The sequence below is a fragment of the Oryza sativa genome, chromosome 8 (assembly GCF_034140825.1).
Source record: "Oryza sativa Japonica Group chromosome 8, ASM3414082v1".
Classification (NCBI taxonomy): Eukaryota; Viridiplantae; Streptophyta; class Magnoliopsida; order Poales; family Poaceae; genus Oryza; species Oryza sativa.
Window position 1 is genome coordinate 14,309,211 of NC_089042.1, and position 141,689 is coordinate 14,450,899.

Below are 141,689 nucleotides of genomic sequence, written 5' to 3' on the forward strand. Positions count from 1 at the left end.
AACCCATACCCTTCGGCCTACCAAGATGCAAGGCTAAACTCTAAACAACTTAATAGGTTGAGGCCAGCCCATACTTAGCACATGTGGTTTGTACTGTTTTCATTAGTTGGTGACATAGAGTGGGGTCCTTAATCGACCCGGGCGAACGCTCCCCCTATCGGTGTACAACTACCACCATATGTACACTACTCGCCGCCCAAGTCTAAAAACAAGTTATCTCCATTTTCAGTTCACAATACTCACACATTTAAATTTCTGTCCAGCAACATCAAAATAACCATTTTCACATATAACATTTATCAAAACGAGTAATTTGCAAGGCGGTAACCGAATATAAGCATATAGCGGCAATATAAGCATAGTATAATCCCAAAGAACACAATAATTGTATTCAAAAGCACTCTATGGTTACAACCAGCAAGGATTCAATATTTCAAGGTGGATTATGCAGCAATTAGGTCATATCTACCATTCCCACATTTATATATTTTTTAACCAAAAGTAATACTAGGTAACGTATGCATGTTTGCAATAGAATCATTTAGCCCAATAAAACATAGGATCAATGTGATCAAAGGAGGGGCAAATTTGCCTTCGTCTGCAAACTCCTGAACCTGGTTGTCAACAAACTCACCCTCTTCTTCTTCGACGTATTCTTCCTCTATACAAAATACGCGTATACGATAAATACAAAAATGCATAAAAACCAAAATGCATGAAAATGCATGAAACTTATGCAGTGAGTGTGTGCTGGTCTTAGGTGGTCTCTGGTGAAGGAATTTTTATTTTGTCACTTTTTTATTTACAGAGATATGCATTTTACAATTAAAAAGGGTTTAAAAAGGGCTAAGTTTTATTAAGCAACATTTTTGTACAGAAGTGAACAAATTCCTTTTACAAACTTACAGAGCATGATTTTATAAAGTTAACAGAAGTGGTTTCACAATTTTTATAGCTATATTCAATTTGTTATGGATTTAACAAGTTCTAGGCAACATTATGGCAAAACAAAATAAAGGAAAAGTTTGTACAGAAAGTACCCAGTTTTATATTTTTGTAAAATAGTTCACAGCTTTATGAATCTAACCAAACTGGTTTCACAATTTTTGAAGTTAAGATGAATTTTCTACAAATTTTAGAAGTTCTGCTCATTCTCTGTTTTAAACCAAAATAGAAATCAATTTTCGAAATTGGATTCCAGCCGGGTCCACAGGTCAGTGAAAGTAGATTTGCAGAGAGGCCCTCGGAAGTTGGGGGAATCAACCCGCACTCCTTCTGCCACCTGGACAGCAAACTTTATTAAGAGTCTCTATTCTTTTGTTTATTTCCATCAAGGTGCTGCTATAGTAATATGAGTCATGGCAGTTTTCAGATTGGACCCTAGAGTCGATCAAATTCAAGAAATGAAGTCCCCAGCTAGCTCACATCGGGAGCAGCCATGGCTGAGCTCGGTCTATGGCTCACCGGCGGCGATCGGTGGATCGAATCGGTTCGAGCCCAAAAGAGAAAATGTAGAGGACGTTCTTGCGCATCCGTGAGTGGTGGTGGTGAGGGAAACGGTGGTCTGTAGCCCATGGAACATGAGCTACAGCGGCGGTGTGTCTCGGTATGCCCATGCATGTGCATGCAGAGGCTTGGTTAGTGGAAAGGGTTAGTGCATGTGCTCTCATATGGTACCAGGGTGCTCACCAAGTAGAGAAACGGAGGCAGCGAGGTCCAGGGAGCGGCGGAGGTGGTGGTTGTTGGCCAACGGCGGCAAAACTCCGGCGTCGACGTCGCCGGGTCGACTCAAGGCGCGAACTGCAACTTCGAGAGTACGGGGGTGTTAGAGATGAGCCACAGAGGGTGCATGCACGAGGAATCCGGCGAAAACTCACCGGAGCTTGGTGTTGCTTCGGTGGTGAGGAACGGCGGCCGGAGCGGCGTCGGCGGTTCGGGTGGCCGGCGGCGAGGATGGTGACACCCACCACGTGCTCGACAGATTGGTCCTAGGGCAAAAGGGGTATGGGTGAGCTCGGCGTGATGCGTAGGTCACGTTCCATAGGAGGGAAGAGAGAGGGACTCACCGGGGATGCACGGCGACGACGGCTAATTCGCCGGAGCCGGGTAAGACGGCCGAGCTCTGGGCATTCTGTGTGTGGGGTGTGTTTTCTTGGACTTGGAACGCGATGTGGGGAGTGTGCCGTTGCTTCTGGTGCTTTGGCTTGGGATATAAGGAAGAGTGGAGTGGGGGAGTGAGAGAGAGAGGTGGCTGGTGCTTTCATTGTGTTCCTTGAGCATCCATTGGGCATGGGGGGACGGTGGATGCAGTGAGGGGAGAGTGGGAGGCTGTCATGTGGGTCCCAGAGGGTGTGGGGCCCACTGTCAGTGAAAGAAATTCGAATAGTTTTACTATTCCATACCAGGAGCTAATCAAATTATTACCAATTATAGCATCATTTACTATGGTGAGAAGGGTGAGACTAATCACGAAAGACATTGTTAGACCCGCCCATAACCACGGGCACGGCTATTCGAATAGTTTTACTCTGATCAGAGGTGTACCACTGTACCCACAAGACACAACCCCACATCATGTCACCATGTGCCTCAATACCACCACGGTACCTCGGAAAGGAGTTGTGACAATACCCCTCACATAACACAATCCACTGCAGCGCACCTTCCTGGATCATAATCACCCCCTTATAAACAAGGCATGGACTCCCCAGCGACCCCCGTGGGCTTATCTCCGCCACTTCTCAGTCTGGTGCCCCGCAATGAACCATGCTATACAAAAGATAAAGCCGTTGCCCATGCTGGCTTGTGGTTGGCACGATAAATGTTTCACAACCGAAACTCGTGAACCGGTCCTTAATTGTCATGAGCACGACCATCAAAACCATGTGCTCACAACCCACCATTATCAGGTTTTAGTTGGCACATTAATTAATTAACCAATCACGATTGTCCATCGTGAACTATCAATAAGCCATCATGAAATAATAGTGAATCATTAGTTATCCCATAAATGTGCTAAGGTTTCTAAGCAGGGCTAAGCAATTATATCTAATATCTAGTTGAACCAATATAAATAAAGCTCAACTAGTCAAATTATTATAACCCAAGGTATCAAGGAATAAAGTAATCAAGAACAAAAGGGCTATAATAATCAATAGGTTAATTCCACCCAATGACATTCGAAAATAAATGCAATAGTTGAAAAGAAACAATAGCTTTAAATAGGATCAACATGCTCAAAGGGTTGTTTGGGATCTGTGTGACTTGCCTTGCTGGCCTTGGAACTCTTCAAACTCTTCTCCGGCGAAAACGGACTCTCCGGAAACGACGGAATCTAAGCAGAAAAGAGCAAAATCACAAAAACAGCACATAAACAAGCATGAACAGTACATGTGGATATTTTTAATGTGTAGATCTCAATTTTAGAAAAATTTAGAGACTTGAACCAACTAAAACGGAGCTAAGATGAATTAGTTATGAATTTTTAAAGATTTAATCGGATTAAAACACTTAAATCGGTTAAAATTGAATTATGACGCAATAATGAATTATTTTTGAAAAGGAAAAGAGGGTTTATTGCGTCAGCGGCTAGGGTTTTGGTGGACCGGGCGCACGGGCGGCGGTTCACGCGAACGGACGGCCGAGATCGATCCAATCCAAAACGGACGGCCGAGATCGAACGATCCACGACCGGCTCACGGCGGACGACCCCGATGACGTCGGCAATGACGTCACCGACAGCGGCGGCGGCTCAGCGGAGCGGACGGCTCGGGCGGCGCACGCTCGCCGGTGAACGGCGGCACTAGGACGCAAACGGAGGGCACCAGCACGTAGAGGACGACGCGGCGAACACACCGGTGACCAAAACGGCGGCGGAAAAACAACGAACGACGACGGCGACGAGGAGGAAACGGCGGAAACCTTCGGGTTGTCGACGGCGACGAAGCTCCGACGATCTCCGGCGACGGCGAAGGGGCGGACGAGGACGGCGACGACTTGGCGACCACGACGACGGTCTTCCCGAGCGACGGCGACGTCTGGAACAGCGGCGGAGCACGGCTGGAGCGGCGGCGGCGACGGCGAAGCTAGGGCACACGGCGCTAGAGCGATTCCGACGACGAGAGGCGAAGGCGAAGGTGGCGACGGGTAGAGGAGACACCGGGGGTCCTTTTAAAGGGGCTCGGAGGCGGCGGCGAAGGCCCACGCGACGGCAACGGCGAAGGAAAGCTCGGGAAGAACAAATCCGAGACGAACTCGAATCCAACTCTTTCCAAAGCGATTTAGCCAAAGATTCCAAAGGAGAAAAGGTAGAGGAGATCCCGGAGATTGTTTCCCCTCTATTGATTCGGCCGGAGAAGGAAAGGAACGGCCGGATTTGGAAGGGAAACGGCGGCGGCGCGAAACTAGGGTTTCGGGCGGCGGCGGCCGAAGGTAGACGACGACTGACAGGTGGGCCCCACCTGTCAGCGACAGCGAGGGCGCGCGCGGCTGCGGCGGACTGGGCCGGCTGGGCCGAGGAGAGAGAAGAGAGGTTTTGGGCCGACTTTCGGCCCAAAGCCAAAAGAGGACTTTTTAAAACCTTTTTCAATTTAAATTATTTCTTAAATGCAATTTCATTTATTAAAAAATACTTTCTTAGCTCAAATAAATCCCAGAAAAATCTAGGAATTATAGAATTAAGCAAAGTATTTAAGGAAATTTTATCTGGGCCCATTTTATATTGGAATTTATTAATTAAAAATTAGATCTTCTTTTCAAGACTTTTTAAAATTATTTCTAAAAAATTCCAATTAAACAACAATTTATATATTTTGAATTTTCAGGGTGTGACAGAAAGCCGCCAAGGCTTCCACTCAGGACTCGGACTCGGCGTACCCAGATTCCGATCTTCATGTCTCGCACATCTCCGGAGGTTCCATGACGTACTCCTCAAAGCGAGAATACAAGAAAGTGGAGCGTGAAGTTTGTTCGACATGGCAGGGGGCTGCACCCAAGATGAAGTGGTCTGAACAGAAGTTTGAGTTTTCAGATGAGGACCACCCCAAGGCTGCTGTTATCCCAGGACGATATCCGATCGTGGTCGAACCCACTATTCGGAATATCAAGGTAGCGCGAGTCCTCATCGATGGCGGCAGCTCCTTCATTCTTCTCTTCGCCAGCACCTTGGACGCAATGGGGATTCCACGAAGTGAGTTGACACCCACCGATCAACCATTCCACGAAATCAATCCTCAGTCATCGTCCAAGCCATTGGGCAAGATCACGCTTCCTGTGACTTTCAGCCAAGCGAGCAACTTCCGAACAGAGCAGATCACATTTGATGTTGCTGAGTTTGACACAGCATACAATGCCATCATCGGGAGAACTGCACTAGCGAAGTTCATGGCCGCATCTCACTACGCGTATCAAGTACTCAAGATGCTCGGGCCAAAGGGAACAATCACTATTCAAGGGAACGCAAAGCTGGCGGTCCAATGCGACAAGCGGAGCCTCGACATGGTCGAGCACATGCCCAGCCCACCCGCCACAGCCGAGCCACCCAAGAAAGTGAGCAAAACAACTAAGACGCCGAAACCAGACGGCGCAATCAAAATCGTTCCACTCTCCAGTGCCAACCCCGACAAGACAGTCAAGATCGGGGCATCACTGAACGAGAAATAAGAACTCGCGCTCATCACCTTCCTCCGCGACAATGCTGACGTGTTCGCTTAGCAGCCGCCCGACATGCCGGGGGTCCCTAGGGAGGTGATTAAGCACAAACTCATGGTGCGACCCGATGCCAAGCCAGTGAAACAAAAACTGCGGAGATTTGCACCAGATCGGAAATAGGCCATACGAGAAGAGCTCGACAAACTTCTCAAAGCTGGTTTCATCAGAGAGGTACTCCATCCAGAGTGGCTAGCCAACCCAATCATGGTGCGGAAGGCCAACGGGAAGTGGAGGATGTGCGTCGATTTCACCGACCTCAACAAGGCGTGCCCCAAGGATCACTTCCCTCTCCCTTGAATAGACCAACTAGTGGACTCAACAGCTGGTTGTGAGCTGTTAAGCTTCCTTGACGCTTACTCCGGCTACCACCAAATCAACATGGCAAAAGAGGACGAGGAGAAGACAGCATTCATCACGCCGTTCGGTGTATTCTGCTACGTTAAGATGCCGTTTGGACTGATAACCGCATGAAATACTTTCCAGCGCACGGTCCAAGGGGCACTTAATGATCAGCTGGGTAACAATGTTGAGGCCTACGTCGATGACATTGTTGTCAAGACCAAGACAGGCGACTCATTAATTGACGATCTACGGGAAACCTTCGACAATCTCCGACGATATCGCCTCATGCTCAACCCTGAAAGTGCATGTTCGGAGTACCATCGGGCAAGCTGCTTGGGTTCCTCGTCTCTGGCAGAGGAATAGAAGCAAACTCCGAGAAGATCAAGGCAATTAAGAACATGAAGTCGCCTACAAGACTCAAGGAAGTACAGAAGCTAACCGGATGCATGGCGGCACTAAGCAGGTTCGTCGCTTGGATGGGAGAACGAGGACAACCTTTCTTCGCTCTGCTGAAAAAACTAGACAAATTTGTATGTACACGGGAAGCCGAAGAGGCGTGTCGAAACAAGATTTCGGCAATACTAAAAGGGGTGGCTATCAAGCTAGAAAACTGGATGGGTTTAGAAACAAGGAATTTTATACAGGTTCAGGCCTTCTTAATAAGAAGTAATACCCTACTCCTGTCCGGGGATTGATCCGCCAAGTGTATTATTGATCGTATGATCTGGGAGAAAAATCGTACCCCAAGAGGCACCCGGACCCCTCCTTATATAGGGGAAGGGGTCCGTATTACAAAGTACAGCCCATATCCCTAACGGAATAGGTAGTTACAGATAAGATACAATCGTAACCGACTAGGATCTCGGGTTTTTCCTTGACATACAAGTTTGGAATTTAACCCGAGTCCCTTTAAAGATATTCTATCTATACATGGCAACCCATACCCAGTCGGATATACATGCCGTCTAGGTATGGGGCATCCATAATCTCCACAGTAGCCCCTGAGACCTTTACAGTCGACGAAATAGTCTTCCCTCGTAATTCAAAATGGTGATCCGAGTGCTTCAACTTCCTTTGCCTTGGTCTCCTGAGTACTAAAATCAAAGACTGTGATGGGCTGAAAATAAAAAAATCAGGTGCATCGACTAGATGCACCTAATTAGGTGTAGCCCCCAACTATGTGATTAGTTAAATAAAAACTAAACACATAGTCAAAGTGCATCTGAACATCCATCCGAGTGGTTTTACAACCGAATCATCCAAGGGATCATATAGCTAAGCATATGCGGCGTCTGATAAAACATCCAGCCGACTGCTTTAGCCTTGATACGCCAAAAAGAAGATATAGAAGAGGCCCGAGTGAGAAACACTCTAAAGGTCTATAAATCAACACATATGACAAAAATCCGAGTAAAAACTCTCAAAAAGATCCATCAAATGTGGTATAAAGCATGATAAACGAGGAGTCTAAATAGCCTAAGCTATGACTCACGCCATTACCAAAGTAAGCATATAACATGCCGAGAGTGACTATTCAATATCAGTCATCTCAATGCGACCTGAACAGCTTTGTAGCCTAAAAAGGCCTACAAAATTAGTATAGCACTTTTCTGTTTGGCACCTTTTTATTTGCATCGTAATAATTCCAAAGAATTATCTAACTATGTTAAAATGGATTTTAACATCATTGGGCTATTCTACCATGAGCAAGTGTTGCCAAAGCAAAAACAAATGCCTAAGTCCCCAAGGATCACAACTAGCCACGCTGATAACAAAATTGGGCTGAAAGTATTGTTTAGGCCCAGGCCCATTAGCACTCCCGATACCCTAGCGAAATAAATGCTGAAGACAGGGCGTCGTTTCGTCTTCCCCGCCGAAACCTTCGCCACTTTCCCCATTTTCTGCTATAGTGCAAAACCACACCGGCGAAAGCTAGGGTTCAAAGATCTACTCCAATCTATCTCTCTAGAGCTTCACAGCTCCCACAAAAATCTTCCGCGCAACCACCGCATCGATCTCCCATCCATTTCTTGCCACTTCCAAATCAAATCGCATCATTCAACTCACATCCATGGCAGAGGAAAGAGAAACCTTCGAAAGTTAATGGGCACCCTCCGATGTTACGGAGGAAAACGTGAAGGAGATGGTGGCGCATGGTGTTCTTCCAGCGAAAGAGTCATCGGATAGCGTCTGGCATGCGGCGAAGCATTCCTGACCCCTGACACACACGAAGTTGTGGTGTTCTCTCATTTCTTCTACAGTGGGTTTTCTCTTCCAACCTCAAGATTCTTCCGGGGGATTCTGGAGTTCTATGGGATTAGTTTGCATCACCTAAACCCCAATTCCATAGTTCATATTGTAATTTCATCCATGCCTGTGAGGCTTTCCTGGGTATTTGTCACGCCCGAAAATTCACTAGTAATTTCCGAACTTATTTGTGCATAAAATCCTCGTCCAGGAATCAGCCGAGGTACACAAACTGACAATTTAATATACAGATTCATCAAATTGACTAAAACGATAAATACTTACTTATGAGGCACTTAGTCCTCATCATGAAGAAAACTGCTGCGGAAAATAAAATCTAGCGAAGCTCCGGCTCCACTCCCACAGGCAGCTCAACTAGGGTATAAGCCAAACGTCTTCTCCTTCTGGATCCTTTTTCTTCAACTGAGGTTGATTGATTATTGCAAGGTGAGCATATGACATACTCAGCAAGCCACACAGCAAATATGCAAGTGCACAAGGATACCAAAGGATGGCATAATATAGGCTCATTTGCGAAAGCAGCATTTAGCAAAACATTTAAGAGAAGTAAAACAGTGGAGTAATTAATCAGAAATTTTAATCAACACTGAACAACACACCCATGCTGCACAGGCCCAACCATTCTGAACAACCATACCCGGCTGAACAGATCTAACTTCAAACCAGGAGCTAAGCAAATTATTACCAGGTATAACATCCATAATTATTGTGAGAGGTGTGAGACTAATCACGAAAAACATTGCTCAACTCGCCCATAACCGCGGGCACGGCTATTCGAATAGTTTTACTCTGGCCAGAGGTGTACCACTGTACCCACAAGACACAGCCTCAACATCATGTCTACTATGCGTCGCGATACTGAAAAGTACCCGAATAGAGGCTGTGACAATACCCTCTGCATAACACAACTCACCACAGTGCACCATTCCTGGATCATAATCACCCCCTCAAAAACCAGAGGCATGGACGTGACACGCCCCGGTGTAGATCCCGTTGGACGTCTCCTCCCCGATCTTGGCCGCGTGCTTGGAGGGGATCGCCTTCATCGCCGTCGCCAGTTCCGCGAGCGAAGACGTCAGCGAGAACTCGTCAGGGTTCGCCGGGATGGTGGTCGTGACACCACACCCGCAGCGAACCACGGATCTCCGACAGGTTGTTCTCGAGTTCCGACATGCGGTTCTCGAGCCCCTGCCGTTGCCGCTCATTGCCGGCCACCAGCTCCCTCATTTTCTGGAGGTCCTCGCGAACCTCCGCCAGGTCACGCGCTAGCTTGTCGGCGCGTTCGTTCGCCGACGACGCTGCCGCCGCCCTTGCCTCCGCGATCTCGCGACTTATGCCGTGAGCGCCGGCCTCGAGGATGCGCCCCATCTCGACTTGGAGCTCTTCCCAGGTGAGGACGTCAGCAGGAGGGCCTCGAGCGGGCACAAGATCGCTGGCAGGGCCGCTGGGCGTCACCTCACGACTCCTGGGCACGACCACGTCATCTGTCGAGGCCACTGCAGGAGACGCGCTGGAGTTCCCTCTAGACCCATCTTGCGCCGCCTTCGCCCGTGCCGCCCTATGAAAGAATTCCATGTTGGTCATTATAACAAGCTGCCAGAATTTGATTAAGTCAAGGGCCTCAAATTTCGTCCACTTACTTCTCGCCAAGTGTCACCAGCCTCTGTCGTCGTGGAGGCGGGGGAGACGCATTCGAGGCCGAAGTAAACCGAGTACGATGTGAGGGCGACATCTTCTGACTACGCAATCGATAACCAAAGAGGCTTACCGATGGGGTAGGCGTCTTCTGGCGGTTGCCGAGCACGGAGGAAAACTTCCTCCCTTTCCTCGGAACATTGCCGCCACTAGTCGTGGCAGCAACAGCGGCAATGGCCACGTCGGACGCCTCTAGGGCGACGCCCTCTTTCAACGAAGCCGCCGCCTGGTGGTCCACGAGCGGCTCAATGACGTCAGTAAGAGGGAGAGCCTGCACAACATGAAGTCATGATGCGATCTAAGAGGAAAAAGATAAAGGGTCATCGATTACACTCACGTTGATTGCGGCTTCGCGCTCAGCCGCCCCTTTCTCTCAAAGAGGGGCGGGGAGGCGGGGACGTTGCTCGCCGTCATGGGGCCACTGACCATCACCTGGCCGACACAGCGCTCCACGGTTTCGCTGTTCAAACCTGTAGATCGAGAACCAAATTTCGATAAGTCAGGAGGAATGCGCACGTAAGGAAAGGAACCCAGAATACAAGAAAAATACCCCGAGAAGAAACCCGGGTCGCGTCCTCCAGCCCAGAGTAGTCAAGCTGGATGGGCTCGAGCCTGGAGCTGCTGGATCCATCTACCAATGAAGTCGGCAGCGACATCATACCCCGACAACCCTCTCACTCGGAGGTCATCGATGATATCGATGAAAGACTGAAGGGATGGGGTCAAGGCGGGTTTGGCGGTCCAAGACAAAATCTTGTCTGGTTGTTCCTCAGGGACAATGAAGACTGGATCCGAATTTTCTATCTGAAGATAGAACCACCTCGCCCGCCATTTACTACGAGAAGAGGGGCACTGGAAGGGGATGTATCGCGACTTCAGGCCATCCCGAAGTCGGAAACCAACACACCCGGATACCTTCTTAGGTTCCATCCAGCGCAACTCGTAGTAAAAACGGAAGAGGTCAGGAAACGGCTCTACCCCAATGTAGGCCTCACAAAGATGGGAAAAAATGCTGAGGAAGGCTATGGAGTTGGGGTTCAGATGGAGCAGAGAAAGACCGTAGAAATTCAAGACGAGAAGGAACAACTCAGAAGGCGGAGGAAGAAAACCACAGAGAATATAGTCCTCAACCGCAACCATGCGGCCCAGGATGGGTTCAGGTTCAGTACCTCCTGGTTCCCTCTCCATGGTCCCGCGACCGGGGAGAGCGCCCTCCTCCTGCAACTTCTTCAAGGACGCGCTGGTAGAAGTGGACTTGTCGAGGTCCATTGCCGCCGGAGATCGCCAGAGAAGAAACCGAGGCAAGTGAGTTAGGGTTTGCGTGGAAGCGGAGAAGACGAAGAGTGTTTGGAGGCTAGAAAGTTTTCACAACAGCCTTAAATAGGCGCACTACCAACGGTGCGAATTCCAAGGAAAGGAGAGAGATGGCCGCCGGAAATTTCTGGGTCCGTTACGCGAGGCGGTTTTTGGACTTCAATTTAAATTTACTCATAACAGTTGAACTTCGCATGGTGTTGTCGACCACTCCTTGTCTCTACGGTTCTCACATCGAGATCGACCAGTCGAGAATGACAACAACTCCAACATCAGAAGTCGCGATCGGTTACATGAGTTCATTTAAGCAGAAGTTAGGGGCTACTATCAGGGTTACAGATAAGGTATACCCTCTACCCTTGGATGTACGCTATACGGCAATATGGTACATCTGCGCGTGTACGGACGTTCTCTGTATACGCTAAGGAAATTCATCACGAAGTCCACCAATGGAAAGGTTTCTACCCGTATAGGACTGGGTCGTCACTGTATCATACAGGGTCCGATGTCTCCGAGTCTTACTTGGAGACCACCTGACCTGCGATATAAAAGGGACCCCCTCGGGAGGACCTAAGGCATCGAATCTCATAGCTAAGACATCCACCACAGCCTACGAAGCCGGAGCCTACAGGAGCCAAGTCGCCAGGTGATCTGGTCGAACCAATTCGACTACGATCTCGTCGGTATCATCGAGTTCTGTTATTCCCTTTGTAATCCGTGGTTTCCACTATATAATCCCATACCAACTGGATTAGGGCTATTACCTATCAAGGGGCCTGAACCAGTATAATCTCTGTCTCTTGTTTCCTTGATGTCGTACTACGTAGATGCTCGTACCGGCGTACCCCAATACCCTCTATATCCTGTCTACGGGTATCCCCCATCGACACAATCCATCTTCTTTTGATTCACAAATTGAGTTGCTTGTTCATCTTGTTCTTGCTAGTTCTCAATTGCTTGCAAGAACAAACACCTCGTGGTTGGGCTTATCGTGCATCCGTCGAGATTCATGACCGCCTCTGGAGTTGGTGTAACGATTGCTAAGGCACAACATCCCTGGATAGTTGTAATCGGATCGCCAACGTCGCTCAAACCAATCGACTTATCCTCTCATCGAAAGATCGGGACACCCTCGCTCACATCACATGCGGCGATCGGAGAGCTCTTTGCCACACGGCCTGGGCATTCCTTGGTAGAGAGAAGAGGTGGAGGCGGAGGCGGAGGATAGTGATTGGGAAGGAAGAAGCGGAGTATGGGGGATTTTATATTAGTTTATGGATTTGGGTTTTTCGGCGTAAGGTTTTGGACTTTCTTATAAACTAAAAAAAATGAAGATTTAAAAAAAATAGTGACTAGCATAAAAAAAGATAACGTTGACCTATTGTGTAAATTCTTTGTATCATTCAACTAAATTCTCTTGTATTTTAGGATAGAGGGAGTAGTAATTTAGATTAGTCTAATTTCATAGAAGACTACTAAACCTGCACAAGCATGTTGGGAATCCAGGATTGCAAACACAGCCTAGGAGTAGCCATATAATGAACCATCTTAGATTATACTAATATTTTTTAATGCGTCTCACCAAATTTACTGCTCATTGGACATAACATAGCATTTGGCCTGCTATGAGCATACAAAGTCAGGTTGTGTTTACATACAGGGTAAAAAGTTTAGGCGTGTCACATCGGATATACGGACACACATTCGAAGTATTAAACGTAGACTAATCATGCATTCTCTTAGGTCTTTCCCTGCATTTTATGTTTTGTAATTCTTTTTTCTCAAGGACATTACGTTGACGTTCGATCTGAACTGTAAAATCGAACGTGCTGTGTTTTACTAGACAATCAATGCAACATTGTAATAGAAGGGTGAAACATTACTTTAGAACTTAAAACAGTAGTATAAGATACGGATATGTTTCATTGGATGCTTAGTGCAATACTTAGGGCTACTTTAGAACAAATGGTTTTTAAGGAATTTTAGAGGAATTCAACCCTATAGAAATTCTTTCCTATGTATTGTTAGGACCAAAAGAATATCCATCCAAAAATCCTATATGAAATTTCTTTGGATTGGTTCAAACATAGAAATTTTAAAGATTTTTAACATAAGATCCAACCTTGTACACATACTTATAAACGGGATGTGTAGTAGGAAAAAGTACGAATTACCCCCTGAACTATCGCGGTCGCCCGATTTACCACCCTAAACTTGAATACCAGATATTTCACACCCTAAACTTGTAAAACCGGACAAATTACCCCCCCCCCTCCAAACCGGAACGGTTTTGGTTCTATGTGGCATACATGTGGCGCTAACGTGGCATTCCAATCCGAAAAAAATAAAAGAATAACATGGGCCCCACATGTCATATGGAGTACAACTAGTACTAAACTCTCTCTCTCTCCTTCCCTTTGATGTTGCGGGCGCGGCGTGGAGTAGAGCCAGACACGGTACCGTGGCGGGGACAACGGGGATGACAGGAGGAGACGTGCTCGCCGGCGAAGACCAAGGAGGAGCTGTGCGCTGGTATATGCGGAGGAGAAGCCACGCGCGCCTGCAGAATCAAGAGGACTAGTCGCCACGGAGCTTGTGATGGCGGCCAAGGGCAGCGCCGGCGCAGTTGGGGAAGGCGGCTCAGCTCGCCGTGGGCTGCGGCGCCGTGGAGGTCTGCGACCACCCCGTCCCCGTGGGCTCCGTCAAGCGCCACGCGCCGACGCCGCTCGATTGGGCCAACGACGCTGCAGACGTGGGATGAGATGGGTATGGACCAAGCAGCGGTGAGGCTAACAGTGACATCGTTGGCGGCGACGACGACAAGCTAGGTGTGGGCCCTCCAGGATGGCGACCCCCAACGCCACGACGGCGCGCCATCCCCGCAGCGCCGACGAAGGGGGGAGGAGATGGAGAGAGGAAGACGAGGGAGGAAGGGGAAGGATCCTCCTTCCCCACCATTGCGGCGCCGCGGACCGCTCGCCCCCACGAGCCACCGTCCCCCGCGCGCTGCCGTCTGCCGCTAGCCACGCACGTCTGCTCCCGCGTCGCCACCGCCGATGCCCTCCTCCACGGTCGCCCGCCGCGCCGCCCGGGAAGCTCCGCCTTAGCCTCAGCTGCCTGCCGCCCGCCGCACGGGGAGCTCCACCTCTACCTCAGCCTCCCGCCTCCCGCCGCCCGGGGAGCTCCGCCTCCGCCGCCACCCGCCTGCTCGGCCTTCGCCTCAGCCGCCCGCTGCCCGCCCGCTCTGCTTCCGCCTCTGCCGCCCACTGCCCGGGGAGCTCCTTCTCCGCCGCCGGCCGCCCGCTCCTACTCAGCCACCTGCCGCTCGGGGAGCTCCGCCTCCGGGGCCGCCGGCGCACCCCCGCGCGCCGCCGCCCACCATCCTTGTGCCATTGCACTCGACAGAGAGAGAGAGAGAGAGGTGGGGAAGATGTGAAGAGGAGGGGGAGAAGAAGAGGGGTTGGGCTGACAAGTGGGTCTATTAACGGCCAAATTTGATAATATCAGCATCGGAAAAGAGGATTAGATCGAAGCGGATTCAAAGGCGGAGATCGATTCAAGAACAGAGCAAGAATCGGCTGGAGTCCGGATCGGCTACGATCAGGATCGGCTGGGTTCGAGTCAGACTGGGTAAGCCGATGCAGCCAATTCCGACAATACGACTTGGTGTACAACATCGGGTTGAGTTGATATGCTTCAAAATGATTGCTGCACATGGATAGAGTCTTGGGAAGGCAATTGTATCTTTTAATTAGGATGTTTTATGTAATTTTCTTAGAGATATATTTAGGGCAAAAGTCTGCCGTAAAGACTTATGATATCTTAGAGTTTGTTAGAAATAAGAGTCGTGTCCGACATGGACATAGTTTGTAATTTTCGGGTATAAATAGACCCCGAACCCCATGTAATCAATTAACACACACGTTCAATACAATTTTGGCCCATCGCCACCCTTTTGCTTTAGTTTTATTTCGACGAGTTCTTGCTTTCGGGTTGAGCTACATCGGTTTCGATCTTCAACAGGAGGTAAAACTTGTTATGACGGCTTGCGTTCTCGGGATTAGTGCTTCCATCTTTATGATACTCTAATCTTGTTTATGTAATTCGTCGAGTTATCATATATCTTACATAATCTCTGGCCATATCGCTATCTAACCTACAATTGGCTAACATTTATTGGAAGAGGGCAGCCGATTAGGTTAGATTTTGACGTTGATTTAGATTATATAAGATATCTACCACTCTATGAAACTTCCAGCGGCTTGATTGTCTAGATATTGTTCTTCTTTTCATACTTAATGCTGCATCAGCTGAGTTTGGTCTATTAAGTTGTGCTTAGAATATCAATCTCTAGCCTGCCTTCTGGTTGCCGATTAGGGTAGTATCGGGGTTTCAGCCAATCTTATCTGATTTAACTATATTTGCTCTATATGCTTCATTGACACGTTAAATCTGCCCTTTATATCAAGATATTATTGCATCTAAATATATTAAGCTTTTGTTTGGTATATTCTGCTTGTTTTTACATCTTAACATAGAGTCGTATCGGAGTATTAGCCGATACATGCTAGATCTATCTGATCGGCTAAGCTGTGAATATATATAGTCCTGTTATTAATATATATTTCGATCTAAGTGATTTATACTGTCTCGGCATGACGACCGATCTATCCCAATCACTTGATTTAAGTATATATCGATATAAGAATTATATATTGTTAATATCTAAAGCCGATCGAATAGATTTAGTTCTTTATTATCTATTTACAACCGCCGATCGATTTACATATGACATCGGCTCAGAGATAAATGATATGACATCGGCACTTAGCCGATCGGCTATCATTTATAGATTTAACCGCGGTTTCTTTGTCTTTATTTCTTATTGATTGCAGGATCAAATCAACTGGCACGCTAGCACACCCGAAGGCGAGTTTTGGACCTGCACTGGAGTTATCGTGTTTTACGTCAACAGGGTCCCATATCTTTTTTATCTGTTTTGGCTGACTAGATTGCCACGTATGCGTCCACGTAGGACCAAAACCGGCCTAGATCGATTTAGGGGGGGTAATTCATCCGGTTTGTAAAGTTTAGGGTTAAAAATAACTGGTATTGAAGTTTAGGGTGGTAAATCGGACGACCACAATTGTTCAAAGGGTAATTCGTACTTTTTTCCTTTGTTTTAGGGATGAACTGATGGAGGAAGTAGATTTTAGGCAAAATTTGCTACAGGACACCGAAAGATTGCGGCCTTTGCTGTGAGACATCCGAAGATCGTGAATCTTTTCGTGGACACTGTAAAAAAGTAGTAATTAGCTGTTGGACACTACTCCCATTTTTTTATTATTTCCAGTTAAAATGGAGAGAGAAAGTTGTGTAAGTACCAAAATGCCCCTGCTCTCTCCTTTTCTTTTCCCTTCTTCCTCGTGCTTGCTACTGAGCCGAGCATAGGCGCGACGCGCGCGGCCAGCCCACGGTGGGGCGGTGGTGGCAGTGCATCACCCAGGTTCACCGCCGACGGCGACGCCGCACCTGAAGCTGCCGAGTAGGTAGGCCTGGAGACATGTTGATGGCGAGCACGATGTCGTTGCCATCATTCACCATCACGCCAATTTCCGGCAATCTATTACATCCTAAATTTTTCCCTACCCATAGAGGCACTGCACCCAATCAATTTTAACAATTAGACGAAGATGCCTTGCCAGTCCAAACTCCATTGGGCTGCCATCAAGCTCATCACGGGCACACGACCCCGACGTTGCTCTATCCTGCAATCATTGGAAATCGACTTCCCAAAGTTCCTAGACACCCCGTCGTACTACTGCTTGGTCGAATTGAAGCTGCGCATATTTCCCCTTTGCAACCCGATGTCCCGCACCGACACCCTAGCTGTGCGGCTCTCTCATGGCGCCGCTGACGGGTGGCCAAGCTCCAGGCCTACCTCCTCCAACCAGCTGCCGCATGCTCTGCCCTAGCCAGCAGCTGCACATGCTCTCCATTGCCGCTGCTGTGCACACGCATGAGAGAGAAGGTAGCAGTAGGAAGAAGAACATGAACAAAGAAAGCTAGAGATGTGAGATTGACCAGTGGGCCCATGGGCAAACTTATCTTTAATAAATGTTTCTCTCTCCATTTTCTCTAGATATAATAAAATAATACCGCGGATGTCCAGTAGCTAATTTCCATATTTTTGCAGTGTCATCTAACAAAAACGCATTCTTTCGATGTCCTCCAGCAAAGAGCACAATCTTTTGATGTCCTGTAGCAAAATGTGCCTAGATTTTAAGTACTCTGACGAGCTACTATGACTTTTTTTTGCCGAATTTCTGAATCAACTTTGTATATTATCACCACGTCAGCGCGTGCCAAAATCACTTTAAAACTGGCAGACAATTATGGTCGAACAACATCCAATTCTTATATAATTTTATTATATTTTACAGACTTTTAGGAAAGCGTAGCATTGTAAAATGAACTTTTGGTATAATCCTCAAATTCGTACGTAAATCTAATACACCACACGTTTTATATTATAAGTCGTTTTGACTTTTTCTAATTAAACTGTATTAAATTTGATTAAATTTATAGAAAAAATAACTTTATTAAGTTTGATTAAATTTATAGACAAATTTAGAAACATCTCAATTTATATAATTTGATGATACGTTTGTTTTGTATTTTTCTATAAATTTGGTCCAACTTAAATAAGTTTAATTATAGAAGAATCAAAGCGACTTATAATATGTTGAAACAAAGAAAGTATTAAAAAATTGTGAATGTGTTGGGAACGATTTTTTAAAGAAGAAATTGTGAGCATGTTGGAAATGATATTTTTTTTGAAGAAGAGATTACGAGCGTGTTGAGAATGAGATTTAAAGGGAGACATCTCTCCAATCATTTTTGTAACAAGAAATTGTAAGCGAACACACACACTGTTACTGTAAATATACATCCCATGAGCATGCGTAAATATGCAGTTGATGTTTCAAGTTCTAGGAATTCGATAGGAGGTGCATCAAAACGAGATATTTTTTTTTTACTGGATTGTATTTGAGAGCAATAAATGTGATATAATTCTGAGAACCGAAGGAAATAAAGAACAGAGGAAAGTCTGCTTAACGCCCCTGAACAGCTGATGTTTACTATAACAGCATTGCACCAAAAGTATCAGTAATCACTTGGGTCATTAATTAGTTGCATAAACTGGATAGATAGGCTACCATTCTCAGCAACACAAAAGCACCAGCAACATTCATCAGAATTCAGTAAAATCAGCAGATTTAAACAGAATGGCTTTTCGATCAAAAGATATCCTTTGCCTTGATGATATGAACTTCCATTGTGCCCTTATGATTCTTCAACAGTTCGAACAGGCAAATATCCCCCACTCCAAAATCGTTCTCATTCACAAACTTTTGCCATCCACCTACCATCCTTGTGCCACTCCCACCCCCACCAGCAAAAGCCTGATGCCCCACTTGCCCCCAAGTCGCGAAAGACTGATGAATCTCTCGCCTCCAAGGTATTCATCCACGTACCGTTTGGCGACACTCTAGTTGCATACATGAAAAGGAAATGGAGATGATGGAGTTATTGCAAATAAATTATAAGTAAAACAATCTGGCACTGCATCATAAATCTTAAGCAACCGCAGCAAGTGTATCGCATGTAAATTCAGTGGATAGTTTAAATAATCTTAAGCAACCGCAGAAGTAACAACATCGAGAATAATGTTTATCGGTAGTTTAAATAGTGCGTAATTGAGCAGTATGGACATCAGTAGTGTAAACACCAGTTTATATTAGTGCGTATTTGAAAGTATGCACATTTGAGAAAAGAAATATGACACTCACTAGAGTGGATAACACTCCAGACACGTTGCTCCTTTTAATGACAGCTACAAATATTGGGATTTCAGAATGAATATGTTGGATCTTGAAGTTCACCACCTTCTCCTGAACTGGATTTAGTTTGGTCCTACGCCCAATGATGGGATCAGGTATAACACCTACTCTGCAACCCTGATCTTCAGAGGGCAAAGAATATCCTGTGTGCAAAGAAAAGAAAACATCAACCAGTTATAGCTGTGAAATATGACATGACAACACCAGATGAGATTTATAAGGCAATGCATATAAGAACTGAGTTGTAACCGATGACTCGGAGGAGGAACTCATCATGGTCTTGTTGCACTCACTTAAGTTATCTCTTTGCACCTGTGTCCATCTATATGTTGGTGGTGACTGCATTTGCGTGGGCATAGCTTGAGTGCGAGAAAGGGCCATGTTTTCAATTGGCATCTGCATGGGATAATGAGGAGCATGAAAATGGTTCACGGTTTCAGTAGGCAATTGCATCGGCATGGGTTGAGGATGAGCACGAGAACTGTTCAGTGTTTCAGTAGCTGGTGACTGCATTGGCATGTCCTGAGAATGAGCACGAGAACTGTTCAGTGTTTCAGTAGCTGGTGTCTGCATTGGCATGGGCTGAGAATGAGCACGAGAACTGTTAAGCGTTTCAGTAGCATTTGTGCGCCCTTCTTGCACATTAGGATCAAGATAATCATCCTGAGAATGAGCACGAGAACTGTTCAGTGTTTCAGTAGCATCTGTGCGCCCTTCTTGCACATTAGGATCCAGATAATCATCCACAGCAACAGAACATACTTTCTCGCGGCCAACTTGATCAAATATTATGACATCAAACTGAGAATTTCCTTTGAATCTGAACATCATGGAGTCACCCATATGTAAATCAAAGGTTTTGACGAATTGTGCCCATCCTGCTGCAAAGATAACCTTTTCTTGGGACTTGTCAACTCTAACAGTGTAACTGTTTCTGTTATGTGTTTCCAGTTGGATTTCTTCAGGGATGTCACCCTTTAAACGCTGCACAAATTCTTTCGGAATGGTCTGCAGAAACATATTTTTGAAGGTGTTAGTCTGAAATTATAATTTATGAACAAAGTTCAGAACATACTAGCTGCTCCACTATCTGCTCTCCTCTCTGCAATATGAAGACAACAGAAGGCCCAACCCAGAATGCTACAATCTAATTCATGGCTTGACCTCGATGCTACTAGTGAACTGCGTAGTTCTGATGTGATATGGGTGATGTACAGCAATGAATCAGATTTAGTCTCCCCCAACCTAAGTCCTCCTCTCATCCCTAGCAACCATCGCCGCCCGGCTATCCACCCGGTGGTGTTTACCCCCTAAGAACCCTAACCCATAACATATGGAACCAATTAATTCCATGAAGAAATTTCCAACCCATAGAGTCCTATTTTTCAACCGAAATAGAGTAGACATACAAGTCCATAATATATCTTTACTTATTTACATATCTGCAGTTATCATGATTTTTTGCACAAAATAAAGTGGACAAAAAGTACAATTTTACCCATCCGATCTTATACTTTTATGGACAATTATACCCTTTCACGTTTATACTACTGCTAACTAAGGTTGTAGTATAAAAAAGATCTGAACCCTTGAATACAACTAGGGGCCTGTTTAGATTGGTGTCATTTTAAACTATACCATTATTTGGTAAAATTGACAAATATATTACTATATTTAGATTGTTACCAAATTATGGTAACGCATAGGAAACTTTGGCACAACATATTTATTCCATCCTACCAAAATTTGGCAATTTTATCAACTTACCAAAAATTTGGCAATGTTGATTTTGACAATAATTTGAACAAGCCCTAGACCCACGGTTTAGATTAATTTCTACTACCAGTAAAGAGTACCGTAACGAGACTCTTCTTTCATTGCTACAGCGACGTTAACATAATTTTGGTGCTAGTTTAAATGTATGTCAGTCATGCACATAATACGATCTTTGCCATTGATATATTCATATGAGTACTTTTCATGTTTATGTTCAAAATGGGGCCTTTCTTTTTAGTTCCACCCTGTGCGACAAAAATCTCAGGGCAGGCCCTGATTTCTGTATGTGACTACAGAACAAACTGATGAAATTGAAAAGCCCAATTTCTTGCTCTTTTAGATATGATGACATCTGGTGCCAACCAACAAACCTAATGTGCTGTTATGTTATTGGCTTAAATCTGGTCATCAATATTTATTCTTTTTAAGAGGGTACAATCTAGTCATCGATTAATATGGAAATTTGCAAGGAAGATCAAGATTATAAGCTTGAAATAACCTACTACTACCAAACTGGGTCTGCAATCCTTTTCCAAAAAAAAGGGTCTGCAAGTAGGAAAGTAACACAAAAGTTACATAAGGCAAGGGACAAGAAAAGAAGGCATTGCATTTTCATAAATAATAGAGTATTTGGCTTACAATCTCATGTTGAAAATCACCCATCATAAGCAGCAAAAAGTGTTTCTGGCAATCATCCAAATTCCTGTAGTCCTGCTCATCGCGCCGTCTACATCTTTCGCACCACGTGCCCATCTTTCAACAAACCCCTACAGTGTCGGAAAAAATCACTACTTCTCAGTGGGGATATTTTTTTTTCTCATCCTTTCACTAGTTCAGGACCATGGCAATGCAACAAAAAGGCCTGTGAATCACCATATTTCCCGCTTGGAAGCTAAATTTAATCAGAGAAATTTCCACATCCGGGTTGGTGCTAATCAGAGAAAAAACAAATGCGACGGTGCAAAAAGACAAATTTTCACAGTTTTGTCACGACTGAACCCAAAAGATGGTGAAAGGGCGTTGTAGTGTAGACGAGCGGGACCCAAATGAAAAATCTCAAGCAATGAAAAGCTACTTTTTTTTAGATAATGGATTAACCGGCCTCTGCACCCAAAGTGGATGTACACAGCCCGAAAAGCTCAGTTATTAGAAATCAAATAAACAGCCTGAGAAGGGAAAAAAAAAACAAGTATTGCATTTGACATTATAACCAACCTGAGAAGGGAACAAGAACGGAGTATTTAGTAAGGAAGAATGGAGAACCCACCTAGACGAACAGCTCGATCAAGCGAGGAGGACGATGGGGCGAGGAAGAAATTGGCGATGGAGAAAGAAAATATGTAGAGCAGCCAGAGAGGAACCTTACGAAGGAAGGAAAGGAGGAGAGAACTGTGGATGGATGAACGGTTAAAATAAAAAAATTACTACTCCTAAACAGCAGCGGCCACTGTCAAAAGAAAGAGAGAAGGGAGAAAAGGAGATGAGAAGCAGGCCGGACTGTAGTCAACCAGGTTTGCTCCTCACTAAATTTTGATAAGACGTGACATAGCAATGTGGCAGTGTGACACGCTACCCCGGTAGTCCAGCTAGGAACCTCCGTGCCATTTCCATGTCCAACCTTCCGTCTAATTTAAAATTATTTTATAATTAATACTTCTTTTATTATTAGATGATAAAATATGAATTGTACTTTATATGTATTTTATTATTTTAATTATTTCACAAATTTTTCATATAAGACGGACGGCTAAATATTAGACATAGAAAATTACAACTGTGTTTAAAATGAGACGGAAGGAGTACATCATTTGGTTGTGTTCTTACCCTAGGTTTCCCAACTCATCTCTCTCGTTTTTCGTGCGCACGCTTTTTAAACTGCTAAACAATGTGTTTTTTTAAAAAGTTTCTATACGATAGTTGCTTAAAAAAACATATTATCCATTTTTTTTAAAAAATTAGCTAATACTTAATTAATTGCACTCTAATGGACCGTTCCATTTTCTGTCCACACTGTTACGGTTGGGAACTCCATCCAGCGAATATAGATTGTGTCTTCTTAGAGCTTAAAATGTATTGTAAAGTACTCCCTCCGTCAAAAAATAGTCAACCTATTTTATTTTCAACCTTGGTTGGCATTTTTTTTAGACTGAAAGAGTAGTTGTCACAAAATTTATATTACTATTTGTCCCATCAATCAACTCCGATTCGATTTTTATTAATTACTCTTTATGTCTCAATAAAAAATCCATTTCTGAAGATAAAAGTATATATGTTCATATTCATTTCTAAGATTTGATTCTTTTGGAGAACAGAGGGTATACACTCTAATCAACCTCCTACTCCCGTTCAAATAAGAGGTATCATAGTCATTCTTTCTCAATCTTAATTCATGCTAAACAATATAGAATAACAACTATTATGCTACGAAGGAAGTAGTACAGAAAATGTTTTGCCCGACAAAACCTATGGATTACTGAGCGCAAGTTTTATTAACATTATTACAGAAAAATGTATACCAGAAGTGAAGGATCCATCACTGAACAACAAGAATCGAAGGATCCGTTTTTCCCATAGGAGTGAAGGTGCAGATACGACCGGCGTTCGACGGTTGCCGGCGGCGTGGGTGCGGCGTGCAAGCCGTCCTACTGCCGGCGGCAAGGGTGCGCCAGGGTTCAGGAGCTGGTGGCTGTACCTCGCATTGTAGTGCTTCTAGCAATTCTCAGTCTCTGGATGTCTTTAGTTCCGTTCAAACTTTCTAACTTTTCCGTTACATCAAATGTTTAGACACATGCATTAAGCATTAAATGTAGAGAAAAAAAACCAATTACATAGTTTATATGTAAATTACGAAATGAATCTTTTAAGTCTAATTACACCATGATTTAACAATACGGTATTACAGTAAACATTTACTAATGACAGATTAATTAGGCTTAATAGATTCATCTCGTAGTTTACAAGCGGAATCTATAATTTGTTTTGTTATTAGTCTACGTTTAATAACAAATTACAGATTCTGTCTGTAAACTACGACATGAATCTATTAAGCCTAATTAATCCATCTTTAGCAAATGTTTACTGTAGTACCACATTATTAAATCATAGAGCAATTAGGCTTAAAAGATTCGTCTCGCAATTTACACGCAGTTTATGTAATTAGTTTTTCCATTTATATTTAATACTCCATATATATATCCAAATATTCTATGTGACATGCTGAAACATTTTGACAGGAATCTAAACAGGCCCCAAATGATGCTAAAGCACCTTGTTCTTTGGGGACGGAAAACCACATGTCTGCATTAGCTGCGGAGGCGTAGCACTTCCCTGGGAAAAAAAATGATAATATTATGTTTTTATCATGTGAAGTACTCCCTCCGTCAAAAAAAAAAAAGACAAACCCTAGATTTTCATGTCCAACTTTGATTGTCCGTCTTATATGAAATTTTTTTATAATTTGTATTTTCATTGTTGTTAGATGATAATACATGATTAATATTTTATGCGTGACTTGTCTTTTTAATTTTTTTTATATTTTTTTCAAATAAGACGAACGGTCAAGCATTGGGCACGGAAACCAGGGTTTGTCTTTTTTGGAATGGAGGGAGCAGTAGATAGTAGATACTTTACTAGATATATGCTGATATATTAATATAAAGTGTAAATATATGTTATATTGCATATATAATTTGACATGCATATATTGTTTTAATCAGGAACAAAGACCCCACGGGGATTTATTCCCCGTGCAGGGGCAAGGATGGGAATAAAGTTACCACAGGGTAAGGATGGTGATGCATTTCCCGACGGTGAATGTTGTCATCTCTTTTGTGTGAGGGAGGAGATTATGGCAAGTACTACAATGGTAAATATGGTGCCTCTAAGAGTGTCACATTGGATTGAGTGATGAGATGGAAAGGAGATAGATGATGAGCCACCCCTAAATCAAGAAGTAACCTCCACACAAATTTTAAGAAAGATGTGAGAGTATTAAAGATATTGGTACCAGAGGTGATACATTGTATAAGTTGTCTCTCAGTTCAGGAGTGAAAAAAATAAATAAATTTAAAGATGGTGGTCACATTTATCGTAGCACTTGCCGTTAGTAGATGCGTTGCTAACCAATATTGTATTCGTAGGTGTAGTGAAAACCGAGGCAGGATGATCAAATGAGTCAGACAGCAACTGAAGAGATTCCTTTAGGTAACATTGTGTCGAGCATGCCAAGTTCTAAAGTATCTCAATGGCATCACTATCACATGAAATACAAAATTGTTCAGAACCAACTACTTGCCACAAAAGGAAGTTCATAATGCTTACGGTTCTTAATTAACTTAAATAAAAGAAACTTGTTCAGGAAATACGGGTAGCTTCGCGCGAGGATAGAATGTGTGGACAGGAAACATAACTCCATTAATCACTGGTGGAGAAACCCTTTGTAGTCCCGGTTCGTAACCCCCCTTTAGTCCCGATTTCTAAACCGGGAGTACCAATCCGGGACTAAAGATCGCTATCTTTAGTCCCGGGTGAATTAACCGGGAGTAAAGATGGCTCAGCCACGTGGCAGGCTGAGCCATCTTTAGTCCCGGTTGGTGTTACCAACCGGGACAAATATATATATATATATATATATATATATATATATATATATATATATATATATATATATATATATATATATATATATATATATATATATATATATATATATATATATATATATATATATATATATATATATATATATATATATATATATATATATATATATATTTGTTTCAATACATATATATGCATACATATATATATGTATATATATATATTATATTATATTATATGTATATACATGCATAATATATATGTATTTATACATATATATGTTATGCAAATGCATATGTATATAGATATATATATGACCAAAATATATTTACATTATAGAAAATGTGTACACATGCATATAGAAACATATGTAGTCATGTATTAATTACAATCCATTATATGTCCTAGCTAGCTACGATTTCGATGTAGTAGTACTCGCTGCTAGCTCAGAAGCTAAGGACCGGTGAATTGTGTTTCCGTCGTAGTAGAATTCACCCTTAGGATCAAGGATTTCTTCGTTGATGAATCCCATGAGTTGTTCTTGAACCGCCGCGGTAAATTCCTTGTGTGTGGTCAGGTTATCCCTCATGCGAATAAACTATATGAATGTATGAAATTGATTAGTAATTAAACAATAAATCGCTACGTAATGAAATTTTGAATTTATTTGTACGTACTTCGAGCTCTCTTGTGGTGATGATTTGGTTTGCAAGGCAGTGGCAATACTCGCACACGTAATAGCCGCACAAGTTAGTTCCCTGCTTTTGCTTTGCGCACTACAAATAAATGACAAACAACGAGAGATCTAATTAATATACACTTGTATGTATTTGAATCGGAGAAATATAAATGCAGAGCATGTGTACTCACAGGAAATTTGAACTTCCGCCTAAGTCTTTCTCTCCATTTGCCGCGGACCAAATGACGGAACCGATACCAAGCCCTACATGGAGTTTAAAGCTATGATTCGTAGTAGCAATTAACATAACAAGATTTTCTTAATTAACAAAGGAACTTATGACGGTACCTGTCTATAAGTTCGAAAACCTTGTCAAACGTAGACTCTTTTTTATCCATTGAGTCATATACGTTGATGGTGCAGGCATCCAGGTCGAAGAGTAAAAGCACCCAGTGGAATCTGCAATGTGCGTGGGATGCATTACATATGAAACACTTAGCAAGTTCGTATGGGAATGAAATTTTGTATGTAGGAAGACAGTAAAATTAAACTAACTCTGTGTTGTATGGCAACAGTATGAACGTCTTGTAATGCTGCGCCTTCAGGAGATGGACGAGATTGTCCTCTGTTTCTTGTGGATATTGGTCGAGCATTGCGACGTTTACTTTCCGAGGGTCGATGAATCCAGTATCGAAAACCCTCCGCCGTCGGGCCCTTTGAATCTCCATTCTACAACGATAAAAGGGAGTATATTATTTTCTATAGTCTACTTATATACAAGGACCTAATTAATTAAAGGAGACGTATAGTAAGAAATCTAACTTAACGATATACTTACAAAATCCAGCAACTCATAATAGAGACGTCGAGGGCGTCCAGCTGGTATAGTTCGTAGATTCCCCTGAAATTGATCCAGAGAATGTCATCTCCTTGCAAGAAGTCCGTGTCCCTGATCCTCGCTCCGATCATCTCTCTACCGGTGGCGCTCATCTCCATGTACAGCTGATGGAACTTGTACATTTGTGTGGGTAGGGACTGCAGCAGCTCAGGCTTGACAAGCGGTTTACCGAGTTCGTACATGTATTTCACTTCCGCCTTTTCGATTGGTGCGACTCCTAGCAATTGATCCGTAGTTAGACCGGTGTCAGTAATAAATTGTTCTATCGTCATTTCTTTACCGGTCACCAACGGCTCGATCTCCTGGTTTGGTTGCTCTCCAAGCTGAGGGACTGGTTTGGACTTTCCAGAAGATGCTTTCTTCAGCGTTCGCTCATAGTCCGATAGCTTGATGGCCTCCTTGACAGATGCAGACATACCCCTGAAGAAGTTCCTGACACTGGGGTCTATAGGAATCTTCTTTTCTGGACTTCGAGGCTTGAATTGTCTCTTGACTTCTGATGCAACGTAAGCGTCAAGCTCCTCTTGCGTGCAATCGTACCCCGGGTCCTTGTTCTTGGCGGCGTCAACTTTCGCCTTCTTCGTTGCCCTTGTGTGGGCAGGCGGTGGAGCTGGGGGGGCCCTTGACTTTGAAGGTGCCGGAAGAGGAGCTTGCGGGGGAGTAGGTGTAGGAGCATGAGGAGGAGTCGGTGCAGGATCCTGAGGAGGAGTCGATGCTGGAGCCTGAGGTGGAGACGGTGCTGGCGGAGCAAGAGGAGGAGACGGTGCAGGATCCTGAGGAGGAGATGGCGGAGCCGGAGGAGATGGTGCACGAGACGCCGCTTGTCGCCCAGGGAGGATGATGTACCGCCTGCGCCATAGAATAATGGCATGGCTTGTGTCTCGTAGATGCGTCTCACCGTCTCCTCCAGGGTAATCCAGCTCGAGGTCCTCGTACGCGCCTTCGACCAACTCAACTTCGACCTTCGAGTATCCTGCTGGAATCGGCCTGCAGTGATAAGTACCTGAAGGGTCCGTTGGGATGGCCATGCCCGACGCCACCTTCATGTTGTGAGAGATTATTTATTAGTAATCAACATATATAAGCAGCAACTAGCGGAATGGCTAAATCTTACCTTTATTGATAAGTTCTTGAAAGGAATATGCAGCTCACATGGTGTCCGCTGAGTGATGTCATCAACGGGACAGGTCGATTCGTCCTGTGTTTGCATGGCGTCCATGCTCTGTGATCCTACCTGCCCCGTTGAGGCGCAGCTGCTACGGTTTCCTGACGGGCTCACCATTGCAGGAGGAATGGTCGGCTGGGGATCATGGGACCGATGTGCGGCCATGCGTTCATCAACCTTCCTTGCCACCTCCTCTTGCATGTTGAGTTCGTAGCTCGATACCCGGAACTCTAGGTCTGCAATCTTCGCCTCGGTATCTCTCTTGCTCCTCATCCGACTCCTGTACGTGTGGATGTCCTCCTTGAAACCAATCTTCCAAGGAATCACCCCTTTCCCTCGTGTTCGTCCTGGATGCTCTGGAGTCTGCAGGGCGAGTGTCAGCTCGTCCCTATCTCTGTCTGCTCTGGAGTCTGCATCACGTCGATTGCGTGGCGTACGTCCAAGAATTCCCAATATGGTAACTCCCAAAATATAGAGTTCTTTTTCCACATCGCCGCGTGACCATCTTCGCTCTCTATATGCTGGCTTCCAGGCCCCTTTCCGAACACTACTTTAAGATCTTTAACCATAGCAAACACTATTTTCCCGCTGCGATGTTTAGGCTTCGTACGGTGGTCGGCCTTATGTTCGAAGTGCTTGCCTTTCTTCCGTACCGGGTGGTTTGCTGCAAGGAATCGACGATGACCCATGTATACAACCTTCCTACAGTGCTTAAGATACGTACTTTCTGTTTCATCCATACAGTGAGTGCAAGCCTTGTACCCCTTGTTGGACTGTCCGGATAGGTTGGTAAGTGCAGGCCAATCGTTGATGGTTACGAACAGCAGCGCTCGTAGGTTAAACTCCTCCTGTTTGTCCTCGTCCCACACGGGGACACCTTCCTTCTTCCACAACTGTTTAAGATCTTCGACCAGTGGTCTTAGGTACACGTCGATGTCGTTACCAGGTTGCTTGGGGCCTTGAATAATAATCGGCATCATTATGTACTTCCTCTTCATGCATAGCCAGGGGGGGAGGTTGTAGATACACATCGTAACGGGCCAAGTGCTATGGCCGCTGCTCATCTCTCCAAAAGGATTCATGCCATCCGTACTTAAACCAAACCGTATGTTTCGTGCGTCCTTTCCAAATTCTTTAAATTTTCTGTCGATGTTTCGCCACTGCGAACCATCGGCGGGGTGTCTCAGCATCCCGTCCTGTTGACGCTCTTCAGCGTGCCATCGCAACATTCTAGCATTCCCCTTGTTCCTGAACAAACGCCTTAGCCGTGGTATTATAGGGAAATACCACATCACCTTAGCAGGAACTCTCTTCTTTGTTAGCTGCCCGTCAACTTCTCCTGGATCGTCCCGTCTAATCTTGTATCGTAGTGCTTTGCAAACAGGGCATGCTTCTAGGTTCTCATACTCCTCACCGCGATATAGGATACAATCGTTCGGACATGCGTGAATCTTATGAACTTCCAGCCCTAACGGGCAGACTATCTTCTTAGCCTCGTACGTTGTCTCGGGCAATTTGTTTCCCCCCGGAAGAATGTTCTTGACGAGTTTCAATAAATCGCCAAATGCCTTGTCACTAACCCCATTTTTTGCCTTCCATTGCAACAACTCCAGAGTGGTATCCAACTTTTTGTGCCCCTGCTCGCAACCTGGGTACAACGAAGTTCTGTGGTCCTCCAACATCTTGTCCAATTTATGGGCCTCCTTTTCACTTTCGCAGTCCTCCCTAGCGTCCTGCAACATCTGACCAAGATCCTCCGCAACGTCGTTACCATCGGCAGCTATTTCCTCCTCGCCCGTTTGATTTCCTTCAAATCCAACATACTGAGCAAAGTCCGGAATATTGTCGTCTTCCACTTCATCTTCTTCCATTTCAACACCTTGCTCTCCGTGGGATGTCCAACAATTATAGCTTGGCATGAACCCCGACTCAAACAAGTGGAAATGAATAGTCCTGGATGCAGAATACTCCTTCTGATTCTTACACTTATTGCATGGACAACAAATAAAACCCCTTTGCCTGTTAGCTTCGGCCACTCTCAAAAAATAGTGCACGCCGTCAATAAACTCTTTGGACCGCCGGTCAGCGTACATCCATTGCCGATCCATCTACATGAGTCAAAAAAACCGTACACAAATAATTATTCTTACAATAATGACAGTCATACAATAATTATAAGATATCTTTATTCATACAAAAATCATAAAATATTACACCAAATAATTCTTAAAAACTATTCGTAAAGTTTTAAACTAATTTTAATGTGTTTTACTTCTTTTAATTTTCATTTTAGTTTGTTTTCTATTATTTAAGATTAACTTTCACTAGAGTTTTCCTTCTCAACTATTTTATAAAACCCTGTTTAGCAAATGAACTAAATTTCTATATATTCTTTCTTCCCCACACACATTTTCTCTCTCATCAACTTACAAATAAATTTTGGAGCCAAAAAAAGTGTGCAAAACATAGGTGCAAATGTAGTATGACAAAAAAAACATTGGAGGATGAAGTTGCAAACCTTTTAGGCACCTCCGATTTGTATGTAATCACCAAAATAAATTCAATAGAAATTTTGGCATGACCTCCCCTCTTTTTTGAAGAAATTTTGAAGCTTGCTCGGGCAGCTGGAGGAGGAAGAAGACATATATATAGGGGTGGGACTTTAGTCCCGGTTGGTAGCACCAACCGGGGCTAAAGATCACCGGGATCTTTAGTCCCGGTTGGTATTACCAACCGGGACTAAAGTTACGATCTCTACCAACCGGGACTAAAGATCCCGGTGGGGCCTGACAGGCCCTGACAGCATTCGAACCGGGACTAAAGATCATCTTTAGTCCGGGACTAAAGATCAAATATGCCCGCTACCCTTTTGAACCGGGACTAAAGATCATTTTTAGCCCCGGTTTTTATTGCATCCGGGACTATTGTGGAAATCGGCCGACCGACGAAAGATGGTTTCTCCACCAGTGAATCCCCATCAAGGAAGAACAAGTTCACTTGGCCTTGGTGCTTCGAGATAACTTCAAGTTCTGAAAAGCTTCCCTGCATATTCCAAGAACCACAAGTATTGAATGAGTCTCATTTTGGAACATGGAACTTCTAAGGCTAGTTTCTGTTGTACTATGATGTTATAACCTATTAAAAATTACTGCCATGAAAACATTTATTTTCAGGACAATCTAGACATCGTTTTAACAAAGTCAGTATGAATACTATAGAGATATTGGTACAGAAGTTTTGACCACATTCAATCCTAAAAACATTTTCTTTAAGCTGGACGTGGTGGCCTGTAGTTGCCAATGCTTGACAACCATGGTTTCTCTTACCGTTTAGAAGGGAATTATTGCACCCCCGCGTAGGGATGCAAGTGGGGCGGGTAAGCTGGTTTTTTCTTCTAAATTTTGTACTACCATATAAGAAATAAACTAGCAAGCAGGTTTTTATGCGGATAATAGGACTACCCACTTGCATCCCTAGCCCCCGCAGTAAGGCGGTTACCACATAGCATCCCTAGCCCCCGCAGTAAGGCGGTTACCATGTGGTAACCACCTAAAACCGTGTGAATTTCGTCGGCGAATATTTGAATTCAAAAATTTGGAGGTTTGGACACGGTTTGATGCGGTAACCGTGATATTTATGCGGTAACCGCAAGTTGTTTAGCTGAACAGAATAATGCTAAAAAAATTGAAAAACCACTAAAAGTATAAATTAGAAATAATTAGAAGAATATATACGATACTTGCTAACCTAACTTTTGAATGTAAAATGCATAAATTAGACATGGCCTTTTTTTATATTATGGAGATATTTTCTCTTGTATTGGGCCTTAATGGGCCGGTTGCACAGTGCAACTTTAAGGCCCAATAACTTTTTTCTTTTTTCTATTTTCTAAACTATTATCGGCTTTGCACTCAATTTGATTTTATCTTACTCCTTTTTTAAAAAAATTCTTCACCATCCGCCACTAAAAAACAAGAACTACATCCATGATTTTTTTTTGAAATTTTGAATTTGGTCAAAATTCTCCAAATCCTACCACCAGTAACCATTACCGTACCCCGCGGTAAGCCTAGTTAACAGCGGTAAGGGTAACCTTACGTGACAACACATGGTAATGAGAAACACTATGCCTTCAAAATACTCCCTTCGTCTCAAAATATAACAACTTCTAACACTTAAGGTTTGTCCCAAAATACAACTTCTTCGCCAACATGCTCCTACCAACCAATCACTACCTTCCACCATTCAATTTTCTCAACTACTTGCAATTCTCAATCAATCATAATCTTCTCCCATTTAATTCTACCTACTTTTTTAATACCCATGTTTAACCCTAAAAATTTTTATATTCTGGGACAGATGTAGTAAAAATAATTCATAGAAATATAGTTGTGGAGATGGAAGGTACGTAAGTGTGATGTTATGGCATGAATGCATTGACTTTCATCGAAATGCACATTGGATTCGCAAAATCCTAACAAACCCAAAACACCATAATAAAAAGAAACACGTTCACAACTCTTTTGCAGTTGAGTGTGAATCGACCTTGAACCCACAAAGATTTTGATATATGAACGACAACGACAAAAGATGAGCTAAGCCATGGAGTTCATTGTTCATAGAGACTAGCAACTGGCACATGGTAAACATTACTGCATTACTGACTACATTAGTTATGTATACAAAGGGAAAGATGGGATACCGTAACGCATTCTCAATCTGAACATCTGCTGGGTCCAATTTGAGTCCATCAAAAAGTGCATCGCACGCACTTCCATAGTCCTGATGACAAAAGAACATGATCAAAACAACAATTTGCAGCACAAAGCCAAAAAGGATAACTCCCAAGTTCTAACCTTCAGTGACATCAGAGATGCGCCCAGCCGGTAGCAGGCCTTTGACCAATCAGGCTGTTTTTTTCTGCATTCGTGAGCATCCAGCAAAGCCTTGCCTCCATGACCTCTGCGAAGCCAGCAAAGACTCCTATTTGAGAACAAGGTGGCATCATCAGGGTCAAGGTCCATTGCCTGCATCCAACAAGAAACAACATCATTAACAAGATTTTATTTTAAAAAAAATCACAATTTTCAGAACTACCAAAACAAGATATGAAAATATCTGCATATTCCTGTGCATAGATTCATACAAATATTTAAAAGAAACACTTGACCAGATATATTCTGGAATGCAATTCTAGCGTCTAGGGTCACTGGCGACCCCTTTACAAATAAATTTGAATTTTCAGCATGTTGCAGTGTATTGTAAATTCCAGAAAAAGCTCATAATGATGTGCAAACCAGCAAAAAATCAATTCATTGTTTCCTAGATTTCAAGATACAAAAGGAGACAAGCAGCGCTGTTCATGGAGATGTCTACTATTTGCTCGTTTGTTAATGATGCAACATGTCCTTTTTTTACCTTGAAAACCAGGATGGATTTTGAATTTATTTTTTGCAGATTTGTACATCTTTATAGGCAAAATTTGCTATAGGACACTCAAAAAATATGTTCTTGGCTGAGAGACACCGCAAAAACGTGATACGGCTGATGGACACTGCAAAAATTGTGTAATTAGCATAGGACACCGGAGACAATATTTTATAATTTATGGGTCAAAAGAGGTGAGAAATTTTTTAAAATGGCGAGATTGCCCCTGGCGCCATCTTCATCTCACGGCTCGCCCATCCACGACAGGTTCCCAAGAGCGCCTCCGCCGGCTGAGAGTCGTCGTCCTCATCATCGCGGCGCTGGCGCCTGCGCGACCTCATCGGCGTCGGCGGCTGGTCCCGCAGCGACGGCAATGACAAGTTCGCCATCCTGCGACACCACCACGCCGCCGCTGCCGTGCCGCCATCATATCCAAACCGAAGACAACAATTGCTGCTGCGCAGCAGAAGCAGGCAAGCAGCAGAGCTCCTGCACGCGCTCCGCGCCGCCGCGGCCGCCGCTGTCGCAGGCATCGCGCGCAGCCGCCTCCTGCCCACACTCCGCGCCGCCGTGGCAGCCGCCGTCACAGGCCTCGCGCGTGGCCGCCTCCTGCACACGCTCCGCGCCGCCGCTGACTCGCCGTCGACAACCTTGCGCGGCGGCTGCTCCCAGCTAATTTTGTGATTTCAGGTGAAAGAAGATAGCGCCAGGGGCAATCTCGCCATTTTGAAATTTTTTTCATCTCTTTTGACCCTGGAATTATAAAATATTGTCTCTGATGTCCTATAGCTAATTACACCATTTTTTTAGTGTCCATCAGCTGTGTCACGTTTTTACGGTGTCTCTCAGCCAATTACACATTTTATGAGTGTCCTATAGCAAATTTTTGCCATCTTTATATGCACTATATTCATGAATTTTCTCAGAAAATTAAAATCACAGGAACATGTGTAATATTTGATTTTCCCTGAAGGGGGACGTGGGTGACCCTGGATTCAAAATACATTTTGCTATAGTTCGTTCCACAGCTAGCTTCTCTCTTATAAAATATGATATTTAAGATAATTTTCCTGTCTAACATAGTTTTTCTATGTTCTGACAAAGCACAGAACTCCAAATCAGCACTATTTTATGACACGAGATAAAAAGGTGGTAAAAAAAAATCAGTACTGCCGTGCACTACATAATTTGGTGAATACACGTTTACGTTTCCATTATCACAAAATGGACACTATCCTCAATAAGGCAAATGTAAGACTGCATCAACATATATTTTTTTTGCAGATGCAGGAATGCCCCAGATAATTTAAAACAAAACAAAGCGATAACATAAAGAATGCAGCATGGCTATTATTTGGATCCTATCCAGTTGCTAGAGATAACTGGTGCCAACTGAAGCCCAGATGCACTCAGGGAATTCACTGTCCCTTGACCAAGAATCTTAGAAATCAGCCAATGCCATATCAAAATCTGCATGCATGAAAGGCTGTTTTCTTTTGCAAAATGCTTCAAATTGATTCCATTGCATTTTAAAACATTCTGAAACCACATTTTCCAAATGTTTGAAGTCCCACGTGTTTATGTTCAAGAATAATACGAAATAAGCCATATCAGAACCCCTGTAAATCATATACTCCGATGATCCTTGCCAGGTTCAACTAGTGAACTAGTGAACAACACAAGTTAGGCCCTGTTTAAATCCCTCTCCATGAACGTTTGAACTTCTGCATAAAGTATTAAATATAGGCTAAAAAAATAACTAAGTGCACAGATTGCGACTAATTTGCGAGACGAATCTTTTAAGCCTAATTGCTCCATGATTTGACAATGTGGTGCTACAGTAAACATTATTTGCTAATGATGGATTAATTATGATTAATAAATTCATCTCGCAGTTTACATACGGATTATGTAATTTGTTTTGCTATTAGACTACGTTTAATACTTCAAATGTGTATCCATATATTCGATGTGACATGCTAAAACTTTACACCCCTGGATCTAAACACCCCCTTACTATAATTTACACAATTGAGAAAAAGGTTGGAAAAGGCAAACACACAGGAAAAATATGGTGTTAATACCTTACTGTAGAATCCTGCAGCATGAAGATAGTTCTTGCTCTGGAACGCCATACTCCCTAGTGACTTTAACTCTGTTATACTTCTACTCACAGGTGCTCCCTGAATCAGAGTATCATCAAGAATACTAAACAAATGAAGACTTGCAGCATGATGCATGGAAAGTATGACTGTATGAGATATTACTAAAGCAACTACCACCATGCTTTAGGGATTTGGAAAAAGACAGAATTGGTTGCCTGGGCATGATGTGTTTAAGCATTCATGATAATTTGCTATAGCATCCACGCCATGGTTCCTAAAGGTAGCGAGGAATGGTACCAGACCACCACGACACATACTCATCACATGCCATGGCATCAGGCATGTGATGAGTTAATACCATAGAAAGCATTGAAACTGAAAATGCAGAGAGAAAAACAGGCAGAAGTGATTAATAAAAGGAAAGGGGCAAAGGGAAAACAAATCAACCAGCCCACCTACTATCCTACATTACCATACAAGTTCAGCAAGCATAAACATCGTAACCCATCTCCTTCATCATGCTTTGTGTGTGCTAAATAGTCAGCTGCAACCATCGAGGCCTAGTTAGACAAGGGATGAGCCAACTGGGAACAAGCGAATGCAGTTGCAACAGAAAGCTTTACTAGGTCCCTAGTATTCATCCTACTGCAACAGCCCAACTCATCAATGACTATATGCTGTCATGAGCATCATAATTATTTAATCTTCAAGGGTCCAGTCTCCCATGTCACCCGTTTCTGAAAACTCAAATTTTTGACATGCTGCAATGATTTAAAGAATTCAAACATTGTGACTGTAGAACATATAAGGTTGTACAAACCTAAGAAACTCCCTTTAAAATTCATCCTAGGTTTCAAGGTGAAGGTACAAAGGAAAAGTTGTAGACTTGTATTATGGCAGAATGAACAGTGGGTGCCCTCATGAAAACCAAAACCTTTTTTTACATCTTGGAAACTAGAATTTTTTTTTCAAAACAATTTTTGCATATTTCAACAAAATTGTGTGTACCAAACTCAAGTTTCTTTTTGGATCTAGAATTCGTATTCGTTACATATCCCTAGACAGAATAAATCACATGCATGAATTATGGTGACAGAATAATTATGTGATGAGACTACGAAGAGGAAAGAAGCATTCAGAAATTAACCTGTTCTTTTCAGATTATACACCAGATTATTGAATGGGTTATTTGCTCCACTCTCATTTAGACCACTTGTTTAATTTTTTTAAACCATTTGTTAAGTATGTTCATCAAAGACATTAACCAAACAGGCAAACACCTCCCGAAAAGCTGAGCTACCCACATTTAGTTCATATTACAAGCATGTACTAGACAGTACGTGTGTGAGATCAGAAATGCACACATGCAGAAGTCAACTCTTACATTGTCAGCAACGTGATGACTGGCAGTAAACCCTTCCAGTAAGCAATGCAAACACTGAGTTGAACGAAGTATCAGTTAAAGCTGTTAACACATAATCTCCATTGATATCAGCACCAGCCTATCATAGAAAAAAATGATATACATCAGTACACAAGATTTCACCAGCAATATGTAATAATGCAATTTCGGATATAAACTAAAAATAACAGCTTTATTGCTAGTGCCTATTTTCTAAATGTCTACTGTGCTGTTTGGCTCAAGTAAACCATATTTGTCGAAGCAAAACTGATGGCCAAAAGTTCCCAAAAACGGAAGATAATAATTAACAAAGAATCATATAGCTTATAAGGTGTTATGACACAACTGTAGACAGACTGCACAAACCAAACTAAGGCTGCATTCGATCTCCTCTTTCGGAGAGATTTTTAGCGCACGCAAAACGAGAAAGCTCATTAACTAAGCATCAATAATCATAAACTTGAAAAATGGATTTATTTGAATTTTTTAAACAACTTGTATATAGACTTTTTTTTTTTACAAAAACACACCATTTAACAGTTTAAAAAGCGTGCTAACGGAAAACAGGGAAGTTGAATTTTCGAGTTGAAGAAAAGAATTGGGCCTAATATAATGACAAGCAAGTGAAACTTTCCAAGCTTGAGTGGAAGAATGTTGAAACAAAGCAAACAAACCTCACCATAACTATAGGATTCAACAAAGCTAAATGAGACCACTTTACCTTAACCAGGAGCTTCGCGCATTTTTCTGAGGCATGATTTATAGCAACAAAGAGAGGTGTCATACCAAGTACCATCTTGTTGTACTGTTGAGAAACATCAAACATATTAGTTCCTAATGATAACACTGGATAAAGGATGAAACATAATAAAATGGTTGATTTAAAGAAGCATATTGTTGTCTGAAGCTTTAAATTGAGAGGATGATAGAGCAGCTTGCATGGCAGTACAAAACTAAATAAGCACATTGTCAATATTTTTATGGACTGTATTGTGGCTTATTGACTTTCTGGTCAAGTGTTATAGACTTTACTCAATTCCAGATGGCACCACAGAACAATTAACAGTACAGAATAAGGTACCATAAATTATGGTAGAAGTACAAAAGAGCAATTGCATAATAAGTCCAAACAATAGAAACTTATTTGGTACAGAAGAAACGACAAAGCATGTCTTACAACAGATTTGAGAACAAAACCAAACACAATTGCCATTCCAAAGCTAACTTTAAGGTAGGATTAGCATGCAGTTAAGCTTACATCCGCTTTGTGGTCCAACAATATCTTCATGGTACCATCCTGCCCTTCAGTAGCAGCAAGATGTAATGGTGTCCCACAGTCAGATAACGGGTCAACATAAGCTCCTTTTGCAAGCAATAGTTTTACCATTTTACAATCACCTGAATAATGAAAAATCCATCGAGTATTTAATACAAAAGAGGACAATTGTAAATTCTAACAATCTCTTTCTATTGCAAAGTTATTGAAACCCCTTTTTTTCCAGAAGATGTGCTACAAAAACCAATAAAAGAAAGTATGGCAAAAGACCAAGATCTACACAGATCTACACTTTCAGCAAAATGACAAGCCGATAAACAGGGAAAATTGAAAATGCGTAGGACCAATGGCATATTTTTTATGAGAATATGTATTCCTAGAAATTACAAGAAAACCACCTCATAGGAAAAAAAACATAAATGTTTATTGTATCCACTGAACAAAAAAGAAATTTACGTAAAAATAACTTTTAGAGGATGCGTACACAGCAGTATTAGGTTATTTAATGACAATTAGCAGTATTTAGTTATTGTGTTGGAACAAAGTTTTGCTTCATTATTAACATAAAGGAAGAAGAATATCATTATGTAACAACAGAAGATTGCTTATAGTAAGGAAATAACACCACACACTGTCTATTACAACAGAAATACAGAACTTCATAAAAAAGTGCAACAAACATATGCATAACAGTGATACTCGTTTATAGTGGGGGACCTAATCCAGCAGCAGAATGCAGAGGAGTTAGGCCACCCTCGCTTGCTTTGTCTTTATTTGCACCGTGATCAAGAAGATACTTGACCGTGCCTATGCGTCCACTGTGTACAGCAGAAACCAGAGGTGTCCTCCCTGTCAAGCAAACAGGTGAACACCTATCAAAACAGTATCTTCATCTCAAAAATATAGAGCCAGAAAGAGCTTTTCCAAGAGAATGGCATTCAGAAGTTGCTACTCTAGAGATATAATGCAGGTATGTGAAATTTAGGTGATGTGAGGAATAAAACAGTAAATTCCATAAGACAAAATTGGGCTAATTGGAATGGCATAAAACATTGATCGCACAAGACAAATTTGGACAGATCCTAATGGCAAGTGTAAACCTTCAATTAAATTGTATAGTCAGTGCAGAACTTATGCAGAATCAAGTACATATTCTTGGAGAATGTGAATATGTGCAAATAAGTGAATTAAAAAACTAACATGGATATTATCTTGGTAATATTTTATAATTGGAATGGCCACGATCATGAATAAGCAGAGGATAATAAATTGGGGTTAACTGGATCCATGCCATTATAAATTTACCAGTTTTAAACAATGTCATTATAACTCTGTCTAATTGGATATGCCACCACGTACCCTTTGGATGCAGTGAAATTTTATTTTAGACTAAATTGCCCTTTATCTTCTACCTCCGTACTCTCCACTCTTCCTCCCATCCCTAAGCAGGGATAGCGGCAGACCCACCTCCTCCCCAAGCCCCGTTGCCGGAGCCAAACTCCCACACCTTGCGTCCACCCAACAAAACCAAAACTCGAAGCATATCGGCTTCATCAATCAATGATGAACCCAACAAAATTTTCTATCTCAAGAAATTTCTGCATGTCTTTTGTTTTTCCCCCGGTTTGGTTGATGGTCAAAAGCTTGGATTTCAGAGTGCAAACTTGCTCGCATCTGGGCAAACATTGGATATTTTGAATGATTTTAGCGCCTTGTCTTGATTTTGGTGTTTGTTTGCTTGGGCATCTTTGGAGCTAAAGGTTTAATTTTGGGAGGATATTTAGCGGTTCGCAGACATTTGGTGGGAGCGGAGGACATGAAGTTCTTCAGCACCGCTACGTGCCCGCAAAGCCAACCTACTCGCCCAGATCCTCGAGCCCGACGGATGAGTTTGTCAATGAGCGGCGGATCTGGGAGAGAGATAGAGATAAGGGTAGTTTGGTCCAAAAAGGAATTTCAGTGCAAACAAATGGTAAGCAGTTGCATATTTCTAATTTTAATATATTTGCAATGGAATCTTCCAATTAGATGAATTGTAATGGCATTTTTCAAAAGGGGCAAATTTATAATGGCATGAATCCAATTAACCCCAACAAATGGGTATGGATGCTGAACCATGCTTTCTTTATTATAAATTCACGAGGTAAATCAAAATGACATCCAGAAGCTTTTTATGGCATGCACAATTCTAGAAGGAATAAAACTATTGATTCAAAAAATATTAATTGAGATGTATATATTAAAACAAAAAATTTGATAATTTGACACTTTTTTCGATGCCCAATTACTTTAACTGACATTTGTGATGATGACATGTGGGGCCATCTGAGTGAATGAAAGTGGGCCAGGATATCAAATAATCGAAACCCATTTAAAAGAGTGTTAAATTATCATATCTCTTAGTCTATGCATGAAAACCAGGACACCCCACAAGCCCCCAATGCAAAGTGAAAGTTGCATATTGTGACAACCAAAACCACCCTACACCGCTCACTGGGAACAATCAGAACTATGCAAACTAGGGTTTGTATCCAGAGAAGCAGACCTTCTTTGTCGAGGTCATCCACATCGAACCGCATCGTCTCAACCAGGTACCTGACCACATTCATGCTCCCGTTGATGGCAGCGAGGTGCAGCACGCCGGCACCTTCCATGCCTTGCACGCCTGCCTGCCTCGCCTCTCCCACGGTCTCCCGGAGGCATCCCCTCCCCGTATCCAGCATGTTCGCCAGGTCTGGATCAAACGAAATCGAACAACACCACCACAGCACCCACAAAGAAAACAAAAAAAAACGGAAGGGAAAGAAAAGATCAGCACCGGGAGAGGAGTCGAAATGACGAAATCCAAGCCGGTAGGTAGAATCCACCCCTGCATACTCTTGAAGCCGCGCAGGTTGTCGTTGTACGCCGCCTCGAGGAGCATGTGATGCGCGCCGGCGGCGGCTCCTGCGGCGGGAAGGGGTAGAGGAGTTAGCGGCGGGTTCGTTGCGTTGCGGCCTGAGGGGCTAGTAGGATTAGCTAGCGGAGGGGGGCTCTTACCTGGGCTCAAACCGGAAACATGACGCGGCGACGCCATGGGTGGGGGTGATGGGCGAGGTGCTCCGGTGGAGAAAAGTAGAGATCGCTAGGGTTTGAGAGTTGGCACTGGGAGAGAAATATAGGGGGGAAGTAGGAGCTGTTGCGTGGTTTTGAAAGGGAGGGGAGGAGGAGAAAGGGGAAGAATTGGCGGAAGGAAGGTGGAAGCGTATGCGGGAAGCTCGTTGGATACTGCGCCACTGCGCCGTGAAAAGAGCGCTGGTTGCCCAGCAACAACACTAGAGGCTGACATGTGGGACAAGTTTGCACTAGGGCCCATGTGTCTTTCATTACTATTGCAAGTACACGTATCACAAAATGGAGTATACTTTTTTTTTTTTACTAAACCGGCACAGGAACTGCCAATTATCTAGACTAATATAAAAGGTACGAGTTGTTTAGTGCAATTAACACCGTAATTGTAATTAGCGTCGGATTAACGCTCCCACGCCTTTTCCCCATCGCAAAATCCCTGCCCACGTCATCAAATCCCGCGCCGCCCCTTGCCTCTCCCTCCAAACCGTCACTGGGCGGCACCCAGGATCGCGTGCCCCACCCTCCCGACGCCCCTACCCGCCGCCCCCGCCGCCGCCGCCAGCGGCGCCTCCCGCTCGGCCCCGACCGGCGAGTCGCGTAGGAGGGAAGCGCCACACTTACACAACGAGAGGAAGCGCTGCTCCGGGGGCACGAGAGGAAGCGACCACGTGCCCCACCCTCCCGACGCCCCTCCCCGCCGCCGCCCGCCACCGCCGCCAGCGGCGCCTCCCGCTCGGCCTCGACCGGCGAATCGCGTAGGAGGGAAGCGTCACACTTACGCAACGAGAGGAAGCGCTGCTCCGGGGGCACGAGAGGAAGCGCTGCTCCGGGGGCGGCGTCCGGCGCGGCTTGACTCGGACGCGACGGCGACGGCACGGTCTCTCCTCCGGTGGCCACCTTCTCCTCGGTGAGTTCATCCCCTACCCCTCTTCCCTCCTCTTCTAGGGTTAGGGTTTCTCGCACACGTGCTGCTGCTGCGGCAGTGACGGCGCACGACGATGGTAGGCGTGGCGGGGGACGCCGGAGAGTCACACCCTCTCGCCATGGCCGTTGAAGCTCCGTTGCTGCGGCAAGGAGAAGCAGCTTCAAGAGTTCTTTCTTCCACTGTTTCTTGATTAAGCTCGTCAATGGAAGCAGGCAGGGCCAGTGTTAGTGTAGGCATGTAGCTCACTGAATTGTATAGAGTAAATTTTTGTTCAGATGTTCAACAAAGAGACAAAAGGCACATGCATTGTACACCAGAAATAATCTAGGCAAAGGTGATCATTTAATGGCACAGTGTTCTAACTTCTAAGATATTATTTTCAGACAAGTTGGGTTTGTTCTGACATATAATGGGGTTTTCTTCTTCTCAGCTTATTGGTTGACATGAGCTTATGCTGAAAGACAAAACAGTCAAAAACACTGCTGAATGCAGTACAAAGTTTTACCTTACTGAAATTAATTAGTTTTTGATAAATAAACTGTATTCAGATAAATAAATTAGTTCAATGTCATGGGCATGGGGGTGCTTCAATTAGTAGCTGAATAGAAGGGACATTTTTTGGAATGTAGACTTCACTCTAAACATTTTTTGTGACTTGCAGATCTTTTACACGGAGACTTCAAATCTACTGGTTTCTTATTTTTTAATTTTTCAAATTCAAGCCTTACAATTCAATTGTAGACTAATTTAGTTTCAAATGAACACCAATGGACAATCATGATTCATTTTAGAATTAGAAATCTTATTACCACTGTTACTAGGGCAGCTGTGGCACATATCGAAAGTAGACATTTTGAAAAGCAGAACATGTGAAGTGACTGACTTGTTGTAGAGACATGCATCTGCATATGATGGGAAGTAGAGATAGAGCTTAGGGCTTCTTGTGTACTGCAATCCTGAATTTACAGCATTCACTGCAATCACCATTGCTTATCATCTCCCTGGTTCCATGCCCTCTCTTTTTTTTCGTGTCTTAGTGTTATTCTATTTCCTACATGTGAACTTTTCAATAGTATAGTATTGATTTCATATATGCATCGATTTCATATATGCATCAATGTTCTTGACCATCAGCAATTAAGTTAGTATATTTTTGTTCTGATTCTTGATCATCAATCACACACACCTGTCATATTTTGCTGAAAGATTCTTTTGGTTGAGATGTGCAAGCAGCAAGCAGCAAGCAACAACCTACAGATAGCAGTCCATTATTTTAAATGTCGTTTTTGGTAGTTAAAACTATGAAAAATGCACATAAAAATTTCTCTTTTCTACATCATAGATTGAGATCACAGCCGCCAATCCGAAACAATTGGTCACTGCATAGAAGTGTTCCTTAAATTATTGCAGTTTCAGACAGAAACTAAAGGGAGCTTTTTCCCTGCAGGCTTTGGGAAGAAGGAAGTCTGCAAGGATACTGGTTTTGTGCGGCATCGGCAAATGTTAATCCTGAACCTTTGAATATGTATATTGTTGATGCAACCTTTGAATAGAGCAAATGTTGATACTGAACCTTTGAATATGTATAAGTTAGAAGGTCTGCTGCTTCATAATAGTAGATCATATGTGTATTTCTGAATATATCTTCTTTGTTTGGTTTTTTCCAGTACGGCACTCTGCTACTATTCTAGGTACATGTCCGCAACCTGTAATATTATTTTGCGGTGTACTGATTGGGCGGTTAGATTTCGAAAGCAATCTCAAATTATCTGTCCTATCCAATCTATTGCCAGATTACCCAGGTGCCATGTGCAATACTATTTTTTTTTTAAAAATGTGGCAATCAGGAAGTTTGAGAACCAGTATGTACTCCTACCAATGAAGTTTGGAAAGAAAATTTACATAGTTTGTGGCAAATAATGTTCAGGTTTGCAGATTAACATGCTACCACGGTCAAAACTGTATGTAATACTTGCAAGTGTCAGATTTTGTTTGTTCCCCTACTTTACTAAAACTGTAAATTAGGTTAATAACTTGTTTCTGATATATAACAATAAAAGAAACCATGATATTAAAAAGTATCTGTTAATGCTATTAGGCATCTGAATATATTGGCTTACTTCTATTGTTTATAATACAGGTTGACACTGTCGACAAATGAAGATTTTGGTAAAATCCTATCATGTTTGACCATGGTGTTTCACTGTTAGGTACACGGTATTTAGGAGCTATTCGTATAGTAAATACTGGAATATTGAAGTAAATTATATGTTCAGCTTATTAACTGCATTGCAATATCTTTGATCTGGAGACGGTTTTAATTTTCATTTGTGTGGTCGCATCCTTTAATTTATATAACTTCATAAGAATATACTCCAAAGTACATGCTGGTTTATGTATTTTTATGCCTTCCTATTCTAATTGTCTAATGGCTCTTGAACAATAGATGTAAACTACGATGTCTGAAGTTTTCCATGTTTTCTTCCTTATGAAAATGAGATGGAGCTATGGCAAGCTGCTTTGGCAATCCAAGTTTTTCATGTGGCTTGAGCTGAAGGGAAGATGCCTCATGGCTGACAATCTACAGAAAAGAGGTGGCCTCATCAAGCGAATTGCTCCCTATGCAACCTGACGTTTCAAGATGACACCCAACCTTTTCTCAATGTGCTTTTCACAAACAGGATTTGGAGATTGCTCAGGAGCTAGGTGAATGTTGGCTTTCAGCTTCCCAGACCTCAATGTAGACTTGGCTGATTAGCAGATGATTTCAAGGAGAAGCTTCAGAGATTGTCTCAGAAAAGTTTTTGGTACTCTTCTCCTCTTCAGAGATTGTCTCAGGAAGTTGTATGGCTGTGCAGCTCTTTGGTGACATCAAAGAGGAAATCACAATCTGGAGATAATAGGCGAAAGACGATTGGTATTATTCCTTTTGCAGTTTTTTCTCTCCCGCTCATTGTAACCGATTTCGACAGCTTCTTGTGGATGCTTAGTTTGTAACACCATCTCCTAATTTTAATGGATTTTCTTAGCCTACTCCTGGGCCAGTCTGGCTAAAATAGATGTAATCAGAAACATAACTTGTAAAAATAAAACCAATCATTTTTATCCTAACAAAAGGCTGCTCAACACTGTAATAATTTATGTTGAAAAGATACTAAAGGAAGTGGCAAAACAGCATGTCTTTTGCTACTTTGTTCGGCAATCTTTTTTCATGAAGCATTCTCTAATTTTGTTGTGGTTAGTCTTTTGAAAAGGCTATATTGAAGAAATTTCTTATTTTGTTTTGGTTCTTTCTATATGCAAAAATTAAGGGCCCCTTTGATTTGGAGGAAAAACATAGGAATTTTGGAGGATTTCAATCATATAGGAAATTTTATATGTTTTTCTATTCCTATAGGAAATCAATTCAATAGTTGAATAGCAAGCAATGTTCAGAAAGGTTGAATGTGCACTTGATATGTTAATAAATTACCTTTCAAAGTATGTGTACTTTCTAATTTTTAAATGTGATTTTATATTTCCTTGATATATATTATGAAAAAAATGCCTTGCACGTGCATAATTACTAGTCTTTCAATTAAGTAGGAGTAAAAACACAGACAAGTTACAGAAAAAAACAAAAAACAACTTCTCAGCGAGAAGAACTCGCCAAGCCCCTCAACTGCGACCGGTACAACCACACAGCACACGGAGCACCACACCACTCTATCCAAACTACCAATGAGAAACAACGACAGAACCCAACGACAAAGATCGATGTTGAGATGCTGAAAAAGCGGTACAAAGCTTTGACTTTGACTTCGCGAGGCACGTGTCATTGTTGCCGAGCTTGCCGCCCAACATCCAACAGCTCCGACTCCACGGCGGTCCCGTCATCGTTGGCAAAGGCACTGCCAAAACAATCAAGACAACGCCAAATTCACATGTTCAACATCAGCCAAAGCCCATGCATCGGCAACCACCAACACCCCTAGACAGAAATTGCAAGTGTTATCGTTGCCAAGCTTCATCGCACCCAACAACATAGCAGCTCCGACTCCATCCGACAGAAACAAACGAAGAGAGTTGGATGCCACCAACAAACAAGAAAGGAGCCAAGAAGGCAAAGGCCTCGCCAAACACCTAGGCATCTAGTGCTTCGAGCCTTCGAGTTGACACAGTAGTCTACCAACGATGATCGATGCATGGGTAAGGTTCTCCAAAACGGCGCCCCATGGACGACACGACGTGAAAGCGCCACCACCGCTTGTCCGGAAACCGGATCAAGGTTTTCACCTAGAGATTGGTAGCGACGAAGGAAAACACCATAACGACGCCAAAGGTGCCGCCTTCGTCAGCCACCCAAAGGCTAGGCAAGGCTTTCGCTAGCGAGTTCCATTCAGTACCACCACCAGCCCACAACAACTGTCGCCGAACCACCACCTTGACCCTCCAGACACCAAGCTAGCCCGGTCGACCACCCCACGGCTCAGGTAGGCTCACAGCAGGATGTCGCAAAGCCACCGTGTTCACCCTCTCCCGGAACTCCCCATGGCCAGAATAGGGTTCTAGCCATAGGAGGGGAGGAGTTCCACGGAGAGGAGGTTACTCGACCAGCAAACGAGAAGATGGACCGCCGTCGCCGCCAGCCGCTTCCCCGCTCGCACCACCAATCCTTGAGAAGTCGCTACCTCCTTGCACCGCCACCTCACGTCGTTGGCCACCCCGTAGTAGACCATCGCCATCTCCATTTGCACCACACACGGTAAAGGACATCGACCGGAGAGAGGACGACCCCTCCCGCCATCCATGGCCAACGACGATAGGGCTGCCGACTCCCACGTCGCCGATTTGGCTGCTCTCCCTGTCTGCCACCCGAGCCAAGCCAAGGGAACCCTAGATCTAGGAGTGTTTGGGAATGGCAACGAAGCTCGGGGTGGGAGCTCCTCCGCCACGCACCCTGACGCACTTGGTGCCAAGCTCAGGGCGGCCGCTCCTCCCCTCGCCGCCATGTAGCCTTCGCGCCATCGCCGCCGCACGGCCTCGTCGTCACTGGCCGCCCCTTCCTAGCAAGCCACACGGTTTCCGACGGCTAGCACTGGCGGCGGCGAGGTAAGGAAGAGGGGAGGAGGGTGGCGGCACTAGGGTTTAGCGCGTCGCCCTCGGGCCACCGGTCTGAACCCGCGGTCCACCTGGGCGCCCAACGCGCGCGCGCCGTCCTCTTCGCACGTCACCACATCCGCCGCCCCTTCCACGCTCCTCGTTGGTGTTGGTGGCTGTTAAATGCCAATTCTATACCGCCAACATCTACATAAGGATCAGATAATAAAACATCCAACATAGTAATAGGTGTTTAATCTCACATATTCCACAAGTGTTGGTGAATATCTATATGCAGATGATAAATCCCAGTGCTGGGAGGAAAATCAGACTAAAGTGGGGAGAATTATATATCCATGCAAGGAGGGGTTGTGAACTTCATCGAAACATCGGTGAATCAGCCCAAAACTCCGAGAATTGGACAGAGGAGGACCAGAGGAGAAGGCAGGCCGAAGGCCAGGCCGGGGGGCCCAGCCCAAGTTCGGCCGAACCCCCTGGTGAGCACCGTTGGATCCAGGTTTTGGCGTGGACGGTCCTGATCATCTCCTGATGACGGTTGCGGGCATTTCCGACAATTCGCATAGTACAACCGTCATACCTACCTCTATATAAAGACCTCACTTCACTCACTTCAACACACACTTCCAAGCTTGAGCTGAATTATAAGAGGCTCTATTTCACTATATTGTATACTAGAATAGGAAGAGAGTAGAGTAGAAGAAGTCGGAAGAATTCCGAAGCTGTCGGTAATCTTCTCCTATTTCTTTTATTCTGTTTATTACTCTGAATTCAATATAATATTCTTCCTGAGTAATTTAGATTTATCTTGTGAGAATTATCTCTTGGTTAGTTCCTAAATAGCATATGAGATTATTGTTCACTATAATCAACTAAAATATAGTGATTGCTTTGGTGAGTTATAAACACTAAAGTAGATATTAATTACTTAGACGTGGTGTTTAGGTAATTGTTATCCAGTAATTGTTGCGTATCCCACAGTACGTTTGAGGTAGGTGTAGAGGTGGTGACAGCCCTCGAGATCACTTAAGTCCTCCCTGTCCGGGTACGAAGTAGAGCGACATCCAGGAACAGCGGGTTGCCAGTGCCTGAAGTATTGTGTTAGGATTAAAGTTAAGCTTTCCCTAAACATTGTTTCTCACTAGTAAATCCTCTCTATCCTGGCCTATTTTTTGCTTGGTGTCCTTGGATGAACCGGAGGAAGCTCTGATCACACACGTTCCCTTGGATTTGATACCCTTGGAATACTCCGTAGGGGAAGTGCTACATCGGTGTATCCGTGCGCTTGCGGATTTTATCTGTAAACGTAAGAAATACCAACAAGCATTTCTGGCGCCGTTGCCGGGGAACGGTTGCTGATCATTTCCGAACATTGTTTATCCTCGTATCCTTTTTCACTTTTTTTTATTCTACCTTCACCCCTACTATCCTAGAGAAGTATTCCTGTTAAACTCTTCTCGACCATGGAGCAACCTCTTTTTGAGCTGTTTGCTCCTCGGGGCGAATTCTATGAGACACCTCCTTCATCGGAGCCCATTTATACAGCTGGCTATGAAATTCGTCCCGAACTAATTAGTATGGTTAACAAAAATCCTTTTTCTGGCTTTGATCTAGAAAATCCCTACCATCATCTACGAGACTTTGAACAAGTCTGCTCATGCCTTAAGATTCGTGGCATGAGACAAGAAACTGTGCGGTGGAAATTGTTCCCGTTCTCTCTTCAAGAGAGAGCAAAACAATGGTACACTTCTACCGTTGGATGTGTAAGCGGTAGCTGGGAAAAGTTGCGAGACAGATTCTGTCTTGCCTTCTTTCTAGTTACTCGTATTACTGCCCTTCGAGTAGAAATTCTCAGTTTCAAGCAGATCAAAAACGAATCAATCGGTGCAGCCTGGTCTAGATTCACTAATTTAGTGTAGTCCGGACCAACCCTGTCCTTACTCGAGTATGTGCTACTTCAACATTTCCATACGGCTTTGGATAAGGAGTCTGCATTCTATCTAGACATAACCGCTGGAGGATCGTTCATGCACAAAACGCCGTCAGAAGGAAGAACAATTTTGGATCGTATTCTAGAAAATACTTCCTTCATGACGCAATCCGATGAACCCCAGTCGAAGGCATCCGTGTCCAAGATAGAGGAACCTCTAACGATCGAGCCACTCGATGAACCATCCACTTCTGCTAGCTCGATTGATGAGAAGGTTCCTGAGCAGCCGTCTGTCGAGAATGAAGAAATTCAGACTACAGAGCGTGCCGCAATTTTGTTTAGGGACGGTTTTGATGAAGACTATGGCAATACCCCGAACTATTTCAGCAAGAAGAAACCACTCGTTCCTTTGCCACCTCCCGATCCTATGGAATTGGGCTTCCTACGAGAAACTGTCTGGGAGTTAACATCCATAATGCGCGATGAATGGCTAAGGGAGCCAGAACTTTCATCCGAAGTAATTCGGATAAATACTGCTCCCCGAATCATTCCTTGCCATCTGGAAGGGAACGACGTCAGTATTCTCTATAGTCCAACTGTCGGGGACAATCTCATTTCCGAGTCTTTTGCATTCGCTTATTTAAGCGATAAGGCAGTGACTCCGACAAACAAATTCTTCAAGCATCCAAACGGAAATATCATCGAAGGATTTGGGATTGTACAAGATGTTCCTGTCTGCTTTGAAGACAGGGAGGCGATCATGGATTTCCACGTCTTTGAAATCCAAGATTTTGACATCCTAATCAGGCTGCCCATTGAGCAACTTCTCATCAACACACCTCAATTAGATAGCCTCAGAATAACGCTGGAAGGGAATGAATTCTCAATTCTATTCTCACGGGCGAGGATCGCCTTGACTGACCCCCTCCCAGAAATTGAGTCAGCAGAAGAGGTTACTGTAGTTCCTCCTCATGAGTCTTCCAAGGCCCTTCTAGAAGATGAGGTCTCAGATTTTATCAAGGAAGAAGCAGACCCCGGTGAGACTCTCGACCTACCAATCATGGAACCACCACCTCGACCTCCGCTTGAGCTTAAACCTCTACCTCCAGGCCTACAATATGCCTTCCTGCATAATCACAGAGAGGCCCCTGTCATAATCAGTGACAAACTCTCTGAAGACAAGACTCAATGTCTTCTCACCGTGTTAGAAAAGCATCGTTCTGTTCTTGGCTACTCGCTCCAAGATCTTATGGGGATTAATCCCGCGCTTTCCACCCATCGTATTCCTATTGACCCCGAGAGTACTCCCTCTAGGGAACCTCAACGACGGCTCAGTAATGCAATGCGAGAGGTTGTAAAGAAAGAGGTCTTGAAACTCCTGCATGCCGGGATTATTTATCCCGTACCATACAGTGAGTAGGTTAGCCCAGTCCAGGTAGTGCCAAAGAAGGGAGGAATGACGGTCGTTGCAAATGCTCAAAATGAACTAATTCTGCAATAAACCGTAACCGGATGGAGGATGAGCATCGATTACAGGAAACTTAACAAGGCTACAAAAAAGGATCATTTCCCGCTACCCTTCATTGATGAAATGTTGGAACGGCTGGCAAATCATTCCTTTTTCTGTTTCCTTGATGGGTATTCCGGATATCATCAAATTCCTATCCATCCGGAGGACCAGAGGAAGACTACGTTCACATGTCCATATGGCACCTATGTATATCGTAGAACGTCTTTCGGACTGTGCAACGCTCCTGCATCTTTCCAAAGATGTATGATGTCTATTTTCTCGGACATGGTCAAAGATATCATGGAAGTCTTCATGAATGACTTCTCAGTATATGGAAAGACTTTCGGTCATTGTCTGCAGAATCTAGACAAAGTCTTACAACGATGCCAAGAAAAGGACCTGGTGCTTAATTGGGAAAAGTGTCGTTTCATGGTCCATGAAGGGATAGTTCTTGGGCATCGAGTGTCCGATCGAGGAATCGAAGTTGATCGTGCTAAAATCGACGTTATTGATCAGCTTCCTCCTCCTATGAACATCAAAGGAATCCGCAGTTTCTTGGGACATGCTGGCTTTTATAGAAGGTTCATCAAGAACTTTTCTACAATCGCCAGACCCCTGACAAATCTGCTAGCCAAGGATGCGCCCTTTGAGTTCGATGACGAGTGCCTAAAATCTTTTGAAATTCTCAAAAAGGCACTCGTCTCTGCTCCAATCATTCAACCTCCTGATTGGACTCTGCCCTTCGAGATCATGTGTGATGCAAGTGACTTTGCTGCTGGTGCGGTCTTGGGCCAAACCAAAGATAAAAAGCATCATGCAATCTTCTACGCTAACAAAACTCTAACCGGAGCCTAGTTGAATTATGCAACTACTGAAAAAGAGCTGCTCGCGGTTGTTTTTGCTATCGATAAGTTTAGATCTTACTTAGTGGGAGCCAAGGTGATAATTTTTACTGATCATGCTGCTTTGAAATACCTGCTCACTAAGAAAGATGCTAAACCTCGCCTCTTAAGATGGATTTTGCTGCTCCAAGAATTTGACTTAGAAATTAAAGATAAAAAGGGAGTATGTTTAGTTCCGCACCCAGGCCAAGATCTGGCAAATTGGTTTCTTCTGGCCCACAATGTAGGAAGACTCAAAAGAATTCGTCAGAAGATGCATAAGCTGCCAGAGGCAAGGAGGAATCACTGCTCGCGATGCAATGCCCCTCACATACAATTTGCAAGTCGAGATATTCGATGTTTGGGGTATAGACTTCATGGGACCTTTCCCTAAGTCTTGCAACTGCGAGTACATTCTGGTGGCAGTCGACTATGTCTCCAAGTGGGTTGAGGCTATGCCGTGCAGTGCTGCGGATGCGAGGCATGCCAAGAAGATGTTCACAGAAATCATCTTCCCAAGATTTGGTACCCCCAGGATGGTCATAAGTGACGGAGGTTCTCATTTCATTGACAAAACCTTCCGAGACCTCCTACGAGAAATGGGAGCCAAACACAATGTGGCCACACCTTACCATCCACAGACCAGTGGTCAAGCAGAAACATCAAACAAACATATCAAAAACATTATGCAGAAGACGGTCAACAAAATGGGAATAGGATGGAAGGATATATTGCCGGACGCACTGTGGGCATACCGGACAGCGTACAAGACACCGTTGGTATTTCTTAACGACATTGCTAGAAATATAATTCCCAGCAATGGCGCAGAAATACTTCTGGTATATTATGGTTACAGAGTTCATCCGCAAGCGCACGGATATACCATTGTAGCATTTCACCCGAGAGTATTCCAAGGGTATCGTATTTATTTTATCCCGTAGGAAGATCATGTAGAGAGAACTTAACTAATTACTTATATATTACTTGTGATAATCATATTCTAAGTAGGGGTTAAGATAAGTCCAAGGGTAGAGTGACAAACAAGCATTAACTACTCATTCTCATAATAATTAATCTAAGCTAGGTGGAAAGAAAAGAGAAAGAGAATCTATTCCTATACCTCTAATATAAATAGTATACATACATTCTAGTTAACTGGTATACTAGCTAATACCCTCTATCTGATGCCCTCCTGGTACTTCGAGAAGCCACCCCTGACTGCCGAGTTCCTTACGATAGCCCGTCATGACCATCCAACCGGGGCTAAATATGGAGGAATACCCTCCCTAGGAAATTAACTTAGGATTATTTATAGGTGCGGAGGAATACCCGTACTGAGCTGTCACCATCAGCGGCCCACCTCTCATCCGGAATATATAATCCTAAATAATGATATCCCGTAATCTAGACACCATGTCTAAACTACCAGATACTACTCTAATATCATCGTCATGACATAGAGTAATTGCATAAGCAAACACTATACCCGCACCAAAGCATCTCCCAGATAAGCTAGCAATATACTCACTATAACATGAACATAATGTAAAGTAGGTACTCATATACTCGGAAAGTATTCCAATACCAGAAATGTACAAAGAAGAGTATTCTAATAAAAGTACAAGGCTTACAAAAGAGGAAAGGAAAGCTACTAGAGCCATACCCGAACTCTTCCGAAGACTTTCGGACTCCTGATTCCTATTCTAATTCTATTCCACCAGCTAGATACTACTAACTAAACTTGAGAGGAATGAGAGAGCTCTTGCTTGATGTGTGTGTTGAAGTGAAGAGAGTGAGCTTCTTAAATAGGTAGGTAATGACGGTTATGGTGGTTGGAAAGTTCGGTAATTGTCACACCCTAAAAATCCTAAATATATAAATTGTTGCTTAAATGGAATTATTAGAATTTATTTTAAAAGCCTAGAAGAGAAGATCTAATTTTAATTAATAAATTCCAATATAAAATGGGGCCAGATAAAATTTCATTAAATACTTTGCTTAATTCTATAATTCCTAGATTTTTCTGGGATTTATTTGAGCTAAGGAAGTATTTTTAATAAATGAAATTGCATTTAATGAATAATTTAAATTGAAAAAGGTTTTTAAAAGTCTCTTTTGGCTTTGGGCCGAAAGACGGCCCAAAAACCTCTCTCCCTCTCTCCCTCGGCCCAGTCGGCCCAGTCCAGCAGCAGCCGCCGCTCGCGCGCGCGTCCGCCCGCTGACAGGTGGGGCCCACCTGTCGGAGTCATCGTCTTCCTCGCGTCGGCCGCCGCCCGAAACCCTAGCGCCGCGCCGCCGTCGCCGTCCGCTGCTCCTCCGCCGCTTCTTTGGTCACCGGTGAGTTCGCCGCAACGTTCTCTATGTCCTGGTGCCCTCCGTTCGTGCCGAAGCGCCGTCGTTCGCCGGCGAGCTTGCGCGCCCGAGCCGCCGAGCCGCCGCCGGAGATGACGTCACCGCTGACGTCATCAGGGTCTGTCTGCTGTGAGCCGCCGTGGACCGCTCGATCTCGGCCGTCCGTTTTGGATGGATCGATCTCGGCCGTTCGTTCCCGTGAACCGCTGCCGTGCGCCCGGTCCACCGCAAACCCTAGCCGCTGACGCAATAAACCCTTTTTCCTTTGCAAAAATAATTCATTATTGCGTCATAATTCAATTAAAATCCATATAAGTGTTTTAAATCGATTTAATCTTTGAAAATTCATAACTAATTCATCTTAGCTCGGATTTAGTTGGTTCAAGTCTCTAAATTTTTCTAAAATTGAGATCTACATGTTAAAAATATCCACATGTATTGTTCAAGCTTGTTTATGTGCTGTTTGGGTGTTTTTGCTCTTTTCTGTTTAGATTCCGACGTTTCCGGAGAGTCCGTTTTCGCAGGAGAAGAATTTGAAGAGTTCCAAGGCCAGCAAGGCAAGTCACACAGATCCCAAACAATCCTTTGAGCATGTTGATCCCGTTTAAAGCTATTGTTTCTATTCAACTATCGCATTTATTTTCGAATGTCATTGGGTGGAATTAACCTATTGTTTGTTATAGCCCTTTTGTTCTTGAATACTTTATTCCTTGATACCTTGGGTTATTATAACTTGACTAGTTGGGCTATATATATTGGTTCGACTACATATTAGATGTGATTGCTTAGCCATGCTTAGAAACATTAGCACACTATTGGGATAACTTATGACTCACTATTATTTAATGATGGCTTAATGATAGTTCACGATGGTCAATCGTGATTGGTTAATTAATTACTTGCCAATTAAAACTTGATAATGGTGGGTTGTGAGCACATGGTTTTGAGAGTCGTGCTCATGACAATTAAGGACCGGTTCACGAGTTTCGGTTGTGAAACATTAACCGTGCCAACCACAAGCCAGCGTGGGCAACGGCTTTACCTTTTGTATAGCATGGTTCATTGCGGAGCACCAGACTGAGAAGTGGCGGAGATAAACCCACGGGGGTCGCTGGGGAGTCCATGCCTTGTTTATAAGGGGGTGATTATGATCCAGGAAAGGTGCTCTGTAGTGGATTGTGTTGTGCGAGGGGTATTGTCACAGCTCCTTTCCGAGGTACCGTGGTGGTATTGAGGCACATGGTGACATGATGTGGGGCTGTGTCTTGTGGGTACAGTGGTACACCTCTGATCAGAGTAAAACTATTCGAATAGCCGTGCCCGCGGTTATGGGCGGGTCTAACAATGTCTTTCGTGATTAGTCTCACACCTCTCATCATGATAACAGATGCTATAACTGGTAATAATTTGTTTAGCTCCTGGTTTGGAATGGTATATTCCTGGTTTGGAGATAGATCTGTACAGCCGGGTATGGTTGTTCAGAAAGGTTGGGCCTATACAACAGGGTATGTTGTATAGCGTTGAATTAATATTGTTTAATTATTACTTAACTGTTTTATTAAATTCTGAAATGTTTATTAAAGGCTGTTTATGCAAATGGAACCCTATTATGCCATCCTTTGTTATCCTGTGCACTTGCATATTTGCTGCGTGACTTGCTGAGTATGTCATATACTCACCTTGCAATCATTCATCAGAGGAAGAGTTCTACAGTGAAGCTGATGGTGTGGAGGATTAGGTGTAGCCCTGGTCAAGCTGCCTGTGGAGTGGAGTCGTCTGCGCCGTTTATCTTATCTTTCCGCTGCTTAGATCTTTATTGATTGAGAGGAACTATCTACCTCTGTAATGACATTTTATACGCTTATTAATTAGAGTAATAATTGTACTCTATTATCAATTTGTTATTGTGTGCCTCGGCTGATTCCTGGACGAGGGTTCACACACATGTAAGCGTTTGGAATTTTGGATAGAAATTCCGGGCGTGACAAGTTAGTATCAGAGCCCCCTTGACCCTAGGTTATGCCAAATGGTTATCCATAGAAGCCCTCTAAAAATATTGGAAAAGTAGAATTGTTCTCCTCCCCTTCTCTTTTAATTAAACCAAACTAATGGCACATGCATTTCATAATCTCTTTTAGTGGTTCTCATTCAAAATTTATTCCAGTGTTATTAGTACCGTACATCTATTACTGTACTAATGGCTCATCTACCAGCAAAAGTTTTACAATATTGTTTTATTTAGTCTTGCTGCAATGAAATAAATTTAGCATGTTGATTTTATAACTTTATTCCTTTTGAAACCGGTTGTTCAAAAGTACAAAATTTGTGACCTCGTTTCCAGCTGTTTCAACTTATCTTGCAAGCTTGGTTTATTTTATTTACTTACCTTTTACTTTGATTTTCTAACTTTATTCAAATTAATCCAAAAACTTGTGCTATTAATTGGATAAATGTCTTAACTCCCTCCTTTCACTTGTCTTTAGATGCCGCGCTATAAGCCTGAGTACTTGTTTGGTGTTGAGGGATTTGTCCAAGAGTTGCGTACGATGTCCTTTGTCATAGGATTTGGGACTGCCTCTTTTTATGCCCAGATTCCTCATGATCGTCCTGAAGAGAAGTGCCGAGTCAAAGTCACCTTGAACAGTAATAGTGAAGATATCCCCTCAGTGATGTTCGAAGCTGGAGGAAGAAACTACATCCATGCATGTCAGGAGGTGGCAAGGATCGCCATAGGAGAGCTCCGCGATCGCTACAGTGATCAGTTGGCCGACACTGAGTATCGCTACCATCCTCGCCAACCATAGGGAAGTGACCGTGGCAGTTACCTTGACACTGAAGGAATTGAGAATGATGCTACCACAAGGCATTTGGTTGAGATGCTGTGGGCTATGGATGAAACCCGTGCGGAGACTGTGTTAGCGGCTCAAGATCATGAAGATCGGAATCGTGGTAAGATTTGCAAGCTAGAGGACAAGGTGGATCGTTTGGAGAAGGAACTAGCCGCATTGAAGGGAGAAGCACCACCGCAGAAGGCCAGGATTCGTCTTACCGCAAGGAAGAGAGCTCTATTTGTCCCTCGTTACCAATTGGCGCCAAAGGTCCGTGTGGTGGAAAAAGAAGTTACCCCAGCCCTAGCGGATCCTCCGGTCGTCAATATAAGTGATGATGAAGGAGAAGAATCGAAGCGCACCCATTCCAAGATCGAGTGGGGAGCAACTCAAGATGATGGAGACGAGCCGAACGAGCCTTCAATCAACTCCGATGCTCGGAAGAATTAGAAAGCTTTGTCAAACCGTTGTCTTAGATCGTTGTGTTAGTTTGCTTGTTTTAAGTTTGGTTGTGTGTGTCTCGCATGTGATTTACATCAGTGGTGGGATGTAAGTGCGTGCGTTTGTTTGCTTTCGAGTGTTAGGTAGTTGGTGAGGTTAGTGGTGTGAGAGTCTTCAGTTTGTAATAATGAAACTCACTTAAGATCAATAAAAGTTAAAGTAATTCTCGGTCCTAAGTAGTTTTCCCCGGTTTCTCTCTTGTGCACTTGCCCATGTCAGATGGTGCTCACTCGCAGCAACGGGAATGGCCCCAACAACAACAATAACAACAACAACAACAATGGAGAAAATCCCACACTTGCCCAAGTCCTGGCTCAACAGGCACAGCTTATGAACATGATGATACAGCAACTCCAGAACCAGCAGAACCAGGGAAATAACCATGCGCCTCCCCAGAACAAGTTAGCAGAATTTCTTCGTGTAAGGCCGCCCACTTTCTCTAGTACCACTAATCCTGTTGAAGCTGGTGATTGGCTGCATGCCATAGAAAAGAAGTTGGATTTGCTTCAGTGCACCGATCAGGAGAAGGTCTCATTTGCATCACACCAGTTGCATGGCCCTGTCTCTGAGTGGTGGGATCATTTCCGCCTTAACAGGACTACTGCTGAACCTATCTGTCGGTGACATGGGGCCGGGGGTTATCGTGACTAGAGGCTTGGGTAGCCGCGGTCACCCACGTGGCCTGACCCCCTCGGGGGGGTCGAGTCCGAGGGTGACGTGGCCACCCCTCCCTCCGTCTCCCCGAGGGGTCGGGCCGCTCCCGTTTCGGCCCCGAGGGCTGGGGCGCCCCGACCCCCTGTGGTTTTGGCGCCACGTGTGTGGGTTAGGTGAGCACAGCGGGGCTCACCTAACCGCATTAATGGTGGGTTGGACGAGCGCGCCACGCCGCATTTAATGCGGCGCAGCGCATGCTTATCCGGTCCGTGACCAGTCGCGGTGTGTGACCGGTCACAGACCGGTCAGATCGCGGGTTAGGTGGCAACAGGCGGCCTGTCACACGCCTCGCCCCGTCCCGTCAGAATGATGAGAGCTTCCTGGCTCTCGTCCCTAGCCGGGGCCGGCGTGCTAACTCCTGGAGTTGGTATGTCAGTCCCGGTCAGATCCATTCCAGGCTTCAGCGCAAGCATGGCAAGGAAGTCGCTGGCCATTGAATGAAGGTTGAAATGGGCGTCCACCGGTAAAGCTGGCGAGCGGGGCAGGAGGCGTGTGCTCGGCTTGTCAGAGGTCACTTCCGGCTGTAGACTAGCCCTCATTGTAAAAAGCATGTTTCCTTTCTTAGGCAGCTAGAGGCCCCTGTGGTGACCCCTGACCAGATAAAAAGGAGGCCCAGGCCTAGAAAAGAAAAAAAGAGAGAGAGAGAGGAAAAAAAAGGAAGAAGAGGGGTGCTAGAGCCTGAACTCGCTCTGGCTCTCGAGCTCTCTGTAATTCCTTGACACACAGATCCACCAGAACACAGGAGTAGGGTGTTACGCTTCTCAGCGGCCCGAACCTGTCTACGTCGCCCGTGTCTTGTGCGTTTCCTCTCTCGCTGACGTTCCTCAGATCGAGGGCGAAGAACCTCACTTAGCGCCCCCGGCCGAACCGGCAAAGGGGGGGCCTGCGCGGTCTCCCGGTGAGGAGCCCCACGCTCCGTCATCTGGCGCGCCAGGTAGGGGGCGCGCGTGTCTTTCTAAGCCCTCGTCCTCTTTCGTGTGCGCCAAGCTTCTCCCGCTCAGCCCAATGGCCGAACGGGCAGTGGCGCGCAGCCTCTCTCCGAACGCTAGCGGTGACGACGGGGAGCAGAACCCGCGCCGTCGGGCTCGCACCCCACCGTCCCCCTCTCGCCGAAATCTTGGGCGGGGGGAGGCGCTCGGGGAGGTCGGAGGATCCGCGACTTCACCGCCCGCGGGCGACGGGGGAGGACGGCGAGACAGGGCGCGTCGCCGCCTCGTCTACGGCGATGGCGGCACGCCCCAGGGCGCGCTCCCGGCTGCGGGCGCGCTCCTGCGTCACCCGCCCGTCGTCCCCGATCCAGAGACCCCAGCCCGACGTTGGCTGGATGACGTGGCCGACTTAGTCATGACGGCGCAGCAGCGCCTAGGCGCCGGCGGGCGGTCCTCCGCCACCGAGGCCTCTGGCGCTGCCGCCGCCGGCTCCATGTCGTCGAGGCGGAGGGCGCGGCGAGCGGCGGCCGTTATCCGCCGTTCGTCCGCCGTTCCCTCGTCAACGCCTCCGACCCAAGAAGATGTGTGTGGGGGGCCGGATGCCCGGCTCGATATCGAGCGCCGGCGCGACGATCGTCGCGCCGCCCACGCAACGGAGGGCGCTTCCTCGTCCGGAGCGCCACTTCGGTCCGGGCACGGGGGCTGGCCCCCCGTGTCCCCGGTTGGCGGTGCCGGCTGTCGAGCCTTTGTGGCGAGCCTTCGGAACGTCCGTTGGCCCCCAAGGTTCCGGCCCACCATTACCGAGAAGTACGATGGAAGCGTCAACCCCGCCGAGTTTCTCCAGATCTATACGACCGGGATCGAGGCCGCCCGGGGTGACGACAGGGTCATGGCGAATTTCTTCCCCATGGCCCTGAAGGGTCAGGCGCGGGGTTGGCTAATTAACTTGCCACCCGCGTCGGTCCACTCTTGGGAGGATTTGTGCCAGCAGTTCACCACGAACTTTCAGGGCACATATCCGCGCCCAGGCGAAGAAGCGGACTTGCATGCGGTACAGCGAAGGGACGATGAGTCTCTTCGTTCGTACATTCAGCGGTTCTGTCAAGTCCGCAACACCATACCGTGCATCCCCGCACACGCGGTGATCTACGCGTTCAGGGGGGGCGTGCGGCACAACCGCATGCTCGAGAAGATCGCCTGCAAGGAGCCCCAGACCACCGCGCAGCTTTTTGAGCTCGCGGACCGTGTGGCTCGCAAGGAGGAGGCCTGGACCTGGAACTCCTCCGGCTCTGGCGTGGCAGCTCCGGCCGCCCCCGAGTCCGCCGCTCGGTCAGGGCGGCGGGACAGGAGGAGAAAGAAGAAGTCGGCCCATTCCGACGACGAGGGTCATGTCCTCGCCGTCGAGGGCGCTTCGCGGGCCCCCCGAAAGGGGAGGCCTGCGAGCGACAAAAAGAAGGAGGCCGGCGCTCCCAGCAGGGAGCGCCCAACCGGCAAGTGGTGCACCGTGCACAACACCTCCCTCCACGACCTCGCGGACTGCCGCGCGGTCAAAAGTTTGGCTGAGCGGACGAGGAAGTGGGAGTAGGAGAAGAGGCAGGAGCGCCGTGAGGGCAAGGCCCCGGCGGCTCCCGCCGGCAACCGGCGAGGTGAGGCCAAGCAGAAGGCCACCGCCGAGGACATCGACGATGGCGACGATGACCTGGGGTTCCAGGAGCCTGAGGCTACCGTCGCCACCGTCGATGGGGGAGCGTGCGCTCACGCTTCTCGCCGGAGCCTCAAGGCCATGAAGCGCGAGCTTCTGGCCGCGGCCCCTACCCATGAGGCGACGCGGCGGGCGCGGTGGTCGGAGGTTGCCCTCACCTTCGACCAGACCGACCACCCGCCGTGCGTTGCCCGGGGAGGACAGATCGCGATGGTGGTTTCCCCCACCGTTTGCAATGTGAAGTTGGGGCGTGTCCTCGTAGACGGGGGTGCACTCTCAACATCCTTTCCCCCGCAGCCTTTGACGCCATCAAGGCCCCGGGGATGGTGCTCCGGCCGTCCCAGCCGATCATCGGTGTGACGCCGGGGCACACCTGGCCGCTGGGTCATATCGACCTCCCGGTCACCTTCGGTGGTCCCGCCAACTTCCGCACGGAGCGGGTGGACTTCGATGTGGCGGACCTCAGTCTGCCCTACAACGCGGTTCTGGGAGGCCCGCTACGCCTATCTCCAGATGAAGATGCCGGGCCCCGGTGGCCCCATCACCGTCCATGGCGACCTCAAAGCCGCGCTTGCCTGTATGGAGCAGTGCGCGGACCACCTCGCCGCGGCGTCCAAGCCCGCGGGTGGCGACGAGAGGCTCAGCACCTCCGTCCCGGCCGCCCCGAGGCAGCGGATGGTCACGTGCGACGAGGTCCCGGTCAAGGAGGTTGCCCTGGGCGACGGCCCGTCCAAGACCACACGAATCGGTGGTCTTCTGGACGACAAATAGGAAGACGCGCTCGTCTCCTTCCTGCGGGCAAACGCCGACGTCTTCGCCTGGAGACCGGCGGACATGCTCGGGGTCCCCAGGGAGGTGATCGAGCACCGTCTCGCCGTGCGGCCGGGCGCAAGGCCGGTCCGGCAGAAAGTGCGGCGTCAGGCCTCGAAACGTCAAGCCTTCATCCGCGAGGAGGTGGCGCGACTTCTGGAGGCCGGATTCATCCGTGAGGTCATCCATCCGGAGTGGCTGGCGAACCCGGTCGTCGTTCCCAAGGCGAACGGCAAGCTTCGGATGTGCATCGACTACACCGACCTTAACAAGGCATGTCCTAAGGACCCTTATCCCCTGCCACGCATAGATCAGATTGTCGACTCCACCGCGGGGTGCGACCTTTTGTGTTTTCTAGATGCATACTCTGGTTATCATCAGATTCGCATGGCTAGGGAGGATGAGGAAAAAACTGCATTCATTACCCCCATAGGAACTTATTGTTATACGACAATGCCTTTCGGGTTAAAGAACGCAGGTCCTACTTTTCAACGTACTACTCGAATTTCTTTGGGTAGCCAGATAGGACGCAATGTTGAGGCCTATGTTGATGACTTGGTTGTAAAGACGCGCAACCAAGAGACCTTACTCTCGGATCTAGCGGAAACTTTTGAAAGTCTCCGCTCCGCCCGCATAAAGCTGAACCCCGATAAGTGCGTGTTCGGCGTGCCTGCGGGCAAGCTTCTCGGGTTCTTGGTCTCTGCCCGAGGTATCGAGGCCAACCCCGAGAAGATACGAGCTATAGAGCGGATGCGCCCCCCCAGCAAGCTTAAGGATGTGCAGTGCGTCACCGGCTGCATGGCCGCCTTAAGTCGGTTCATATCGAGGCTGGGAGAGAAGGCGCTACCCCTATTTAAGCTCCTCAAACGCTCCGGGCCGTTTGCCTGGACGGAGAAGGCTGAGAGGGCCTTCACTCAGTTGAAGGCGTACCTCAGTTCTCCCCCAGTCCTGGTCGCCCCGGAGCCAGATGAGCCGTTGCTACTCTACCTGGCGGCAACCCCGCAGGTGGTCAGCGCGGCGTTGGTTGTGGAGCGCGACGAGGACAACCCTCGCTCCGCGCGTCCCCGCCCTGTGTCGACTCGACCCAGGAGAGAGCAGGGAGGAGAGGCCCCCGAGCCGAACGGCGGCCCGAGGCCCCCGACGGCCGGAGCTGGCCCTCCGCCTGCTTGTCCGACGGTGCCAGGCGCCCCCGACCCCCAGGATGGCCCCGAGGCCACTGCGGGAAGGCCGCGCCTGTCGCCCTCTGACCCCGAGGTCGTCGGCACAGAAGCCGAGTGCGCCCCGCGTGGCCTCTCTGACGAAGAGCGCCCTGGAGATGCGGCCCCTGGCGAAGAGGATCGGCCCCGCCGAAAGGTGCAGCGGCCCGTCTACTTCGTTAGCGAGGCCCTCCGGGACGCCAAGACCCGATACCCTCAGGCCCAGAAGATGCTTTACGCTATTCTGATGGCTTCGAGGAAGTTGCGCCATTATTTCCAGGCGCATCGGGTTACGGTGGTTACGTCCTACCCCCTCGGCCAAATCTTGCATAACCGAGAGGGTACTGGACGGGTGGAGAAATGGGCAATCGAACTCTCTGAATTCGATTTGCGCTTTGAACCACGCCACGCGATCAAGAGCCAGGCCCTCGCTGACTTTGTGGCGGAGTGGACCCCAGCTCCCGAGCCAGTCCCCGCCCCCGAGGCCAGCTCGGGCCCCTCGCAGCTGCCTCACACCGCCTACTGGGTGATGCAGTTCGACGGCTCCCTGTCCCTTCAGGGCGCCGGTGCGGGGGTCACGTTGACCTCGCCGAGCGGAGACGTCCTCAGATACCTGGTCCGCCTCGACTTTCGGGCGACCAACAATATGGCGGAGTACGAGGGACTCCTTGCGGGACTCAGAGTGGCGGCTGGACTGGGGATCCGCCGCCTCCTGGTGTTAGGCGACTCCCAGTTGGTCGTTAACCAGGTCTGTAAGGAGTACCAGTGCTCTGACCCGCAGATGAACGCTTACGTGCGCCAGGTGCGGCGTATGGAGCGCCATTTCGACGGGATAGAGCTTCGGCACGTGCCCAGACGGGATAACGCGGTCGCCGACGAACTCTCAAGGCTCGCTTCCTCGCGAGCCCAGACCCCGCCGGGCGCCTTTGAAGAAAGGCTTGCCCAGCCGTCGGCGCGACCCGACCCCCTAGGGGAGACGGACGCGCCTGAACGGCCCCTGAGGCCCGTCGGAGTCCAGGCCTCGGGACCCGAGGGGAGCGCTCCCAGCTCCCCTAGATTGATTGCTTGGATCACCGAGATCCAGGCGTACCTCGCAGATAAGACTCTACCCGAGGACCGCGAAGGGAGTGAACGCGTCCGGCGCATCTCCAAGCGCTACGTGCTGGTGGAAGGGACCCTCAATCGGCGCGCGGCTAACGGAGTCCTCCTGAAGTGCATTCCTCGGGAACAAGGCGTCGAGCTTCTCGCCGATATCCATGAAGGCGAGTGCGGAGCCCACTCCGCCTCACGCACCTTGGTTGGCAAGGCCTTTCGCCAGGGTTTCTATTGGCCGACGGCTCTCAACGATGCGGTCGACCTGGTCCGGCGGTGCAGGGCGTGCCAGTTCCACGCCAGGCAAACCCATCAGCCGGCCCAGGCCCTGCAGACCATACCTCTTTTTACATATGACATCGGCTCAGAGATAAATGATATGACATCGGCACTTAGCCGATCGGCTATCATTTATAGATTTAACCGCGGTTTCTTTGTCTTTATTTCTTATTGATTGCAGGATCAAATCAACTGGCACGCTAGCACACCCGAAGGCGAGTTTTGGACCTGCACTGGAGTTATCGTGTTTTACGTCAACAGGGTCCCATATCTTTTTTATCTGTTTTGGCTGACTAGACTGCCACGTATGCGTCCACGTAGGACCAAAACCGGCCTAGATTGATTTAGGGGGGTAATTCATCCGGTTTGTAAAGTTTAGGGTTAAAAATAACTGGTATTGAAGTTTAGGGTGGTAAATCGGACGACCACAATTGTTCAAGGGGTAATTCGTACTTTTTTCCTTTGTTTTATGGGATGAACTGATGGAGGAAGTAGATTTTAGGCAAAATTTGCTACAGGACACCGAAAGATTGCGGCCTTTGCTGTGAGACATTCGAAGATCGTGAATCTTTTCGTGGACACTGTAAAAAAGTAGTAATTAGCTGTTGGACACTACTCCCATTTTTTTATTATTTCCAGTTAAAATGGAGAGAGAAAGTTGTGTAAGTACCAAAATGCCCCTGCTCTCTCCTTTTCTTTTCCCTTCTTCCTCGTGCTTGCTACTGAGCCGAGCATAGGCGCGACGCGCGCGGCCAGCCCACGGTGGGGCGGTGGTGGCAGTGCATCACCCAGGTTCACCGCCGACGGCGACGCCGTACCTGAAGCTGCCGAGTAGGTAGGCCTGGAGACATGTTGATGGCGAGCACGATGTCGTTGCCATACCTCTTTCGTGGCCGTTTGCTGTCTGGGGGCTCGATATCCTGGGTCCGTTCAGGCGGGCCCCGGGCGGGTTCGAGTATCTGTATGTCGCTGTCGACAAGTTCACTAAGTGGCCCAAGGCTTATCCGGTCATCAAGATCGATAAGCACTCCGCGCTTTAATTCATCAGGGGCATCACTGCTCGATTTGGGGTGCCTAACCGTATCATTACGGATAACGGCACCCAGTTCACTAGTGAGCTCTTCGGTGACTACTACGAAGACATGGGCATCAAGCTCTGCTTCGCCTCCCCCGCCCACCCCAGAAGCAATGGCCAAGTGGAGCGCGCCAACGCGGAAATCCTCAAGGGCCTCAAAACCAAGACCTTCAACATCCTCAAGAAGCACGGCGACTCGTGGATCGAGGAGCTGCCAGCGGTGCTCTAGGCGAACCGAACCACGCCAAGCCGAGCAACCGGGGAAACGCCTTTCTTCCTCGTCTACGGCGCGGAGGCGGTCCTCCCATCTGAGCTCACCCTGAGGTCCCCTCGGGTCACCATGTATTGCGAGGCTGATCAAGATCAGCTTCGCCGAGACGACCTCGACTATTTGGAGGAGCGAAGGCGGCGCGCGGCCCTCCGAGCCGCGCGCTACCAGCAGAGCCTGCGGCGCTACCATCAGCGCCACGTCCGGGCCCGATCACTCTGCGTCGACGACCTCGTCCTACGCCGCGTCCAAACGCGTGCTGAACTGAGCAAGCTCTCACCAATGTGGGAGGGTCCGTATCGAGTGATCGGCGTCCCCCGGCCGGGCTCCGTTCGGCTGGCCACGGGCGACGGCACCGAGCTGCCTAACCCGTGGAACATCGAACACCTTCGTCGCTTCTACCCCTAGTGGGGGTCGGGTGTCATGTCTCGGGCTCCGGCCAACCCCGCACCCCCCCGGGCGTGCAAGGTTGGCCGGGGGCTACCACATGCATATACTTATCTTTTTTCTCTTCCGTATTTCAATAAAAGCATTTTCGATTTCCTGAGGACTGTGTCTGTGCCATCGTTTCCTTTTGAAGAATCTTGGCTTGAATTAGCACGCTCGTGCCCGACCCTGCCCTCGGTGGCCCGGGCCGGCTAAAATCGCCAAACGGGGCCCAGAACCGAGCCGTGCCCCGGGGCGTGGTGAACTCCGGGGGGGAATCGGCAAAGGCCCACAATCGGGTCATCCATAACCCTCGGTCACCGCGCTCCCGGCCTAGCCAGTCTCGACACGTGGATCTCCCCAGGCACTAGCCCCGACCCGCGCCGTTTGAGGCTGGGACCTGGGCACGAGCCCTTGTTCAAGCCAAGACACAGAAGGACCGCGGCACAGACCATCCTCGTCTCATACACACAACAAACAGAACTGACACAGAAATTTCCTCTTTACTTGATTGCAGATTAAATCAGTCTATACAAGAAGGGGGCCCGAAGGCCTCGGAAGAAGAAGGAAAAATTATTAAGATTGGCAGGGGCCTAGGGGCTCACTCCGACGCGCCCGGGTCGCCGGCCTCGTCGTCGCTGTCGTCCGCACCGTCGTCACCGCCCTCCTCGTCGGAGTCGAGGGCGAACGCGAGCCGAGGGGCCGTACCCTCGAAGCTGTGGACGATGTGGTCGGCGGCGTCCCGGACCTGCGCGCGCGCGCCGTCCTCGGTTCCGGGAGGGAATTCTTCCAGCGCTGCCCACGGGGAGAAGTCAGGGTCCCTGGCCTGGCAACTTGCCAGTACGAGCTCCACCTTCGTGTCACGCCTCTTCGAGGAGTTCATCGTTTTCACACCAAAAGAAAATTGGCACCGCGTTTTGTGGGACCTTATAAGATTGTCAGTAGAAGAGGAGAGGTTGCTTATCAGTTGGAGTTACCTCAATCTTTGGCAGGAGTTCATAATGTGTTCCATGTTTCGCAATTGAAAAAGTGTTTAAGGGTACCTACCGAAGAAGCTAATCTTAAACAGATAGAAGTCCAAGAGGATCTGACCTATGTTGAGAAAACAATCCGTATCTTGGAAATAGATGAGAGAAGAACCAGAAATCGAGTTATCCGTTTTTGCAAAGTCCAATGGAGTAATCACTCGGAAGAAGAATCAACTTGGGAACGAGAAGATGAATTGAAGTCAGCTCATCCGCATCTGTTTGCCAGTTCTTCCGAATCTCGAGGACGAGATTCTGTTTAAGGGGGTAGGTTTGTCACACCCTAAAAATCCTAAATATATAAATTGTTGCTTAAATGGAATTATTAGATTTTATTTTAAAAGCCTAGAAGAGAAGATCAAATTTTAATTAATAAATTCCAATATAAAATGGGCCAGATAAAATTTCATTAAATACTTTGCTTAATTCTATAATTCCTAGATTTTTCTGGGATTTATTTGAGCTAAGAAAGTATTTTTAATAAATAGAATTGCATTTAATGAATAATTTAAATTGAAAAAGGTTTTTAAAAGTCTCTTTTGGCTTTGGGCCGAAAGACGGCCCAAAAACCTCTCTCCCTCTCTCCCTCGGCCCAGTCGGCCCAGTCCAGCAACAGCCGCCGCTCGCGCGCGCGTCCGCCCGCTGACAGGTGGGGCCCACCTGTCGGAGTCGTCGTCTTCCTCGCATCGGCCGCCGCCCGAAACCCTAGTGCCGCGCCGCCGTCGCCGTCCGCTGCTCTTCCGCCGCTTCTTTGGTCACCGGTGAGTTCGCCGCAACGTTCTCTACGTCCTGGTGCCCTCCGTTCGTGCCGAAGCGCCGTCGTTCGCCGGCGAGCTTGCGCGCCCGAGCCGCCGAGCCGCCGCCGGAGATGACGTCACCGCTGACGTCATCAGGGTCTGTCTGCTGTGAGCCGCCGTGGACCGCTCGATCTCGGCCGTCCGTTTTGGATGGATCGATCTCGGCCGTTCGTTCCCGTGAACCGCTGCCGTGCGCCCGGTCCACCGCAAACCCTAGCCGCTGACGCAATAAACCCTTTTTCCTTTTCAAAAATAATTCATTATTGCGTCATAATTCAATTAAAATCCATATAAGTGTTTTAAATCGATTTAATCTTTGAAAATTCATAACTAATTCATCTTAGCTCGGATTTAGTTGGTTCAAGTCTCTAAATTTTTCTAAAATTGAGATCTACATGTTAAAAATATCCACATGTATTGTTCAAGCTTGTTTATGTGCTGTTTGGGTGTTTTTGCTCTTTTCTGTTTAGATTCCGACGTTTCCGGAGAGTCCGTTTTCGCAGGAGAAGAATTTGAAGAGTTCCAAGGCCAGCAAGACAAGTCACACAGATCCCAAACAATCCTTTGAGCATGTTGATCCCGTTTAAAGCTATTGTTTCTATTCAACTATCGCATTTATTTTCGAATGTCATTGGGTGGAATTAACCTATTGTTTGTTATAGCCCTTTTGTTCTTGAATACTTTATTCCTTGATACCTTGGGTTATTATAACTTGACTAGTTGGGCTATATATATTGGTTCGACTACATATTAGATGTGATTGCTTAGCCATGCTTAGAAACATTAGCACACTATTGAGATAACTTATGACTCACTATTATTTAATGATGGCTTAATGATAGTTCACGATGGTCAATCGTGATTGGTTAATTAATTACTTGCCAATTAAAACTTGATAATGGTGGGTTGTGAGCACATGGTTTTGAGAGTCGTGCTCATGACAATTAAGGACCGGTTCACGAGTTTCGGTTGTGAAACATTAACCGTGCCAACCACAAGCCAGCGTGGGCAACGGCTTTACCTTTTGTATAGCATGGTTCATTGCGGAGCACCAGACTGAGAAGTGGCGGAGATAAGCCCACGGGGGTCGCTGGGGAGTCCATGCCTTGTTTATAAGGGGGTGATTATGATCCAGGAAAGGTGCTCTGTAGTGGATTGTGTTGTGCGAGGGGTATTGTCACAGCTCCTTTCCGAGGTACCGTGGTGGTATTGAGGCACATGGTGACATGATGTGGGGCTGTGTCTTGTGGGTACAGTGGTACACCTCTGATCAGAGTAAAACTATTCGAATAGCCGTGCCCGCGGTTATGGGCGGGTCTAACAATGTCTTTCGTGATTAGTCTCACACCTCTCATCATGATAACAGATGCTATAACTGGTAATAATTTGTTTAGCTCCTGGTTTGGAATGGTATATTCCTGGTTTGGAGATAGATCTGTACAGCCGGGTATGGTTGTTTAGAAAGGTTGGGCCTATACAACAGGGTATGTTGTATAGCGTTGAATTAATATTGTTTAATTATTACTTAACTGTTTTATTAAATTCTGAAATGTTTATTAAAGGCTGTTTATGCAAATGGAACCCTATTATACCATCCTTTGTTATTCTGTGCACTTGCATATTTGCTGCGTGACTTGCTGAGTATGTCATATACTCACCTTGCAATCATTCATCAGAGGAAGAGTTCTACAGTGAAGCTGATGGTGTGGAGGATTAGGTGTAGCCCTGGTCAAGCTGCCTGTGGAGTAGAGTCGTCTGCGCCGTTTATCTTATCTTTCCGCTGCTTAGATCTTTATTGATTGAGAGGAACTATCTACCTCTGTAATGACATTTTATACGCTTATTAATTAGAGTAATAATTGTACTCTATTATCAATTTGTAATTGTGTGCCTCGGCTGATTCCTGGACGAGGGTTCACACACATGTAAGCGTTTGGAATTTTGGATAGAAATTCCGGGCGTGACAGTAATACCCTCCAACCGCCATAGGGAGTGAATCTCCACCGTTTCCTCAAAACCCTGCATCCATCGGCTTCACGGGAGGTTCGGCCGAACCTGGGGCCGGCCCAACCAGCCCACATTTTGGCTGGTGGCCTCCTCTGCTGCTTCACTTCGTAGACTTGTGAATTTTGGCCTGATTTGTCGTGTCAATTCTGAGTTCTTGGCCCATTCATACATAAGTCTGGTCTTCGACATCGTCCGATTGATTTATCGTTTAAGTTGATGTTGATTCTCCTTCATTTTATTGTCATTCTCTGCAAAAGGTTAGTAGACCCAATACTAGTGGAATATTATTATTCTAACATATTTATGCATTGCAAGCATCACTAGTTCTCTCCTGTTTTAGTAATATTGACGGTCGAAACTGATCGATAACGACCGTCAACAGACACCCATTGGAATGTCCCCATATCAGATAGTATACGGGAAGTCATGTCGACTACCCGTAGAACTTGAGCACAGAGCATACTTGGCCATCAGGAATTGGAATATGGATTTTGAGGGAGCAGGAGAATGGAGAAAAATGAAATTAGCTGAAATTGAAGAATGGAGAGAGAAGGCTTACCACAACGCGAAGATATACAAAGAAAGGACGAAGCGCTGGCACAACAAAAGAATTAAAATCAAGAAATTCAAGCCAGGAGACAAAGTACTGATGTTCAACTCCAGGGTTAAGCTTTTCGGCCATGGGAAACTGCGCAGTAAATGGGAAGGACCGTTCGACGTCATCGACACCTCTTCGCACGGGGCAATCACACTCTGCAGCGAATCTGGTAACATATTTAAGGTAAACGGTCAACGCCTAAAGATTTTCCTTGAGCCAAATGAAACTTTAGATCAAGAAGTGGATGTCATTGAACTAATCGATTATGAACCTGTTGACAAAAAAAATCGAACACACCAGCCTGGTGTTAACAACCAAATTTGGTAATATCGGCATCGGGAAAGAAGATTAGATCGAATCCAAGTCAGAGGCGGAGATCGAGTTCGGAAACAGAGCAGAAATCGGCTGGAGTCCAGATCGGCTACGATTAGGATCGGCTGGGTCTGAGTCGGGCTAGGCAAGCCGATGCAGCCGATTCCGACAATGCGACTTGATGTATGACATCGGGTTGAATTGAAGTGCTTCAAGGTGATTGGCGCACATGGATAGAGTCCTGAGAAGGCAATTGTGTCTATTAATTAGGGTGTTTTATGTAAAGTCTGCCGCAAAGACTTGTGGTATCTTAGAGTTTGTTAGAGATAGTTGTCGTGTCCGTTACGGTCATATCTTGTAATTTTCGGGTATAAATAGACCCGAGCGCTATGTAACTTTAAAAAAGCACACATGTTCAATACAATCTCGGCGCATCGCCACCCTTTTTTGCTTTAGTTTTATTTCGACGAGTTCTTGCTTTCGGGTTGAGCTGCATCGGTTTCGATCTTCAACAAGAGGTAAAACTTGTTATGGCGGCTTGCATTCTCGGGATTAGTGCTTCCATCTTTATGACACTCTAATCTTGTTTATGTAATTCGTCGAGTTATCATATATCCTACATAATCCTTGGCAATATCGATATCCAACCTACAATCGGCTAACATCCGTCAATAGAAGGCAGACGATTAGGTTAAATACCATTGTTGACTTAGATTATATAGGATATCTACCACTCTATGACACATCCAACAGCTTGATTGTCTAGATATTGTCCTTCTTTTCATACTTATAGCTGCATCAGTTAAGTTTGATCTTATGAGTCATGATTAGAATCTCAATCTCTAGCCTACTTCTTGGTTGCTGATTAGGGTAGTATCGGAGTTTCAGCCGATCTTACCTGATTTAACTACTTTTTATCCTATATGCTTGATTAACATGTTAAATCTGCCCTTTACGTTAAGATCTTGCTGCATTTAAGTATATTAGGCTTTTGTTTAGTATATTCTACTTGCTTTAATATCTTAATATAGAGTGGTATCGGAGTATTAGCCGATACATGCTAGATCTATCTGATCGGCTATGCTATGAACGTATATAGTCTCATTATTAATATATATTTCGATCTAAGTGATTTATACTGTCTCGGCATGGCGACCGATCTATCCCAATCACTTGATTTAAGTATATATCGATATAAAGATTATATATTGGTAATACTTGCAGCCGATCGAGTAGATTCAGTCCTTCCTTATTTATTAATGACTGCCGATCGATGCATATATGACATCAGCTCAAAGATAAATGATATGTCATCGGCACCTAGCCGATCGGCTATCATTTATAGATTTAACTATGGTTTCTTTGCTTCTATTTCTTGTTGATTACAGGATCAAATCAACTGGCACGCTCATACATTCGAAGGCGAGCTTCGGACCTACACTGGAGTTAAGCAGATCTCCTAGGCCTCGTGTTTTCTGTCAACATGCTTTTGGCACGCCCAGTGGGACATTTAAGAAGTCAGCCAACAATTCTTCCTCATGGCCGAGAAACCACCACCATCCCCAGCTAGCCCAGGCTCTGTTAAGGAAAAGATGCTGAAATTAGGGTTGACTGACGTCAATGAAGGAAATGTCGTGCTGATCGATCCAGAAAAATTCACACCTGAGTAGAGGAAAGAGTTTGAAGCAATGTTGCAGCAAGCACGGGATCAGTTCTTGAACTCATTCATGTAGACCCGCAAGGGGACACTTGTTCAGAAGTACAAAATAAAAGTGGTTGCTGCTGATCCGGGGACCAGTTCTTCTAAGGATGGAGATGGGAAACAAGCTCCAGACGGCTCGGCTCAGCTGAGTAACCAAAGTGCTACCGACAGCTCTCTAGGAAATCAAGGTGACAATTCTCAAGGAGTCCATGGAGTGCAAGGTGACGGGGTGCATGGAGTTCATGGAGTTCAAGGTGATGGTGCCCAGGGGTTGCAAGGAGAAAATCTTAATCAGAATAGTGATACGGCACAAGATTTTTTCAGTAATTTCCAAGATCGGGTTGACTACGCTGTGCATCATGCTTTCATCAATCAATCTAGGGTGTTAGTCAATACCTTATCAAACATGATGAAGTCCATAGCCGATGGTTCAATAGCTGAGCATCAGGCTGTAGGCCCGGTTTATTTGCAAGGTGTCTTTCCAAATTATCGGTCTTTGATTACCGATGTTCAGCCATCAACTCAAGCGGTTCCCTCTGTTGCACCAACATCTCAGTCGACGGCACTGGCGTCAACTCTCCTACTTGTTCCGCAGCAATGGCGTCAGGCCAGCCAGTGAACCCTCGGTTGTTAATGAGAGAGCAGCTACAGCATGGCGGGCAGGTTGCAAATCAGCTGACCTAAGATCAGGTTGCTGCCACGTTTCTGCCGCCTCAATCTATTGTTGATCCAATACAGCAGCAGTCGATTCAGCAGACACCCCCAATTCAGCAGGTTGTGCAACCAATTCAGCAACAGGTCATGCAACCAGTTCAGCAAACACCACCAAGGCAACAGCCTTTGCAGCCGATTCAGCAGACGCTGTTAAGACAGCAAATCATTCAGTCGATCCAGCACCAAGGTTCAATAGGTGCATCGGCCGGGTTGGCAACGCCTGGTGGTCAGCCTGTACAACATTTTTTAAATCAAGTTGTCCTAGAACACTTGGTTCACCACGTATAGCCGGATGGCACAGTAATACCTCAAGTTGTTCCTGAGCATTTGGTACGTAATATCCAGCCGAACCTTCATAATTACCAAGGGGGTAACTTGAATTACCAAGATCAGCCTCCTTCCCCACAAGCTCAATATCAGCCAGGTGGATTGGCTCAACCTCAGTTGGCGCCTCAATATGGTCAGTTCGAGCCCATGCAGCAACAGTCACAAGGGGTAGCTCAGCAACGACCGTGGGCCGATGTGATTGCTGACGTAATGAGGGAACAGTTTGGGCTTAAACCAAAAGAGACTGGAAGCTTGTATTGGCAGCCTTACCCTGAGTGGTTTGAGAGAGTTCCTCTTCCCAATCGGTTCAAAGTTCCAGACTTCTCCAAATTTTTGGGACAAGATGGTGTGTCAACTTATGAGCACATTAGCCGTTTCTTAGCTCAGTGTGGTGAAGCATCGGCTGTAGACGCTCTAAAGGTTAGGTTATTCCGGTTATCTTTGTTTGGATCGGCTTTTACTTGGTTTTCCTCTTTGCCGTATGGGTCGATCAATAGCTGGGCCGATTTGGAGAAGCAATTCCACAGCTATTTCTACAGTGGGGTTCATGAGATGAAATTATCCGAATTGACAGCGATTATGCGGCGGTATGATGAACCTGTGCATGAGTATATTCAGAGATTCAGGGAGATGAGGAACAAATGCTTTAGCTTGAGTTTAACTGATGCCCAGTTAGTCGATCTGGCTTTTCAGGGTATGATTGCTCCGATTAGGGAGAAATTCTCGTCTGAGGACTTTGATAGCTTGTCACATCTGATACAGAAAGTAACCTTGCATGAGCATAGGTCCGCGGAAGTTAGGAAAAACTCTAAGAAGGTTAATCATGTTTGTCCGTACATGTATGGGTTGGATGATGACGAGGACGATTCTGAAATAGCTGTAGCCGAGTGGGTGAGGAGTAAAAAGGTCATACCATGCCAATGGGTAAAAAGTTCTGGAAAAGAGGAGAAGTATGACTTTGATATTACTAAAGCTGACAAGATCTTTGATTTGCTACTCCGAGAGAAGCAAATTCAACTTCCTGCTGGTCATACAATCCCATCGGCTAAGGAATTAGGCAAAAAGAGGTATTGCAAATGGCATAATTCTGGGTCCCATTCTACTAACGATTGCAAGGTTTTTAGACAGCAGATTCAAGTGGCCATTGAGGGAGGCAATATTAGGTTTGATGATTCCAAAAAGCCGATGAATGTCGATGGTAATCCTTTTCCTGTTTATATGGTGCATACAGCTGGCCAAACAGCCGATAGGGCCCGTGCAAGGGGTTTTCGGGTGAATTCGGCTAAGATTATCAACAAATATCAGAAGAAGTATGACAAGCAGCAGAAGAAGCATCATGAGAAATACGATGATGGTTTTGATCCTCATTGGGGTTGTGAGTTCTTTAGATTCTGCTGGAATGAAGGTATGAGGTTGCCATCTATTGAAAACTGCCCTGGGTGCAGTGATATCGTCAAGAACTCAAGCCGATCATATAATAGGGGCAATCGGTTAAGGCAGACAACAGTTTCTGTTCATTAAAGATTGGGCCCAGTAAATCAAGATCATGGCCAAGAGGACGATGTAATCAGGAAGAATCAATGGTGTCCTTATGGTATTTTCACGAAGAATCAGAAGAGAAGGGTTCAGAGATTAAGGAATAGGGAGCACCTTCAGGAGGTTGAACAAAAAATTAATCATCGGCTGAAGAAAGCAAAGCCAAGGCAGGAGTGGCATGTTAAGAATCAGGTTCCTGTAGCCGATGATATTGCAGCCGATGAGGCAAAGAGGTTGGCAAAAGGGAAGAGTGTTGTGACGGCACCGGTTAACATGGTCTTTACCCTGCCAGCCGAATTCGGGATCGACCAAGCCGATGTCGATGAGGTGGAAGAGGAATCGGCTAAGTTGGTTCTGTCACCAGAACAGGCAGTGATCGAGAAACCCGAGGGGACAGAGAATCGGCATCTTAAACCATTGCATATAAACGGCTACGTCAATGGGAAGCCGATGTCTAAAATGATGGTTGATGGTGGGGCCGCGGTAAATTTGATGCCCTATGCTACGTTCAGGAAGTTGGGTAGAAATATCGAGGATCTCATCAAGACAAACATGGTGCTCAAAGATTTTGGTGGCAATCCATCAGAAACCAAAGGTGTTCTAAATGTGGAGCTGACAGTCGGCAGTAAGACTGTTCCTACCACGTTTTTTGTCATCGATGGGAAAGGTTCTTACAGCTTATTGCTTGGAAGGGATTGGATTCACGCCAATTGTTGCATTCCTTCAACTATGTATCAATGTTTGATTCAGTGGCAAGGCGACAAAATAGAGATTGTGCCAGTCGACAGGTCAGTTAATGTTGCCAGTGCTGATTTAGCTCTTTGGGAGATGGATGGCCTTGATTGTTTATATGGAAAAGTCTGGGATGGAGATTTTCTAAAAGTGTCCAATTCTGATATACAGCCAATTGAAGATGGAGAACCCAATCTATTATTTTGAGGGCGTCGTGGAGGGTTCAAGTGTCTACACTACGGACATGGTAGATGATCTCGATGACAAGCAAGGTCAAGGTTTCATGTCGGCCGATGATTTGGAAGAAGTGGACATAGGTCCAGGCGATCGGCCAAGGCCGACATTTATTAGTAGGAACTTATCTCCAGAGTTTAGAACCAAGCTGATAGAGCTCTTAAAAGAGTTTAGAGATTGCTTCGCTTGGGAGTATTACGAGATGCCTGGACTCAGCCGATTGATTGTTGAACATCGGCTACCTATCAAACCAGGGGTTAGGCCACATCAACAACCTCCGAGGAGATGCAAGGCCGACATGCTTGAACCGGTCAAGGCTGAGATTAAAAGATTATATGATGCTGGTTTTATTCGTCCTTGCCGATATGCTGAGTGTGTTTCTAGTATAGTTCCTGTTATCAAGAAAAACAGCAAGGTCAGGGTATGCATTGATTTCCGAAATTTGAATAAGGCCACCCTGAAAGATGAATACCCAATACCAGTAGCCGATCAACTAGTTGATGCTTCTTCGGGACTTAAGATTTTGAGTTTTATGGACGGAAACGCAGGATACAATCAAATTTTTATGGCCGAAGAAGACATTCACAAGACAGCTTTTAGGTGTCCTGGTGCAATCGGTTTATTTGAATGGGTTGTCATGACTTTCGGCTTGAAGAGTGCTGGAGCTACATATCAAAGAGCCATGAATTATATATATCACGATCTAATCGGCTGGTTGGTTGAAGTCTATATTGATGATGTGGTTGTTAAGTCTAAAGAGATAAAGGACCATATAGTTGATTTGAGGAAGGTTTTCGAGAGAACCAGAAAATATGGCCTGAAGATGAATCCGACAAAGTGTGCTTTTGGTGTATCGGCTGGCCAGTTTTTGGGATTTCTTGTTCATGAGAGGGGGATCGAGGTAACTCAAAGGAGTGTTAATGCGATAAAGAAGATTCAGCCTCCGGAGAACAAGACAGAATTACAAGAGATGATCGGCAAGATAAATTTTGTTAGAAGGATTATTTCTAATTTGTCTGGAAGGTTAGAACCTTTTGCACCATTGTTGAGATTGAAAGCCGATCAGCAGTTTACTTGGGAGGCAGAGCAGCAAAAGGCTTTGGATAATATTAAGGAATATCTTAGTTGTCCTCCTGTTTTGATTCTTCCACAGAAAGGAATACCGTTTAGGTTATATTTGTCGGCCGGTGAGAAGTCAATCGGCTCGGTCTTGATTCAGGAGTTGGAAGGGAAGGAACGAGTTGTATTCTATCTCAGTCGTCGGCTCTTGGATGCTAAAACTAGATATTCCCCTGTGGAGAAGTTATGCTTGTGTTTGTATTTTTCATGTACAAGGCTGAGGCATTATCTACTGTCCAACGAGTGTATTGTTGTATGTAAGGCTGATGTTGTCAAGTACATGCTATCGGCTCCAATATTGAAAGGAAGGGTTGGAAAGTGGATATTTTCCTTAACCGAGTTTGATCTTCGGTATGAGTCACCGAAGGCGATTAAGGGACAAGCTATAGCTGATTTTATTGTGGAACATCGTGATGATTCAATCGGCTCGGTTGAAATAGTGCCATGGACTTTATTCTTTGATGGATCGGTGTGTACTCATGGTTGTGGTATCTGCCTAGTTATAATTTCCCCTAGGGGGGCATGTTTCGAGTTTGCTTATACTATTAAACCGTATGTGACTAATAATCATGCCTAGTTATAATTTCCCCTAGGGGGGCATGTTTCGAGTTTGCTTATACTATTAAACCGTATGTGACTAATAATCAAGCTGAGTATGAGGCAGTGCTCAAAGGGTTGCAATTACTCAAGGAAGTTGAAGCCGATACCATTGAAATCATGGGGTAAAATAGAGGTTGTGGGAACAAATTCTTACACATATATGTGTGCTGTGATTTTATTTTTATTCCTCACCAAAACAAATCTTGTAATAGATCTAAAGATTCAAAATTACATGAAACTTATATACAAGTTATACTATAGTTACGTGCAAGTTACAGTGTAATTACACTATGATTGTACTATAATTATATCTGTCAAATTTTTAGGGGAAAATTTATCGATAAATGTATAGGTGGACATGTAAAACGTTACCACTGGATGAATGATGCAAGAACAATGGTAAATGTCAGATTCAATTCAGGGTTCTCGTTCTTGTGGAGTCACTCACATTCAGATGATGCGGCTGCGACGAGGGCACATCACCCAGCTTCTGCTGCTGATACTTGCTCCCGTTCGCCTCCTGCAGGAGATCACCATTGAAGAGGCTGCGACAACCCTAGCTCCTCCTCCTCCTCAGACCATTTCCTCCATGATAGGCTCCCTCCGTGGCCGCGGCCGCCGCCTCCTCGCCGCCGCGTCCGCCCTCGCGCTCCTCCTCCTCCTCCTCCTGTCCCGCTCGCCGCGTCGTCGTCCCCACGGGTATGGCGTCGTCATCGACGCCGGTAGCACGAGGAGCCGCGTCCACGTCATCGCCTACCGCTCCCCCGCCGCCTCCGCGGCCGCGGCCGCGCTCCCGTGGATCGACTGGGCGCGCACGGCGTCGATGAAGGCGGCCCCGGGCTGTTGTCCTTCGCCTCCGATCCGGGCAGCGTGGGTCGGTCGCTGGCGCTGCTCGTGGAGTTCGCTCATGGTCGGCGGCGGCGAGGCCCGGCATGGTCGGGTGAGGCAAGGTGGGAAGTCACGCGGGCGGCGGGTGAGGCTCATGGTCGGCGGCGGCGGCGAGGGCCGGCATGGTCGGGTGAGGCGAGGTGGGAAGTCACGCGGGCGGCGGGTGAGGCGGGCGGCGTGGCTGGTGTGGCGGGCGGCGGAGATAATCCTCTTTGGCGTGCGTTCTTTTTTTCGTTCTTTTTGGCGTGCAGTTTCTTTTTCCGGAGCGAGACGCAGTGTTAATCCGGTGCTAATTGCAACCGCAGGATTAATCCGGCGCTAATTGCAATCGCGGTGTTAATTACACTAAACAACTCGTGCTTTTTATATTAGTCTAGATTTGGCGTGCAGTTTCTTTTTCCGGAGCGAGACGCAGTGTTAATCCGGTGCTAATTGCAACCGCAGGATTAATCCGGCGCTAATTGCAATCGCGGTGTTAATAACACTAAACAACTTCGTGCTTTTTATATTAGTCTAGATAACATAGGGATGAGTAGCAAATTGTTAAACGCCATATCTGTGGAGTGATAAATAATATAAATGCCCCCGGACGAGATGGGGGGAAAAGCAGCACAAATCAGTAAGCCCAGTGAATACTCAGAGTTGAAGAGCTGACTTTTCCCTTGCAAAATGTTACTGCTGGGTGCTGGCCATCCCGTATACGCTTTCCATATGCTGATCAACATCCTGATGCTGCAAATCTTTTAGTACCACAGTGTTTCATGTCCATAACTGCACGGAGAAGCTATTCACCTGATGAATAGATGATAACAAATTTGGACCTGCCTAAATTTTACCTGGCCATATAGTTAACGTTTAAACTTATCCTCATGGTAACCGTTGAGAATCCAATGCGGCAAATCCCAATTTGATTGGATATCAATTTACCAACAAACATGGAAATCCATCACACAGCGTGTTCTGACAAAAAGATGTATAAAGTATTACATAGTTCATCTGACGTGACAATTTTCGCTTCTGTTCTTTGAGTCACCCTCCGGCGCTTGATACCTGCAGAGGATTCAGAAAATATCTTTAGAGATGTATCCAAATGAATGGTCAAGTCTCCGGGGATAGTGCTAGCGAGGGTATTGGGGCATAATTAAATAATGAGAAGTACAAAATTGCAAATAATTTTCTAGGTGCAGTTTAATAAAATAAAATTCACATCAACTGCTCCACGTTGATGGGAAGTGAACGTTGACAAAGATGCATAAGTTACAGTTAAAAAATTGTTTATTACTGGATTCCACCCCAAAATTGATACAGGAAGGAGACATCTTAATCCAAAAGCACAAGAACACAGTTCAACTTGACAATTACAAAGGTCACCAAGAAAAATTAGCAGGCATACTGTACAAGTGTTAAGATGAAAAAAACGAATTGCATTTTGAAGCTCCGTATTGCTTTATTATATTCCTAGGTGGCATCTCTTGTTGGCTCATAGCAACAATCCAGAACAGAGTAACATGGTACCATGATGCAGGACGTGAGCAAAGTAATGGTAGTTTGTACATGTTACAAACAACCTCTCTTTATTATACTATGTTCAGATTATCAATGCATATCAAAGATTTCAGCATAGCATTTCATTTGGAATAGAACTCAATTCCCCAAATATAACTTCTTAACCTATCACACGGTACACAAAAAGGGACATTTAAGGCCTAGACTTTCAAGAATTGAGACAGTACCCCCTTAGAACAATATACTATCATTAGTTCTGTAGATGGTTTTGCAACCATGCAATAAAAGCCATAAAATTTATGTAAGCCAGCACCTCATTCAAAACAATACACAAGCTAATTCTCCCTAGCAGCTGGGCAGAGTTGACTAGCAGTAGTTATCGGCACAACAGTGCGTGGTAGTGGAGGAATGGTGCCTTCTTACAATACTAGCAGAGCTATTTTCTGGTGGTTTCACCAGTTCCTGAGGTTTGAGACAAGGAGGCACACAGCAGGGTCTTTCTAACTTTGCTGAATCTGATAATATCTCTGACCCTTCTTGCTTACCCTGCAACCTGCAGTTCTCTTCTACTTCCTAAGCTGTATAACAATAACTTCATCTCCATTTTAGCTGAGCCACAGGTGGCTCTAGTTCAACAATCTCTCAGATCCATTAGAAATATTGACCTAATTTCTTTTTTTTATGAGCACTAAATTTAACTTTGCGAACAGAAGTAAAGTAATATCATCAATGTAGTCTTGGTGAGTTTGTCCACACACCTCGAAGTAATTCTACATTTAATGAGCCGAGCTGAACATGCAGCTGTCAAACACACCCACCATCTACCATGCAGTCGTGATTAGTGAGTGCTGCTACTCAACTCTGCATAGCTGCTAGGGAGAATTAGCTTGTGCATTGTTTTGAATGAGGTGTTGGCTTACATAAATTTTATGGCTTTATTTATTGCATGGTTGCAAAACCATCTACAGAACTAATGATAGTATATTGTTCTAAGGGGGTATTGTCTTCGTGAGCGGAGACAAGGAAAACACTATGCAGCCACTGAATATCAGGAGGGTGAATGTGAAAGATCAATGATCTTGTTCTCTTGCATGATAGAACAAGATCACAATGTTACATGAGATAACAACGGTGTCAATTGGTGGATGCTAGTGACAGTCGATTGAGGGGTAAAACTTTAATATTTGCTCGCTCACTCATCATCTGGAAAAAGAAAATTAAGAATAGCCACAGCATCTCCACCTAGGCTAACCCTTCTTGTGAAATAACCATGGGGTTAAATTTGGTTCAACAATAATAATAATTAGGGCCTTCTTTGGAACACGTGATTGTGAGATGGGTTTTATGGTACTTGAAATGCCTTGTTCATTCTTTGTACCTGCATAGTTGCATACACTCATTCTGGTACATAACATCGTAAGGCAAAGCACGTATCAAAACAGTTTAAAAATCAAACTAGTGTTTATACATAGCATCTGTTCTTACCCAAGGGAGCATATTCCTTCGAGTAAATTTCACAAAACCCCAGGTTTTGGGGCACCCATAACACAACCCCAGGTACTACGATTTGTTTCAAAGAACCCTAGATTTTGGGGCGAAATGTTTCAGGACACCTTATGTTTAAGCTTGTATCATTGGTTTTCCTAATATAGTTATGCATAATAATTGCAAAAAAAAGAGATATTCCTGAGTATATATACATGTTAGCATCATTTTAACGAGCATCAGTTATTGGTAATATGATTGTTTACATGTATAACTGGTTAATGTGTCATTACTAGTCAGGTTGTTGTGCTTTTTCAATCGTGCAATGCAAGAGTAAGGAGGAAGATAAATTGCATGTGAGTGATGTATTTTGAGCCTACTAATGTGAACACATACTAACAATATGAGTATTTGACATAAACTTTCTTGAAACATTTTGGCCCAAAACCTAGGGTTCCTTGAAACAAATTGTAATACCTGGTTTTTTGCGTTACAAGTGTCTCAAAACCAGAACGATTTTATCAGCCATTCATCTGTCATGACTCATCATTCAAATCAATTATTGAAATGTTTGTTCGTATCAATAATTGAAATGATCATGTTTATAGTAGTTTCAAATTTACCATGTCCAAGTAAACATAAAATCAGATAATGCACTCCTAGCTTAGCTAGCTACATAATTTGCATGGACTGATAAACATGATTGAACAATTCAGTTAAGCTCTTGAATTTTAATGCAGACAATCACGGTCATCGACAACCATTTTTAACATTCAACTAAACTCTAGGTTACGCTCCCACCCCACCACCAGACAAAGGGAATCTTTCCTCACCTACATGATTTCATGACAATGAAAATCTTCACTTCTGCAACCCATAATGAACTTAATCGTTTCTTAACATTTTATCGGTAATTTACGTTAGGCTCCCCCTCCCAACAACAGACCCCAGGGATGCTTCTTAGAACAGGTATAATGAACCTTAGTTCACAATAGGATAAATATTGTGCAGAAGTCTGGATGATAACTTAAAAGGGGATGGATCTTAGGAGAGATGAAAACATAGAGTTGGCGATGAACTTTTAGGAGAGAAAACAAAAAGACTAATTCATTATACATGCTTGCTTGGAAAATATAACACCTCCTTATTTATCTATTTATAAAGAACTGCTAACAGATTAGATCTAGAGATACGTCAAATTAAACCATCCAAAAATATGTTGCGCTCTAATAAAAACTACTTATCTTATAACAAAACAATTGATCCACTAAGTATCAACTAACTAAAGTGTTTCAAAAGCCATGTGCTACATGATGAGCCCTGATGGGCTTCATGTCACATAACAGTTGAAGTCATTTTTCATATCATTACCTGGAGCTGCTTGCAAATAACGTCTACTATGACTGCACCTAGCAATAAACTGCAGTTTGAATAGTAATAGTGCACAAGGACTGGATGTTACAATACTATGAATGATTTATCTGCATATTAACTAGCCTGCAACCTACTAACTTACATCAATAAAGCCCATTCAACAAAAAATGGATATGGTATATTGGTGATGAATTGAAGTGAGTGACCATGTGTCTTTAAGGAATTAAGGGGAGTGGACTACATAGTACATACTTCTATATTCATTCTTCAATTAATGAAAAGGATGGCAATACCTCCATGTTTACAAGGGCATATTAACAGATTATATATGTACTATGATAGAAATAGCTAAAGGAAGCCCAGAATACACGTAATTGCTATCTATAAAACCACTAGCTAGACATAGTGGATGCTATTGGTGGTTATACAAGTGAATGATAGACCCAAGTTACAATACCATACCATGCCACATGAATACTCACATATAAAATAATTTTCCAAATCTGATTGGACAGAACAACAAAACCTTAATTCAACATTTCAGGCCGCTAAGCTCACATAGTTTTTTTTTTTTTACTTCCATTACCAAGCGATTGAATCACAAAACATCACAGATGATGTACAGTTAGAATTTTACCACAGGAAAGTTCAGAACATTTGAAAAAGCAAACGATTAAAATATGAAATATAATTCATAAATTTTGGAAAGCTAGACTGGGTAAGGGAAAAAATCACCACAAGAGGACATGGTGAAGAAAGCAATTAAACTCACCAATCACTGTGAACACCGTCATAAAAATGCATGCCCTAAACATTAGGCAAAAGAGATTACCTTAATTTGCAGCAGGATACAATCATGCAGAACAAAGCAAAATACCCCCGACAGAACAAAATACTTCTGCTCTTAAGCATTTTCAGGAGATCCATTTCTCTGTACTAATTGAAAACGCCAACAGTCACAAGTCACCAAACAAGTCATCATTATCATCAGCTGAATTTGTATCCATATTCCCACTAGACTTCTTTTCATCAGCAGCTTTGACTTTTTCTGCCTGGTCATCCGACCTGTATGCCCAAGATGGGCCCAATAGTTGTGGAACAGTATCCCCATAAAGATCATCATAAATTCCACCTTTTGCTGTGCTTTTAACTTTGGTAAGAACCTGTTTTAGCTTATCTGTTACCCCACTGGGGGATGCACTTTCCTTTGGTGAAGGTTGCTCCTTTCCTTTTGGAATGACAGTAACCTGTACAAGGGATTCATATTTCCCAACAAGACTGCCTTCCTTCACCCCTACTGGACCTGGTTCAGTTTCAACATCTGCGCCATCTGAAATCCCAACCACTTGAATAAGTTCTCCTCCAACTTGATCTCTAAATGATACTCTTAGTTTTTTACTTCTCTTCAAGGGCCTTCCAGCTGGCTCGTTATCATCATTTGCACCAGAGGCATCTCCCGAAGAATCTTTTGATCTGGATAAGTCTGATTTACTAATACCATAGCGGTTAAGTATTGTGTTGTATGCGACCACAGCATCTTCATCATTGGGGTCTGGTGGAGATGGCAGACTGACATCTGATGGAAGACTATGAGTTGGGAAAAAGGCAGCGCTATTCTTTCGTAGGATATAGGTTCTGGTTGATGCAGCAAAGCGAAGTGACTGACCAACTTCAAGTTCAACAGGGTTGTCTTTAGTTAGTCTCTCATTTGCAACAAATGTGCCATGAACTGATCCTAAATCAATAACATATATGCTGAAATACAAAAAGAATGGAAAAAATGTCAGTGATGCACCAAAGCAGCAGTGTCAATAAAAGTAGAAATGTTTTCCATTTGAGGCCCAGTGGTTTTTCTGGCCGACAAATTCTGAGCAAGGCATGCCTTAAGGTTCTTCAAAAAGAAAACACATTGCAACATGACATAGGCAACTGTTCTGAAACTAAACTTGAAATTTAGGTGCATCCAAGGGATTGATTTTTTTATTGATAATATGAATGGTGTTGTTGAACCACATTGTTTCATATAGGTTGTTGCTTATGAATTATTAAGCTCAATTCCACTGCTAGCATGCGTAGCATTCAGTAACAAACAGCGGCTAAAAAAACTACCATCAAAGACAAAATCAACAAGTGGAATCACAACTGTGTTAACATTAGCATTATTTTTAGTCTAACCTTCCATTTCTGTGTGGAACAACAGCAGCATGCTGCCGCGATACAGACTGATGGTCCAACACGAAATCACATGCAGGTACCTGCCTCCCAAATATATGCCTCTTCTTCTCCAGATTGATCCGATCAATGACATCCCCATCCTTCAACACCTCAAGATAGTAAACCCCAGGGCGCGGCTCTATCGCCCAGTCAGGTGGCTGCCACGCTGATTGCCCACCACCGACCTGGGTCCCAGCATGCCCCGGCGCCCCGGTCTCTTGCCCGGCCACCCTCAAACTGGCACCTTGCGGACTCAGGTGACTCTGGCTGGTTCCAACATGTGAATTCTGTGGCAGTGTCAATGGAGCCGGCGGTCCTTTAGCTGTTCTCGCCGCTGCAGGTACATTCTTGGCCGCCGAACCGGATTGAACGGAGAATGGCTCCAAGGCCTGAGCCTTCTTGAAGCGGTCAAGCCCGCCACGGTACATATCCCGAAAGCCACGCTGGTATCACCACCACTTCTGGTCTCTTAATAACACAACAAATCAAGCAACTGATGGCCCTGGCCCCTGCGCACCTGCAGCGTCCAATGAACCCTAGTGAAATTTCGCTAGATTGCCAGCGCAAGAATCTCCGGCCTAAAAAATCAGTAACAGCAACAAACTCAGCACTGGATTTGGATAGCGAATGGAGTACACTACAGACAAAAAGGATTCGATCGATCGATCGGTCGGTCACGGGCTCAGGGCGCAAATCAGGAAAAAGCGAAATCGTTAACAGCTTAGGGCTTACCGAGAGCCGAGAAGTGCTAGCCCGGATTCATCTAGGCTCGGTTGGAAGCTTCCGAGGAGATCGAGGCCGCCGGGGTGCTTCGGTTGCGGCGGCGGCGGAGGGGTTGGGGATGATGGGGATTGGGGTTTGCCTGGTGGCGTCTGCGGACTGCGGCTGCTCGGGCGCTGGTCCGGATGTAGCGGTGGTGGTAACACTCCCCGCCTCGGATCCCCGACTTCCTCGCCCCGCCCCGCCCCCGACTTTTCTCCCCACGGCGGGCGACGGAGGAGCGGCGGCGATGGGAGGGAGGGAGGGAGGGATGGCGGCGCGGGTGTGAGGGGAGCACGCGAGGGAACACGGGGAGCGGGCGGCGCCGCCGGCGCGGAGGGGAGCGAGCGATGGGGTCGATGCGATGCGACTGGCGGCGTGCGTGCGGGGAAGGATCCGGGGATAGGGCTGGAGGATTTGAGCGCCGTGTTTCTTTCTGGGCTGGGCTGGGCTTGGTCGGTTTCTTTGGACATGGGCTGTCACCTGAACTTGAGCCGACCCACGTTGCCATGCCTCCCTGCCACCCTCCGTCCGACTAGGTCTAATCTGATTCCTATTTCTCAACCACAAAACCGGAGTAATTTGATTCACTCAGTGGTTTTGAGAGCGGTTTTCGCTCACATGACACGTGAGGCCTACTTGTTAGTCATCTTTCTCTTTCTTCTCCTTCCCTTGCCATGTCTTTCTCCCCATATTTCCTCTTGCCGGCGGGATACCGGGCGACAGCGGGTGGTAGCAGGATGGTCCTCTAGGTGCTCGCCCACGACGAGCGAGTCCACCACCGAAGCACACGTCGCCCACCCATAGCAGCATGGCCATCTCGCTACTTGTCAATGTCCATCTTCCTCTGATCCTCCCGACAACCAATGAGCTAGCTCGAGACAAAGAGAGGAGAGAAAGAGAGGGGAAGGGGAAAGGACTGAGGGACGGTGGTGCTCCTCTGCCTAGCGCGACCTTCCCTGCACCGATCTACGTGGCAGAAGAAAGAAGGAGGTGGTCGATAAACCCCACCGAGCTGCAAGAAGCGGCCAAAGGGAACGAGATCTGGAGGTCACCACCTCTGCTTGCCCTCTTCAAGTTCCCAGGGGTGGATAAGCCGGCACCACCCATCTCCCTCGTCTTGCTGCAGCCCCGCGCCCAACTGGTTCTACCACCTCCCAGCTCCCTCGCCTTGTTGGCTCCCACCATCCTACTACTGCCAAGCCATCGGATCAACATGTGCCACAACAGCCAAATAGTAGCGATATAGCCGGTTTTGCAGAGGGATGCCAATCAGATTCGGCCGAAAATTGAGGGCCTGAAATAGACTTCCTTTTGACAACCGAACAAAATCATTGACCCATCATAAAAAAAATTGTGAGTACATATAAAATTAAGACAATTCTATATGTATTCACAATTTCTTAATTTCTCCTTTGGCTTTCCTCCACCGTTGTGGTTGAGGAATTGTCGAGTTTGACTATTTATCAGCTGGAGCGTATACACATTTTTTTCTTAATTTCTCATTTGGCTCCACTGTTGTGGTCGAGGAATCGTCGTGTTTGACAATTTGTCTGTCAAAGCATATGCACAATTAAAATTGCTTTAACCTGACTGGTGTAACGCACTGGCATTTTTACTAGTAGAGATAAAGATAGCGATCATATACCGCCATATAGAACGATCATCGGATCAACATGCGCCACATTAGCCAAATAGTGGTGATATAGCCGGTTTTGTGGAGGGATGCCAATCAGATTCGGCCGAAACTTGAGGGAATGAAAATAGACTTCTTTTTTGACAAACGAACAAGGAATAAGTCCACTTTGACTCCCTTAGAAGTGACGCGAATCTAATCCATAACACTCAACCACAAAACCGGATAGGACGACTCATCGAACTATTGAAACCAGTGCAATTTGACTCCCTTAGCGGTTTTGGAGGGCGGTTTTGCTAATATGGCGCTGACGTGACAATGTTGATATAGTATTCGTCCTACGTGGCACTTACGTGGCATTAGATTTTTTAAAAAAAATTCTATGGGACCCATCTGTGATTTACACAAAAAATATTGTGGGCCCCACTGACATGTGGGGCCATATGTCATCCTTTCTCTTCTTCCTCCTCCTCCCTCTCTCTCTCCCTTCTCTCTCTTTCTCTCCCCCTTTTCTCTTCACCTTCTCTCTCGTAGAGCAATCGACGGGTAAGGGCAGCGACAGTGGGCGGGAACCGGAGAGGCGACGGCTTGCGGGAGGGTTGGCGAGCATGTGCTAGAGTGTGCGGCGTGGAAGTGGCCTCCTGTGGCGGTGGGGTGTGCGGGAGAGGCGTGCGACGAAGGGGAGGAAGCCGCGGTGGCGGAGGGCGGGGCGGTGGGCTCGACTAAGCGAGACTTAAGCTTGGTGAGCGACAACCGGCGGTGGAGTAGCGCAGCCGAGGCATGAGGCAGCGGCGGGCGCGAGGACAACACGTAGGGGCTTGAGGCGGCGACGGGGTTTTGTGGAGGCTTTGCAACCTCCGACAACGGCGTTGTCAGTGTCAACAGCGGCGGCGGCGCAGTTGGAGATCCTCCTTGGGCCGGCGGTGCTCCCGGACAACATCGCCTTCAACGCCGACCTCGGCGTGGTCGGGGAAGTCGGCGGCGACAGCGGTGACGATGACAAATATGAGGAGGAGGATGACAAGAAGGAGGAGATGGAGGGGGCATGCGGCAGCCGAATGGTCCAGCCCACCGCCGCCGCCACTTCAGCTTCCGCTGCCGCTCCAGCTCCCGCTGGCCGCTGCTCCAACCCGTGCTCTCCGTGGCCGGCCGAAGGGGAGAAAAGAGAAAGAGAAAGAAAGAGAGAAGGGAGGAAGAAGAAAGAGAGATAGGATGACATGTGAGGCCCACATGTCAGTGGGCCCCACAATTTTTTATGTGTGTGAATGACAAACGGGTCCCACGCATACGTTTTTAATTCAAATGCCACCTAAGCACCATGTCAACCCCACGGACTAGGTCAACAGCGCCACACCAGCGAAACCACCCTCCAAAACCACCAAGGGAGTCAAATTGCACCAGTTTCAATAGTTCGGGGGTTGAGATATCCGGTTTTGCCGTTTAGGGTGTGGATTAGATTCGGGTCACGGGAGTGAAAATGGACTTATTCCACCGAACAAAATCATCGACCCATCATAGAATCCATGGCCCAAAACCCAATACCCAAATCTTTTCCTTCCCACAAGTCCACAACACAAATCCCTAACCCTAAAATCCATTATTCCCCCCACCCGGCTACCCCGAGCGTCAGCTAGCCCGCACGCGATTCGCTCGCCTCGCCTCGCCTCGCCTCGCGCGACGGTGAGAGAGGTGCGCGGGCGGGAGGTATCGGCGGTGGAGGCTGGTCGTCGGCGGAGCAGCGCTGGTGGCTGGCTGGTCAGGGGCGGAGCAGGGCGGCGCTTGAGGTCGACCGGCGGCGGAGCAGCGGTGGGAGTCGAAGGCGCGCCCGACGAGGTTGCCCACCGCCGGCGTCGGGTCGTCGTATGGTTGTGAAGAAGCAGGTTCGGCTCAGTTCCTTTGTTCTTCTCGCTAGCTAAATTGTGTTGGTTTTTCTTAGAATTCCAAGTTTCACAAAAACTGAGAAAACCGTAGACCTAATGCCCACCCCACCCCACCCCTGGATGGCTAGATGGGATTGTCACATCAAATTCGGTTTCGCCTAAGTAAATTCCACCTCATGAAATTCAATTAGTAATTAGCTAGCCGTCGCTGCCTCTTCACTCAGCTGCATCTCCCACAAACGGAACAAAACTTTGAAAACGCTCGCTGGAACCGGCCAGGGAACCTTAGGGGTAGGGGTGGGGCTTGGATAGGTACTCCAAAGGCATTGGTTATTTCTTGATCGCATTCGCTAATTAATAGTAATTTTTAACTAATTACATGTGCCCATTACATAACTTTTGCCTATCGTACTTCTTCTAATATGGACTTGATTACTATTACCTTCCTTCAGCGTAGGAAGAGAGATTTCATTATATGCCACTCCTAATTGGTTTGTAGGGTGAGAGGGGGAGAGGTGGCAATGGTGGCTCCAAAGGAGGGCACTTTGCAGGCGTTGGCGTACTTCATAGTTCCCAGTGAGCTCCCTTCCGGGTAAGGCCATAAAAAAATCCTCATCTCCATTATTGTTCAACAGGAGGAGCAAGAAACTAGGTCAGAAGCGATTTAGCAAGCAAACTAATGGTCTTCCTCTCATTTTTGTTTTTCCTATATGATAGGATCGATCCTGATGCGGCGTTTATTGTGTGTGTTCGGTTTGGTCAGTACACAGCTAAGCTTGATGATGGTAGTAGTGTTCATGTGCCAAGCAAATACGCTGAATGGGTTGTAGACTATCGACAATGCACATTAGAGAGCTTGGAAAAGGATTTTGCAGCCAGGGTAAAATGGGGTAGGTGCCAACAGGTTGTGGTGTATGGATATGACAAGAGAACTGGCAAGGAAACAAAGTTTTTGGATAATATGGATCTAGCGCATGCATTATTTGATTGGAAGAGGGAGAGGAGGCTGATTTTATTTGTGGATGTGGAGGATAAATCTGGTCAATTAGTTACTAGCTCTTCTATTTCAGAGGTAAATGAGTTAGTCATGGGTGAGGTTGTGACAGCCAAGCAAGGTGATGCTCTAGACTCAAGCAATCAACATCTCATTGATTGGGATAGTTTCAAGATATCTCCAATTCTAGAGGAGCAAATAGGTTCTTCAGTGCCCATGATGAAGGAAGATGAAATGTCAATTCCACAAGAGCAAGTTCCTCAGCATGTCATTGATTGGGATGGATTGGAGATAGCTCCAATTCCAGAGGAGCAAATTGGTTCTTCACTACCTGTAATGGAGGAAGATGAAATGTATGATTTTCTTGGACTCAGAACTGAGGATGAGAGAGCGGATCAAGCTAGGCTTGAAGCTGAAAAGCAGAGGGATTCTGCTCCTGGTCCAGCTCCACGTCTTGCACAGCGGGACTTGAACCTTGATGAGGCAGAGATAGATGCTAGGTTTGAAGCTGAAATTTTCTATGATAGGGATGACCCTCCAATGATAGTTGGAAGCTCATATGGAAGTATGGTTGAGTTTAGATCAGCTGTGAGGCAACACGCTATAAAGGGGCAATTTGAGCTTGGGACAGAGAAGTCTGATCCAGAAAGGTTCAGGGGCTATTGCAAAGCTGAGGGATGTCCATGGGCTATTGTGGCAAGGTTGATGCCTGATGGAAAATCTGTGAAGGTACTAACAACTAGCTAAGAATTGTCTCATATTTCAAATTTATGTTTGTTAGTAAGAACTGTCTTATGTTACTAACTAATGGATTTATGTGTTGTAGGTTACTTTGAACAGATTTGCACATGCTTGTACATCTATTGAGGGAGTTAAGACAAAGATGGTATCATATAAGTGGGTTGCAGAGAAGGCAATTCCTTTTCTAAAGAAGGATCCAAATATGGGTGCAAAGAAGCTAAAAGAGGAGTTAGAGACCAAATACAATGTCACAGTAGGATACTCAAAAGTGTGGCAAGGTAGGCAGAAGGCTGTGGAGCAGATATTTGGGTCATGGGAAGAGAGCTATTTGTTTAACTTCAAGGCTGAGGTTGAGCTGAAAATGCCTGGAAGTGTGGTGGAGATAGATGTACAGGAGGATGATGATGGGATTTATTTTTGTAGATTCTTTTGTGCATTCAAACCTTGCATTGATGGTTTCATGAATGGATGCCGACCATACTTGAGTATAGACTCCACAGCCTTTAATGGGAAATGGAATGGTCATCTACCTTTTGTTACATCCATAGATGGGCACAACTGGATGTTTCCAGTTGCATTTGGATTCTTTCAGAGTGAGACCACTGACAATTGGACTTGGTTTATGCAACAGCTTCACAAGGCAATAGGCAAACCATCACACTTAGCAATAAGCTCAGAAGCTTGTAAGGGGCTAGAGAATGCTGTGAAAAGTGTTTTTCCTTGGGCAGAGCATAGAGAATGCTTTTGTCACTTGATGCAGAATTTCGTAGAGAAGTTCCCAGGTCCGATGTATGGGAACATGTACCCTGCAGCTAGATCTTACATGCAAGATAGGTTTGAGCACTACATGAATATAATCCATGAGACTAATTCAGATGTGAAACCATACTTGGAAACCTATCACAAACTGCTTTGGATGAGGAGCAAGTTCTCAGAAGAGATAAAATGTGACTTCATTAGCAATAATCTGGCAGATTTATGGAACAAATGGATTAAGGATATGAAGGATCTTCCAGTTGCTGAGCTTGCAGATGCTATCAGGTCAAAAATAATGGATCTATTGGCGAGGAGAAAGAAGATAGGTGAGAAGCTAGATGGTGAGATGCTCCCTATTATAGTTCGTCAACTCAATGCAATGACTAGATCCTTGGGCCACTTGAGGGTGGTTCAAGGTGATAGAGACCAAGCAGAGGTGGCTGAGATCACTCCTGAACATGAGATTATTAGGCATAGGGTCAATCTTGCAAAACATACATGCACCTGTAGAGAGTGGCAAGTTTCTGGCAAACCATGCCCACATGCATTAGCTCTCATAATATCAACTAGAAACCCCAGAATGGCTGATTATTTGGATCCTTGCTATTCAGTGCAAAAGTATAAGCTTGCATATGCAGGTGTTATTCATCCACTTTCAGATAAGTCCCAATGGCCAAAAGTCAATCTTGGTTTCAATTTGTTGCCACCTCTGACTAAGAAAGACGTAGAGAAGCAAAGGAAGAACATGATAGTTGGGTGTCTTGATAAAGAACAAGGCAAGCTTAGGACCAAAGGCAAGTGGCAGGTTCAGTGCAAGAGCTGTCTTGGCATGGGCCATAGGGCAACATCTCCAAAATGTCCTTTAAATTCCCAGAAAATAATGTAAGATCACACATTTACTTGTTCTAGCATATTTATTGTCCATTTCCTTTTGAAAATATATTTACTTGTTTTACATTTTCAGGAAGAATAGTGACAAACAAGGGAGACCACTAGGTTCAACTAGTTGTGCAGCGGGTGCTAGCACACCCAAAAGACAAAAAGTTTCAAGAAATGATTCCAGCAATGCTAGTCCTGGACCTGTCTCTGAAAGGTAAGATCTTTCTATTTGAATGGTATTGTTGATCCTGCCTTATGTTTTAACTAACACTCAATTTATTCAAGGCAATTGGCGTTGACCAAGGCTGCTGGAGAAGACAATTTTTATTGTGCTTGATCAGCATGCTGCTGGAAATTTTTTGTGTGTGATCAGTATGCTGCTGAAGCTTTTTACTTGTACATGATGCTAAAAGTTCTGTAAGCTCCAAGTCCTTGATCAATCCTGCACAGGTATGGCACAAAGCAGTGAAAAACAGAGACGAAAGACACCAAAATCATCTTCTTTACATTACATAGTATTTACATTACATGGCAAACGAACCAAAATGAAATCTTCCACATCAATTGATCTCTCATAGTCTGATATGTCCATTTTGCACGACATCAAATAATTCCTGCTACTGCTGCTTGTAATTTCCATCAAGTAATTCCTGCTACTGCTACTGCTGCTGCTTTGCCAACTCCATCAAATAATTTGTTCTCTTCATGCTAACGCTTTGCCTGCTTCTGCTGTGCCGTGGGGCCTGCCATCGGGGCGGTAGTGGCGACCCACGGTGGTGGTGGTGGTGGTGGTGGTGGTGGTGGTGGTGCTGTGCAGTGGCAGGGTATGGCCATGGTTGTGGCGGCCTGAGTGGTAATGGGCCCAACATTTTACACTCGAAAATTGGAGGGCTGGGTTTAAAAAGGGGCTGGGCTCAATTTTTATACATTTTTGGCTTAAAAATATTTGAGGGCTAGGGTTGTGAAAGAGCCCATGGGCCTTGACCCATTACCACCCCTACGTGGCGATGGTGAGGCATGGGGACAGGGGTGCTGGGCCTACCGATGCGGTAGTAGTGGCAATGAGGCGATGGAGTGCGTCGGCATCGAGCGAATGAGACGAGCCACCAGGGACTTGCTTTGATCGATTGATTAGATTGATCTATTTGGTCAGCAGGGGCAAAAGTGTCCTTAACCCTAGGAGAGAAGAAGAAAATGGAAGGAAAAAGAAATTGGGGAAAATGGGAGTCTGTTCAGTTCGTCGGTTTCACCGAGTAACCGAGAAAACCCACCTGTATGTGCTACGATGCCGAGGGCTGGAGTCCTGCGAGCAGCATGGCAATATATTGGGCTGCGGTGGTGGTCAGATGGGTTTGATAGGCTACGGCGATAGGGGTTGTTAACAGTGATAGGGGTTGGTAACGGCAATAGGGGTTGGTAAGAACTGATGGTATTAATGGGCTTTTCCACCAGTCGGAGGGCCTCCACGATGTGGTTTTCATGCAGGAGGATGGGGTCGTAGAGATTGATCGGTTGTGTGGGTTCTTCGGTTTTCCAGAGATGAGAAACCGAGAGAAAAGTCGAAGATCGAAGCACCGTAGAAATAAAACCAAAGGGATAATTGAATACCCAAAAAAGGACACTATGATTCGGTTCAGCCTTTTGTTTTCAGTGATTTTATGCCCACCCCTATCCTCCATGTTGAAAATAATTGTTGTTTTGGGCAAGACTAATGTCAAACTTTAAAAACTTTGACCATGTATAAATTCTAAAATATTTTCCTTAAAAACATGGAGACCATAGTATAGATTGATCTTAAAATGTACTTTAATAAAATCATACTATAATAAATACTAACGAAAGGAAGAAACTTTGCCACACCTCTAGAAGGTCCTCGAATCGACTATCTGCCCTCCTCTTTTCATTGGTTTGTTTGCAACGGTTTCCCATTCTCCTATGCCCCTCTAGGTTAAAAATAGTTGTTGTTTTGGACAAGGACATGGGCACGGTCTCCAAAAAATAACTTTGACCACTACTTTTTCTTACAATATATATATATATATATATATATATATATATATATATATATATATATATATATATATATATATATATATATATATATATATATATATATATATAGGACACTCATATGGGGCACCATGGTATCAAATGCACAAAATCACTTAAATTTTTCAAAATTTTCAAATTGTGAGTATATACCTAGTTATAAGAATTCGATTCATACCTATACCTATCAACAAATAACTCAAATTTAACTTTATTTCACAATCCATGATTACATAACTAACTAATTATATATTTGGATGCTATATACCTAGAATCAAAATCTAACAAAAACAAGTTCAAATTCAGTTCAAACTTGCTTTGAACTAGTTAGTAAAGTAGTTAATGTTAATACCTAAATATTTGAAAAAGTTTCATACTCATTTGAATTGGGTATATACTCAATTTCAACCATGGTGCCCGGGCACCATGGAGCACCAAACAAATTTAATTACCGTCCTGCACTCCATTCTTCAGGCCACCTAGAATAGAGATAGCTAAGCTAGACGACAGGCATACAAACCAAGGTTTCAATGTGTGACTATATTTAATCACTCCAATTTTCTTTTGACTCGACTATTTGATTTATGAACAAATTAAACTGATATGCTTGTTGATCAAACAAGCATACCATGCATTTGGCTCTAACTACTGCCATCATTGGATAAATGAGAAAACTGCTCTCTTGCCCAATCTTTAGGTGGGATTCCCTCAGGTATCCTAGTGTTTGTTAGATTTTCTCAATTCCCCCATAGTTTAATGGAAATCTGTGTGTTTTCCTCAAAGTCTTCTGAATTTTCCTTGTTTTCATCTCACCTTCCCGTAGATTATTTGTAATTGCAAGTACTAGGCTATTATTTTCACTAACAAAAAGCTGATCATACCTCAACTAAATTAAAAGACCTAGAAATAGCGTAGGGGCTACGGTCACACGAAGGTGTGACTAATGAACTAGTGACTGTGATTGTTCTTTGTCAGATATACACTGTTAAAAGACCATAATTTATTAATCAACACAGAATCTACTGTTTTGTTGGAATTGTTCCATAAGTGAGTTGTCAGTTATGAACACATGCTGTTTATTGTTCATTTTGACATGCATGAAGCATTGAACACATGTTGCTCCTGTACTAACTGCCTTATTATTCTTTTTCTTTTAGCTCGTAGTTTGGTGGTGCAGCATTTGGGGATAATGCGGATCCTGCTGTAAAATGCCTTCTGCGGATACAACCATCTTAAGAGTGCGTGTCAGTTACAGGATACGAGGGCACAGCAGGCCCGCTTGAATTCCTTCTCCATGTGGTGGAAAATGCACCTGCACTGGAGATTTTAACAGTAGATGCAGCCTGTGCCTGATAAAAGGGGAACTTTTTAATGCTTTTTGTCAGGCTTCTCGACATCACCTCGTTCGGAGGCTGCCGCCTAGCAAAGTTGGTCCTGCTGTGAGATAAAAGGATTTATTTGTACTCAGGAAGTCAGGATATGCGAGGTTTAAGTAGCAGGTCATTAGTCAATTACTACTACTACCTCCCATCTGTTGCTAGGTTTCTATATATTGTGACAGAAGTAGTAAAATTGCTTTTGCCAATTTCATTTAACTTCACTATGTAATGCTGAATGAAGTATATGTATGTTCATGAAGCAATCCCCCGAGAAATGCTAATCTTGAAATTAGATATAACTACATCTTCCGTTGTATGCTGCCAGTGAACTATTTGCCATCCCTTGTGCAATTTTTGTCCAATGTGTCAACACATACTGTCAAAGCGTTTTTCCAGCTTGGAAAAAGTCCACTTTGACTCCCTTAAAAGGTACGTTGAATCTAATTCGTACCCCTTAACTAGAAAATCAGATTAGACGACTCTCTCGAACTATTGAAACCAGTGCAATTTGACTCCCTCAGCTGTTTTGGAGGGTGGTTTTGTTGATGTGGCGGTATTGACCCGGTCTTTGTTCCACGTGGCGCTTATGTGACGTTAGAATTAAAAATATATGTGGGACCCACTTGTCATTCAAACAAAAAAAATGTGGGGCACACTTGTCATCCTTTCTCCCTCCGACCCTTCTTCCTCACTCTCTCTCCCTTAGTGCAATTTGACTCCCTCAGCGGTTTTGGAGGGTGGTTTTGTTGACGTGGCGGTATTGACCCGGTCTTCGTTCCACGTGGCGCTTATGTGGCGTTAGAATCAAAAAATATATGTGGGACCCACGTGTCCTCCCTCTTTCTCTCCCTTATCTCTCTCTCTCTCATTCAGCATGGCGGCGGTGGGCGATGGGTGCGGCTACAGGAGGAGGCCAAGGATTTGGGGGGAGGGGAAGGGGGCAGGCAGGATCGCTGGGGATGACGGTTGGTCTGCACCGTCGGTCACCACCATCGTCCATTCCGGTCCACCACCGCCGGTCCACACCTGCACGCGGCGTCGCCCGAGGCGGCCGATGCAACAACGACGGCAATCCCATCTCTTCCCCTCCTCTCCTGTTGTCGCCGCTCGTTGATGTTGCTGACGAGGGATAGTAGCGACTCCGTCTCCATCTCTTCCCTCTCTCTTGCTTGGCGGTGCCAGGGTCAAGCCCGTCCTAGTCGGCGTCGAAGTTGGGGGCACGCTCCGCCTCAGTCTTGTCTCGGGCGGCGACGTCCACTTTTCCTGGTGGCTGCGGAATGGGTAGGTTAGGAGCTCTCTCGCCCCCGCAGTCGGTTGCCCGGTCGACTCCCTGTTGGCGGCAGTGGCAGCGGCAGTCTCATTGGGGGACTAAGAGACAGATGGTGGCGGTTGAGGAGGCCGGAGGCCCTGGAGCGGCTGCTTTCGCTCTTCATTGACGGTCGGTCGTCCTCACCTCCTCGGCAGCTACTTGAACGGAGGGAGAGAGAGTTCACGGCTAGCGAGTCGGCTACGCGCTTCGGTGCGGGCCCAGGTGCAGACACCGGTTCAACGCGGAGTGCACAGAGCGGTGGCTGCGGGTTAGCGCCACCTGCCCAGTGTGCCGTGACATGCCGTCGTCGTCGCCGATGGCCACACCGCTCGCGGAGGCCGTGCCGCCGCTGCCATGGCCGAAGTGGAAAAGAAAAGAGAGAGATAAGGGAGAGAGAGGGAAGAGGAAGAAGGGTCGGAGGTAGAAAGGATGACATGTGGGCTCCACATGTCAGTGGGTCCCATATTTTTTTGTTTGAATGACAAGCGGGTCCCACATATATTTTTTAATTCTAACGCCACATGAGTGCCACCTGGAACAAATACCAGGTCAATACCGCCACGTCAGGAAAACCATCCTCTAAAACCACCGAGGGTTTCAATAGTTCGGGGAGTCGTCTTATCTGTTTTTCAGTTAAGGGATACGAATTAAATTCGGTGTACTTTAAATGGAGTCAAAGTGGACTTTTTCCTCCCAGCTTCGCTCCTGTGAAATCAATGTTTGTAACTAGATGCCACCTAGAAAAATGAGTATAATTGTTAGGAAAAATAGATAATTGCAGTTCACATGTTGTGTTAGGCTTGTTCGTGTCCCAAACCCAATTGGGACGTGATGGACGTATTTGGCTTGAGCTGGAGAACAAGTTCCAAGTGCCAGCCAAACCCAATTTGGCCGGGTTCAATTAATCCCCATGAGAAAGGCAGGGCAGACGATTGGCTAGGACGATTTTTTACTTGTGATATAAGTTTGCTAATTCGTGTGTAATTTTAGCGTTTCCATATAAAGGCTGTGTTTAGTTGGATCCAAAGTTTAGATTTTAGTTGAAATTGGAGATAATGTAACTAAAAAGTTGTGCGTATGACAGGTTGATGTGATGAAAAAGAACTGAAGTTTGGATCCAAACTTTGGATCTAAACACAGCCAAAGTTCTTTTTAGCTCTGAACAACAATTTAAGCTATTCCGTAGTCACTTCGCTAAAACAGGAATGAACAACTATTTAAGCTATTTCTTAGTCACTCCGCTAAAACAGGAACGAAACAAAAAGGTTTTTGAAGCACGGTTGTACTAATTGCATAGTATCCCAACATGGTCCGGTGAACAGAGAAGATATGAAACCAAGACTCAGAAAACCACAGCACGGTTGTACAGTGCTAATTCGAGTTCCTCGTCAAAATCTGACTGAAAAATGAAACTACAGGAGCTATAATTTAGGTCATCCGCTGGGCAGCCTCCTTGGCGAGCAGCTTTTCCCTGGCCTTGGTCTTCGCCTGCGACTTGGATCCCATGACGCCGCCTCCCCACTTCTTCCTAACCTCATCGAATTTGTCGTTGAAGTTCGCCTAGAGCAAGATGGTTTGCAGCGTTAGCGAATGAGGTGCTAAAGGGTGGCAGCAGCACTGGATAGTATGATATGATGATTAAATGCACGAGGGATCTCGTGGTTTCTCACCTTGATAGCCTCCAGGATCTTGCTGAACTCAAGCTTGTCCTCGTTCTTGACAGTGGTCAAGCAGAGGACAGATGCAGTTTTCTTGTGAACAATCTACAAGTGATTATTTGTGAAGAATGAGACTCTTTATACTAGCACCTATACCTTCAACAAGTACAAACAAGGTTCAGGAGGAAATATACTGATCCAAGACGGGCTTTTCCTTTCACAATGCAGTAAGGGACCTCCATCTTCCTGCACAGGGCTGGAAGCCACACAACCAGCTCAATCGGATCGACATCATGAGCAATGACGACCAGTTGGGCCTTGCTCTGCAAGAAAACCATTCACTTATCTCAACAATTTTGTTTGATTGTTTGTTCCCATAAAGATACGCCTTGATTGGTAACTAACAAAGATATGCATAGGTCACTTAGGTTCTGTACCTGCTCAATGAGGTATGTGACATGGTTAAGACCATACTTCACAACAATTGGTTTCTTTGCCTCAACGGTTTTACCTTCAGCCTCAGCCTGGGCCCTCTTCAAAAGCCTCTCCTTCTTAGCAGCCTTGTCCTCAGGGCGGTACTTGAGGAGCATCTTAAACAGATTAGTTGCTGCAAACAACTATGCACATAAGATATTTTTGACACCATGAATTGTAAAATATAACAAATGCCGCGTACAGAGCAATTCAAGTTGAACTGCATGTAAGTCCTGTTACTTTGTTTTGAAGTGGTACTATGAACACAATAATACTAAGAACACACCAGCCACATTAGCAACCGACATCCTACTAACAATGGTGTCAACGTATGCTACGTACAGTGGACAGATGACCAAACTATACTAATACTAAAGAAGACTTTAGTAGTAATACCTCAGCATTTCCTGTTCTTATTTTTCATTCACGGACAAATTTCCTAGACACTAGCAAACAACAAACACTAGTGATGAAAAGCTTCGTTCAACTGAAAGAAATCTACCCTGCTAACCAGAAATGTACTACTAAGCTAGTAGTAAGCCATAATCAAGAACATTACATTACTTGGGCACTATATACAAACCACCACAATTCAAGGTTCGCAATGAACATATATACAGGTGGATTTTCCTAACCATCTCAGTGAACCAAGTAGCGTTCCAGGTGCAATGCCAAACCCGACAAATCTGACTGATGGGACGATGAACGAATCAAGGCGAATTACATACCGAGGTTCTTGTCGAGGGTGCGAGTGAACTGGTTGAGCGCCGGGGGCACCTTGAGGCGCTGCTTGAGGATGCGGCGCTGGCGCTGGATGCGCACCACCTTGGGCCACTTGACGAACCGGTGAAGGTCCTTCTTGGGCGGCAGCGCGCCGCCGATTCCGAACTGCTTCGGCCTCTTCTCGAACAGCGGGTTCGTCACCTTCTCCTGCACCCATCAACATCCCAAATCAAACCACGCCCCCCCCCCCCCCGCAACAACAAAGATTTCAAGCGCGACAACGGAGCAAGAGATAGATGATTGCGGGTACCGTCTTCTTCTTCGCCGGCACCGGCGCCCTGCCGCCTCGCTTCGGGGCCTGCGAGATTTACGATCCAGACGCATCAGCGCATATACATGATTCATATGTAAAGTTGCAACCTCCAAGCGAGGTCTCGAGATAAGCTAGCAGCCGCTGCGAGAATCCAAGACAGCGTTCACAAGATCCAAGGAAACCACACGAAGGACACCACAGAAAAAAGTATCACCAAAAGATCCGGTTTCTTCGCAGAAAGGAAACCGCTGGAGCAGCTGCGATAGCACTGGCACACAAAAGACGCGGCGGCAGCGGCGGCGAGAACGTACCATTTCGCCGGAGGGGGGGCGCTGGAGCTTGGTGTTCCGAACGGGAGACGGCGAGGCGGGGGGTGGAGGGGGAGGCGGTGGCGGCGGCGAGAGGTGGTGACGCGAGGCGAGGTGGTGATTTTATAGAGGAAGAGTCGGGACGACGTGAATGCTTCCAGCTCGTCGGATGGCGCGAGCTTGAGGGGCTCGGGACATCTTGGCCGTCCATAGGATTAGGGTTTAGGAGGCGTCACTTGGGCCGCGGCCGTCCATAGGCTACTGGGCCGTCCCGGTTGCTTTTAAAAGTGAATAAGTCTGTTTGCCTCCCTCAACTCATGTCCTTTGATTTGCAACACTCAACCGCAAAACCCCATATATATATATATATATATATATATATATATATATATATATATATATATATATATATATATATATATATATATATATATATATATATATATATATATATATATATATATATATATATATATATATATATATATATATATATAACTCTCAAAATTGTTGCAAATCTACTACCCTGGTGGTTTCGGAAGTGGTTTTGTCCCACGTGTCATCTTTGTCCACGTTGTCTAGCACTCTAGCTGAGTCAGCTTGTGGGACTTACATATCAGGGACAAGGATAAAAAGGAAAAACGGTTGGGCCCACTGTCAGACACACTTCTCTTCTTCTCTAGGCCCTTCTCTCCCTCCTCCGGAAGCTCGATGGTCGCTGCCCCACCCCGCCGATAGCCGTTGAGTCTTGTTCGCACGCACGAAAACAACAAAAATCTAGCGTAAATAAAAGGGGATGGGAGTAGGTAGTAGTGACAGTTGAGGAAATCAAGAAAAGAGAGGATAATGCAACGGGAGATGGGGGCAATCGGAGCGGGTCATTTTCCCCGCCCACCGAAGAGGCAGTCCCTCAGACAGCGGGGAGTGGAGACCCCTCCCCGAGAGTGGAGATTCGACCAGGGGGTTAGTCGGCGAGCGGTGCGAGGTATCTGCGATCGTGATGGATTCGCGGGGCCCGACCACCCCGCGAGGAGGAGGAGGTAGGAGGTTATACAGGTTCAGGCTACCCGGAGGTGTAATACCCTACTCCTGTGTTGGTGTTCGTTGTCTTCTCTAGATCGGCTAAGAACTGAAAGTTCAAGTGCCATTGATTTGGTTTTGATGATTAATAACAAATCCAATTATGTGAGACTAATGTTTTTATAAGCATTTCTTTGCCTAGTCTCATGTGGATATGAAAGTGGAGTGTTGGTGGACCTAAATCACAAGAATGAAATACATGGAGATCAAGCTATATGTATCACTCTTTCTCTTCATGTACATATTGATATGTTCGTATATAATATTTCCACGTGATTGGCATATGCATGTGAGACTAATGTTTTGTTTGAGTATTATCTCTTATTTAGTCTATTTACATTGAGACGTGGAGATGATGAATGTATGTTTTTATTTTATTGTCTATATTTGATAAATGCCTTCTATTCTTGTATAGGATAAGCTCTCAATGTTTAATATCTTGTTATGCATACTCTTGCTTCACACAAATATTTTATATGCATACATTTAGGGGGAGCAAATCCTATACTTTAGTTATGCATGTAATCGATTCAAATTATTCACCTTCATTTAATTGAGATCTTTACACTTGAACATATATTTGAGTATATGACACTTGTGGTGTTGATTAATACTCATCATTTATTCATATCCTTTTATACATGCGATCGGTTGGTCAACATGTGTAGGTTGACAACCGGATCATTGGGACTAATAATTTTATTGAGTTGAATGAAAGAAATAGGTCCCAAGGATTACAAAGGTGTTGATGCTCAAGTGATATCATTACATCTAACAATACCAAGAATGACAAAGTGAAGATATTGAAGATGTGTGATACAAAGTGGCTATTATGGCAAGACGGTGAAGGGCAAGCGATGCTCGGTCGCGATGGACCATGCGGCGGTGAAGGGCAAGCAAGGGGCTTGGCGCCGAAGAACCAAATCCGGTGGTGAAGGGCGAGTGACGGCTTTGTCATGATGGACCGTGCGAGACCATTTAAAGCTACAAGTAACCGCATCAATCATTTGAAGAATATATGGTGAAACGGTATCGGCATTGGCGTCCCTCAAGACAATGAAAGAAAGATAAAAAAAAAGGCATTCCTAATGGTATAGTTCTCTTCTTATTTACATTTGAGTTTAGGAATGCCGTACTATTAAGAGGGATGCAACGTCGAGGTGTTTGTGTATGTCTCGGTGCTCAAAGTGACCTATCATAGTGCTACCTTGAGAGAAACCCAAGCTTTAACCTATCCTTTGAGTGGTTTTAGACCTTGTTTTTGGTTGAGTTGGGTAGTCCTCTGAGTGAGCTTTCCATAGAGTCCAAGTTCATCAAAAAGGACTCCCGAGCGAAAAGTTATAGTCGTTTTACTCTGTGCTTTTCGGAAAGTCCGAAAAATTACCGGAAACTCCGATAATTTTTTGGACAACTCCGAAAATTTTTGGACATTCCGAAAATGGCTGCGAATCTGAGATTTGCTTCTATAAGTTTTCGGACTTGTCCGAAAATGCTTTTCGGAAACTCCGAAAATTACAGTCTTGGCCTCCAACGGCTAGTTTTTGAGGGGCTCGGGTATATAAACTCCTCCACCCCTCCTTTGAGTGGCTGCTGCTCTTGGGGAGTATTAGACACATCCAAAGCCAAATAGCCATCCCTATTTCCCTACCTTTGTGGTGCCTCTTTGTGAGGGGGATTTGAGAAGGGGAGAGAGTTGGATTGAGAGAGTGAGGAGTTGAGAGCTAGTGAGCTTCACTCCATCCTTTGTGGTGCCTCTTTGTGAGAGGGATTTGAGAAGGGGAAAGAGTTGGATTGAGTGATTGAGAAGTTGAGAGCTAGTGAGTTTCACTCCATACTTTGAGCACTCGAGTTCATAGCAAGCAATTCTTCGATTGTGTTTATTACTTTTGGGGACTAAGGTCTCCTAGACGGCTAGGCGTCGCCGGTGAGCACCCAAGGCTGTGGTGTGCCACGGAAAGTTTGTGAAGGCTTCGATTTCGCCTCCGCAAGGGAAGAAATCAAAAGTAAAACCGAGGAGTGCATTTGTGCAACCTCGTGAGGAAAGGGTTGAAATAGGCCCGGCCCTTGTGGCTCCTCAACGGAGACGTAGGATCCGTGGATCCAAACTTCAGGAAACAAATCACGCGTCTCCTCTCTTTGTTTGCCCATTTGTGCATTCTCTCATATTGTGCTTGAGCTTGTTTTTACCCGATCTACTTGCATGCTTAATTGATTTAGTTGGTGACCTTATATCTTATTTAGATACCTTATTTGTCACCTTTTGATTCATATACATTTTGTTTATTTGAGCTACAAGTTCATAGATAGTGTTTTATTCCTTTATCCGCCGAACTTTTTGATTGAGACCGGAACTTCCAATCTCATATCGGAAGTTCCTATTTGAACCAAAAGTTCTCATCATTCTAATATGCTACGAAGTTGTGTTAATTTTTAGGAACGCCTATTCACCCCCCCTCTAGGCGACATTAAGGTCCTTTCAAGTACAAAGGAGACCTTTTCAGGCTACAAAGCGATAGTACTCACCTAAGAGAATCCAACCCTTCATTCGTATCTAGTCCCCTTCCTTTTATAGTCCAAGGAGGGGCTTAAATTATTACAAATCTACTCTTAGTGTTGTCTCATCAGCCGTCTTGTCACTGCCAGCTGGTTCCCTAACGCAGTCCTCAAGAAACCCTTCAAGTCTTACGATTCATATTACCCCGGGCTCCCAGGCTCTGTCTGAGATAGTTGGGCATTCGCCAATGTGCTCACCACGTGGTGCGTGGTGGGCCCAACGAGGCCCGATCTGCCTGAAATAGCGCCACGCTTGCTTCTTTGCCCGTTTGGTTAAATCAAGTGGCACGGGGCATGTGCGACGCGTGTCCCAGGCGCCACCGTCCAAAGTGACTCAGCGTTGGCGTCTTGTCCACTTCCTTTCAACTCAGACTCCCCCCATAAAGCTATTTCACTTATGATGAGGCGTGCTACCTCCAAGCTGGATGTGGAGCATGCCCAACTTCCTGGAAGTTTATGAGGTAACGCCCTCCCGTGCTTAAAGAAGGTTGATTATTCTTGGATGAGCTTCTTGAAGGTATCGTTGATGGAAGAATATCTCAAGATTATCCGTCTTATATATTTTGACGCCCCTCTAAGCAGAGGAACGCGAACTATACAAGGACTAAGGTGAGTCCGAGGCCTAGGACTAGACCGGACCTGAGGCAGACCTTAGCTTATCCTCTTAATATATAGGTCTTGCATGTTTCTATGCCTTTCTTGCCGAGGACCGTAGAACCTTCAAGGGCTAGGGTGAGCCCGGGGCCCAGGACAGAGCCGGGCCCGAGGCTGACCTTAAGGCAGAGGAGGGGCATTTTTGTGACCCAAGCCAGGCCCCAAGTTACTTCTATACACAGAGTTTTGAGACATATACATAGGATCCCTCCTCAGCCAGAGAGAATCCCATATATGAAATCTTAGGTGGGCCCAGGGCCTTTCGGAAGGGGTTCCTAGCTACGTCACCCTAGGGTTACCTTTTTATTTTTAAATACATTCTGAGCATGCTATTTATTTGATAATGATCCTTTTTCCGGATAAATGAGGACCCCGATTCCCATTTCACCGACAAACGGCAGCAAATTGGATGACGCTCACGCTCATCGCCATCCTTCCCCGAACCGAGGCAAGCTGTCCCTCATGCTCCCGAACATGAAGAGGAGTTCTCCATAGAATGACGCCACTAGAGGCTGCTGACTCATAGTGGGAGCGGCACCGCCAAACACGAAGTCGCCGTTGGTGCCAACACCAACACCGCTCGGCCCAATCTCCCCGATCCCATCCTATCCTATGTCGTCTATACCGCTGTCGCCGCAGCCAAACGGATTCCATGACGCCGTAGTGAGTGACGCCGGTGGCTGCTGGCGGGAGCGGGAGGAGTAGGCGGGCGCCACGTGGCGCAGCTTGGCTAGATGCGGGAAGGAGGAGGCAGTGGTGCAGCCATGTGATCAGAGGAGGCAAGGGTGAGCCCTAGGTTGGGGTTTCCCATGGCGCCTAGGGGGGTGCTGCTGCTGAGGGGTGCTGCTAGGGTTTTGGCACGTGGGGTGGAGGTTGGCGCTGCTACCATTGGCGTCATCCCTAGGCATGGCAACGGCCGGGGGGAGGGGATTGCAGGGGAGGAGAGGAGTGTGTTTTAGTTGGTCCGATTTAGGGAGAGAAGCGGAGGAGGAAGGGTTGCATAGGGAACGCGTCGACGATGGTGGCCACTGATAGTGGGCCTCACAATTTTTCATTTTATTCTTGTCACTGACATGTGGGTCCCACAAGCTGACTCAGCTAGTCTACAAGTCAAAGATGCCACGTGGGACAAAATTGCCTCCGAAACCGTTCGGGGAGTTGATTTTCATCGGTTTTGGGAATTAGGGGGTTATACCCTGTTTTGCGGTTGAGGGATGTGTGATTCTTCTACCAGGGACATGAGTTGAGAAGGGGGGCAAAATAGACTTATTCCTTTAAAATTCTGCTTGGAAGGAGAGGGAGGAGACAGTGCAGGAGTAGATGTCCACCTTCGCCGGGGGAGAATGGCCACCTCCCAATCGATGGGCGTGGGGTGGAGATCCTCGCCGCCGTGGAGGCCATGGCGAGGGTTGGGGAAGGAGTTGATGGCGACGTCGCGGCCAGTGAGGAGGTTGTTGCCGGCCTTCCTGGCCCCACCTCCTCCGCGCCTGTGGCCTCTACAACACTGTGTTACCCATCACTGGCGCCGACGCCCTCATCCTCTCCCGCCTCACTCCGCTGACCTCCACCTCACCTGCTGGCCGGCCTACCTAGAAAAGAGTGAGAGAGAGGAGGAAGGGAGAGAAGAGGGGAAAGAGAGGGTGATGACATGGCCACCCTGACATGTGGGGCCCACGTTGACTCAGTTGCCACGTCGGAAATAACCAGGGTTAAAACTGCCTAAAGACCCAAAGTAACCTAGTTTTGTTAGTTGATAGATGACATATATCTCGTGGTTTTGTAATCCGATGACAAGATGAGGGACCTGATATGTACTTTTTTCCCCCTAAACACTCCCAATGTGGAAGTAAACGGCCCCATTGTTATTCGGGGAATAAGCGAAACGACATATTTACAAATGAAAAATAATTTGTGAATATAATTTTTATATACATGTTCTTAGCAATCTAAAAACAAATGTTAAAAAATAAACTTCGATGAAAAAAACCCTAAAATCAACAATAAACTTTAAGATTATAAATTTAAATTGTGGCTGATAAGTATAAGTATAAAAAAAAAGACGAGGCCGAAAAATCACTTGGGCCTGTTCTGTTAGTCCAGCCCACTAGGCAACTCCAACGGCGGCCGCATCAAACATGGCGTCGGCCGGAATCGCAGCGCCAAGCCCCCAGTCTCCTGTCCCCAATCGGCGACGCAGAACAGAACGCGAGCAGTCGAGCAGCCCGACCACCTTGACCACATCAGCTGCCAGCAGAGCAGGAGCTCTCTCCTCTTTTTTGACTTCAAACTTGCGCTCGCTCGGCGACAAGCTCACCACCACCCCATCCTTTTCTTTTACCTTCTTTTTTTTTTCTTTTCCTTTTTTGCTCTCCATGGCTTCCACCTCCTCATCAGCCATCACCTCTCCCTTTGCAATTCTCTACCAAAGCGAGCATCACTACTACTAGTGCTCCTTCCACTCTCTCCTCCTCCTTACACTGTCCCTCCATGGAGGAGGCCCCTGCAAGAAGCGCCTAAGGATCCCTCCATTCGGGTTCACCCCACCACAATGGCGGCGGCCAACGCCGGCGCCATGGTGCGCTTCGTGGCGGCGTTCTTGGCGGCGGTGCTGGTGATGATGGTGCCATGCGCGCCGCGGGCGGCGGCGGCGGCGGTCGGGGTGAACTGGGGCACCGTGTCGGCGCACCGCATGCCGGCGCCCGTCGTGGTGGAGCTCATGCGCGCCAACCGCATCGGCAGGGTCAAGCTCTTCGACGCCGACCAGGCCGCCCTCCGCGCGCTCATGGGCAGCGGCCTGCAGGTCATGGTCGGGATCACCAACGAGATGCTCCAGGGCATCGCCGCCTCCCCCGCCGCCGCCGACGCCTGGGTCGCGCGGAACGTGTCGCGCTACGTCGGCCCCGGCGGCGCCGACATACGGTGAGTCCCCGCCGCGCTCCCTCCTGTAATTTGGGAAAAAAATGGATTCCTTTTTTCCTTGAGTCTCTCGCTGCAATGGAAGAATCTCTGCGTTCTTGCATACCTACATCTTGCTGTATTGTGTTTGTTGGATTCTTGCTGGCACTGTGTTTGTGTTAATGCCTACTTGCCTAGTCAATGAGATATTGCTAGTCTACTGACTCGGAACAGTGTTAAGTGCCTCTGCTTGTTTTCTTTTTCGGAAGGTCACTGTTCGTTCTCTTCTCTTATGTTGATTGATCTGGGGTTATTATATTAATTTAAGGTGTATCTTTCTCTTGATGACTGGAAGTTTGTTTATAGATTGTCAGGGGATGCAGTCTAGTGTAATGCTCCTTATACTGATTCAAGTTGAATTTAGTTAGTGCAAGTGCAATGCAGACCCGATTGCCTTTTATGGACAATTGCGCCAGTACATATTTGTGTCGGACTTGGACCACACAATTGCACTGTTATTTATGATGAACTTGACTTAATGGACCCTGTGATTCTGTTGTAGTCGCCTTTGTGTCTGTGGTTTCAGTTTAATGGTTGAACTGAAATTTTGCTTTGTGCAATACACGTCCTTGTCATTATGTAGATTATGAAGTTACCTGCGTTTTCAATTTATTTTCAGGCACATAAAACAAGACACGATTTTCTTACAAAACTTAAATGCACGTCAAGATGTTTTTGTTCTGCTCTGAGAGTTGGCATTAATAAAAACATAAATAACACTTGGTACCTTCTGTTCTGTATCTTTTAGTCACTATGAAGCTTCTACTTGTCAGAGTAGAACACAAGGCATGCAAAGATGGTAATTTTCTATGATACACATCCTGAAAATATACCATGTGTATGGTGATTTCTAGATATCATTTGGCAAACAAAAGCTCTGTCAAAATTCTGAACGATCATTGAAAATACAGTATTGACATGCCAAAAGCCCAAAGCAATGTATAGCCACCAGCCTTATTTTTGTTAAGCAAGTGCTACTATGTTTGAAGTTATTTCTGTTACTTTTTAGAACATTTCAATATACAGGATTCCTCAAGGATTAAAATGTGATAATTATCCTTGCAAAGCATAGTAAAATGTGTTTCAAGAGACAGTGTCTTTTTCCATCTGCTAGATTTCATTCATTGATGCACGTGTTAGATGCCAGAATATATCTGCACATCATGAGTCCAATTTAGCGTTTAATTTTCTACTGCTTTGGGATGTCAAATTTAGCTTTTCCATGCAATCCACCGGATGTCAATAGTTGTATATTCCACTATTCCTCTATCTGATGGAGTATACACTGGAATAGAACTCAACATTTGTTGGTGCTAACACTTATCCATTTTTTGTTCATATCCTAGGAAATAGGGGTATCTAAAGTAGCCTTTGAGCTTGAATGGCCCTGCACTTTATTTGTTTGTGGTCATCTATATTGTATTTTTAAGTCATACTGTATTAGTGTTAACATGCTACCCACACAAAAAGGTGCTGGCATTCAGAACAGGAAAATGGATAAAGAAAGATTGTGGGTAGCAGACATTCTTTCCATGTCAAAAGAAGGAAAATGAGAGAAAATAAGTTGTATGACATAGCTTTTCCTGCCGACCTTAGCCATGATAGCAATCTAGCAAAAGCTTTACACCCATACTCTGTCTAATTCAGTCACATAGATGTGCTAGTGTACAAAAGCTTTTGGTGCAAACATCACTGCAAAGCTGGTGAGAGGAAGCAAATAATTTCCAAATACCAAATATTAAAGCAAGGAAAGGAAATAAACATATTTATCTGACATATAAACAGGAAAGTGGTTCTTACTACTCTCTTACTCTCTATATCTGGTAACTGGCAAGGGCTTACCGTTGCATCACTTGTTGTCACTTGTCTCTCGAATTGGACAGTTGCTGAGTCAAGCTTATATGTTCTAACCCGATCATTTGGCATGATTAATCTTCTACTATGTTTGTTATGGGTTGCATAGGGGGTAAACACCGCTGGGAGGATAGCTGAGCGGCACGGCTGCTAGGGATGAGAGAGGGACTTGGGTACTGTTTATGTTTTTGTTGTTTTCTGTGGACATGCCTGCATTTGTTTGCTCAATTTCAGAACACACAGCAGTTGGCTGCATTTACATGACTACATTTTTGTTGAAACAATTTCTTTTGTAGGTATTGAATAGATGAACTATTGAATATGTACTGTTTCTCTATTTCATGAAGTTTTAATCGGAGTAACCAAATGGGTCATCCCAGCAACGATCAAATGATTTGATCATGAGATAATCCATTCTATGCCATCGTCAAAGCATGAATTTTACAATATGCCACTGACAAAACTTAGTTCAATAATATACCATCCAACAACTTGTTTTCTTTCTTATATGTCATCGCCACTAGTCAACCATTAGTCAAACTCCGTTAAGGGAGAGAAAATATCTATTTTACACCTAGGATATCATGCTACATGTGGATTTTATTGGTCATGATCCACTATTTTTTCTCATTGATGAAAAATAGAAACAGCATGTCTTTTTATCATGTAAGACTATTTGATGTGATATGGCATTGTGCAAAATCTCAATTTTATCCTAGGGGTAAAATTGTCATTTTCCTTCCCTTAACGGCGTTTGACTAACGGTGATGGTATATAAGGAAGAAAACGAATTGTTTGATGGTATATTGTAGAATTAAGCTTTGTCGGTGGTATATTGTAAACCAATGACATAGAATGGATTGTTGTGATCATGGAACATAATTTTTGTTTTCATTTAAGGTGGTCAGCCTGGTAGGACTGTGAAGTGTGAACCGAGTGGAAAGCAACATAAAATGCATGCTTTTCTAAAAAAAAATACTAATGTTGAGTATGGGTTAAATTACAGGCTAGAGAATCCTTTATTTCAGAATATTTGCTGGGAAGTTAATTTATGTGCTTAATTTTTTTTTGTTGTACCTATATTCCTATGGATGTCTATTCGAGCTGTTTTTACTTGCTTGAGAATTTTCTTTCTTTTCTCTGAAATCTGTTATGTTGCTTACTTTCTTCCTCTGCTAAATTTGTTTATGACTTTACTTTATTCATTTTCTTATACTTGTCCCTAATTTAAACAGGTACATTGCTGTGGGAAATGAGCCATTCCTGACAAGCTATCAGGGGCAATTCCAGTCATATGTTCTTCCAGCAATGACCAATATTCAGCAATCATTGGTGAAAGCTAATCTTGCAAGGTACATCAAACTAGTTGTCCCATGCAATGCTGATGCATATCAGAGTGCATCTGTTCCATCACAGGGAGTGTTCAGACCTGATCTGATTCAGATTATTACCCAGCTCGCTGCTTTTCTTAGCTCAAGTGGTGCTCCTTTCGTGGTCAATATCTATCCATTCCTCAGCCTTTACCAGAGCTCTGATTTCCCACAAGATTATGCCTTCTTTGATGGATCTAGTCACCCAGTTGTGGATGGCCCTAATGTGTACTACAATGCTTTCGATGGCAATTTTGACACATTAGTTTCTGCTTTGAGCAAGATTGGCTATGGGCAGCTACCAATTGCGATTGGCGAGGTGGGTTGGCCAACTGAAGGGGCACCAAGTGCAAACCTGACTGCAGCAAGGGCATTCACCCAAGGCCTGATCAGTCATGTTTTAAGCAACAAAGGAACTCCTCTACGTCCTGGGGTGCCTCCGATGGATGTATATCTTTTCAGCCTTCTTGATGAAGAGCAGAAGAGCACATTACCTGGCAATTTCGAGCGACACTGGGGAGTTTTCTCATTTGATGGACAAGCCAAGTACCCTCTGAATCTTGGATTGGGCAGTCCAGTTCTGAAAAACGCCAAAGATGTGCCATATCTTCCTCCACGGTGGTGTGTTGCGAACCCTGGTCGAGATCTTAACAATGTCGAGAATCACCTAAAGCTTGCTTGTACTATGGCTGATTGCACCACCCTCTACTATGGTGGCTCATGCAATGCTATTGGGGAGAAGGGCAACATCTCATATGCTTTCAACAGCTACTATCAGCTGCGGAAACAGGACGCCCAGAGCTGTGATTTCGATGGACTTGGCATGATCACTTACCTTGACCCATCCATCGGTGACTGCCGCTTTCTTGTTGGTATAGATGACAGTAGAACATCTACAATCTATTCTTCAGGTGACTGTTCTCGGAGGCGCTTTGGATTGTGGATCTTGGCGTTCTTGGTAATTGGGTTCCTTCAGATTGGGGTTTATTTGTGATTTTGGTTGTCGAGAGTCGACTTTAAACAGCTCCCTTGGGCACACTTCCCATGTCCTTGTGAAGTAGCTTCGTCAATTGGTGGCTTCTAGATGTAGGAAAGGGGGGACACTGTTAGATGTACATGATCACTAGCTTGTTCTTGGGATTGTGCTGTCCAATTCTGCAACTTCCGATCTTCATGCTAAGGTGGCCAAAAGCTTTCTCTAGATTGAAATGAAGATGGTAGATGTTGTTGCAACCTGATTCTGCCATTCTTTGGTACCACCATTTTGATTTGGGGCGAATATATTTCTTTTGTAGGGGGTATATGAGGCTATGGTATTGCTGTGGTCTTAAAGATACCTCATGAAACCGCTGAAATTCATACTGGTGGAATCACGAGAAATTGTTTTGTTTGACTAGCTTTGTCCACTGGATATACATTAGGGTTTTTGTGCAATCTCAATGCCTGACATCCATTATATTGTGCTATATGAGAATGTCATAAAAACGCCATGTTTTGCTGTTCCCTCGTTCACAAAAATACAGGTACAAGAAATGGCAGCCATGTGCCCATGTCAATTCGGAGTTGCATCAGGCCTCTTTTATTACTCCTAGCTTAATGCCAGGTCAAACGTTGGTTGCGTTCCTCAAATCAGATCAAGGAATTACATCAAAGGCCTCACAGTCAAGTTCCTCTTCCACAGCAACTAGAGGTGCTTAAAGGGTAGAGTATTTCTAAATAATAAAGCATCTTTATAAGCTTCCTTTTCTCCAATGCAAGCACCTTTTCATGAGTGCTCAACTGGTTGCAAGAACAATTAATCAGGGATGGTTATAAGCTTAAGCAGCTGCTAAGCACCAATGCAGTAATCTTCCAATCCAATTTTAAAAATATTCAATATGAAGTCTTCAAAGTTTTTAATCGAAGTTTTCAATTTGAAATATAAAACCTTTATGTTCAGTAACTTTCAAGTTGATACTTTCTATTCAAACTTTCAATTTGAATAGCAAAAACTTTATGATCTAAAACTTTCAACGGCAATCTCAAAAACTTTATCGTCAAAACGTTTGAATCATAATTCATCCAATTTTAACCCATTCAAAACTTTTACTTATAACTTTTCACTCTCAACTCAAGTCTCCTAAAGTTTCACTCATGACATCAAACATTTTGCCCAAATGAACAAACTTTTATCTCAAATAATAAAAAACTTTCAATCCAGGGATGAGGTCAGCTTGTGGCCAGGTCTGAGGAAGAAAGAGGTGCAAGGCCTCATCGATGTCACGGGGATTAGGCCTAGGGGCTTGTTAGTAAGGAGGAAGAAAGGTACTTTGAGCTCATAGGGGAGTAGGGAGAGGGGTATGGGCGGCATGCCAAGGAGGAAGAATGTGACTCGAGGCTCACTTACACTAAGACAAGGAGGATGAAAGAGTGGTACAACATGATGATTTGACAACAACATATTTATGTGTAAGTAAGTTCGCGTGTCAATACAATTGGGTGACTGTTGGAATAAGTCTTTTCGCCATGTTGACAGGCGAAACGATTTTGTGCACCAACAAGTTATGAGTACTACTTTGTGTAAGGGTATGATAACCAATGGCACAACTTTCCTCATATGATCACCAAAACAAAGTACAAGAGTGCTAGGGCAAGGTTAGGAATACAAAATTAGAGAGCATGAAAAGACATAGCATTAACAAACCAAATCTGATATGGTACATGTGTGTGAGGTGGGCACAAAATGATCTTTTTGCTATGCATGACTAGGAAATCCATTGGAACAAACAATATTTTCAACAAAACCCAATAGGATTCCTAGTAGGCTCTTCGAGACGTAGGGTGGAGAAAATGGAGGAATGGTAAGAATATATGATGACTTTGATAGGAATGTAAGTGTAAAACAGTGGATGACATGAATGCAAGTGCAAAAAAAAAGATTGCAAAAGAAAAAAAAAATCTATGAGTGATTGTTTGATTAGATTTCATGAAAAATGCAAAAATCAAATGAGAGAGGTGGACTAGAAGTGAAAATTTTCAAAAGGTTAGAGCTCTTGCTAACTTTTCTTCAAAATTTATATGCACTAAACCATCCCTTAGGAATTTTGGAGCCCCATTGAATTGGAGGATTCAATTTCCAAAGAAAATTTTCCCATGGAAAGCTTTTGATTCATAGGAAAAGGATTAAAAAAATTTCATAAGACCTTCATATGGCTCAATTTCATAGGGAAATAAGCCAAGAAATCCAACCTCTCGGGAACTATAATTTGCTTTGTTTATTTCCTATGATGGTATTAAAGGGACCTTCTTGAGCTTTCCCGTGTTTTCTATTCATGTAGGATTAGAGAAACATGTTACTTTAATTTCTACGGTTTTCCTATCACACGTTTCAAAGGAGTCACTTTAATTTTTTCCTACAAGTTGTTTGGCACCAACAAAAATGTTATAATCTTTTAGAATGGTTCCCATTCCTCCAATTTCACAACCAACAAAAGCTGAAGGAAAACAAAATCCTTCACACCGTTTTTTTCTAATATACTTAATTAATCATGTTTCAAAATTTGTATGTTTTCAATTCCATAGTCATTTATTTTGTGCTCTCGTATTTTTTTTCTGTTTATGTATTTTTAGTCCTTTGTTCCAAATAATGAGACTATGGAATTTTGAAACAATTTGGAATGCAGATTCTGAGAAAACGAACCAACAAGAGAGAGACGTGTCGCAGACGCTCCATATCTCAACCGCTTCCATCCTGGGTCCCACCTGTCAGCTAGCCACACCCTTGATAAATACCCGTGAAACCCAGGATCCCGTGGGTAACTCCCCACCTTAAACCCCAGACACCCTCAAAAACCCTAATCCCCTCCCTCCCGCCGCCGCCGCCGCCGCCGCCGCCATGGGCTCCGCCTCCGCTTCCTCGCTCCCGGCCTCCGCCGGCTTCGGCGAGAACCTGGTCCTCATCCTCGACTTCGGCTCGCAGTACACCCACCTCATCACCCGCCGCGTCCGCCAGCTGGGGGTCCTCTCCCTCTGCGTCTCCGGCACGGCGCCGCTCGCCTCGCTCGCGGGCCTCCGCCCCCGCGCCGTCGTCCTCTCCGGGGGGCCCCACTCCGTACACGCCTCGGGGGCGCCCACGTTCCCCGAGGGGTTCCTCGAGTTCGCCGCCGGCGCGGGCGCCCACGTCCTCGGCGTCTGCTACGGGATGCAGCTCCTCGTGCAGTCCCTCGGCGGCGCCGTCGAGGCCGGCGAGAAGCAGGAGTACGGGAAGATGGAGGTGGAGGTAACCGCCCGCTCCTCGGCGCTGTACGGGGAGGGGGAGGTCGGGAAGCGCCAGACGGTGTGGATGAGCCACGGGGATGAGGTGGTGAGGCTGCCGGAGGGGTTCGAGGTGGTGGCGCGCAGCGTGCAGGGTGCCGTCGCTGCCGTCGAGAACCGTGAGAAGCGCTTCTATGGGCTTCAGTATCACCCTGAGGTAGCGACCGTTACGATTCTTACACACATTTTTCAATTGGTGTTATCTAAATCAATCAACAAATTCAATTGCATTTATTAGTCGTTCTTGGAATATCATCTCTTTGTTGAAATGTGCATTTTGTATTTGGATTGATGTTATCTAAATTAACCAGCAAATTCAATTGCATTTATCACTCTTTCTCGGAAAATTATCTTTGTTGAAATGTGCATTTTGTATTTCGGTCGATGTTGTCTAGATTAACCAACAAATTCAATTGCAATTATTAGTTCTCTTTGTTGAAATGTGCATTTTGTGGAGCATATAAGATGTAAATTTTGTGGGAAACTGATTGGTTATTGACGATTGATTATTATTTAGTTTTGAAGGTCAATTTTTGTTTTGACCTTTTGGATAGTGGGTCTTCTTTTCCTGAAATAGCTGGGTATCCTTTGGGGAAGGAAAATAGTCAGTTATATCTAAACTTCCACAATATGAAAAGGTGAAATAGCTGGGTATCTTTTGGGGCCATAATATGAAAAAGTGAAATAGCTGGGTATCCTTTGGTGTAAGGAAGGTTGTTAGTTCCACAATATGAAAAACTGCAACTTTAGAACGACTGTGATTGCGCTACAACTTTAAATTTTGCTTTGTTTCGTATTTCCTGAATTAACCTGGATGCTTTCTGCTTATCTAGATCTTGTGCTAAGTTTTATAATGCAACTGCTGTATATGGTGCTGATGTTTTCTGCACAGAGTAAAATAAATTTGTGTTTGGGGCTTAGCATACTGTTGATTGTGTGTTCACTTGATTGGGATTTATTATTATGCACTCAATTTGGTTCTTTTGTAGTTGGCATGCATGCATGGCAAACATGTTGTTAAACTGTTTACACCAAAGCATGGTTATGACGAAGTATTAATTTAAACTGTTTACACCGAAGCATGGTTATGACGAACTATTCATTCTTTTCATTATACAAGGTGACACATTCACCCCAAGGAATGGAAACACTGCGGCGCTTCCTTTTTGATGTTTGTGGGATAAAAGCTGATTGGAAGATGCAAGATGTGCTGGATGAAGAAATTAGGACAATCCAAAGCATGGTTGGGCCTGATGAACATGTGATTTGTGCTTTATCTGGTGGAGTTGATTCAACTGTTGCTGCCACTCTGGTTCACAAGGCAATAGGGGATAGACTTCACTGTGTTTTTGTTGACAATGGCCTATTAAGGTAGTCCTTGTTTCATTATGTTATTTAGTGATAACATTTTCAGAATCAGTATGCAATGGAACTGACATAAGACCCCTTGTACAGATACAATGAGAGGGAACGGGTAATGTTAACCTTTGAAAGTGACTTGCACCTTCCCGTCACATGTGTTGATGCATCTGAGCAATTTCTTAGCAAGCTAAAGGGTGTCAAAGATCCAGAAATGAAGAGAAAGATAATTGGAAGGGAATTCATAGCAGTTTTTGATGATTTTGCTCACAAATTAGAACAGAAGATAGGAAAAAGACCTGGATATTTAGTTCAAGGGACACTGTACCCTGATGTGATTGAATCATGCCCACCTCCTGGAAGCGGAAGGACACATTCTCATACCATCAAAAGCCATCACAATGTTGGTGGTCTTCCAAAAGATATGAAGTTAAAGCTAATTGAACCACTCAAGCTCTTATTTAAGGATGAGGTCTCATTGAAATTTATTTACATAATATCTCTCCATTTTTATCCTTTGCATGATCTTGTGCAATAAAATTTACATAAATTACATTTTGATGGAAAGATTCTGATAAGTAAATTTCAAACATATTTTTCTATTCCAAAAGGTACGGAAGTTGGGGAGTATTTTAAATGTCCCAGAGTCATTCTTGAAGCGACACCCATTTCCTGGGCCTGGTCTTGCTGTACGTGTCCTAGGTGATGTTACAGAAGGCAATGCTTTGGAGGTTCTTCGTCAGGTTTGAAGCCTTTCAAACTGTTGAAAAATCACTACATCAGCTTTGGTATATGATGTTAATTCGCATTGTCATTTATTTGTCAGGTTGATGAAATATTTGTTCAAGCCATTAAAGATGCAGGTCTCTATGATATAATTTGGCAAGCATTTGCTGTGTTTTTGCCTGTACAAACAGTGGGAGTTCAGGGTGACCAGAGAACTCACTCCAATGCAGTTGCTTTGAGGGCAATTACTAGTGAGGATGGCATGACTGCAGATTGGTATGTAACACTGACGTTCTGGCTCTTACACCCACTTGCAATTTGTTGATTGTCGCAGCCTTCGTTGTGCCATTTTGCAGCAGTTTCTTGTGGTTCGACAGATATGTTATATACATTGCACAGTTCACAATAGGATACTTGTGAATTGAATCATGCCCACCTTCCAGTAGTTTGAATGATGAGATGATAGTTCAGCATTCACCTTTATACCCTTGCCTATTGCCTTCTTGATCATTTATGTTAATAATTTGCTGCTTCATTTTTCATCGGTTTATCAGCCGTAGAGCAAACAACGAGAGTCTTGGTTTATCAGCCGTATAGCAAACAAGAAGTCTTGGTTATCTTTGAAATATTTTTAAATTATTTGACAAATACAAATTTAGGGTGTTCATTAATTTTATATTTGTCTCTGGTGCTTGTCCTGTATGCCTATTTCTTGGTGTGCAATTATTGCTTAGGTCTGCTGATAGTTCGAACCTACAGAAATACATTTGTTTTGTGTTGTGTGTGTGAATCTTTTGAAATCTTGCATGTTTTCTTATGTGATAACTTTGCCCTGTGAACTCTTTTCTCAGGTATTATTTTGAGCGTGAGTTCCTGGTAGATGTGGTCAACAAGATCTGCAACAATGTGCGAGGTGTTAACCGTGTTGTCCAGGACATCACGCAAAAGCCACCTGCGACAGTGGAATGGGAATAGGAACTTCGTGCTCTGAATTCTGATGCCGTGGAGTGGCCTACTTTTATGCTGCAATGGAGTGGGAATATCAACATATTCCCATATTATACATATAGCTGTTTATTACTAGATTGTTTGTTTACATCCTTTGACAAATCCCTATTTGTCAACCTGTGATAGATTTTGAACTGAGAAAAGCTTTGAACTGCACTTATTAACTGTGCTTTCTATTCTTGAATAGATATCTTCACCTTTGAAGACCTTTTATCTTTTGGAGTAAATCTTTGTTGCTACAAAATTTTCATTATCCCTTGTGCCCCCCATCTTTTAGACAAAGAGATGTGCCATCTACAGGATTTGGATTTTTTTTTTCAATTGTTCTTTTAGGACAGAATCTTTTAGACAAAAGGGATGTGCCATCTATGGATATGGATTTTTTTTTTCATATTGATTCTTTAGGATAGATTATTGGTGTTGAAAACTGACGTTGGAGTCATTGGGCCTTCTGGTTTTAGCGGACGTTGGCTAATTGACTGCTCGATTATGGCATTGCATTCTGAAGATTGAGCATCTTTTTCCTTTTTATGGCCCCATCGTGAAACGATATATTTACAAATAAAAAGTAATTTGTGAATAAAATATTTATATAAGGTCTTCTTAGTGATCTAAAAGCAAAAGCTGAAAAATAAACTTTGATGAAAAAACTGTAAAATCAGATTTAAGGTTGAAAATTTAAATTTTGGATGATAAGTATGAGCATAAGCGAAAAAACAAAGCTCTTAATTGCAAAGCGTCGAAATATATTAACACTAACTGGCAACCTTTACTGTGGCAACCTTTACTGCTGCGGTGCAGGATGTGTCTGATCCATTGTTAGGTTTTTTTTTAGATAATGGATAAAATCCAGCCTCTATATCTAAAGTGGATATACACAGCCAAAGGTTGTTTACACAAGTGCATACACTCTAAAACCCATGATTGAGAAACATGAAAAAGAACAACCGAAAAGAAAACACTAGAAAGTAGATGCGGAGCTAGCCCGCCCTTCCACACCCCCCTGCTGTCACTGCAACCACCATAAAAGCTTCTTCATTCTAGTCTAATCACCTTGTAGTTGCCAAGCAAGGGTCTCATGCTGCCTGAACAACCTACTCATCTGCGGTGCTAACTACTATCGCTACCATGCCGTCGTCGCTGTAGAGAACCATCTTCGTCGAGCTGCCATAGTGCCATAGCTTATCTCGCCAAAAGTCGTCGTTGCTACACTGACACCACATCACACGACAACCAACACCCCAAAATGCAAACGACACCCTGTTGCCCCATCGCCCACCTCCGCCGAGCGGCCAAAGCTTATCTCATCAGAGGACCTCCGCTGCCAAGTTTTCGTCATTACAGACCAAAACTTTCGCCAAGCCGTTGTAGCTTATCTCACCGAAGAGTTGTCGCTGCAATGCCGATATCACCGCAGAACAATGATTCATCTTGTTAGGTTTACTACTGATTCTTCTTGTTTACAATTTTTCTTGAACAATGACCTCTCTAATTATTTTAATTCTCTCTATTTTTTCTTATTTTATCATTATTTTGAATGGAGTTCAATGGTTAAAACGGATCTTAAAAATATATGTTTGAAATATATAAGCCATCAAAAAAATTTAAATAGACAGTATACATGTATTACTCACATTGTCGGAGGCTATTGTATGCGTCTCGCCGTAAGATTAATTCGTGCGTGCGCGCCGGTTAGATTTTATCAATTTGGACATATATCCAATGTTGTTTTCACTTGCCTTAACTAGTAATTAATAAATATTGTTAGACAAAAGTGATAGGAAAAAAGTCAACATGTTATTTATTTATATTAAAAAAACAGAGGAAGTAAAAAATGTGAAAAACCAACAGGAAAAAAAATCGAGGAAAGTACTCTGCCCGGCCAGATGCTCAGCCGGGCCCGGTGTTGAAGCGTTCCTCCGGTGATCTGGACTATTTTTCGCGGTCAAGGTTAGCCAAATTTAGGACTTGAGAAACCGTCCCTGCAAGCAAAACGAAACGAACAAAAAAAAAAAATCCTGGATCACCAAGCTTATTTATACCACTCAGTCACACTCACTGGAGATCGATCAAGACGACGACGAGTGATCATCCTCATCATCCATGGCGAGCAGTAGGCTGTTCCTCGCCGCCGCCCTCCTGTGCCTCGCCTCCTCCGCCCAAGCATTCAAGAAGGCAAGCACAAAACCACACAGAATTCATTCATCTACTCTATAATTTCTGATGAATTTCTTGTGTCATTTCGATTCAGTGAAACAAACTGGGTGTGATCCTTTCTGATGCTTTTTTTTCTTTTTTTTTTCTTTTTTTTTGTTGTTGTTGTTGTTGTTGTTGTTATTATGGCCACAATGTTTGGGCGCAGCCCTACATCGTGTATCTGGGATCACACCCGTACGGCCCAGATGCGTCGGCGGAGGAGCACGCCCGTGCGACGCAGTCTCACCACGACCTTCTAGGATCAGTTCTTGGCAGGTAATAAACTCACTCACCTAGATTGGTGATAATCGCTATTACAGACTGTGTTTCTATGATTCTTCTTTCTGTTCTTGATTGATGGAAACAAAAATAAAATGTTGGACTAATGCACGGACGCACGCAGTAAGCAAAAATAAAATGTTGGACTAATGCACGGACGCACGCAGTAAGCAATTGGCCAAGGACGCGATACTCTACTCCTACACCAAGAACATCAACGGCTTCGCGGCGCATCTGGAGGAGGAGGTAGCAACCCAGATCGCGAGTAAGAAGAGAACATCTAAATTGATCAAGAACCGATGAGTAGAATACATAGGACAAATTCGATGGCACATCAACGAAAATGTTTGGAGTTGCAGGGCACCCTGACGTGGTGACGGTGATGGCGAGCACGATGCTGAAGCTGCACACGACGAGGTCATGGGACTTCATGGACATGGAGAGGGACGGCCAGATCCTCCCGGACTCCATCTGGAAGCACGGCAGGTTCGGCCAGGACGTCATCATCGCCAACCTCGACAGCGGTACGCATCGCTATCTTTATTTATTTATTTATTTTTTAAATAATAGAATAAAACTTTCGACCTTTGCTTCAAATAAACTACAGTCACCTATTACAAAATTCTCTCAAAGAGAGCAAATACACAGGCTTATTGCCATCTTAATTTTGATGCGTTTTTGGGTTCCTCGAGCTCCCATGGTTGATTACTAATTAATCTCTGCCGTTAATGGTGATCGAATCAAGGTGTGTGGCCGGAGTCCAACAGCTTCACCGACGAGGAAGTGGTCGGCGAGGTGCCCAAGCGCTGGAAGGGCTCCTGCTCTGACACCGCCAAGTACGGTGTCTCCTGCAACAAGTGAGTGGCTCCATTTCTCGGCCGTCTTTGAATTGCAGAATTTTTTTTTCTTTACCCACCTCATTAATAGTTCATCATATACAATAAAGACAGATTTGGAGTTTCAAATCTTACAGAATTTTCAACCAATAAATACAACCTGTTTAAAATGAAAATAAAAAAGAGAGAGAGAGGAAGAAGCATGTCAAAATATCTTAAATCTAGGGGAAAAACAGTTGTAAAATCTTTTTCTTTTGCATTGTAACCGAGTATTATTGTTCTATAATCAAGTGTAGGTGCTCTATAACTGAGTGTAACTACAAGTTTAGTCTACAGGAACCCGAATCTTGATCAAAGATTCTATGGATGAAAAATCGAGCTAAAAAATGTATCGTAAGTGAAATATTAAAACCCGATAGATTATATTAAAGAGAGCATTTTTGACTATAAGCAGTTAGTCATACCGATCAGGGGATAGTGTTTTTACAATAAACACTTGTCGAATTTAAATTTATCATGACACTATAAAATTCCTGCATCCGCCGGTGGATTCGTTCATGTGAGATTTTGCAGGAAGCTGATCGGCGCCAGGTACTTCAACAAGGACATGCTGTTGAGCAACCCGGGCGCGGTGGACGGCAACTGGTCGCGCGACACGGAGGGGCACGGCACGCACACGCTGTCCACCGCCGGCGGCCGCTTCGTGCCCAGGGCCAGCCTCTTCGGCTACGCCAACGGCACGGCCAAGGGCGGCGCGCCGCGGGCGCGCGTCGCGGCCTACAAGGTGTGCTGGTCCGGCGAGTGCGCCGCCGCCGACGTGCTGGCGGGGTTCGAGGCCGCCATCCACGACGGCGCCGACGTCATCTCCGTCTCCTTCGGCCAGGACGCGCCGGTCGCCACCGTCGCCTCCTTCCTCCAGGAGCCCGTCACGCTCGGCTCCCTCCACGCCGCCATGAATGGCGTCTCCGTCGTCTGCTCCGCCGGCAACTCCGGGCCCCTCGAGGACACCGTCGTCAACGCCGCGCCGTGGGTCACCACCGTCGCCGCCAGCACCGTCGACCGGGACTTCCCCAACGTCGTCACGCTCGGCAACAACGCGCACATGACGGTAATGATCACCTCGTCCCACGCCATTGTTAACTATAGCTATATCCATGGACGAACACTTGGGACGACATGGCTCACGGTGCAAGCTTGTCTCTCCCAATGCTGCGTGCGTCGCAGGGGATGAGCTTGGAGACGACGACCTTGCACTCTACCCAGCTCTACTCGATGATCAAAGCCAGCGACGCCGCGCTCGCGAGCTCTGACCCCGCCGTCGCGTACGTACCATCCTTTGAACACGTGAAATTTTCTTTCTAATTTGTGTGAGATGATATGAGATCGAATTGAACTGATTCGTGTCAAAATCATGGCAAAAAAATCTGTATGGTTTTTCAGGTCGACTTGCCCACCAGGCACGCTTGACCCGGAGAAGGTGAAGAACAAGATCGTGGTGTGCGTGCGTGGCGGCGACATCCCAAGGGTGACGAAGGGCATGACCGTCCTCAACGCCGGCGGCACCGGGATGATCCTCGCGAACGGCGAGATGGACGGCGACGACATCGTCGCCGACCCGCACGTGCTCCCAGCCACCATGATCACCTACAGCGAGGCCATGTCGCTGTACAAGTACATGGACTCCTCCAAGAACCCCGTGGCGAACATCTCGCCGTCCAAGACGGAGGTCGGCGTGAAGAACTCGCCGTCGGTGGCGGCCTTCTCGTCGCGGGGGCCAAGCGGGACGCTGCCGTGCGTGCTGAAGCCGGACATCGCGGCGCCGGGCGTGGACATCCTGGCGGCGTTCACCGAGTACGTCAGCCCGACGGAGGTCCCCAACGACGAGCGGCGGTCGGAGTACGCCATCCTGTCCGGCACGTCCATGGCGTGCCCGCACATCTCCGGCGTGATCGGGCTCCTCAAGGCGGCGCGCCCGGAGTGGAGCCCCGCCGCGATGCGCTCCGCGATCATGACCACGGCGCGCACCCAGGACAACACCGGCGCGCCGATGCGCGACCACGACGGGAGGGAGGCGACGGCGTTCGCGTTCGGCGCCGGCAACATCCACCCGAACCGCGCCGTCGACCCGGGCCTCGTCTACGACCTCTCCAAGGAGGACTACTTCGTCTTCCTCTGCTCCATGGGGTTCAACTCCAGCGACCTCGCCAAGCTGAGTGCCGGCAACTTCACCTGCCCGGAGAAGGTCCCGCCGATGGAGGACCTCAACTACCCGTCCATCGTGGTGCCGGCGCTGCGGCACACGTCGACGGTGGCGCGGCGGCTCAAGTGCGTCGGCCGGCCGGCGACGTACCGCGCGACGTGGCGCGCCCCGTACGGGGTCAACATGACGGTGGAGCCGGCGGCGCTGGAGTTCGGCAAGGACGGCGAGGTGAAGGAGTTCAAGGTGACGTTCAAGTCGGAGAAGGACAAGCTCGGCAAGGGCTACGTCTTCGGGAGGCTCGTCTGGTCGGATGGGACCCACCATGTCAGGAGCCCCGTCGTGGTCAACGCCTTGGACTGAGGCGCCGAGATTCGTGCGCGCGCTATCGATCCAAGACGGGCGCAGATCAGGGTTTAGGTGTTCTTTTATTATTTATTTTTTGATTGAGAGGGATAATATTATAGTCCATTATAGAGTGAGAGGCTAGATCTCTTGGTTGTTAATAAGGTTGGATATTTTTTCGGAATTGCTGTAAAGTTGTCGACGGTTTTTTCTCCAAAAGATTTTCACTTTGTGGACCTTTAGATTATTGTTGAGATTTGTGATACTTGGCGTTCAATATATAGTTATGTGATAAATCTTTATCTTTACTACTTAAAAATTCTGTAGTGGTGGTGGTGACTCCAACCCTGACAGACACGCGAAACATGAGCTGTCAGATCGCCAAATCCAACTGCTAAGATCGATCCCCAGTCCCATACCACGATCGCGCTTCTCCCCCTCGATCCGCCTGTGACCCCACCCACAAACAGCGCATCGCACTCCCCACTATTCGTGCACCTACCTCCGTCGCCCGCTCTTCCGCTCCCCCCACTGCCTTCGTCCAACCGCCGCTGCCGCACAGAGGAGTCCTCGGTGAGACCAAGTGCTGCCAGCGCCCGTCGCACCTGCCGCCAGGTAATCGTCGTGTCATTGCCGCATACCGCCCCTCCGGCGACATCGCATCCCCCTTCAATTTGCTGTCGCCGTCACCATCGATTCCTCCAGATCGGGCGTCGTCCATCTTGCCTCCCGTTGCCCTTGCCCGTTACCGCTGCGGTCCCCTCGCTCTCGGCGCCGCATCGCTCCCCTCCGCTGTCATCGCGGTCCGTGCCTCGTCGCTGCGCCCCTTGAATCGTTGTTGCTGTCCATCGTTCCTCCCTGTGCCCACGCCAACGGCCGCCCCCGACGACATCCTCGCAGCCCCCTCTGCCCACCCCAATCGCCCCCAATGCCGCCGACGCATCACGCCCGCCCCCGATGTTGCCAACGCATCGCGCCGCCGTCCTTCTACCCCAACCCCCAACTGCAATCTCCTCAGCCTTGCCACGATTGCGATTCCTTGCCTCTCCCATTCTGCTACCGCCACCGACGCGGCCCTTCTGCCTCGCCAAATCCTCACCTGAATTTGACGCGCCCTTCTGATCATGTGCCTATCAGTCCACCGGCCACGGGAGTCATCTTATCCTAATGCCATCAGCCTACCCACATCATCAACGCCATATATATCCATCTCGCCGCGTACCTCGCCATCGTCGCAAGCCTATTCGCCCACGGGGGCCTTGGATCCTGCCGCGTGCGGAACTCTGTCGATGAAGCCAAGCGCAAGCGGGCTCTCCCTTCCACAATATGCACTCGCAGGTGGAGCTTGATTCGGAGTGCACCGCAGCCAGAGGTTTGACCGGTCATTAGCGTCGGGCATCCCAATTCACCGATGGCCTAGGTCATCCGCTAGACAATGGAGCTCAAGGATCTATCTGATAGATCCATTAGAGCAGGTACAATAGCGGGCTATTAGCCAGCTATACACGTATTTTAATGAAATAAAAGATGAGAGAGAAGAGCAGCGGGCTACAGATTTGTAGCCAGCTGCAGCACGGACTCCAAGACGCGATGTGTGTATTACATGTGAGACCATATATTAATAGTATAGTAAGCAACTATTATATGAATTGGCTATTAGATTAGCTATAGGTAAATTAGAGCCAACAGTGGGCTATACTATTGAACTTATAGCCATCGTGCTGCTGCTGAGGCGTGTGATAACAGGAGAGGAGTCCCGAGATTCTCAGTAGCTGGCGACGGCATGCAGTGGCGCCTGTGCATGCTAGAAGGAGGATTCTTTGTACAGGTGAGAGCAATATTAAGGGCCCAATATGTGTTCAAAATAGATTGAGATAGAAAATTTGCTCTGCAAAATATATGAATTTGTGTACCATACTACCATCTGCAGTGTAGATGGAAGTTCTAAAAAAAAAAATCAGTTGCAGGGGATGTCAAATTTGCACTTTGTACCGTTTGCAGGGGACCTTCACCCTTCTACTTATACTAAGGTAAACCTTCCGAGCATGGTTTTTCAGTTTTGTCCGCCAGAAAGATTTCTTTGCTAACGCTGATCTGATCCGTCCAGCCAAGACAGATGCACATGCTGCGCTGGGTGGTTGTAGGCACCATCCGTTGCTGGATTTTCTAAGGTATTGTTTAGTAGTACTGCCTTCAGCATTGCGTCCTAATCTGTTAGGATTCAATGTTCGCTCTTTTCTGCTATTGTTGGGTTTTGGTCTTGTAATATTGTTTGTGATCTTTTCTGCTGTTTACTTGTGAATCCGGAGATTGCTTAGTGCATAAACCGAGATCATACATCATGGAATTTCTGTTCTTCCATACATCACGAAATTTTCATTTACTATGATTCCTCAACTATTAATTATTCTTTTGCACCCTATGTTTGCCCTTATTGTCTCAAAATTTGGACAGTGGTTAGTGTTTAGTGAACAACATGTAATTTGATGATTCTATGTACTCCTTCTGTTTCAGGTTATAAGATGTTTTGACTTTGGTCAAAGTCAAACTGCTTCAAGTTTAACCAAGTTTATAGAAAAAAATAATAATATTTTCAACCCAAGATAAATTTATTATAAAAATATATTTAATTATTAATTTAATAAAACTAATTTGATAATGTAAATATTACTATATTTGTCTATAAACTTAGTTAAATTTGAAGCAGTTGGACTTTAACCAAAGTCAAAACATCTTATAACCCTGAAATGGAGGGAATACTAAGGTGTTGTCATGACATTATATGTCATCTATTGCTCAGTATAGCAGAATTCCTTACTTAGATTCCACTGTTGCTTTTGTTTAGATTTGCAATAGCTGAATCATGCATTTGTTGTGCCTTTTGCTTTTCTGTTGTGCAAAAATGTAAACCTTTTATTCTGGCAAGCTAAGGTCAGGAAAAAGCTGGAAAATACCATATGCAACTAGCTGATTTGTGTCTTGTGGGGCGAGTTGCAGTACGGTTGGTTGTGTCAGAAGATTCACAGGGCCAGACTCAACAACGATCGTCGAGAAATAGGATTGTTATGTTACTTTAGAGAAGTCTTGTTAGTGGTACTTTAGATATAAGTCTTGTTAAATCAGGTTAAGTTCAGATATATATTGAGTTAAATCAAGATTAAGTTAACTTGAGTTTGTTAAGGGGTCAAGTCTATATAGGAGATGTAATCGTACTGTTATGGCAACTAATAAACTAATCAATCTCCAAGCTCATATAATTATCGTTCCCCTTTTCTCTTCTTCCTCCTACGTTCCCTCTTCCCTATGCATATTCTTTCTTTCTTGTATACAGAGCCATCACCACCGTTGTATATTTCTTTACTTGGTCTCAGAATGCACTGAACGTTTCTACTTTTTATGTTTACTAAAATAGAAAGCACAAATTGTTTATTTGACAATGGTATTAGTTGTATGGAGTATTGTGTTTTTAAATTTGAAGAAATGAGGAGGTTAACGGTTTAAGATGCTTTGCATGAACATTACTTTGACATTTAGACCTTGAGCTCAAAGTTGTCTTATTGTCCAGGGACTCAACTTTTGGGATGTGTTTATTGGCATGGAGAAAAAAAATACAAATATATGAAGCCTCTGACTTATTAAGTCGTTGTATGTGTTAGTTGATGGCAATGCAGAGCTGGCACTATAAGGAAATGAGGGTGTTGAAGCAAGTGTAGAGCACCAAACTTCTTCTGCAACAACCCTATCTTCCATGGGAACCATTGTGTTATTTGTTTTGCTATAGAATGAGAACCATTGTGTAGAATTTCGCAAAGAACTTTAACCATTGTGTAGAATTTTGTAAAGGATTATGTTTCATTTGATGCATTAGGAATGAGAAGCAGATGAAACTATAGACAATCTTTCCAAAGTATTGCGTGAAAATATGAAGTGTATCAATATGTAGGTTCTTAATGTTCCGTTCCATTAATCAATTTTGTTATATGGGGTACTAAAATGTGAATACTATAAACATGTGAAAATTATAAATATGTGACATAATTATTATTAGTTCTATATTAAATATTTTGTTACAGTTGATTTACACTCATTGATTATTTACCATCATTTCACTCAGTGTGATTTTTCCCCGTTGCAACGCACGGGCACGCTGCTAGTTTATGGTTAAATTTGTAGGTTTAATTGACTGTTTTTTCTACTCCCTCCATTTAAAAACAAATTCTGATTACGAATATAGAAATAATATTGAAACTGAGAAATTGTTTATATTTTTATGGAAGGTGTAGGTCGGAAAGTTTAGGGTTAAATATTGTCTAGTTTCAAAGTTTATCATCGTTTTATAGTTTTGCAAATATTTTGGTATGTAAAATGATTTTTTTAAAAAAATACTCCTCCGTTTCTTAATAGATGACGCCGTTGACTTTTTCTCACATATTTGACCATTCGTTTTATTCAAAAATTTTATGCAAATGTATAAGATATAAATCACACTTAAAATACTATAAGTGATAAAACAACTCATAACAAAATAAATTATAATTACGTAAATTTTTTGAATAAGACGAATGGTCAAACATGTGAGAAAAAGTCAACAGCGTCATATATTAAAAAACGGAGGTAGTAACAATTATATCGTTTAACATCATAATTTGTAGGTTTTGTTGATAACAACAAAAAATTAGACACAACAATAAATCAAGTGCTGTTTTATTACGTTTAGGAAAATGTTTCGTTACTAGCTCAGAAATGTTTCAAACATGTATGCAATACCGTCTAACCCTAGCCAAAACATTTTCTCTATCGCGTGTGAAATATCGAAATACATTAGACGGAGACATTGAAAAATCACAAAATGTACATCATTACCAGTAACACGATTAGCCCCGAGTGCCAAAATTTTTCTGACGTGTATCTATTAGCTTGTCAAGAGCAAACAAATTTTTCTGAAGTGTGTGTAAAACTGTCAGAAAAAAATTATTTTCCTAACGTGCTTTTAACACCGTCACGATATCACAAATTTCTCTGAAGATGAGAATGTGTATTTAGTATATGAATTTTGTACGTACCAGAAAAATTGGTGGCCTAGTGGGTATCATTTATTGAGTGGCAACTCAAATTTTAACACTAACGATATAAATAGTGAAATATAGTTTAATTTTTATGACGTGACTTTATTGTTAGTGAGATTCTAATGAACCTAACGGCGTTGACAACGTCGGAAAAATTCATTGTGACGATCAAACCTGTGAGGATTAATATTCGTCCTCATGGAGACTAGTCATGCAAACTAAAATTTTCCTGACAAGCAAGTTGTAACGAAATTTTCCAGATGGTTTCTGGCTGTCAGGGCTAGTTGAGTTTGTGGTAGTGCATGTTTAGATCTTGCTTCTTTCTTCTCTCCCGTCGTTGGATCTCCAGCCTCTTCTTCATGGGCAACCATCCGATGAAGACAGCGAACTAGTCGGCCTCCTCCCTCCTCCGCCGAAGCATAGTGGCACGCTGGTGCAGGAGCTCCAGCGAGGAGGGCTCCTCCCGACGCACGCGTATACCGTCGATGGATATGTCTCGCTGTGCTCGTGTTGTTCGCACAATGCCAGCATTCAGGCACCCTTCACCATAAACCAAAATTCCTCGAAAATTAAACCTTTTTGTCACAAAAGAAATAGCCGATAATGATAATTAGTGCCTATATTAGTTATAGGCTATAGTTGTTAAGAAAGATGAAAGATACGCCAATGGGAGGTGCACTAGATCTAACGTAATCAGCTACTAGAAGTTAGTAAAATTCTTAACCTTAGTTTTTTTTTTTTTGGTTGTTGTTTGTCATGGCGAGGGTCTTAAAAATTGCTAGAGGTTTAAAATTTACCCATTCGACATATATCCAAGATTGAACATAAGCTGTCGAAAGGGCAAATTTCAAACCAAGATTGAACATAAGCTGTCGAAAGGGCAAATTTCAAACCTTGAGTAATTTTTAAGACACCACGGTATTATCATGTATCATTTAATTTTTGCTGTTAATTCTTTCATTATTTAGAATATATACGTACAATCATGTACACCACTATGCATATGCACACTCATATAACAGTGAGAGCTAGTGCACCCTCTTTTTTTAACACACGATAAAGAGGCCGATTCCAATAACAAATCCATAAATATAGCTAAACTCTCATTAAAAAGAGCATCCATGTGTATAGTTGTGAACATCATTTATTGTATCTCCAGGTGTTATACTAAAGTAATACTGGGCCTGTTCGGCTGCACTACAGGGGGCTACGATGCTGCAGCCTCGCACAGTATTTTATGTAGCGCACACTACTAGAAAAATAGTTTTTAGAGGCAGTCAAAAACAGTTATCGCAGGCGGGGGAGACAACCGCCGCTATCCAATTGCCTGTGAAAATAGGTGATTTTTGCAGGCGGGTCCGCGACCCACCTGCGAAAATAATTTTAGGGAACAAAAAAAAAATCCGGCGCTACCCGCAGGTGACGCCGCCGGCGCCAGCATCCCCCTCTGACCGACGGCTCTCCACCTCTGTCCGGCGCCGCTGCCCGAGGGCGAGGGGAGCGCCGCCTTTGCCGCCACTGCCGGCTGGCTCCCTTCTCAGATCTGGGAGGGGAGCGGCTGGTGCTGTCTGTGCCCCCGCGGCCGTCGGCTCCTCTTCCGCCGCCGGCGTCTAGGGGGAACGAAAGGAGAGGATTAGTGCCCAGAGCCGCCGCCTCCTCCTCCTTGCGTGCGCCGAGACGCCGACGGCTGCCGGTTGCTCCTCTCCTTGCGCGCGCCGACCAGGCCATCGGTTCCTCCTCCTTTGACGTCGCCGCGGTGTCACGCCCTGAAGTTCCACCTCCCTTGCTTTAAATTCATAAAATAAATCGCCTAAAGAAGTTGCTTCAAATTAACCTAGAGTTGAATCCTTAATTAATAAATACATTTAATAATCGAATTCGGCGTGGTGGAATTTTTTTTGAGTTCCCCATGCTCAAATATATTAACAGAATTTTTAGTGGAATTTTTAAAGCCTTGGAAATAATTTTAACCAATTAAAAATGAGCATGTGCAATATTTAATCCTAGGAAATCCGTTTTCTTTTTCTCTTTTTCTTTTCCTCCTTTTTCCCTCTTCTTGGGCTGTCGGCCCATCCTTTCTCCCGCACCTCTCCCTCCTTGCTGGGCCGGCCCAACTCCCCTCCCCTTTCTCTAGGGTGCCGACAGGTGGGGCCCACCTGTCGGTCATCCCCTACCTCCAGCCGCCCGCGCCCAAGCTGGCAACCGCCGCCCACACCGCCGCTTTCCCCGCTTCCCGTGCCCCACTCCGCCCATGCTCCGCGCCCACGTCGCCACCCACCTTCCCCACGCCTTACCGCCTCCGCGCGCGCGCCCGAGAGGGCGGGATTCGATTTTGAATCCGCCCCTCTCTCTCTCTCTCCACCCCACGTCGCCGGCGCCACTCCTCCAAATCCGGCCACCTCCCGGCCTCGCCCGCTTCTCACTCGGCTATAAAACGCCTTCCCCGAGCTCCCTCTCTCGTTTCCCCTACTCGCCGCCTTCTCCCGTGCTCTCCACCGCGCCCGCGCCGCTCGCCCCTTGCGCCGCCGCCTGCCACTGCACTCCGGCCGCGCGCCGTCGCCACGCCACCTGCCGCCGCCTCTAGCTCCGCCGACACAAGGGCTACCTCGGCCGCCACTCAGTTGCCGCCTACTGCCGCCTCCAACCGCCACTAGCCGTCGATAGTGCCATTGCCGCGCCGCTTTGTTGCCGCCGTTGGCCTCGTGGGTCCGAGGGCCGCCTCGTCCATCCCGCGCACCCCGCCGTCCGCCGCTTGCCGCCGGTGTTCGCCGTCGTCTTTCCCCACTCCGGCCAACTCACGGTGAGGCGCTCCCTCCTGCTCGTTTCTCCTCCCTCTCCCCCCTAGCGCCGGGCCGCGCCGCTGCTTCGCCCGTGCGCCGTCGCCTTCGGCCGACGCCGCTGCCACCCGCGCCGCCGGTTGCCATCGCCGGCGACCGCTCGCCGCCGCCGCCCTCGCCATAACCGGCCAGTCGGCCTTGAGGCCGAGCCGAGCCCGGCCGGCACCTCCCTCCCCTCCCCTTTGAGCCACCGCCTGGTGGGACCCACCCGCCAGGCGCCTCCTCCCCTCTTTTGGAGCCGCTGCCAGTGGGACCCACCAGCCACCCCCCCCCCGCTGACGTCAGCCCTAGGCAATATTGCACAATAAATAATTAATGACTTTTTTCTTTTATAGTAAAAACACAAATAATCTTCTTAAATTCATAACTAACTAGCCACATGGTTGCGCTTTGCGCAACTCTAAATACATGTTTAAGAACCTGTGTCAATGGCATCCACCCATACACAAACACAATCATCTACGTGGCCAAGACCCCTGAGTAACAACTTGATCCTAAGCATTTATATTGTGATGCGTAGTAGTACATTATAATGTACATGCCCACAAAAAATTTGATCCCAAATCTAATAAAATAACAAAAACAAATGTAGTAGCTTTGTGTTCTTCCACCAAATGCATGGTGGTACCGTGGTATTCACCTGGAAACATAAAAAATATAATCTTTTTAAGAGCAAATCATAGATTAGCAGGACCAGTTGATTTATGTTCTTCCACCAAATGCACGTTGGTATTCACCCACAAAAACAAAAAGTATGAAATTCTTATGAGCTAATCTCATATGAGAAGGACCAGTAAGGACATAGTCTCATGTAAAAATGATAGAAAGATATGCTCCTCAATTTGTACAATGATTAATGAGTATGGAGTACTACAGTATTACAGATATAGATAGGTGTCATATGATAATCCAATATCTAAAGCTCTGCCAAATATTCCAATAGCAGTATGCATGGTATTGCCTTTGGATTGATAAGAAATGCACCTAGGCCTATTAGGACAGTAAAGAATCTACGGGTTCGTGGAAATTACCATAATACCGTTAATTAAACTTCTAAGCAAGATTTATGGGTGGTGCATAATCACAAAGCTAGCAATTAACGTATTATAATTCTTTCTTGTAAATATGCCTTGTTTAATTTTAAACGAGAACCCATTCTTCCTGTCGACACATCATTCACACTTCTACACACACACAAAATATCATTGAAACTCATTGCTCTTATAGCTCAATTCTATGCTTGATCAAGTAGTCTAAGACATTTTACTGGCACTTGGAAAAATAAGGATAGGTGTAAATATTACTTACCGATGGTCTGTACAGATAATTTATTTCTCCCTCCTCCGCTGCGTACCCAAGCATAAGGCCCCACCACTGATGTCGATGATTTAATTACAACGCTGCAGCCGTGCAGTGCCTGCTGATGCAAAATAAAATAGGATCAGAATGAAGCATCCTAATACGGGCCGATGTTGGCCAAAACTACATCTTGTGTGAGTTAACCTTTTTTGTTTAAACAGTTAGGGTTATCCCTAAATCAACATGTGCTACTGAACTTTCTACTGTTGCAGGCGCAGGGAAAAATAATTTCAGTCGAGATGTCTTCAGTAGCAGCGATATAAATAACTTCTAGAAAAAAATTAAATAATAGGAATCAGGAAGGCTATACCAACTAAAGCTGGTACCCGAATAATTATCCTTTTTAATAGTAGTGCACACAATTTAGCAAGATAGAAGTGTATACATTATTGCAGCCCTTATGTAAACTGCTGAAATCCTTTCCATGAGCAAATATTTTTCTAAGTCAGTCATAAATGAAGATAGTAATCCACTCTCCATGAATAGATTATTAGTGTAATTAAGCATTGGTGACTTGAGCTGTACAGTATATGCATCTGTAAATTAATACTAACTATAATCGATTTACATGAGTCTCTAATTTGTCTGGTCCCTCTGAAGCTAAAGCTGGGATTTTTCTTTTGGTGTATTTGTTTGTGATTCATGAAACATTTAGATACACTTCATCATCTGTTGTGCGATACCTTAGAGAATCATTTACTTTGAGTATAGGTAAACAGATCTACATTCTACAAAATATTTTTATTTGCTGATACTTGCAGTTCTACTCAGTTGTCCCAAACTTGATTTTCTCAATTGTAATTATAGCCAATCATGGAGCCTAAATTGATACGATTTTTGGGCTTATGAAATAAAGCCTAATAAAGATAATTAATATTGGAATTCATAAGGTGCATACATATAATACAAATCAATATAGTAGTATTTGAAAGGCTAACATCCAATCAACAGTCAAGAAAGGAAGATAGAGAAGGAAACAGAGAATGAGGAATAGAGAAGAGAGTGACCTTGGTTGTTCTGCCCTGGATACCGATTTGGTGAATAGGTGTGGACGCAGCTCCTGCGGATACCCTCCTCCTCGCCATCGCTATTCATCTGTCAACCCTTTCCCCCCTTCTTCAGGGTAGCGGGAGATTAGAGGTGGATGTGATGCGCCGGTGCCGGTGGGGTATACGGCGGCGGCAGGGGTGGGATGGAGCCGCGGTGATGAGGGGATGAGTAACGCCGGCAATGGAGACAGAGAGGACTAGAGGGGGAGGTAGCGGCGGCTTGGGAGAAGAGGCGGCGCGCGGCGGCTGGGCCTCAGGAGCGGAGGCGGCGTGAAGACGAGAAGAGTCGCGTTCTTTCTTCTTCTTTTTTTACCGCAGGGACGTGGAAGGACCTCGTTGTGAAAGAAATTTCTAGAAGGAATAAGAAGATATTTCGCCGATCTAGGATCTAACGGCCTGAAACTTTCTGAATAGGAATCGGACGGTCCATATTTTGTTGATGACGTGGCTCAATGTTGTTTTGAGAAACTTTAATAATTTCACTACTTTTGATTCATCCGAGCTCCGTTTAAGTCCATTCAAGTCTCAGTAAATTCATAAAAAATGCATAGAATCCATTAAAAATGGTGTTGTTTCCTGTTTCAGTAGTCTTATAGCATGTTTTGCTTGTGTGCTTTGGTTGTCGCGTAGATTTCGGTTGTTTTGTCGATCCGCGGTTTCTCGAAGACGTTGCTGAGACCTCATCAGTGCAAGAGCAAGGTAAATCATGCATTACAATTGATCATATTGTACCCACCTTACAAATGTCCCGCATTTCTATTAAATGTTGCATTGTTTTACAATATCATATGGGATGGGTCCTACTACTCAGCCATATATTGTTTACCTGATGCCATTGATAACTTGGGTATTAAAATGATTAGATGTTGGTTTAGGGAATGCTTAGCCATGCTTAGTTCAACTAGTACACAAAGGGGGAATCACATTAATGCATAGACTTTGATTATTGGTATAGCTTTGGAATAGTACCACCGCAATGGTGTTAGCTAATTAAAATACACTACATGGTGGGCTGTGGGTGCATGGTTTTGCTAATCGTGCCCATGACGATTAAGGACCGGTTCGCGAGATGCCCTGGAAGAACTTATCGTACTTACCATAAGCCAGCGTGGGCAACGGCTGGGCTTGTAGTGTAGCTTTCCTCTAGCCGACATACCCAGGTTAGGGTGGGTATGATGGAGTTGGGTCGGCCGGGGTGTTCGGTTGATCGGCTTCCGGATTCACTGTGGCACGAGAGGGGGGCTGCCCGTTGCCTGCTGGGGACGGGGGCGAACCTTGAGGTGTGGTGCGATCGGTTAGAGGGGGTTATGCGAAGGGTCCTATCACGACCTCTTTCCGGTATGTCGTGGTGGCATGTCGGCGCACAGATACATGTCGTGGGGCTGTGTCTTGTGGGTACAGTTGTATACCTCTGATTAGAGTAAAACTGTTCGAATAGATGTGCCCGCGGTTATAGGCGGTCGACCAGATTCACCGTTGACGGAGCTCGTGGCCCCTCACCGGGAGACCGCGCAGGCCCCCCTTTGCCAGTTCGGCCGGGGGCTTAGGGTGAGATCTCAAGCTCTCTCTCTCTCTCTGTATGTGGAAAGATCACCCCCCCGCAAGACACACGAGACACGGCGATGTATACAGGTTCGGGCCGCTGCCAAGCGTAATACCCTACTCCTGTGTTTTTGTGGATTTGTGTATGGACAAGTTACAAAGGATTCACTTCCTTTCCCCTCCGCCTTCCAAAAGGGAAAAAAGTCCCCTCTCTAAATGGGCAAGGTCCTCCTTTTATATCTCAAGGGGATACCACATGCCCCTTTCTCTTTCCAAACTGGACTGTTCTTTTTCTCTTTAATGGGCGGAGATCGGTACGGTTTCCATCCGGGAGCCCTTCTGATGGGACATCCCACACCTACCCCCACCTCCCCCGAAGACAGAGATGACGCGGGACCGTAGCTGTCTGTCGATGACGCGACCAGTGCCAGACCGGTCATTCTTGTCCACCACGCGTCAGCTTAACAACGTGCATGTTTGCCCTTCTTCGTGTAACACCTTGCCTGTAATGGTTAGGATGAAGCCTGGTATAAATCTGACCAGGGCTAACGTGCCATCTCTAAGAGATAACACGCTAGCTCCGGCTTGAGACGAGTGCCTAGAGGCTTTCGTCTTGACGGGATGGGGCAAGGCGTGCGTCAGACCGCCAGCCGCCACCTAACCCGTGATCTGACCGGTCTGTGACTGGTCACAGACCGGATAAAGGAACGCGCTGTACTGCGTTGCATGCAGCGTGACACGCTTGACCAGACTGCAATAAATGCTGTTAGGTGAGCACAGCTGTGCTCACTTATCCCATATATGTGGCGCAAACTTCCTTAAGGGGTCGGGGTGCCTCGGCCCTCGGGGCCGGGGCAAGCGCAACCTCGGGGGAAATCAGGAGGAGGGCGGACACCTCACCCTCGGGCCCGACGTTCCCGAAGGTGCCAGGCCACGTGGGCGATTGCGTCTGCCTCAAGCCTCTGGTCATGATACTCCCGGTCCCATATCACCGACAGTAGCCCCCGGCGTTATGCCAGAGCAATTTCCCTTCTCAAGGGAAGCGGTCAGGTGTGACGCCACCCCTAAAGCCTGGTGACAGGTGGGACCGGTCTCCGTAGTTGGGCACAATACCCAACGGTCTCAATCCATGCACATTGGTATTGGTAACTTTGGTTGTCCATAATGGGCGGTCTATTCAAGACTGCCACACCACTTGAGCAGCGCGCGAATCTGGGTGAGCAGATTGGTCTCGCCCGGAGATACGGTAACGCCGCTTCGGTCGGCGAGCGTAATTAACGCGCGCACGATACAATCCATTTCGATTGCCACAAACGCATATCCACTTCATGCGCCGTAAGCGGGCGAATGGGATTAGTGGAAGCGTGGGCACGGGAAACGAGGGAGCGAGATAGCGAGATACGAGGGAGCGAGGTAGTGGGCGCGAGAAACGAGGAGCCAGGCCCAGCGATGGCAAGGGTATAAAAGCATCGAGAAAAGGATTTGCTTCCTTCCTTTCGCCGTTGTTCCTCTTGCCTTCGCCGCCTGAGCTCTAACTCTTTCTCTGCTACGCCCTACTTTCGCCACACGCGCTCGTTCTCAATCATCTCTTCCTCCACCGCCATGGCACGGGGCTCTGCTCTGCTCGACGGCAGTGTACTACCGCCTTCCCGCATCGTGAGCGAGAGGCACGCCGGACTGCCGCGCCGCTTCATGCCGGAGTCCGCCACCGGTCGGGAGATAGTGATGCTGGGCGAGGGGCGCCCGGCACCAGACTACCCGGGGCGGTCCATCTTCTTCCTCCCCTTCGCAATGGCTGGGCTGGTCCCACCATTTTCTTCTTTCTTCATGGATGTCCTGGAGTTCTACGATCTCCAGATGGCGCACCTCACCCCCAATGCGGTGATGACATTGGCCATCTTCGCGCACCTGTGCGAGATGTTCATTGGGGTGCGCCCTTCTCTTCAGCTGTTCCGGTGGTTCTTCACCGTGCAGTCGGTGTCACCGCCGTCGGTGGTTGGCGGCTGCTACTTCCAGCCGCGGGGGCCGGTGTTGAACCGCTACATCCCTTGCGTCCTCCGCAAGAAGTGGGACGACTGGAAGAGCGACTGGTTCTACACCCCCCTCGCCAACGAAGCGCGCCTCCGACTTCCAAGCCAGGCCCCGGCGCAGGTCTCCAGCTGGCGGGCGCCGGTAGATCTGGGGGAGGACTACGACGCCGTCCTCGACCGCCTGGCGGGCCTGCGATCCCAGGGGCTCACCGGGGCCATGGTGTACGGCGATTACCTCCGTCGCCGGATTGCGCCGCTCCAACGGCGCGCCCGGAGCGCCTGGGAGTACACTGGGCCTGAAGACTACATGCGGACCCACCAGGGAGCCAGATGGGATTGGGCTCCCGAGGACTTCAAGATCGTGGTCCAAAGGGTGCTGAATCTTAGCTCCGTGGAGGCGTCTCGCATTCCTCAGGAGATCCTCCCCCTCTGCAGCGATCCCGACCGCGCCTCCATTCTAACCATTATGATGGGGGTCGGGGCCTCAGAGGAGAGAGCCCCTAAGGGCCACGACGGCGCGGGCGAGCGCCGCCGGGGGGAACAATCTGCCCCAGGAGGGGGTCGTGCTTCTGGGCCCTGCGTCGGGGGCTCGGGGAGCAGCCGCCCTGCCGACGCCCAGGGGAAGAGGAAGCTGGGAGGAACACCTCCCCCATCTCCTCCCCGAGGGGGCGGGGCGGCGCGTGCCAGCAGTCGGCGCCCGGAGGGGGCCGCGCCGACGTCGCAGCCCGAGGGGGAGCGCAAGAAGAAACGGCTCCGCAAGACGGGGGAGACGGAACCATGCCGGGGAAACCTGATTTCCCCTCCAAGGTGGTCATTCAACCGACCCCTTCGCAGGTTCGTCTCACTCTCATTGCAACCATCTTTCTCCCAAAAGGAAGTTTTTTCTTACTCATTTTGTTCGTTTTCTGGTTTTTTCTTCTGCTTCAGCGATGTCCCGTCGCATTCCTCCCGCCACCCCAAGTCCGGCCAGTCCGAGGCCGAAGATCCTGCGGCCGCAGAGGAGCGGAGGCGAGAATCTGACCGGCGTGAAGCCGCAGACCGCCTTCGGGAAGCTGAAGAGGCCGCCCGGGAGGCCGCCCGGATTCGCCAAGCGGAGGAAGCTGCTCGGGAGGAGGCCGCCCGGGCTGAGGAAGCCGCTAAGGAGGAGGCCGCCCGGGCTCGCCAGGCTGAGGCAACAGCTGCTGCTGGCGCGTCAACTGGGCCCACTCCTTCGGGCAACCCTCAGGCGACAGCCTCCGGGGAGGCTCGCGACGAGGCCGCGGGCACATCGCCTGGGCCCACCTCCCCGGGCGACGCCCAGGATCAAACGGGTTCGGGGGACATCCCCGAGCCCAGCACGTCCTCCGGGGGGCCGAGCCGCATCGCCTTCTCTCCAAGGCGGCTCTTCTCCTCATCTTCCGTCGCCCCGCTGAGCGCCGAGCCCATTCTGCAGGCCTTGGCCGCCGCAAACACCGCGGTGCTAGATGGGTTCAGCGCCCAAGTGGAGGCCCTGCGCGCGGAACGAGCGGAGCTCGAGGCCGCATGGGCACGCGTTGAGGAGGGGCGGCGCTCGGTGGACGCCATGGTGGAGGTGGGCCGTAAAGCTCACCGCCGTCACGTCTCGGAGCTTGAAGCCCGGAAGGCGGCGCTGACGGAGATCGCTCGTGAGGTGGAGGAGGAGCGAGCGGCCGCCCTCATCGCTACCACCACGATGATTGAGGCGCAAGACGCCCTCCGCCTTCAAAACGCCAGCCGGGAGGCGGAGCTGAAAGAAAAGCTCGACGCCGCCCAGGGAGTCCTTGACTCCGCCGCTGCCCGAGAGCGGCGGGTAACAGAGGCTGAGGCGGCGTCCCGGCGGCGCGAGGAGTCCCTTGAGGCCCGTGCTATGGCGCTGGAAGAACACGCCGGCGCCGTGGAGAAAGGCTTGACGGACCGCGAGGCCGCCGCTGCTCTCCGGGAGGCGACGCTGGCGGCGCACGAGGCCGCCTACGCCGAGGAGGAGTGCGCGCTCCGTCTCCGCGAGGACGCACTCGCTGAGCGGGAGCGAGCTCTCGAGGAGGCTGAGGCCACGACCAAACGGCTGGCGGACAGCCTGTCCCTTCGCGAGGCGGCGCAGGAGGAGCAGGCGCGCCGCAATCTTGAATGCGTCCGCGCCGAGAGAGCCGCACTGGAGCAGCGGGCTGCTGACCTCGAGGAGCGGGAAAAGGAGCTGGACGCGAGGGCGCATATCGGTGGGGCGGCCGCGGGCGAAAGCGACTTAGCCGCCCGCCTCGCAGCTGCCGAACACACCGTCGCCGATATGCAGCGAGCGCTGGACTCCTCCACCGGGGAGGCCGAGGCCCTTCGCTTGGCGGGCGAGATTGGGCCCGGCATGCTTTGGGATGCGGTCTCCCGCCTGAAGCGCGCCGGTCGGCAAGCGGGCCTCTGGAAAGGCCAGACGACGGTGCCCCCCACCAATCTGGAAGGCCTCGCTCCGCACCTCAACAGGATGGCCTGGGTTCTCGAACAACTCCCCGAGGAGCTTGAGAAGACCATCAAGTCATCCTCGAGGGACCTCGCGCGGGGAGCGGTCGAACTCGTGCTGGCGAGTTACCAGGCCCGGGACCCCAACTTCTCTCCATGGATGGCGCTGGAGGAGTTCCCTCCCGGGACCGAGGACGACGCGCGCGCGCGGGTCGGGGATGCTGCCGACCACATCGTCAACGGCTTCGAGGGCTCGGCCCCTCGGCTCGCGTTCGCCCCCGACTCCGACGAGGAGGGGAACGCCAGCAGTGGAAGCGACGGTGGCAACGAGGCCGGCGACCTGGGCGCGTCAGAATGAGCCCCCAGGCCCCCGCCAATCTCCAATTTTTTCTTTTTGTATAGATCAACTTAATCTGCAATCAAAAATGATGAAAAATTTCTATGTT

At 45.9% G+C, this 141,689-nt stretch overlaps 10 protein-coding genes across 11 annotated transcripts; 4 read left to right on the top strand and 6 right to left on the bottom strand.

The window, feature by feature from the left end:
* Positions 1-18,446: 18,446 nt before the first annotated feature.
* On the bottom strand, positions 18,447-22,417 carry LOC107275904 (putative B3 domain-containing protein Os08g0325100). The gene is given in 6 exon segments (XM_026020024.2): positions 18,447-18,785; positions 18,788-18,880; positions 19,182-19,375; positions 19,526-20,240; positions 21,648-21,775; positions 22,276-22,417. Coding segments are annotated over 5 exon segments (1,272 nt in total). The 5' UTR covers positions 21,762-21,775; positions 22,276-22,417; the 3' UTR covers positions 18,447-18,629.
* A 3,523-nt stretch (positions 22,418-25,940) lies between these two features.
* LOC136357543 (uncharacterized) lies at positions 25,941-27,009 on the bottom strand. Its single transcript, XM_066312920.1, has 5 exons — positions 26,842-27,009; positions 26,635-26,745; positions 26,478-26,550; positions 26,285-26,383; positions 25,941-26,205 (listed from the first exon to the last, which is right to left on the bottom strand). The coding sequence occupies exons 1-5, from the start codon at positions 26,937-26,939 to the stop codon at positions 26,020-26,022; spliced, it is 567 nt and encodes a 188-aa protein (XP_066169017.1). The 5' UTR covers positions 26,940-27,009; the 3' UTR covers positions 25,941-26,019.
* A 3,922-nt stretch (positions 27,010-30,931) lies between these two features.
* Positions 30,932-79,025, bottom strand: LOC107276438 (uncharacterized). The gene is made up of 11 exons (XM_066303736.1): positions 78,337-79,025; positions 41,599-42,774; positions 41,105-41,505; positions 39,277-39,408; positions 38,542-38,681; positions 38,005-38,088; positions 37,271-37,383; positions 35,861-36,062; positions 33,206-33,376; positions 33,052-33,131; positions 30,932-31,391 (listed from the first exon to the last, which is right to left on the bottom strand). The coding sequence occupies exons 3-11, from the start codon at positions 41,280-41,282 to the stop codon at positions 31,343-31,345; spliced, it is 1,149 nt and encodes a 382-aa protein (XP_066159833.1). The 5' UTR covers positions 41,283-41,505; positions 41,599-42,774; positions 78,337-79,025; the 3' UTR covers positions 30,932-31,342.
* A 642-nt stretch (positions 79,026-79,667) lies between these two features.
* Positions 79,668-86,500, bottom strand: LOC4345277 (protein phosphatase 1 regulatory inhibitor subunit PPP1R8 homolog). 2 transcript variants are annotated; one of them, XM_066303624.1, is made up of 4 exons: positions 86,088-86,500; positions 85,317-85,872; positions 83,974-84,896; positions 79,668-79,826 (listed from the first exon to the last, which is right to left on the bottom strand). In XM_066303624.1, the coding sequence occupies exons 2-3, from the start codon at positions 85,781-85,783 to the stop codon at positions 84,098-84,100; spliced, it is 1,266 nt and encodes a 421-aa protein (XP_066159721.1). In that variant the 5' UTR covers positions 85,784-85,872; positions 86,088-86,500; the 3' UTR covers positions 79,668-79,826; positions 83,974-84,097. The 2 variants fall into 2 exon arrangements, with proteins under 2 accessions (XP_066159721.1, XP_066159720.1); XM_066303623.1 differs by having other exon boundaries at positions 85,317-85,933.
* A 2,871-nt stretch (positions 86,501-89,371) lies between these two features.
* On the top strand, positions 89,372-96,752 carry LOC4345278 (uncharacterized). Its single transcript, XM_015795023.3, has 7 exons — positions 89,372-89,630; positions 90,130-90,222; positions 90,348-91,353; positions 91,451-93,003; positions 93,086-93,214; positions 93,286-93,450; positions 96,207-96,752. Exons 2-6 carry the CDS (start codon positions 90,152-90,154, stop codon positions 93,335-93,337), a joined length of 2,811 nt encoding a protein of 936 aa, XP_015650509.1. The 5' UTR covers positions 89,372-89,630; positions 90,130-90,151; the 3' UTR covers positions 93,338-93,450; positions 96,207-96,752.
* A 2,131-nt stretch (positions 96,753-98,883) lies between these two features.
* RPL7A-1 (60S ribosomal protein L7a-1-like) lies at positions 98,884-101,311 on the bottom strand. The gene is made up of 7 exons (NM_001403530.1): positions 101,217-101,311; positions 100,903-100,950; positions 100,598-100,799; positions 99,833-100,002; positions 99,590-99,718; positions 99,408-99,500; positions 98,884-99,297 (listed from the first exon to the last, which is right to left on the bottom strand). Exons 1-7 carry the CDS (start codon positions 101,217-101,219, stop codon positions 99,166-99,168), a joined length of 777 nt encoding a protein of 258 aa, NP_001390459.1. The 5' UTR covers positions 101,220-101,311; the 3' UTR covers positions 98,884-99,165.
* A 6,525-nt stretch (positions 101,312-107,836) lies between these two features.
* Positions 107,837-113,072, top strand: LOC4345280 (glucan endo-1,3-beta-glucosidase 5). The gene is made up of 2 exons (XM_015793450.3): positions 107,837-108,419; positions 111,545-113,072. Exons 1-2 carry the CDS (start codon positions 108,049-108,051, stop codon positions 112,671-112,673), a joined length of 1,500 nt encoding a protein of 499 aa, XP_015648936.1. The 5' UTR covers positions 107,837-108,048; the 3' UTR covers positions 112,674-113,072.
* Positions 113,073-115,471: 2,399 nt separating this feature from the next.
* LOC4345281 (uncharacterized) lies at positions 115,472-119,278 on the top strand. The gene is made up of 6 exons (XM_015795288.3): positions 115,472-116,129; positions 117,093-117,343; positions 117,428-117,803; positions 117,943-118,074; positions 118,158-118,333; positions 118,909-119,278. Exons 1-6 carry the CDS (start codon positions 115,554-115,556, stop codon positions 119,030-119,032), a joined length of 1,635 nt encoding a protein of 544 aa, XP_015650774.1. The 5' UTR covers positions 115,472-115,553; the 3' UTR covers positions 119,033-119,278.
* A 1,798-nt stretch (positions 119,279-121,076) lies between these two features.
* LOC107276376 (subtilisin-like protease SBT5.3) lies at positions 121,077-125,214 on the top strand. Its single transcript, XM_015793771.3, has 8 exons — positions 121,077-121,240; positions 121,428-121,537; positions 121,708-121,805; positions 121,900-122,064; positions 122,286-122,397; positions 122,950-123,484; positions 123,601-123,698; positions 123,817-125,214. Exons 1-8 carry the CDS (start codon positions 121,169-121,171, stop codon positions 124,934-124,936), a joined length of 2,310 nt encoding a protein of 769 aa, XP_015649257.1. The 5' UTR covers positions 121,077-121,168; the 3' UTR covers positions 124,937-125,214.
* A 7,432-nt stretch (positions 125,215-132,646) lies between these two features.
* On the bottom strand, positions 132,647-135,496 carry LOC4345283 (uncharacterized). The gene is made up of 3 exons (XM_026020071.2): positions 135,188-135,496; positions 134,130-134,238; positions 132,647-133,108 (listed from the first exon to the last, which is right to left on the bottom strand). Exons 1-3 carry the CDS (start codon positions 135,263-135,265, stop codon positions 132,780-132,782), a joined length of 516 nt encoding a protein of 171 aa, XP_025875856.1. The 5' UTR covers positions 135,266-135,496; the 3' UTR covers positions 132,647-132,779.
* Between the last annotated feature and the right edge of the window lie 6,193 nt (positions 135,497-141,689).

What these genes read in the sequence shown, in the direction of transcription:
- LOC136357543 (XM_066312920.1), bottom strand. Translation starts at nt 26,939, where the DNA reads ATGCTCGACCAATATCCACAAGAAACAGAGGACAATCTCGTCCATCTC. An exon ending in CTGTTGCCATACAACACAGA is followed by an intron (nt 26,746 to 26,841) that starts GTTAGTTTAATT and finishes CGCACATTGCAG; the next exon opens with ATTCCACTGGGTGCTTTTAC. An exon ending in GTTTTCGAACTTATAGACAG is followed by an intron (nt 26,551 to 26,634) that starts GTACCGTCATAA and finishes AACTCCATGTAG; the next exon opens with GGCTTGGTATCGGTTCCGTC.
- LOC107276438 (XM_066303736.1), bottom strand. Translation starts at nt 41,282, where the DNA reads ATGCTGGATACGGGGAGGGGATGCCTCCGGGAGACCGTGGGAGAGGCG. An exon ending in GCGCGAAGCTCCTGGTTAAG is followed by an intron (nt 37,384 to 38,004) that starts GTAAAGTGGTCT and finishes TTTCTATGATAG; the next exon opens with GCTGGTGCTGATATCAATGG. An exon ending in CTGCAGGATTCTACAGTAAG is followed by an intron (nt 33,377 to 35,860) that starts GTATTAACACCA and finishes TGTTGGATGCAG; the next exon opens with GCAATGGACCTTGACCCTGA.
- LOC4345277 (XM_066303624.1), bottom strand. Translation starts at nt 85,783, where the DNA reads ATGTACCGTGGCGGGCTTGACCGCTTCAAGAAGGCTCAGGCCTTGGAG. An exon ending in GTTCCACACAGAAATGGAAG is followed by an intron (nt 84,897 to 85,316) that starts GTTAGACTAAAA and finishes TTTGTATTTCAG; the next exon opens with CATATATGTTATTGATTTAG.
- LOC4345278 (XM_015795023.3), top strand. Translation starts at nt 90,152, where the DNA reads ATGGTGGCTCCAAAGGAGGGCACTTTGCAGGCGTTGGCGTACTTCATA. An exon ending in CTGATGGAAAATCTGTGAAG is followed by an intron (nt 91,354 to 91,450) that starts GTACTAACAACT and finishes TATGTGTTGTAG; the next exon opens with GTTACTTTGAACAGATTTGC. An exon ending in TTAAATTCCCAGAAAATAAT is followed by an intron (nt 93,004 to 93,085) that starts GTAAGATCACAC and finishes TTACATTTTCAG; the next exon opens with GAAGAATAGTGACAAACAAG.
- RPL7A-1 (NM_001403530.1), bottom strand. An exon ending in TCACATACCTCATTGAGCAG is followed by an intron (nt 99,719 to 99,832) that starts GTACAGAACCTA and finishes GTTTTCTTGCAG; the next exon opens with AGCAAGGCCCAACTGGTCGT. An exon ending in AGATCCTGGAGGCTATCAAG is followed by an intron (nt 99,298 to 99,407) that starts GTGAGAAACCAC and finishes ATCTTGCTCTAG; the next exon opens with GCGAACTTCAACGACAAATT.
- LOC4345280 (XM_015793450.3), top strand. Translation starts at nt 108,049, where the DNA reads ATGGCGGCGGCCAACGCCGGCGCCATGGTGCGCTTCGTGGCGGCGTTC. An exon ending in CCCGGCGGCGCCGACATACG is followed by an intron (nt 108,420 to 111,544) that starts GTGAGTCCCCGC and finishes TAATTTAAACAG; the next exon opens with GTACATTGCTGTGGGAAATG.
- LOC4345281 (XM_015795288.3), top strand. Translation starts at nt 115,554, where the DNA reads ATGGGCTCCGCCTCCGCTTCCTCGCTCCCGGCCTCCGCCGGCTTCGGC. An exon ending in AGCTCTTATTTAAGGATGAG is followed by an intron (nt 117,804 to 117,942) that starts GTCTCATTGAAA and finishes CTATTCCAAAAG; the next exon opens with GTACGGAAGTTGGGGAGTAT. An exon ending in GATGGCATGACTGCAGATTG is followed by an intron (nt 118,334 to 118,908) that starts GTATGTAACACT and finishes CTCTTTTCTCAG; the next exon opens with GTATTATTTTGAGCGTGAGT.
- LOC107276376 (XM_015793771.3), top strand. Translation starts at nt 121,169, where the DNA reads ATGGCGAGCAGTAGGCTGTTCCTCGCCGCCGCCCTCCTGTGCCTCGCC. An exon ending in GCAACAACGCGCACATGACG is followed by an intron (nt 123,485 to 123,600) that starts GTAATGATCACC and finishes CGTGCGTCGCAG; the next exon opens with GGGATGAGCTTGGAGACGAC. An exon ending in AGCTCTGACCCCGCCGTCGC is followed by an intron (nt 123,699 to 123,816) that starts GTACGTACCATC and finishes ATGGTTTTTCAG; the next exon opens with GTCGACTTGCCCACCAGGCA.
- LOC4345283 (XM_026020071.2), bottom strand. Translation starts at nt 135,265, where the DNA reads ATGGCGAGGAGGAGGGTATCCGCAGGAGCTGCGTCCACACCTATTCAC. An exon ending in TCCAGGGCAGAACAACCAAG is followed by an intron (nt 134,239 to 135,187) that starts GTCACTCTCTTC and finishes TTGCATCAGCAG; the next exon opens with GCACTGCACGGCTGCAGCGT. An exon ending in ATTATCTGTACAGACCATCG is followed by an intron (nt 133,109 to 134,129) that starts GTAAGTAATATT and finishes AATATTGCCTAG; the next exon opens with GGCTGACGTCAGCGGGGGGG.